A 144,179-nucleotide genomic window follows, 5' to 3' on the forward strand; every position below is an offset into this window, starting at 1 on the left:
GCCCACTGATGCTATACTATGAAGCGCACTCAGAAGGGACCAGCAAAGGTTTTTGGTAGGCCTGCGCCCTGGGAAGGAGATGGACCGAGCGAGAAAGGATGAAGGAGATGGGGAGGGAGGACTAAAGGTGGTAGCCGCCGCCGCTCTTGTGCGGGGCGAAGAGCCGCCTTTCCGTGGGCAATTAATCAAACGGCTTCAGGGTTATTATCTTCCACGCCCTGTAAAACGTTCGCCCTCTCTCGCCTCTCTCAACGGAACGCGGGGACCGCCTGACTACGTCACACAAGTTCGTACGGACGTTAGGATAGGAAAATGAAGCCCGGTTTACACGTCAGAGCAGACTGCAAGAGCAATTACTAAAAAAACGGTATTTCGCTGCGCTGCTACCTACGCATAAGTGTCCCGTGAGTGTCAATACACTCCATGAAGGCAGGAGTAGGGGGAAAAATACTTCACCGTGGCGAAAGAGATATATTTTCATCACATCTTATTTTTCAGAAAATTAAATTAAATTTTAGTTTCACATTCATCCTCCATGAGTATCAAGTTGAAAATTAAAGGATATAGCTGTGAAAGTATTTTTTGCCTGCTTAGAACAACCTGAGCCGCTGGAAACAGATCCGTAGGCATTGACTACCGCTTCGCTTCTAGTTGAACGGCTTCAACTTTGCTAATAGTAGGAATCGAGATCGACCACATTTTCAATCGACTCGCTCTCTCTCTTCGCAGTATCTGTCGCTACTAACGAGTGTGCGCGTAACGACTAACAGTGGAATGCTATGGTAGTTAAACTCATCACGTAAGCAAGGATAAATGGCAAGTTTACAAATCCTCGAAATTTGTCCCTAGGAAATTAAATAGGCACAAAATTTCGTTAATCAGCTAGCGATTACTATTTATTATTTAGTGGCTAGGTTAAGAAAAATAAAGCTCGTACTATAGGCCTAAAAATGCCATATATGTTTATGGGGATTTTTTTCTGTAAACAAATTTGGAGACGAAATTACTATTCCTACTGCCATTATTGGGAACGCTACTACTACTATAAAAGAAAACTATGGCGTGCTATTGCGTCGCGGGAGGCATTTAACCATACAACTTGCCATTTTTGCTTATCAGCTCAAAATAATACGATGAGTGTATATGTTTCCACTGTATTTACTTAAATAACTGACAAAGAATGAAATACACTTTCAAATGAATGCAAAAGTTGAAAATAGAAACCGATTGGAAACAAAATTAACATTTTGTAAATTAAAAATTATAAGCTTTGTCAAGAAAAGCTTTACTCACGTGATCGATTTTAATGCATTTCGTATTATTTATTTTCAGGTGACTTTATCTCGAAAAATGTCGTTTAAATACTTCGGAGGGGAAACTTGGAGGGGAGACAGAGGGTAAACAGGAGGGTGGAATAAGGACGGGGTAGAAAAGCGAGCCAATGTGTGCGGAAATAAGCCTCTTTCCACATTTTCCCTCATTAGTCTCACCCCTACTTACTTCCTTTCCCCCCCCCCTCGAATATTTAAACGATATGTTTCGAGAAAAATTCAGCTGACGATAATACGGAATGCATTAGAAATCGATCCACAGTGGGCGGAGTATATATGGGGGGATATTTTTTTTCTATTTTCCTGCACGAGATGCATATCGATTTATATTTCATGTTCTTGATTAAAGACATCAAGTATCTCTAATTTCAGGAGCATGCGTTCATTAAAAAATCAAAACCATTTTTTTAAGACGTTACAGAGCTGTTCAAAATTCATGAATTGGTGATGACAATTCACTCGGTTCGAAAAAGTAATTTTATTATTTTTTCCTTCCCAGACATTTTACATGTCTCCAAAATATGTATTCAAACTCTGGAGAAATTTTGTAAACGGATGAAAGGAGTTTTAAAATGTTGGTCGAGGCTATCAATACGAATTAACTTGAGCTAGCCCCAATGAAGTGGCGCCGTTCAAACTTAGTGTGTGGATTGCCTGAAGTGAATGAGAGAGAGAGAATAACTGGTGATTGAAAGTCTAATAGGAGTTTAAAGTATACCGGATTTAAATCATGCACCAGAGAAAATACTAAAAAAATTGAAAAAAGGAGCTACGGCATATATTTTTTTGCGAGCAAATCAATCTAAAAGAAAACAATCGAACAATTGTTTCTCTCTTGGCTCTTTCAGTTTTAACGGTACGACGATCAACATTTTCCCATGAAAATTATATCAATTGAATAATTATTGCGATTTTAAGATCTCTACGGAATTTCTTTCGTGTGGAGCAGGTACTTTTGATAGACTCAAAACTTCAACAGGTAATTCTTGTTTCTGTTTTTTATATTGCGTACGGCATGAAAAACCTGAACTTAATAGCAATGTGTAAATTAAATATGCATATTGAATATTTTTGCGGAGCGAAATTTCTTCCAACTAAACTCCGACCGTCATGTAGGTGAGAGCGAATTTCTTTTATTCAACGTGGTTGCTTAGAGAACCTTGTAAACCCGAATGATAGAATTCATGCGTCTTTGTTCTATTTAGTAATTTACTTCAGTTTCTCTTTTTAGCTTATTTTCCTGCGTAGATCACCGAGGGTTGGTAGGAAAAGACGTATGCTGGGAAAATGAGTAGAAAATCATAAAAAAATCACTTGAATAAATAAGGATGCTTTCTTCGGTATTTACAGGTACCTTGGTGCCTTGGAGAATAACGCATCGCTGAAGGAGAGTTCTAGCGGATTCTCGGAGGATGAGAAAGAACGCGAAAGATGACCAACACTAATGGGCAGCTGTAAGTACAGATAATTGCACGAAACTTGATATTTCAGAGCACTTATCCTGTAAAGGGTTGCTCGCCGCCAACATTTCGCTCCATAAATCTCTTTTAAATGTTAATCAACAAGTTGCGTGAATGGCCTCAAACCAGTCAGAACGCGTAATTTCATCGATTCGGATATCTTAGCTCGTTCACCTCTTTTCGTGGGTGTATCGGTGGGTAGCTATACTCTCATTAGCATTTGATTTATATATAATTCGCTGCATTGTAGTACGCTTCATCACGGTACTGGGCGAAATAGCCCCAGTTCTTTAAACAAACTGCTTTCGTCTTTCAAGTTCCCTTTAAATAGCCACTGGCACACCGAGGTAGAAATTGGAAGCGGTGATTGAACGAGCTTCGAAGAGGCCAGAATAACGACGTTGCCCGGGATGAGCTCTGCGTTCGTTCCCGCATCAGGTGCGATTAAAGGCCAATCATTTCGAAACGGGAATGGCAGAGCAAACAAAAAGGAGCGGTGAAATTTTTCGGGGGATTCCGACCAGGTTTAATCACGGGCGATACCAATTACAAGTCGAGCATCTTGCTTTCGACTATTACCGAAAATACAGCACTTTTTTATCTCGAGATTAGGGTGTCAAGCTTCCCGATTCTTTCCCACCCGAAAACACACAAAGCACGGCATTTATTTTTGCAAAGCATGCCGCCATTATACATCAGGGATCAATTACCAATTTTTCGTGGTGAGAGAAAAACTCCTTTCTGAAAGAAAAAAATTATCATGATAATCAATTTTTTTGCCACCAATCAATAACGGTATCTCATGCAAATCGGATGGGATGCTGAGGTGGGCGAAGAAATGGTCCCACGTTTGATCGAGAAGGTGATGCGACACTTAAATTTTTATGGCTGTTTTGGAGCGATCAGGTCCTTCCTACTCTATAATGCGTGCGAATAACTCTTGAAACCTTCAGCGGCTTTCACGGAAAAAAGATGGTGGGCATTTTTAATTTTTCCGGTTTTTCTGTCGCTTATGCGCGGAAACGAGGACGTTACTGGCTGAAGGAGAAAAAATGATAGTGTCTGCGTAATTTTCGGTGGTTTCAAAATGTTTTTTTTTTATATTGTATAGAAAGGAAGTTTTTACAGAAAAAGGATGGATCAAGAAAACATTATAGTCGTCCTAAAAGGCGGATTAATATTCAACATACGTACCTATATTGAGGGCGGTTTTGCCAGGCCGATGAAAGGATCGCCGAAGGCCTCTCTGTCCCGTGTTTGCTTAGTGAGGTCCCCGCTGAGTGGTCTAAAGACGACTCGCTTCCTTTCACCGAAAATAAAAACAAGGAGCCCCAAATTTAATGATAGTGGGGTGTAGGCTGACCACCCTTGCTTGTAGTAAAACGGCTATCGTATTTAAAGCCGTAAAACTGAAAAGCTTTGCTGAAAGTCAGCAATTACCAGGATCTCAGAGACAGGAATGTTGAAAATATCAGTAAAAAAATATTTTCAAAATTCTTCTCACTTCTTTTTAAGTAGAACATAATTGAATTCTATTTATTTTTTATTGTAAAAACATGGTAAAAATCTTCCATGCCCTTTTATATCATTTAAATGTAATCGTATTCATTCATAGCCCTGAAGAAAATATAAAACATATATCGAAACTTTGGCCAGATATTTTGCATATCATTCTTAGAGACATACTGACTAACAAACATTTTAAAATAATAGAGCAAAAAACAGTTGACTGTGTTCTTGTGCTTGAATTTTTTTTATCATTTTCCAAATGTTTTAATTATCGGCATCCATGGGTGCATGGAAATGCACGGTAGACTTCTTTGAAGGAAATAAACATTGCACTTAGAATGTAAAAGGAAAGGACGAAATAGGATGATCAGTATTAACCGAGATTAGGTATTTAGGAAGAAAATAATTGACGAACCTTAGTATAAAGAAATAATCGGTGCCTTTTTTGGATTATGCGTTCGATTTTTCACTACTGCAAATACGATTTCTTTAAAAACAACCGCGACGAAATTCAGAATATTTGATTTAAAAATGAGAATCGTGTAACGTTTATGAGTAATTTTTGGTGTAAATGTGTGGTTTGAGCATTTATTACACTCAAGATACTTCGCACTACATCACATCACCTACCTGTATCGTGATTACAAAATGTGTTTCAAAGAACAGAGTCTTATTAACGAGGTAGACGTTTCCAAGTGCGTGTGACCTCATCAAAATCGTCCTCGTGGTCTACCTTTAAAATTATCTGTTTTCTCTTCCTTTTAGTTTTATAACTTATCCTTAACTTGGGTAATATAAAGGTATTTCCCTTTTCAGATAAAAGTGGCACATGTTTCTGTAATTTTATCTCATATTTTCACATAGGGTAGAATCAGTGGTGTCATGGTGTCGGAATGTCGCGCCATTCTGGCACTGGTCAACAAAAGACATAATAGTCAATTAACACTTTTTTCAATTTTGTTGCCTCAAAATTTTTAATATATACATTCGTAACAAATACAAAAAAATAGTAAAATGTAAATGATAACTTGTAATCAAAGAACACACACATTTATATTTTATTTGTAAAAAAAGTTAAGGGAAGTTCATTGCAGCGCTGCTAATTTTGTCATGACGTCCCTGGGTAGAATGGAATATTGATTTTCTGTTTGGGGTTAGATGCATGGCTGTGATAGGCAGTAAAGGAGATTCCCCTATTAATTTTTCCTCGTTAGATAAGAGACCAGTTCACTACATTACACCTCCAGGAAATTATTAGATGAGGCATATTACGATTAACTTTTTTATCAGCTTCGTTGCTGGGTGTGGTGCATTTAGTTAGTTTTGTAGAATATTAGCATGATTTTTGTGATGTCTCAACAGATTTTAATTCTGAGTAGGCACTTAGAATCATTCTCACGATATAGAAACAGGTTGATGAACTAGTTTGATGCAATCAAGTAACACTTACGTTACCTTGAGCCGCAGTATGGACTAGCTCTGGAAAGTCTTGCAAATGAGGGATGATATCTTGGCATCTCTCATGGTTATTATCTTATGCCAAGAAAGAGGAAGTCTCAGAACGTAAGTTCACATGCAATTATGTATATTCGGTTGAATCAAATGACTAACCGTCGGAACATATAACCACGGGTAATTATTATAAATAAGAATATATTACCTCAACTTTATTTTTATAGCTTTTAGGAAGGCATACAACCCGTAAGATATCAATCCAAGGAATTTATCCCGGGAAATCAGGTATCGAAAATAATAATTTATTTATAGCAAACAGTCCAAGTTAATTTCGTGGTATTCAATGGACGTATAGATTTCTTTCGTATGGACGTGAATATGACCATGCCCAATTTCCTCTCGCGTTAAGAGTCGAACCTGCGGTCTTCGGTTTAGCAGGCGAGGCCTTTGAAGATCCAGCCGCCGACGATGATTTTAAATGATGACTTAAGGCATGTATTCTTACACAAATTCTTAGATTCCTACGTGAGTGAATCAATCCTTGGTCATGTTTTAAAGATAAAACTGGGAAAGATACTACTCATTTAATTTGGGTCGCTAGTTCTTCACATTAAAAGCCAACGGCTCCACAAAAGGAATGGGATGAAACCGCAAGGCTAGTTTATAGATAAAAATTAGAAATAAGTTATTCGCACGGAGCACATAGCGTAAGATACCATGCGTCAATGGCGGCGTTCACAGAAAAAGGTAGCACGAAAAGTAGCGCGAAGAGGTTTTTGAATCGATTTTGAATTAACGGGAAAATTAGTGTCAAACTTCGGAACTCACTTTTGTTAAAATTTTCAGTTTAAATTGGCGTCATGGCTGCATGTGAAAAATTATTTAAATAAACTAAAAGTCACAGAGTCGTGTTCAAGCTTTCATGCGCTTCTCAACCGCGTTTTGTTTATTGTAGCGGTGACGCCTCGGAAAGAAAATAACGTGAACATAATATGGAATGGAGAGGTAAACTCCAGAAAAGAAATAGATGCGGATTAGGAAAAGTATGCAATAAGCAAACAAAGTTCAATACTGGCAGTAGCCCATACTTGGTACGGATTTTACGTTCTTATATAAATATAAATACTCTAGGAAATAATCACGAACTGTAAACGCTTACCAAAACTCTAAAGGGCCCTTGCAGTTTGAAAACAAGGAATCGTTATCCATCCATTCTTTTTTATTTATTTTTTAAAATTTTTTTGTGTTGTCTCAAGTCAGGGATACCTCCTCCTTACTTGGGAAACCTATTTTTTGAAATAACTGTTACATGTTAGAACTAAAAGACTCTATCTTGCGACACTCTGGTAGGTTTATTTTCATATTCATATAACAGTTACAAAACTTAAGTGCAAAAAATAAATGAACTTAAGAAAAAATCTAATGAATCAACACTATTCTCTGAAGACAGTATTATTGTACAACAGATAACACTCGGAGCACTCACACTGCTTACTTCGTGGTAGCCAACCTGAAAAAGTGAAAAGTCCCCGTTTGTCCTATGGTAAATCCCTGTCTCATGTATGGGCTGCTACTGACTGTACCTAATATGTGGCTGCTTGCTTTTGTAATTTTGAAGACGGGCTACAGATGATTGATAGATGGCGTCCAGTACACGCTAATTTTTTTATCTACGTAGCTGTGAATCTAATTTCTTCATTCTTCGTTAATCCCAATTTTAGGCTGTGAATTATTCCTGTAAATCGGTCTCTAAGGATGATCCTGATTGAACCATTTTCTTTGGGTCACACATTGCACAGGTGATACTTGGGATTCTTTCGGTGTTCTGGTTCAGTTTAAGATATCGAAATTGGAATCGGGGCGAGAAAAAACTTGTAAGCAAATCGTCCATTGCAAGAATGGAACGAGATGGCTGTACGGGGTGTTTTTTTTAGGATGGCGCTGCTGTGGGATAGGGAGAGAGAAGGAGGAGGATAATAGAATTCGAGATGAGATCTGAAGTTAAGTGAAGGTGGTGGCCAAATGAAAGCGTTTATTAATACTCGGCTTCTTGCTTCCGCTCTTGGGGATGACAGCAAGGTCGTATGGCAATTTACGATATCATCCCACTCCTCCCACTTCGCCATTAGCGCACCTATCAGATGGAGACTGAAGAAGTTGGCTTGCATTCACCTCTTAACTGAGACTGGTAAAATATGATACGGCAGTGCTATATTTCTGGCGCGGTGATATTCTTAATCCGCAAAATAGAGCCACTATTCACTGCCAATGCACCAAGTATTTTGAAGGAATCGTGGTCATTCGTTAGACTTAGTTAGATTTATAATTACTTCAATTCGTGAGTGAAAAACTTAGTCTGTTATATTCCTTGTAAATCACATTTTGATGACGGACGTTAGTTATGATATATTCATGTCTATTACAATTTTTCATCATCATCACTGGTCAGAAATCCTAAGATTGGTTTCACGTACCTCATCCCTCAATACTTAATTTAGAAAATCCTTTCTCTCTTAAAGAATTTCTTCTTTTTCGCATCCTTGGTTATCGGTTCTATATCCGTACATTAATTTTACAAAGACTTCCTTTCCCGTTCTCGCCATCCATATTTTCCGTCGACTATTATCTATATCGGGCCGGCATGCCTCAACACATTTTCTAGTGCCGGTAGCTATTTATGCTTCATATTGATAACTTCTATCATCCAGCTGCTCATTTAAAGAGAATATATTATAGTAAATGGCTATTTAATTATTTTTATTTTTCGTATGTTTGCTCGTGGATCCAAATAGAATCTAAATAAGCATCCATGGGTCCATAAGGCAATATTTGGAATATATTTAATCTTGAAGGTGCAGCATGAGATCTTTATAAGTACCGGAGGATGCTGATTTTTACCTTGTACACGAAATCATAAAACAGTCTGCGTATCTTAATTAAATGTATAAATGAAACGGAGACAAATCTTACTCAGCACTGATCGTGATAAGGATCGTACAAATACTTTCAGGGTTGATTTCATTCTTCGAGTTAAAAAAAAGGAAGCCAAGAAGAGTAGTTTTCCTCTCTAATCTGAGTTAATCTCAAACTTTGATTCTATGAATTTTTTGACGCGCTCTTATATTGTGGAATTGAATAATCCGGCGTTGATGATTAATTCTATAAGATAGAAAATTTTAGGAGAAAGTGAGGTAATTAGGATAGTAAGGTAGAGAAAGGCAATTTGAGGGCTGGCTTGACAAGAGATTTCTTGTATTTCTCTATTTTTAATAAAAAGTGTTGGCACATGGATTATTTCCGCTTGAGTCGTGTACGAACTTCAGAATTCTTTGTCATTTCATTTTTTTCACTCATTCTGACAGTGCGAGCATTGAAAGATATTATTTTTAATAATCATTCTTATTTATTTATTTTGTCGCATACGGCAATTCTGCCACTTAAAGCGATGCAGTTTCGAATACAGAGTAAATAAAATATAACGTAAGCTTTACCAGAATAAACAGTAAAAAAAACATAAATAAGCTAGTGTAATGTTCAAAAAGATAAATGCGTCGAATTCCAAGGAAAAACTTTTCGCTAATGGAAGATTCTTAGTTCTTTCTCTGGTGAAAGGGTGAGAAGGCTAGTTTGAGGAAAGAGTCTGAAGACAGCAGGGACGCCGACTCACAAAAAATATTGGGGGGCCCAAACCGGGGATCTTTCCCCGGGAAATTTTATAAGTAGTGAGTTTTAAGTTTTTTAAGCATTTTAGAAGAGTCTTATGATCAACATTAGAACACTGAGAACTCTAATCTCGAGATCTGGACACTCCGGGGAAAATCGACAAGCCTGACACTTTTTTCCTCACACCCATAACGAATTATTGAGGGGGCTCGGGCCCCCTCAAGCCCCATGGAGACGGCGCCACTGGAAGACAGAGATATAGGATGGGTATTATCAGGGCAAGACCTTAATAGGGAAGACAGATTGAATCAAAGCGAGCACTTGGCAAGGGATAATCTCAGGTTAGGTGTATGGAGTAAGGAATTATACGCGTAAATCTGCAAATAACTCTGGAATTAATGAGGGGAAGAAATTCGTGGCAGCCGATTAATATTGTTCAGTCATCATAATTATGTACAATATGTATTACCTCCAAAAACTCATTCAACCTCCGAGAAAACCTTCTTCGTCAAACTAAATCAAGCCTCTTCCGAAACCTTTCCCATCGCCTCTGGTGTCCCGCAAGGCGCCACCCTTTCTCCCACCCTGGTTAACCTGTTTTTAAACGACCTTCCCTTAATTCCCGGCACTGAAGCCCTCCTTTATGCTGACGACACCACCTTCATCGCCCAGGGTTCAAACCCCAGAACAACAGCAGAATTCCTCCAGCGGCAGATTGTCGTATATGAATACTGGGCCGACACCTGGAAGCTCTCCGCAAATCCCCAAAAATGCGTCCATATGACCTTCAGCCGCTTGCATCGGAAATCCAATTTTCTACGGGTCAAGGAATTAAAACGTCATGAAACTACCAAATTTCTCGGAGTCGTTTTAGATTAAAAAAAACTTCTATGGAACGATGAAAGATTTGGTTCTTTCCCGGCGAATCTTGTTGATGAAGTCTTCTCGGGAAATCAGCCGGGTCAGGATGAACATTGCTGCCAACGTTTCAATGGCCTTCTATGGAACCACCACACAACCAGCTCCACAGCTAAGGCCAAAGCCGCAGCAGCCGCCCTAGGTCCACTGCTGCAGAGAAGATTCAAATTGTCCCTCAGAACCAAAATTATTCTATACATATTCATGATAAAATCTCTCCGCAGCTACGCATCACCTGTCTGGCTGATGGCTTCAAAGACCCACCTCATGAAGATTCAGAAAACAGAGAACATTCGGATCCGCAAAGTAGCAGCCGCATAAGAAATAAGGACGTTCGCATTGACCTACGTATCACTCCAATACTTCACGAACTTAAAGCAAACGTCAATAACTTCCGAAATTCACTCCCTCGGACAGAAAATACCAAAATCATCAATCTTTGGAAGTACCAACCAAACCCAATAGCATAGCACAGAACCCCTAATTACGCCTTCCTCCCAAACCATACCCCTTCCCCCTAAATCATAATCTACCTGGCATACCTAAACCAGAGACAAAACTAAAACTGAAATGAATACTGCAGTAACCCACTGGAGACAGTTCAAACGGCTGGGGCTAGTGAAGCAAAAACAATCCAGATATTCCGGCGAGGCGAGGAAATATGTATTATAATATAGATCAATGTTATTATTTACTTTTATCTCAAGTTTTTAAATTTTAACTTTTAATTAGTTTACCATTTTTAATTTTATTATCTTTGAGATTAATATATTGTTTTCATTTATCTTCCCCGAAAACAGCGCATTGATGGGTTTTACTTCGGAAGAATCCAGCGATTAACAACAATGATGGACGACAACAAACAGCCTTCTACCCTCGATGGAGCAACCTACTCAGGCGGGACTTGAACCTGCGACCTTTAGGTTTGCCGCCGCCTCCGAAGCGACCTGAATTCACATCAGTATTCAGACAAATGCTGAACAGGATCTGCTCTGCATGACCTTAAAGTTTCCAGATGAAGCGTAAGTTGTGCGCCAGAAATACTCTAGAGATACTATAAAGTACTATAGAAGATCGGGCTTGAAGGAGGTATGCGTCCTCTTAAAACATAACGAACTCTTTATCAGTTCTTTGTCATATTAATAAACAATATAACAGTATTTCAACATGTTTCCCATGATTAGACAAGAAGTGCGGTGAGAGCCTGTGTAAGTAGGAAAACGAACCATAAAATCCAATTGCCATGAAATATAGCGCGGTAAGCCAAGCCTCGTGAAGCCATCAATTTATGGTGTACAAATTACAGCATATTTTTAATGCGAATGACTTCTACTTCATATCTCGGACCAACCCACTTAACTTTTCCATTCAATCGCGAAAAGATTTGTCATCCCTGATTTAGGATATTAGCGCAGCGACCCCTACGAGGCAGAAGTTAGTTCTCGATAGCGAATCCTAGTAGAGTCAACTGCGAGAGTGGGGGAAGGATTAGTGGGAGAGGTAGAGGAATTGGAATGGTTTCGCGAAAACTAAATTGAGAGTGGCATAGAGGGGTAATCCAACGGAATGACCGCAAGAGGGGATCCAGTGGAGAGCAGGAGACAAAAGAGTCATAAAGGAGGAGCAGACGACGAAGATCTTCTCTTCTTGGCTCCGTTTCCGGCTGGCCTGGAAGAAACGAAACTGGGACTACTTGGTGGAGAAGTGGTGTGGGTAGGAGGTGGAGGGGTGGGCCTCCCCGCAGCTGCGATATCGCTTGATCCGACCGGGTGCGGCGATCGCCAAAATGCCGCAGACGAACGAACGTAACCAGCCACCACGTCTAAATATCTCCCCCTCGTCTGTGTGTGTGTCGCGTATCCCTGGGAAACGATAGACTGCGACTCTCTGAGCGAAGATTCACAATGGGAATGGGATTAATTCTGCTGTCTGACATTGCTCATGAAATTGGATCGTTGTTAATATTGAAATTAGAGATTGAGCTCATTAACGCCATAAATATAGTTTAACACGGGATTTCGCAGGTTAGAGGTGCGTTTTTTCCCTTTATAGCGTGGAATTATGCTAATGCACGTAATCGTGGAATATCTCGATCAGAAATGAAAGGGACACTGAAGTCTTATTGAAGCACCACTTAGGGAGTTTTCTTACTTCTGCTGACCAAAGAAAGAATAAAGAAAACCCTTAAAGTAAATATATTGAATTTGGCGTCCTAATTATAATTTATTTCCAAATCAGGGCTTAAATAGTTATTAATTATACAAAATTGCAAAATGAACTCTTCTTACATTTTATGCTTTGCTTATGATTTCAAATGCCTAGTTATTTACATCTAAAGCAATTACGAAATATCTGAAAACTTTACGTAAGAAAGTGGGTTGGGGGTGGGCTTTGGTAATTGCCCGTTTTACACGGGGTACGGAATTGCGCAGGTTAAAACTGCATTAACTTCTAAAATGGCGTGGAATTGAGCAAATGCACGTACGAAATTAGAGCAGGGGCTATTATTCCATCTCGCGTCCACGCATTCTCGCATGTGCTCTAGCAATTCACCGCTTTAAACGACATAATTTTAACTGCGCATTCGTACACACGTCAGATTGTGCAAGTTCTTGTCCCGTATGCGCCTTAATGGGTGGGAAGCTTCACTCAACCGAAGTATGTAGGGATGAGTTGGGCACCTTTGGATAGTTTTACTATTTAATTTAATTTTCAACAAAAAGGCCGTTGAATGGTATATTTTGGTAACATTATACGAAAAATATACTCTCAAACGTATATTATGTCTCACAAGTAACACAAATAATTTACAATAGTTGAAATACTTAAGTTTCTCCTTTGATGAAAAGTTCAACACCCTCCTGGCTAGAGCAGGGCGAAACAGTGCACGGGGCAGGCAACATACTCTTTCCTCATGCTCCTTAATTATAGCCCACGTTTCCTTACCGTAAAACTCTACACTCCAGATAACACATTTCACTACCATTTTAGTTTCTCTATCCTAACGATCCTCTCGTGAGTAATTTCCTAGGCTTGTTCTCCCCATTCGCTGTAGCTATTCTCTTCTTGATGTCCTTACTTTCTTGTTGAAAAAAATGTACTCCATGGAATATAGATACATGAGATCTTGATGCATGAGACTTGAGTATTTTTATTTTTTTTTATTTTTTAATTTTTTTTTTATTTATTTCACACACCACCGAAAACAGCACTATTCGGCCTTTACATCGGGGTTGATAACATTTAACAATCACAAACATCCATGCCCTGGATAAGGGTAACTTACCCAGGCGGGACTCGAACCCGCGACCTTCGGTTTGGCAGACGAGGACTTTACCCCGCCACCACCGAGGCCGGCTATACTAATTTTGAGGTCAAATCGAGTTCCGTCACTTTAACTCATTGTGAACAAGGGATCATATTTATTTCTGAAATGCTCAAAGTCAAATTTACTCAAACAATTTCATTTATTGTGAATGAGATTTATAGGCATCCAGGGACTCATCTATCATTTTTCATGTTTGGCATGCTTCGAATGTGTTACAGCCTTCTTTTCACGCCGGGTCATGTCTGATTTGAGGAAGCAGATTATAGAAGTGATCAAAGTTATAGCTGTAATTCTTGCATGTTGCAACACACTGTTCACCAAATATAGCTCTTTCATCTAATACAATGCGGATAAATCACTGGAAGGCTATTCATCCATATCATTTCGCGGAAGTCTTAGTGAACGCACCTATTCTTCTTCACCCACTATTTAGAATAACCTACATTATATTCACTTTAGAAGAATAACTACCGCTGTTTTTTACTCAAAGTTTTTATAGACTTACTATACCAGAATGCGACTTTATGAGCCCGGCGCATAAAAACTTCATTTAACGGAGAAAGACAAAAGTTTGCTTTTTTCATCATTAAAAACTCATTATTATACATAAATGAATGTGTACTTTTTATTATTCTCAAGAACAAAAGAATGACAACGATTTGTGTTAAGATTGTACCGAGCCCAAAAAATATTCTCTAATCAATATTCAGCTTGCTTGCACTCAGATTAGTCAAAACAGAGAAAATATTCTTTGAACATACTTCGAAATCCTCTTTTAATAGCTACTAATATTAAGGTCGAATTTCCAAATTGACTTTGAGCACAAATGTAACATGGCCATGCTCTCTTCATCCAATCCTTTGAGTCACTACCTCTTCTCTGTCCTCATCTATCCGTCACCCTTTCATCAGCGATTCAGCATCTGTCACCATCTCAGTATCTTCTCCATCTTGGCCATACTTTCTTCATTTTTAACCAAATTATTTGTTGTATTAACCCATTTCATCCCAATGTTACGTGAACGCAACGCAAACTTTGCAATTTTTTCTCCGTATTTGTTGTTGATAAGTAGTTAATATTTTTAACATCGGTAGTTCAATGCTTTTTAAAATGTTGTGAATTTTCCTATGGAAGAAATTTAATAACTTTTGTTTTTACAACGACGCTTTCATTTACAGGTAAGTCGTTATTTCAGGTCATCTTCTAAGTTTACATATTATGTAAAATCTGAGGCATTCGATAATTACATATCTCTGCTAATATGGATCCGATGGATCCAATAATGGATCCGATATATTTACCGAAAAATAGGTTTTTGGAGAATTAGCATGTTCATTACAATAATCGTATCACTTTCAAGAAATAGTGAATATTCACGGAAATAAATTCGTCGTCGACTCGAATGCCTCACGGCAACTTTTGAGATTTTGATTGAAGGCGGAGTGATCCTGCATAAAATGATGAGACGGGATTATAATAGAGTGACTCGCCCATCTTGGTATGAAGGTCATGTATGATGGATCGTGGTAATGTAGTTCATTCTCATAAGCTGTAATATAAAACATTTTATTCCTTCGGCAAATGTTTCCCTAACTCTATTGGATTTTGAAACGTGCCTCCGTTTTGGGGAAAATTTGAAGATTCTAATGTTTGGGAAGAAATAGTCTGATGACGGAGTAGTCGTGAACGTTTGAGCAGTCATGTCAGCATCTGAACATCTATTTCTAACTTTGTTTATTGTTTATGAAATTTTGAATTCTTTAGCTTCAGCACAACAGTTTCCACAATGCTAGAATGTGTATTTACTCCAGTGAATTACTTAGGTTCATTTTAATGATTGAAGTGAAGTTGGCTCATCTCATAAATTTTTTTGCCGTTGATTCGCGAAAAGAAAATAATATTGGATAACTGAATGGGATTCGGCTCCTGTAAAAAAATTGAACCGTTCCCACTTGCGAATCGGCTTTAATTAAATATGCAAATGTGCCCTGAGAATGTAATATTTTGTAAGGATGCATTAATGACTTGTTCGGATGGTTTCATTTAATTTCTCAATCCCGAAAAGCAATCTTACCCACCTTAAGTGTGTTCTTCCTTGGAAAATGAGTATTATTCAAAACACTTCCCACCCGCTGAGGAAAAAACATTTGCGCCACAAGATAGCTCCTTAGCTTAAATGAAGTCTACTCCACTCGCTAATACTCCATATTCTGACAAGACAATTATTTACTGACCACTTTTAAATTATGTTATCAATCAGAGAAAGTGATAAAGATTTGTAGCTTTCCTTTCTTCATCAAAGCGCGCCTTAATTTATGCCTGTAATTTCCTCAGAAATTTCGCTCAGGGAGAAGGTAACGCAGTGCCAGGTACAAATCATTTAAGCAAACAAAACGATTTTGATGCTTCATTCATTGTTGCTGTTACTTACACTAATTCATAGCAGTGGTTGTGAATAACATTCCTTATATTGAGATGTTCTGCCAAAAGGCTATTGATTCATTCATTCTGGAATTTATGAATTTCATAAAGCTAATAAACGAGAGTAATGAAGAAGCTGAACTAACTTTATTCATTACGAGGTATTCATTCGCGAAATAAGAAAGGCATGCGATATTTCTTAATGATGCAGTAATATGTTACAGAATGTTAAAATATGTTTTCTGCTTATTCCATTAATGAAATCGTCAAGTCCTAATAATTCCCATGCTATTCATGTTTATAAAGATTACCTTCGATGTCATTACAATCATAAGCTATAATAATAGCATGATATGAGTCCATCGGAAAAAAGTACTTCCTGCGAGTCAGCCGAAAAGTGTGATTCCCCGTTCACATTCGTTGCATCTGCGATAGTCACGCTTTTCGGAATGTATGACTCAATTATTTATCTCATTTTTTTCGGTATTGGCTGCTCAGTCATTGGTATCATTTTATCGAATTATATTTAATTCATAAATAAAAATAATATGTTACATCCTAAGAATTTGAATTGTCCGTAGGTGTGTATTAGGGAAGTGTTGCCTGTATTGTACCACTTTTTACATTTTATTTTATGTACTTAGCTCAAATAATAAGTTAAATAGTGATTGCTACTATTTTATCTTCTTCAGCGTGAAGCAATGTATAGAAATGAATAGAAAAATTTTCAAAATCACATTGTTAGAAGCAAAATATTTATGAATTTTTAAATATCTGCAGGTGGTACACATTAGGAAACTGGTCTCCTAATATTGGTTTCCTAAACTGGACCACACATTTACTCATATCAATCATGAGGCTGAAGCTAAATATATCCATTGCAGTTCGGATAAATATTATTATAAACATTTTACTGTACATTTTTAGTCAATTCATCTATTTCACTCCTTTTCAATACACCAAAAACTTTTCACTTCTTTACCCACCTACGCGCTTTTAGCATGAATCCATATTTGCCATTTCAAACACATCATCTATTCCATTTTATCCTTCCTTGCTCAGTTTACAATACCACTCTACCGTAGTTCCATCCCTTGGTTTCTTTGTTGGTTTCACTGCTGTGTCACAAAAGAATTTTCTTTTTGCAGTTAAATTTGCAGGTTTGGCTTTCCCCTCCTACGCTAATCTTTTATGGACTACTCGTAAACTCACAGGCTAATAATATTTTAAGAATCATATTTTCGTGAACACTGATTATTACAAAATTTTTTATAAATTATTTTCAGCCATTAATTAATACAGCTCGTTTCCACTTTGCTTATTGTTGTCATTCCCTTAGCCACGCGGAGAAAAAATTGCAGTAAAACTGCAAAATATTTTACTCTCCCACACAAAGACCCTTCTCAAATGCACTAAGCTGGCGACTGATATTTTGGCGTCTTGTATGACCTAGTTGAAGCTGCACACGACAGAAGTCTCATGAATCCGTGTCCTTTCGTTTTACCGAGGTTGTACAAATTAGAAACCGGTACAATATAGGCTACTCTCCTCTAATTTATTCGTACATTGGTGAATGAAAGTCATTGAAATTTTATCAAATCGTGAAGCATGACCGCCTTTTGATGAAAGAGGTGACCCGTTGTTAGTAATTAATTTATTCTCTCCTCGCAGAAGCGCGGAAGGAAGTCATTCCTCGAGTTAATATCCATCACAGGGGTTTTATTTTCATAGCCTTTCATTTTTATTTCTCTTCTCGTGTTGTGCATTAGCTCTAATATTACTGAAATCTCCCGGAAGATTATAGTATTTATTCCGAGATATCTGTTGCTCAACAAAGAGTGCGTGTTATGGGGATGTTTTCCTGAAATGGAATATTGAAAATAGATGTATTTGTGCGGATTATAACATTTAGATACGTCGTCGAGACGATCACAGCGTCAATACCATTGGCGTAATAGGATAATAACAGAATTCATTCGCCTCATACACCCGAAAAATACACGAAGACTGAAGGGATGAAGGGATCAATGTAATGGTGCGGTCTTTGAATCGCCCTCCCCCTCCAGGCCATAGCATGAGCATAATTTGTTGTTTGTGTCTGTTCCCAATCCCTTTTTTGCCCGTGTCTCTACATTAATTGTTTCTTCAATGAGCTCTTTCTTCTATTTCATTTTATTGTCAATTATAATGGAAATTGAAATATGCAGATACACGGAGTTTTCCATTTTTCGATCCATCACCTACTCCCCGTGGTATTAGCGACGAAACATCGACGGGATTTAAAAATTTTGTTGATATGTTGATGACGTCACGAACTCATGCCGAGTGCGACCCCGCTGTTTTTCAACCTTGTTTATCGGTCGCGTGTGTTTCGTCGTTGCTCTCACTCCTTCGCTCAAATGGAAGGCTCATCCCTAAATGAACGAATGAGGCACACCTATGGTGACGTCATCAACTCATGATAAATGGGTGGAAACTTAAGCCTTTCAGAATTTTTTACTGATGAGAAAATGCCATTATGGGCTTTTTTGGTCAAACTTATCATCCCTTTCCCTCTACCAAATTCTTACCTATTGAAAGAAATACATGCAATTTTACATGGTTATAAAATTTATAACCGCTTACGTTTCAATGTTACTAGATTAATTAAAGGAAGTTGGAAGTAAAGAAAAATAAATTGATCTACATAGCTAAAGCTAAGTTATATAGTTCGTTCGCTACGCCCTTTAAAATTCCATGAAGATTCAAGATCCATTAAAATTGTCGATATAATTTTTAATAAAAATTACCAAGGTTCCCAAATATTGCAATTTCGGAAATAAAGAGCTTGTCCAGCCGTAGAAGTGTGTTGCGAAAGACAATTTTCCGCAAGCCATAATACTGTAACTTGTAGACGTCAAAACCTGCTGCCTGTGAATGTGGAGCGTCGAATCGTTTTTTCTTAATGAGAATTTGAAAGGATCAAATATTCAATGATTAATTTATTTACACAATCGTTAATACAATTGTGTAAATGCCTATATTGAGGGCTCTTCTGCGCATTTTGAATACATGCATTAATTAAATTGACGACAAATTACAAAAGGAACATTCATTTCAATTGTGCTCAAGGAATTTTTAAGACTCATTATTTTTCATTCATCTCCTTATTCTAACGCAATTTGCATCTACGTTCCTCATCATCTTTTCCTTTTTTACATCAAGCTTAGCATTCAGAATAGAAAATTCTAAACGGGATTGAAAAAATAAGAATATGTTGGAGCATGCATAGTTGTATAGCCAGGTCTAGAAATTACCGTAATCGACTCGACTAAATACTCGACTCGAGATCAAAAAGTAAAACTCGCGCATCCCTTGTGGTTATATTATTATCCAATGGCTCCCGACGGCACGATCCGTTGCACCTAGCTAGAGTGGCTGCCATGCCAACCGTCCCCACCCCTTCTCCTGCTCCGCCCACGTGATCCCCTCCCACCCCCTTCCATCCCTCCCCTCCACAAGCCCACGTTACTCTCTCTCTCTCTCTCTCTTCCTGTGCCCTCCCCCTAAACTCCACCCACTTCCATGCGGCAACAATTGCGACACTTTTCGTCGCACCGCGTTACTTAACGACACCATTCTTGCAACGTTCAAAGGGTCCAGGAGAGGGGAAGATGTCCGTGCTGAAAAGCAGAAGACTAATATTTATAACCCATTTTCAATTACTTTCCCGAAATTCAGCGATGACAAGCGGTGAAGTTTAAAATTAAATAGTACACCGGCGAGTATACTGTAACACCTACATCTGCGAGGTACCGTGTAAGCCACCAGCTACTCCGGACGTGCAGTACACCAGAGTGTGTGGCACGGGGTGATTCCACACCAGAAATTCAGCACTCATTCTAGCCTTAATCAGAAACCCAGTTGTTCAGGCAATCAGTTTCGCCGGACCCAGTCCAAGAACTCAGGACAACGACACGCGGTCAGACCAGAAACTAGAACAGTGCTTAGGACATGCAAGGAGCTTTAATGTAAGTGAAATGAAACATTAAAAATTAGGTCGCCATCACCTGGAAAAGTTGGCATGAGATTTAAACGTTATTTCTCTTTTTAAGTTTTTGAATCCGTAAAAGGCATTAAAAGTATTCTACCAAATTCACCTTTCATCTGTCTTCGCCTTCAGTATGTAGGAAGACTGCCTATTATAAATTTCAGCAAGTTTTGTCTGCGTTATGACCGGAAAGTTGTACCAATATTCCCTTGCTGTAAATTTATGGAAAAATGAAATTGCTCGTTGCGAATGTCTTCTTCAGTATTTTTAGATCTTTAAGAATTTTAATTCCTCGAATATGAAAGTGAAATTGATAATCTATGTGATTATATAATGTGTACCGCATTGATGACTTACGCTGCTGAAGGAATCTAAAAAATCCTAAGCTTTCGTGATCGTGTGGAAAAAAATTGTGAATTGGAAACAGATAATATGCTTTATATAATTTGCTAACCAATTAACATGAGAGCAGTAACTTTTGAACCTTTGGTGTTGTTGCTACGAGTCCAAAGAACTTACCTGAACTCAATTTTCGAGTTCGTCAACAAGGCTGCAATTATTGTGAAAAGTGGACTTTTTAAGTTTCCAATTCATTTTCAGTTATTTATGTCATCTATTGATTCAATATGTATCTTTATAATGCACTTTGTCGATACCATGTGTATTATTTCGAATGTATTTTGTAGGTAGTGTGTCTTGCAGGATTATTCTGGACTCTCAAGCGTCTCCAAGAAGGACACTGTGGAAATGATTGAAAACCTCAGTAAAAGAGTTATAGGCAGCATAAAACTATTTATTTATGCGTCAAAATCCCCGAAAAGAACACGCAAGGTGTTTCAACATGCAACAAATGTTTCAGTCTACACTGTTTGGAATAATTAGCGAGGGAAAATCTGGCACATCCATGCCTAGGAAGGTCTCGCATTCGAGGTCGGCCATTTCATACACTATATAGTTTGTTATAGGCTGCAACCACCCAAGTTAAATAACTGATATAGTGCTGGTGATTATAATTTTAAGCGGCTAAATATTTGATTTAACCCTCGTGAGGGTAATCATTACATGACGGGCTCACAGAAATGAATACGCGGCCTATCCCTGCACTCAATTCAGTATGGACCGCGAAAGATTCTGTGAATAAGTTTAAATAGTACCGTTTTAGATCATTTTTTTCACGATAATAACTTGATGGCTTTAGGCAATTGAGCTGCCTGAAAGGTCGACTTAGGTTGTCAATGTTGTATGGTAACATTATATCGACAAACGTTGTTATCAACATTTAAACTCGATCGTGAAAAAGTTTAAGAGGGGCTCTCGTGGCTACACCTTCTATCCATAGAATATCGGTAAAATTGTTAACATTCTTTTTTCGACTAGTATTTAGGTTTCTCCTTCTCTGCCTGACCTTTACATGAGTATGTTCTTTGAAGTGATGACCAAACAGTAAAGTTTTGGAGGCGTTTATATTAAAATTCATGAATGGTGAGTTAACAAAACTTTATTTATGTTTTAAGTTATTTATGATATGATGATGACTAAGACCAGGTTGCTAAGTTTTCCTGCCAATACCAAGCAACATTTTTGCAAATATAATGCAAACAAACCCCATTGTAACTAAAAAATTTAACCGCAGGTAAACACTTACTAGTATTGGTGAATCAGTAGTATGAACGGTTCGTTAAATTATGGTTTTATGAAAGTTCGAGTTCCATTGATTGACTTTTTCTCACTGATTTAAGAAAAAACTATTTATAACATATAATAGGCATACAATTTTCAGTCAGTCATGCTTTGTATCCCCTAAAGTAATGGTCGAGATAATTTCCAATGAAAGTGGCATCTGCATTCTGGTTTTTTCCTCAATATTATTCGTGACATAATTTTGTCCCCAAAAACCTGCCACTGGAAATGTGTTGTGTGCGTAAATCGAATGACAAACATGATCCATGGATGGGCATTGAACGATTACAACTTTTGTAATAAAAGGGCAGGCAGCATTGAAATTCTTCAACGTTTACCATCTCTTATCCTTGTCCAGGTTACCACTAACCTTGCTCTTCGTTGACCTCGTGGTTTCATCCGACGCTGCGGCTTTCCGATGCGTTTAGGATAGGTAGTATTTGAGAAGTGAAAAGACCAAAGTTATTTTTACTTCACAAAGAATTGTTTATTTCAAAATATATTCTCAAGCGCGATGTTGAAGCTCTGCCGAGAGAATATACACACAGATCATTGATCCACATGACATGCACGCAACAAAGACACTTTGAGCAAATGTAATAAAAGAGAAACAATTACCATCTCTGTCCTGAATCCTTAAAACACTTTTCTCTTAACACAAACATCGTTAAAAAGCTTGCAATGTTCCGCAAAAGTCCTCCCAACTCCTCACATTTCAAAAGTTTGCACAACAAGAAATTCCACAAACAACTTAAAAATGCTTTTTCAAAAATTACAAATGTACACTTCACTACATTTTTTACATCATTTAAAAGCTCATTTGCATTTATTAAGGGATAACATAAATGTAATTGTTTAGTTTTTTTTTAATAATTCGTACTTTTTTAAAAGACAGAATGAATCAGGCGCCGCAGTCCACTGTAACATCACAATTTACACATTGGCTCATCGATTTTCTTTTCTTTTATCTGATTCAATACGTATAACACATCAACAATACATGAACTCAACAAATTTTCCTTTTGCTTTTGTGCATGCAATAATCACAGCGAATTTCAAATTTAAACTCTGAACTACTCATAGGAGACTTAAGTCTTCCCAAGAGAAATTAATTCCTTGCACTTAGTACGTACATACATTCATATCCATTTCTGTCAAAGATGAAAAGTGATCTCCTCAACGTTCTACTTCATGTGCCCAGCGGTTAAAATCGTATTTCCCGGCTGTTTTTATAAGTCCTCCATCTCCCAAGAGCGCTACTATCCTCATATAGTTTAAAATAGAAAAATTTATCTTTTAAATACTTTTTGTATACAAATATCGCATATGAGAGGCATTATGAAATGAGCTTAGAAGCCCTTGATACGAACAAGTAGGTATTTTTTATTATTTTTTTAAAGTCTGAATTTGCAAAAATTCCTCACGAGTAGGTAATTGATATTTGATTATTGTGACAAGTGTTCTGGAAGGCATAAGGTGAGAGAAAAAATTCATAGCTCATTCCTATAATGACCCGTCGGCGATGTCGAGGAAAGTTGTGATGTTGACGGTAAATGCTCATTGAATCATCAATGAAGTCGCTCACGACGATCTCTCCGTGAACAACCCAGCAATATATCCGATCCATAGTCAAGGGCCACCCAAACGCACTGCATTGTGGTACGTCGCGAGTGGGGGAGGTTCTATATATCATACAAAATATCACAAAGACCCCGTGTAATGTAGCATAAGGACTTATTTTCGGCTAAAAAAATCATCAGTTAACTCCCTAAGAGTGCCAAACATGTGCTTATGAAAGACGTTATTCCGTTTGAAGACGATTCGATTGTAAAAGGTTCGAATGTTACGTACTTCCCGCATGCATCTCAAGAATTTCTACCGCTACCTCTTAAAAATTCAGAACTATTCAATCTACAGCTTTTTAAATAGAAGCTAAGAAACTATGGCATGTTTAGCAAATGTGGAATTACTTCACGCTATAATAATTGACGATTAAATAATATGAAAATTTCAAAAAATACGGAATATATGTAACTTTTAAAAGTATGGAATATTAGAAAGAAGCTCGTAATCACTTCACTCTATTGACTTGTGTTGAGTCTTATCCAAGTTACCAGCTCCAATTGGAGATTAACATGCCCGGCTCAATTACGTTGAGATTAAAAATTAACCACTTCGTGGAAGCACAGCCGTGGGTCCTTCATTTCAACATTGGTACGACAGCGGATTATTAGCGGAATACGTGGGTAGACATACCTTAGAAAATGGAATATATTTAAAGACGATATTTAGTTCGGATAACCGGAGGATGGTTAAAAAATTTTTGTTTTCACCGAAACTAATGATGAAAAATATTTATGTGGAGGATAGTTGTGTACATCTGTAGGCTCTTTAAGCTAATGAATCAATTTCAACTTCCCATGTACGCTGCAGACGTCGTTCATGGAAAATTTACTGCCCATTTTTAGTCACCTAGAGAGTTCCCCGCTTTCAATTTGTTTGTCTTCATTCATTCAAATTTGTTTGTCTTCTTCATGCCTAGCGACATAGACATAATTAACCCGTCGAAATACTCCGTTTAAATACTTTGTAGTTTACAACAGAGTTTAGCCAACTTGTAAATCTTATCTTATCCTAGAACATCAAACGATATCTTTTTTACTCTTGAGATGTGAACACTTTAATACGCTTGATAGGATATTAACATGACGATGAACGAGCCAATGATGACATATGATGAAGCGTTGACAACAAAAACGAAGTTTCATTGACTTCATGGATTTATTTTTTACTGTCTCCTGAAAAGCTCTGGGACATCATTTCAATGACACGATATGCTTCATCTAAAACAGCCAGGAGCAGCAACCAGGCAAATTTGCGCGATTTTAAGGACCCAATACTTGATGAGTGAACTCTTTCATTATCATAAGCCTTACTTTATTCATTGATAATAGGTATTTCAATGGATATTACTTGAAACAGTAGCACATCTCTTTTTACCATTAATTTCAACTTTTATGGAAGGTATTTGACAAATTACATCAACTGACTGAAGCTCAATGGGTTTCACATTGCCAGTACCTGGACGAAAGAGAATTATTTGCTACTTTTACTTTGACGAATATCATCGAAAATCGGCAACCGATGCTAAACATGCAAAAGAGTTCTTGACTATAGATTTGTAAGCTTTAAAAATTCTCTCAAAATTCAAAAGAAAAAACTAATAGCCCTATTATCCGATGGTTTTCTTCATAAATATCTCGTTGGGGTAAACGGAAGTAATAAAGATGCACTTCACAGAGAGACACTTTCGACTTAACTCGTTCAAACCCTTGCTTTAGCCATCATAAAAGCACTATTTAAGTACCTTATGCGTGAGCCATCCATTTAATTCACATTTAACAAGGGAGAAACTCGCAAGATTGTTAAAGTTTGCATCCTTATCGATAGATAGTGAAAAAGTATAAAAATACTACTTCAACCCACTTCCATGCGAAGGGGTCTTATAAAGTTAATTAATATCATTTTAATTTTCCAAGTACTCTAGGAATATTTTCCGATCAATCTTTTCGTCCTAGAGACAATTTCGTCATTCAGTTGCTTGAAAATGGTTAGATATTTACGAATATCTGTGATATGTAAACAGGATTTATTTTCTGATGTTAATCTGATAGGAAAAGTACATAGGTAATTTTCCGTAAAATGTAGAAAAAAATGAATAGATTACTTTAATTATCATTTGGAGCCTAAGATCTGGATAGTGTGTTAAATTAGTATAAAGTTGCGTAGGTGATTAGATATATGTTACCATAAAAATACAAAAATTCTTCTTTTTATGCTTAAGGCTTGGTAATCATTTTGAATGAGAAAAGTCAAGTTAATCCGAAATACCCTTTGAACAAAGAAGAGAATACTTGGCCAATTTGGGCTTATGATTCATAATAAATATGTGGAGTTATTACCAACTGGAAGCCATAATCCTTAATGTGAATAAAAAAGATGGCGAAATTGAAAAATTATTACGCAGTCGGAAAGGAATACTTTATCCACAATTTTATACAATAAATATTATCTACTTTCGTAAAAACTGGATTGAGGATGTACTATCACTAGCAGTATGTGTAATTCGTGGATATTAATGGATATTAGAAAAATAACGGGTCAGAAATTGTGTATCCTGTTAATGAACTGAAAGTGATGAAACATGAAAATACGCTATGAGCTTTAATGAAGCGTTTGATTATATTAGATGGCTAGACGCATCCTGAAAATGATGTTCCGTTTCATATCAACCAGGAAAATTAAAGATAATCTCCTTTCGATAGTCAAGAAGAAATCTAATTGAAGAGGAAGATCAAATCCTTACAATAAGCACAACATTCTTTAACGAAGTCCAAACGACCGCATAACATATACTTTGACCATACACGAGGAAGGGGATTCTGTGGAAGGATAATGGGGTAGGGATGGCAAAATATTTAAACACCGACCTTGCAAGTGTTTCATATATATATTTTAAATATATATATTAGTTTCATTAAATTTTACATCAGAGGATTTCAATGAGCAGAGAAATGCGGTACGATTTACAAAGAACATCAACAATACTCACTTCTCATGAGTTTCTCTTCGATTTTAATCACAAACACTTAAAGTTATAATTATATTAATAATATATATATTTTTTGATATCATAGTAATGCCCTATACAAACATCAATCACCGTTTCCATAGGAACAGCTGTTATGTCTTTACATTAGTTTTAGCGTTTATTCTTGTCGGATCCCTTCTTCCTTCTCTTGTTAAAAAATTCTGTTCCGAATGCAATTTTTCTGCAAAAGGGACAGAAATAAACTAAGTTAGGCAAGAAGAAATCACTTTTATTTTCTAACTGGCATTTCCGAAGCCCCCTAAAAATCTGCATTCGCGCACATTCTCGACAACTCATGACGTTGAAAAAATAAATATAGCGAATATCGAATTCCTCACACACGCATACGAACACACACACACACACTCACGCTGAAACACTTTCAAACCGACCAGCTGAAACAGTCATAAGAATATCTTAGTTATCGATGGAATTTTTTTTAGCCGTTTTAGGGCATTAAACTTTCGTCCCTGTAATTGCTTCTTTCAATGCTCGGTGAAGAGTCAAAGAAGAGTGAGCAGATTGGGCGAGACTAATTAATTTAAACGGATTCCCAATTCCCATTGCCTCAGAAAATGCATAAATATTAAAATGGCACAGTGAAGGATAAGAACTCCTGCATTTTCTCGGAACTCAAAAAATGTCAAGGTTGCTCCGTCCCTAATATTGACTATTGCGTGCATGTCGACCAGAAATCTGAGAATTTTTTTGAAAAGAACAATTCGCGATGCGAAATTTTTCCATTCCAGGAATTCCGTCAGGGAAAAATTTGCGACGAATGGAAGTAATAAATTAAATCGTGAAACGCAAAACTTATGAGTAACGCCTGAAGGCCTAAAGAGAAATTTTGATCGTTCTGTGGAATGTCTGTTAGTAAGAACATCCGAGAAAAAGGGTAGATGGCACGAGTATGGAAAGTTCTTCATAAAAATGGCACTCACGAAAGAAAATAATATATCTTAGCATTAATCACTGCCTAAATTGTTTGCCATTTCTAGAATTTCTACCTCGATTTTTTTACGTAGGCTTGCAAATTAGTCACAGCGAATTAGTCACTCACAGAAAAAGTCGAGCGAATTTCCTAAAAGAAAGGATACTTTTAATTTTATAGCAAACATGACTAGCATAAATAGCCTCCTGAAATATTTCGTCAGATCTAAAGGTCTCGTCAGGCTTCGGACAGCATCACTTAATTTTTTCTGGTCGAGCAAGAAGCCTCCTAGCAAGCATATATTTAACTTTTAACAAAAGGTTAGGAAATGAACGTCAATCTCCGATGACTGTAATGCTCGTAAGGATTAACGATTAAGTTAGTTGTAAGCGTGAAATATTAACAAAATCCTGGGACTCTCTTTTAAATTAAAATTCAATAACGAAGGGATATGATTCACGACTGAAATATGCCCCTGAGAGGTTGTCAGTCGAAATCATAGCAGCAGAAATCATGGACACGACTGTTCCCGATAGTTTCCTCTGGACATCAATCATGATCTCTATAAGCGAGACGATGTCCATAAATTTAGCTGATTTTGGCAATGATTTTTCCACTTCGATCTCGGGGCATTCGCAAAAAACTCTCATACACCTTTTCCCCCTTACCGAGATAAAAAAACACACCTAAGTACACTTCCTAATGACTTATTAAGGTAATCAAAAGTTTATCCCTTTCCCTCCTTTCATCGCCGCGGCCAATAAAATGGACACATTTCGTCGGGAACTCGAGGCACGAGGGGCAAACCACGACCCGGTGCCCCAAATCGGGGGCGCATTTAAGACAGTGGGCAGCGGTGGGATGTGAAAAGAGAGATGGAGAGGGCGTGTCGGGTGGGTTGCCGGGGGAACGGGAGGAGGAGGAGTGGGGGGGGGGGAAGGGGTAGCAGGTGGGCGGGAAGAGAGGTGTGGGTAGGAAAAGTTCACGAGGTCCAGGGGAGGGGGGAGGGAATGGCGAAGGAACGCCTTCTTTGGCGAGATAATTAACACGTGCTTCCCCTCACCCCTCTCTCTCTCCCCACCCACTCGCGTTTTCACCCCCTTATGTTTAAACAAACTCAGAAAACCCCCCCCGTGTAACATACTATCTTTCCGAATATTTACGGGATCGATTTCTCCCTCTGCGCATTCCTCAATGCAGGAAACTTTCTTTTCAACATTACATGTTGCGCCAAAATCGATGATACACACACTGCATGTGCATTTATGTAATGGGATAGGATGAGCGGAAGGCGAGCGTAATGAGATAGCGAGAGTAATGAAATGATAACCGGTGAATGTTTAAGTTAAGAGAGGGAAAAATAAGCTCTTACTCGAGTTGAAAGTGGGGGTTTTGCTTAAGTTAATAATGTGAGTCAGGTGAAGAACAACCAAAATAGAGAGCAGCCTGGTTAGAGATCTATCGTTTGCCTATCGCTCTTTCCGGGTGATATCGCTTAGAACTAAAAACCACGAGGAAAAGCGCGGTTTTAGCTCAGATTTCAGAACCATTAATCGAGCTAGCACTCTCTAGGCCTACTTCTGGTGAAATATTCACCTACCGAGTACAGTACCAAATGCTTTCATATGAATTCACTACAGCCCCTCTGGCACATGCCTTTTTAATGAAATTCCAAGAATCAAAAGAACTTACACATATGCATGAATGATAGGGATGTGAATTCCATCTGAATGAGCGGAGAAATTATAATTTTAACCGAACAGTGGTGGCGTAAAAATAAACAGAATGGGATAAAAGAGAGTCCAAAGACATTAAATTGCATTGAAAAATCATTTCTTACCGCGGAACGTGATCAGCGAAATGAATCAACCAGCCATTGGCGAATCATACAGACGAAATCTTGAGATTCCTTCGAAATATGAGTTAGAGGGAAGGATTAATGAAATGAAAAGTAAATAAATAAAAATAGCACGTTCGCTGTAAAAGAAAAATTTATCAACATCTGTTAGAAATAAATACATGAAAAGTTTCAGGGACATGGCAATACGACGTAACACTTCAAGGCACACCGTGAGTAACCAATAACAATATCATTAGAATAAACTAAAATGCGCTGTGACTAACTGGCAAACGTTAAATAGTCCTTTTTGACATTCCAACGAACGTTTCACTTAGCTACATTGGTTTAATTATTAAGAAAACAATAATATTAATAATACTGTCTCTCCGTAGGAATAGCCATTTTCTTTTAACTAAAACAACAGCTTGTAATCATTATCATTCCAGTTACAACTAACAGACAACAAATAAGAATTCAAAAGAACCCTTCATTAAATAAAATCACATAAATGTTCACCTTTGAGCGTTCACGTCGAAAGTAAATTAAGCAATGAGCTTTCGACAATATCTGCTAGTTAGGAAATTACACTTTTTTGAGATAAGAAGTTTCATGACTATTCAAGGTAAATGGCGGATCACTGATAATTTAAACCAGTAAGTACAAATGACGATTTACAAACGAAGATGCCAATAGAATTAAGTATATTATGATTAAGACCCTTCAGATCGGCCCTGGGCAATCAGAGGGAATTTTATTTGTTATTTATAGGTATTATCATGCGAGAAACTGTGAGGGAAAAATTGTGGCTGAGCCGCAAATGACTTCATTTTTAAATGCAGAGGCCATGCAACAAGATAATGAATGGCACAAACGAGCCCATCAATCAAACAGTTCTGTCAGAATTATCCCGACATTTTTTCCCTTAATATTTTTCCAAAAAGTTTGTACCCTGATTAACGGCTATGACCCGAGATTTCGAGTGAAATGTTCACATTTAAAACAATGACATTCCTTCCCAACCTGAGGGAAAAGCACTCAACATGAAAATGGGAGGAAAAGAGATAAATATTAATAATCCATCTTTTAAAAAAATTACTCTTGGAGAAAAACAACATCCAGTGACACTTGATCATCTTGAAAATAATCGCTTCCTCTCACCTCGTATATCACTCGTCATGACTGGGGACAATTATGCATTATGAGGTTTCGGGATTTCACACACGAATCCTCCTGAGACAAGAGAGAGAACTGATAACACAAATACGACGTCGATTGTAAGGATTTGGTAATCGAGAAAAAAATATTTCGATCACGCACCTATAAAATTCATTGGATGAGTTCATTTTTCTTTCTTTCTTGTTTGGTTTTCAACGTCTTTGCGAATAGACACTGTGAAGCGCACTCCGTTTTTTAGGTGGCGGTTTCTTCTCTTGGTAGCAATTCGTTCATTCAAATCGTCCCCGAGGTGAAGGCTAAATATTCGCACAAAGCCATCGCGTAGAGAGTGTCCCACCGGGGTCATCGAAGGAGCCCGTGAGTCGGGTCCCACGGGTGTCAGTCATTCTCCATCGGCGTGGGCGAGTGGACCGAGAGGGCCCCCAGGGCCAGCGAGGGCGACGGGGGCAGGTCGGGGGGCAGCTCCGTCATCTCCTCCGCCCCGGGCGACCCGCCGTCCTCCACCCCGCCCTCTCCCTTGCCCCCCTCGTACCTCGCGTGCGTCCGCATGTGCCGCGTGATCATGTCCCTGCGGCACGCGGCGTACGGACACTGCGGACACTTGTACGGCTTCTCCCCGGTGTGGGTCCGCTGGTGCGTCGACAGGTGGTCGGAGCGCGAGAAGACCTGACCGCACACGCGGCAAGTGTACGGCTTGACCCCGGTGTGGAGACGCATGTGCCGCGTCAGCATGTCGCTCCGCGCGAACGACCGCTTGCAGACGTCGCACAGGTACGCTTTTGAGGCGACGTCCGCCTGGTGCTGGCGACTCTTGTGCCGGGAGGCCATGTGCTTCGCCAGTCGGTCGTGCAGACTGAACATTTGACCGCACACGGGGCAAACGTACGCGACGTCGGAGCCTGGGGGCATCTCCTCCACCACGGGCGACACTTCGAGGTTGTACCTCACGGCGACCGACTCCTTGGTGGTTGGCGAGGCGACGTCGCCCTTGACTACGGGCACGGAGACCAGGCCGCCCCTGCCGATGAATCCTGTGGTGGGCACGGTGGTTGTCGGGGCGGTGGAGGTCGTGGTAACGCTCTCGGAGGTGGTCCTGGAGGCCAGGGCTTTGATCCCAGCGGGCGAAAGTGACTCTGAGCTTGTGGTGCTGCTTCCGACCAGCTCCCGGCTTCCCTTCATGGACAAGTCGAGGGGGGAGTCCTGAGGTGATGATTGTTCGGACTCGAGGGAACCGCCTTTGGACGACAGTGTCAGGGGATGTGGGGCGGCGCCCCTGCCAGGACGAGGGGCGGCAGCGGCGCCGGCGCCAGCACCGACGCCCGCCACGGCGCCCTCGAACCACATGGGCAGGTCAGAGTCGGAGTGACTCCGGCGACGGAATATGTCGGGGAGGTATTTCGTATGCAGGTAGTGTTCGAAGCCGTACATGTGGGATGGGGACGCGGGGGTAGCGGCTGGGGTCAGGGGGGAGACGGGGGAGGCCGGGAGACCGCCACCGACGCCCCCGGGGGCAGCGGCGGCCACCCTGTCCGTCCAAGAATCGCCGCCTTCGGGCAGGCCGCCGGAGCACCGGACGCAAGCGCAGCCCGGGAAGCGGGGCTTTCGGCCGCAGTCATTTTCAGGGTGGTGATGGTGGTGGTGCCGCGAACTCCTCCGGTGTAAGGGACGGGGATGCGCCTCCGCGGCGCTGCTAGCGCCACCCTCGGCGCTGCCACTGTCCAGCGAAATGTCCTCCTCTTCCTCGATACTGCTGTCTTTGAGGCGCAGCGGGCTGAAGCTGATTTTGGGGGAATCTGTGGAGGGGATCTGGGGGGACCCGGCGGAACTGTGGGGGGACTTGTTGGAGGAGGAAGCGGGACTGAATACGTCTTCCTCCTCCTCTTCCGATATGGCACCGTACAACTGCTGGTAGCGGTCCCTGTCCACACTATCGAATCGGAACACTTCACCGCCCGTCTTTCCCGTTCCGGTGAGGGCCAGGGGACTTCTGGGGGGAGCCCCCGACCTGGCCTCTGCGCCTACCATCACTTTGGGCTCCGACGGAGCCATGTCCACACACGAGGGAGGCCTTTTCGTCGCCTGTTCCTCCTCAGAGTCCTCACCTCCGTAGTCCTCGACTTTGCACTGTCTGTCTCTCGCCTGTCGCCCTCCGCTCAACATGTGCGGAGAGGAGGCATCCTCTCGCCAAGCACTGTCGTCCAACTCTTCCTCCTCCTCTAAACCACCGACACTACTAACTACACTGCTCTCCACCGACTCCTCTTTAAATACGCGCCTCAAGTTGTTATTCTGGTGACTTTGTAGGTTATTGTTCAACAACCCGGTGTTGGTGCCGGAAGTCACCTGGGTAGCGGTGAGCTTGTCAACTACCTGACTTAGTCGCTTCCGCTTGCGTTGCTTGTTGGCACCGACGGCAGACTGAGTGTCGGGCAACACCGCTGAGCTCGGAGGCTCGTTATTGTTATTATTGTTCACCACGGCTGCCGAGGGCAGATTGTTGTTGGCGAGGGTCGTTACGACGGCGCTCTTGATATCCAACGCGGTCCTTGTCAGAGGCGGCGTCGATGGGGGCGTGTTGTGCTCGGGCAGAGCAGAAGATGAGTGGTCCACGGGATTTGTTTCGAGCTGCGTCTCGGCCATAATCACACAACGGGCGACGGGCTCTGCCCCCGCCGGGGCTGGGGCCGCTTCTGGCGGGGCGTCGGCGAGCGCTGAGACGGCGGCTGACGGGCGGCTGCCCTCGCGGTAGAGGCTGAGCAGTAGTCCCCCGGCGGCGGCGTCAGCCGGTCGCGGCCGATGAGCGCGACCCCTCCGCCACTGACCATCGCGTACGGCGGCGATCACGGTGCCAGCGCGAGCAGACTCCCTGGCCGCACAATTGCTCTTCCTCCGTCCCTTGGCGACGGACAGCGGAGACGAGGCGACGGCAGCACCGGCTTTACCCCCGGTCGGTGCCCCGTACGTCTCTTCCCGTTGGGGCGCCGTCTGAAGGTTTGGCGGGCACTGTTAGGGGGGGAAGAAGGCCGGGGAGGCGGGAGAAAGGGCCGCGAGAGAGCGGGCGCTTCGGCCGGCGGCGGAGAGAGGCGCGCTCGGCCGGGTGGTTCACAATCACAGCGCGCGCTGAGGGAGACGGGAATGCTCTCCCCTCACTGGTCTACACGTAGCGCTAGCACGCGCGAGAATGAGAGGAGATCGGCCTGGGGTTGTGGGAGAGCGGTGGGGCGGCGGAGGGGAGGGTTGGGGAGGGGGGATCAGCCGTGGGAGGAGCAGGTCTCCTTTGGGAGGGGGAGATCCCACCCCCGGGGGCGGTGTCGGAGGCGGGTGGGAGAGGGTGGGGGCAGAAGGCGTGGGCCGCGAAGGCAGGCAGCAGTCAAGCTGCCGTCGTCTTATACCAACCGGCCCGCTTCTCTTCTTCCTCTCTAGCCTCGCTTTTTGCCGCCCCTTCAAAAGTACGAGAGCGCGTTCCTCCCGTGGAGATGGTTCGGGGGCGGTTTGGGTTGGGTCGCTCGCTCCTCTGTTTTCTTTTATTTTTTCATCAGAGCTCGCGCGCGCGGGTGAGGAGCCAAGGAGTGGAGGAGGCGCCCGGTAGGAGGCGTTGGCGTGAGGTCGTCCGGTTGATCTTCCACCTGCGGACGAGAGAAAGATAAAAGGAGTGAGAAGGCTGTTTCCCATGATACGGCGAATCGCATGTTCCAGCTGCAAGTGTCAATTGGCGGGAGTTGTCATTATTTTGCCAATCGTCACTCCTTGACAGCTGTCACTTGCATGCAGATATCAAATTGACCAGAATGGCAGACCTTACTTAACATCTCTCAATTAAATAGGAGAGAGTACGAATTATATAATTGCACGAAAGTGAATTTTCACGCAACTTCAGGTATAAAAATTAGTTAATTTATACAATACTAATTTATTTTAATACTTTACATGACGATGTGCACATCTATTTTTTATTATCACAGGTAATGAGAGAGTTTATGATTTATCCCAAGCCATTAATACTTTCTACAAATTTTAGATTTTGTCAATGGCAATAACTTTTCTCTCGAACAATAATTTCTGTCTTCTTAACTCAGAAAGGGAAATTTACACTATGTAGGCATCATATAATATTTACAGAGATTCTATTGCATTCAAAAGATGTACTAAATTTGGCGAAATCCCCGCATTTACCGGAGCTCCTAACGGTATATATAAACGTAAAAAGATAGATTGAGATAGATTACATATGTTGTATATTGCATGAAGAAAAACTTCTCCGTTGCGCACTGAGCCAGGAATTCGCATATCCCTGCCATTTAAAACTTGGGTTGAATTTACTTGTTTCAATAACTTCCTGAGAGAATGTCGAGCAAGTCAGTTCCCACTGAAACCTCTCCCGTAATTACTAATACCTCGCTAATACGTAACCGCGAGAACAGAAGTGGAATCAATTGTATTTTTTGGACAGTAATCAGTAATAAATATGGTACTTAGCATACTATTATGCCTAAGAAGAGAATCACTTTACTGATGGTAAAAATCGGTGTATTTATCTCTGGATAATGTAGGTAACGTACTTGAATGAAAGTTCATAATTAACTCACACAAATCAGCAAATTTTATAAACATTAGTAGAGAGTGGAATCCTTCGTTTTCAATGATTAGTAAATGCCTAGATAAGAAAATCCAGAGGAAATTACTTAACTCTGTTATTTGTATTTTGCGATGGCACATTGCAAAACGGAAAAATCCTATAATGGATGCTGAAAAGTGATACAGCCAAATAACACCTTTTCCATACCACTCCACTACGGCCATTTTTGATAGACCAGGACTAAGATAAATAGTTCATAGACCAAGTAATGGGCGACGGCAAAAGTGAAAGGAGAAAAGTCGTCGGGTATGTTTCCGTACTCATAGTTATCACCTCTTGATACCAATTAATGACGTCAAATGCGACAAACGCCCGACACCTTGCTCTGAAGTATGAATCACAAATGAATTCCAAACAAAGTAAATAAGAAATAACAACATATCACCTATAGTAGCCACTCCATATCGAAATCAGCCAAAGACGAGGTTTACCTGAACCAGATTTTGTTCATAGATTACGAATATAAGACGGCGAAAACTTTGAGGGAATAAAAATATAAACTGGAGCGCCAAAGGTAAATGCGATCGAATGGAATGCTGAGACCAACGTTGAAAACGTTAGCCTCAGCTTTCCATCTAATCTGGAACGGAAAATGTTAGCAGTAAGAAATACTAATACATAGATTTAATTAAAATTCTGACAGTTTTGTTTATTGCTGAGTATTTAATTCATAGATAGATTCGATGTAGACGACGTGAAAAATTTTCGAAGCTTCATTTTTTATATCTTTATGTCTATGTTTAATAAATAATGGTGAGGAATGAATACGTACTTTTGTAAGTAAGCAGCCAAACGCTGTTGCCCTAGTCAATTGATCGCGGATTATGATGTTTATATCTTGGTGCATGCGCAGAAGACGAAAAAACCCTCTTGTCTATCATTACTCTTGACGGTAAACGCAATGAAGAGGCGTCTTTTTAACATAGATTTTATTTTCGATGGAATGGGAAAGAGGAGGAAGAAAAAAGCCAAGAGATTTGTTTACGTGCGAGCTTCATACATTCTTCTGGTTGCTTGGTTACTGGAGTTTGCGACTAAATGGAAGTGAGGAGACTTCTCTACTTAACGTGTGGGTGTCTCCCAACGTGCCTGCATAACTGACGCTCCTTTTCGTTTCGCGAAGAAGAGAAAAAATTTATAATTTCCGTGGGGAAGCGTTGCAGCGCAAAATGGTCGCGAGCACTTGGCCACTCTTTTGGGGCGAGAGTTGAGTGGGTGGACGAATGCGAAGCGAAGGAATGAAAGGAAGGAAGTCGGGGAGATTTGTGAGGGGTAGAGTTGAATAAGAAGGGGGTGGTGCGTGGGTGTTTAAGACATAAGTTAAAAGCGCAGTTTAAAAATGGAGGATGAAACTCACTAGTTATTAGCATTGAAAGAAGAAGATTTATCTATTTACGACTCTGAATATTCTTTTGATAAATACCAGGAATTTTATCGCGAAAATTCCTATGTCATGACTATATTTTACGCTTATCAATCGCTAATTATTAACATTAAAGAAGAAAATGTTTCCATTTACGGTTGTGAATATTATTTTAGTAACTACCCAGGCTATTCTCTTCAAAATCTCCACCATAGAACTTTCGTTTAAGGCGTTAAACGGTGGGACAATATTTATCGAGGTCAAATTGCTTGATTTATCAAATTTAGAGGGCTAAGTTGGTTCCTTATGATAGAAAATTGGTTCGCCTTTCGATTGATTTATAACTAGAGTATTCTATGGGCAAAGGAAGCGGGACTCAAGTTGAGTGAAATTAAAATACACCATGTCCATAGAAGAAAAACATAGGGTTATAAAAGTGAAATGATCTTGCATCGAGGAGATATCTTAGGTAAGACTGTGATAGAGCGTTGAGTTACTCTCTGCTGAATGCAAAAAGGAGAGGGACTCGTGCAAAACCTTGTTTATCTCAACCTACTACTCGTGTAGTTTAAAATAGACCCTTCAGGCACGCACATACAAACATCTCATACTACGGTCATTTTATACCGTGGCGATAAAATATAAATTTATTTCTCCAGGTTCCTCTTCCTCCTCCCCCAACCTTCCCGCTGCTAAAACACGCCATTTCGGCGGCCGTAAAAACGAGGTGGCACTACTGTCGAGGTGTGGCTTTAAATAACAATAAAATAACTATATAATATTGCATCGGACATCCAGGGCAAAAATCATAACACGGGAGTTTATGAGAGAGACTGCTTAAAACGCACATTCTTTCCATAAGAGGACGCAAAACCACGAGCCAGAAACAGAAAACCTTTTTGAGTTAGGATGGAAATAAGATTTTTTCTGTGCGTTAGAAGCCACTGCGCGCTTGTAACGATTCCGTTGAGGACTTTTCAAGTTTATATCTTCCCTGGATTCCCGTATGACAGCGTGTAGGGAGAAATAATAATAGTGTCAGCAGTGGGTGGAAACTAAGAATTTTTCGTTTGTGGAATGAGAGGAGGTAGGTGCAGGAAAATACCTGGAGAAGGAGACGGGGTGGAATGTTCAAGGGGGCACGTAATTTAGTCCGTTCAAAGATGTGCATGAAATACGAGAAGATCAATGTTCGATTAGACTCAGCGGCTCTTTTTTCCAGCAAGGGACATTTAACAACCAATAAGGAATGGCAAGATGACTCTTCGTTTCAGTCGGAATAGCAGAGAAAATTGACTGTAGTGGAGCGGCGTAGCATGGCTACTCGCTTAAATCCACTTCTGATCCTCAGACTCTACCATATCCGATAGTCATAAGAGACTTTGTGGTGGAAAATCGGTTGAACACTGGGCACACGACCAACACAACTTATTGGAAGAAAAACAAGCTATTCAATTCATACAATCCCAAGATTTGGAATGTTATGTTGCGTTTAGTAAAAATATTTTTCGAATATAATTCTTTTCCTATGTTAATATATTGATATCAGCAAGGAATCAACACTCTGTTACCACAAAAAAATTCTGTTTCAGAAGACTACAATGCTTAATTATCTGACTTTTTTACCCTAGAATTTCCCTTCACAATCTCAGAGGAATGAGTTCCTGAAAAAACCGCCTATTACCGAACAATAATTAGTATTGAAAGAGTGGCCAATTATAACTGTACCATAACCTCCAAAAAATGGCAAACCTTCAAGCAGTAGAATTCTTTGTATCCATTCTAAATTGTTATTGATGGCATTCATGTTTTCATCCCCTTTTTGTTTCTTCCGAAATTTAGCAGAAATAAAACTTAACAAAAAATTTTCCTTATACCTTCTGCGTAAATATAGTGGTTTCGGTAGCCGAACTTTCGGGGTTTTCCTCACTGCTAACATTTATTTTAATTTTCAGATCATTTCATACCATTTTTCGCCAAATCATGTCAATCGCTTATATTACACTCCGAGAAATTTCGCCCAACCTGTCCATTCATCACCGTAATTACGTGCTATTATTATTGCATACTCTTAACTTGTTCCGCTCAATTTAAGAAATTTAGCGAATCATGTCGAAAATCACCCATTAAAATGCCCCATTGATAAGCCCCATTAGGAAAATACCTAATTTGATCCTGAGGCTTAAGCAAATGAGTGGATTAGGTGAATACCCTTACGAGGTGAGTAGTAGCGCAGGATGGGGGACTGAGTGTTTGTACAGCGGAAGATTGGAGGAGTGGGAGGCACGAGAGAATGTATAATCAGAGCACATAATAAGGGAGGCTGGCAGTTAAGGCAGAGGAGGTGGAGGAGAGTTTAAGAGCGGGCGAGTGAGTCGGGCGGGAGGGACGAAAGAAGGGTCAATGCTATCATAAATGCTGGGCAAGGATGTCGCTTGACCACTAGCAGGTGACGAAGTGGCTCTGTTAAAAACCAAACGGGGAAAAGGACGGGTTGTGGGTTGGGGAGAAGGTATAAAAAAAGAAAACAGGGAAAGAGGTTGGTTTCTGTCTCCGGGTCCATTGCGGGGGAGGGAGAGGAACAGGAAACGAGGTGTGGAGGCAAGGGAGTTGGAGATGTGTGACTTTCCCTCGCCGTGTTGCTGTGGTGATCCGAATTCCTCACCCACACCTCCACCACAGACGCTGCCCTCTCCCTCGCCTCCTAACAACGCGCCTCCAGCCAACCGATAGCTTCTTCCTCCCCTACTGTCATCCTTACCATGATATTCCCTAAAACAATGCGTATTCGATAACTTCTTCACAAAAAAAACGTATATTATTTTTATCTTCCTCAGTGGTGAGATGAGTTTAGATGACGCAAATCGACATTGAATCCTTTATTTCGGAAGTCGATGACATCGCAACAGTTGTCGAAAGCCACTCGATGTGTGATCGAAGTAGATTTCCAACAGTAACTTCTAGCGATGTGCGAGTAGCACTTTTTGATCGCGAGTCAAGTACCGAGTCGGGTTGTAGCTTAAAAGTGCTTCCGTACTTTGCGATTAGAGTTCCATTGTTGAAGAGTTCATTCTTGCCAATAATTACTCGATTGTCGATATTTATCAGAGGTTGATTCACCATGGTGATGACGGCTCGCCTAATCATTTCTTTTAAATCGCACAGTGAGTTAATGGTAGCCGATGCTAATCACCATTAACATCTATGTCCATCTTGTAATTTTAGCCACCGAAAGAATCGCGCTTCGCGGGAGCTAACGCGACACCTACCCACCTTCCTCCTCCCCCTCTCCGCGTTCACCCACATCTCCCCCTACTCCCTGCCCCCCACCCAACGCAGACGCCCACCATGCCTGTTTTACGCGCGCGAACCACCAACGCTCCCCCCCCCCCCCCCGGCTCCCCCACCATGCCTAACTTAGGAAGGGAAAATGACGACTTTCCGGAATGGTATACGATGACATCACGCGTTCAGTGCACCTGCCAAGAATCATGAAATTCCTGCATTCCTCTATTGGCCGAATGTGAGTAGGCTCCTCTCTTCCTCGGGCGGGTTGCTTGGGATGCGGGGGGGAGGCGTCGTGTGGAGGGCGTGAGTAGGAGGAGTCGTGGGAGGGAGGCTTGCTTAGGAGGATGACAAGAAGAGAGCAGCGCCATGATCATATGAACTATACCAGGTCTCTTAGAACGCTCCGCCGTGATTGAAATACTTCTCGTAATTTTTTTTTTTTTTATAAAAATTTTCTTTCCTTTCAACTGTTTAGTTGAACATGAAAATATGGGGACCATAGAATGTCCAAATATTTAATATTTGCTATATAATAAAACTATATTTTAAAATAAATAACTTAACAAAAAAATAAAAAACACTGAAGAAAAAATCGAATACCCAATGTGTCAATATTTTTTTTCTAATCCCATGGAGTAACAAAATAAAGGTTAAGCTCAATTTCTCACACGCTTCATGCGCACACAAATTTCTTTTCGCGATTTATATTTTTCCCACACTGTATTTCAGTGTTTAACAACATGTGGTACATTGAGAAATAATCGCATCGCATCAAATTCCGATTTGTACTTAGTCTTAAGTTGTACCAAAGATATACTGATCTATTTTCACAAGGAAGTTGGATACAATATGGGGTTTGATTGAAGGATAGGGTGAGAGAACTCAACAAGTCCTGAATCTCACATAAATTTTGCCTCACTCTTGAGTTGGGCGAATGTCAGCCAGAAACAGAGGCCCAGAGGAAATACAAGACGGAATAAAAAAAGAATACTGAATCGATACGTTAGCTTCGTGCAAATATATTTGTCTCCTCGATGAACAAATTCTCAGCAGAGTGCTGGCTGCACAGAAGGTGTCCCTAACTCACCTGAATCTTAAGCGGATGCGATCTCCTACCTTCGTGGGAGAAAATTGGCAGAAGGGCTATTTTCCGCCCCAAAACCTTTACTTTTTCGACCCGTCTCTTTTACACCTGACGCCTCCAAAAACCAGTCGATTCCTTGGAATCCGAACGAGAGGAGAAGAGAAAATTCTTGAGCCAGTCGTTTGGACCACCAAGAGCTTTTCTGGATTCCTTCCCTTGATGAGGATTGGGTCACGAGCGACGGAGAACGTAAAATAAACTACGGTAGGAAGAATTTCGGTTTCACAATTTGTGACGACTCTAAAATGGCTCCTCAAAAAGCCGCCACCTATAACCACCTCTGCGTGAAATTGTTAATTTCTCAACGTGTCGCAGGTATTAACTATTTCTAACAAGTTTCTCCGGCTATACGGAGCATTTTACAATCTTTTCCAAGGTCGAATTACGGTTTGATAGGCTAACCTGAATTGATAGGCCAGTACGTGCTATGAATGCGAAAGTGATGGCCGTTATGCTGAAAGCATTGAGCGAGTCAATAATTATGGATTACTGCCTCTTTGGCCAGTTAGGTGAGCGTATATTACTTACTAGACCTGCGAAAAATACTTTGTTTCTTACACAGGCCGTGCATGTATCCTATTGAATTCCGACCACACGTGTTAATGGAGGAAAGGACTTGGAGGAAGGAAAACTGAGGGAAAAACATTTAAATTCTCTTGTAAAATTGAGGGTTCCCAGAAGCCCAGGCTGAACCTGTTTTTCCACTCCGGCGAAAAACCATACGGTGGGCCATTCAGGAGAATTATGTCCCTGTTGACGTGGGATTCAAACATATTGAGTCATGCGTTCAGAATTCTATTCAGCGTGATAAACAATCAGGGGCACGATTCTCTTTCTTCATAACGCCATACGCATTGATAAAGTAAATTATTCTTATTCTGTCCGAGTGATTACGTGTCACTACCTCAATCAACGCACGCTGCACTACGAGATTGAACAAGAAATGTCATAATTGGAGCATAGGTTGCTATTTCTAAACTTATTCGTTACAATACCGCGGCGTCATACTAACGAACATGAAAATGAATCCGCCTCCAATCATCAACGTAAATATTGCCGAAAGTATAACTATCATTCCCTGCAATCCCCTGGATCTTAAGGCAGTTAATAAAATGAGACCAACATGCAGCAAAAATTATCTCATCAGAATGAAATGATGACATAGGCACTTAGAGTCAAAGCAAACCGTTTGGGAAAACTTCATTATTGAAGTAATTTTGCAGAATCGTTATCATATTTTTCCCACGTTTTTTGTTTTTTTTGTAAATTTCTTTGGAGAGGCATCGTTTTCCAATTCATTATAGTATGTCTATTATTATTTTCAGGCACTATTTTTCGACTAGCTGATGAGATTTTCCATCGTGTTTTCATCTACAGGTTTGCTGGGATACTATGGTAAATTGGAAACTATTTTCACCTCGATTCCCTACACTGAGCGGGTATGGTAGAGCCCTCATGAAATCATGATCGGTGGAGCTGAGCCACAGTTTTATTTCGTCCTGCTCGCGCCGTGGTCTACTGATCCGGACGAGTGATTTTGAATTCAGGCAGATAGTATTGTGTCTCCTGATGAGGAGGGAACGAAGCATTTGCGTGTATTCCATTCCGACCACGTGCGAGACAAATCTCTTTCGTCCCAAGACGATCCCGAGTGGCATCTTGGAATGAAGAAAAAGGAACAGAAGCTAGCGAGATTCACTAAATTCCAACGAGAACTCGTAAAATGTTTTTTTTTATCTCAAAAGCAGCATCAAACTAGAAGCGTAATATTTCCAAAAATAGCTAAATTTTTGTGAGCAAAAAAAAAACCTGAAATTTCTATGAATGAGGACGAGAGTAAAATGGGTTACGTATTACTAATGGTGTAAGTTAACATTCACTTATTAAAAGTTATTTCATTAACACAGAAGCCCTTTCTTTCGCCGGTGGAAGGATATATTTTTTAGTTAAAAATATATGATATTCTTAGAAATTAAACAAATGTATTCCCCTGATTTATGTAAGTTAACGGAAATTACGAGGAAGTTTGAGCAACATATTTGCCAAGAAAAGAGGGAATATAAAGCAAATTCGTACACAGAATAAATTATTATTAAGCGCGTTACATTTTTGTAATTAAATAACACTGAAACATTATTTATGCTGTTGTAAAATAACAATTCATATTTTAACTAGTAGAAAACAAACTATTTTCTTTTCAAACACTGAAATTTAGATTAAGTACCTCAGTATATCTTCAAGAGGGATTAATACTTGGAAGTTATTTGATGCTATACAAATCAATAATTTCTAATTGCACCAGTTGACCAGCAGGAATGGTCTCTTTCTGAGATAATGCAAGTTAGGTTATATAATGAGGTATAAATTCTTTCGTAGCTAAGGTTTGATGGAAGTTAATTAACTTAAGAACACTGAAAATAATTCATGTCAGCGGAAATAGTATTTCATGCATAATTCAACCAATGAAAACAATTATTTTATTTTCGCTTGAAACACAGGATTTCACACGATAGTATAAAGAATCCACAGCGGCATTGTCCTCCCGCTAAAAATTATCCTTATATCTTCCTCATTTACGAAAAAAAAACCTGTTACGTAATATTTAATACGAAGAGTAACACTTTTTCCTGGAGTTTTGGATAGCGCTAGTCAATATTTTTCCGTTGGCCTGTGTCTCAAAAGAAAATATTATTAATATTTTTAATGAGTAGGTAGCGTATTAATGGCTTTTGAAAGCTGTGACTTGCACTTGGAAAACCAAGTTTGTGTAAACAGGTTTTTTCGTTTTGTACAACGGTTAATTTTTTTGCGCAGTCGATCGTAATTCGTTTAAAAAATGGGAGTTCATAAGGGAAATGAGTGGGCGACAAAGGGTGGGGAGAATAAGGATAAGGAATTAAGGGAGGCCGAAAACCTCCGCGTTACGTCACACGCACACACACACACACATTCAGAGTGGCGCTAAACGTGAGGGAATATTGATGCGGGGGATTATGTGAAGAGCGAGGCTTAACGGAGAGGGGGGGGGGGGGAGAATGGATTAACTGTGCAGACGAAGAAAGGCCACCTAAAGGACAGCAGGAAGAGATAAAAACCGTCTCCCGTTCCTTCGCGCGCGCGTCATTCTGATGGAAAGGGTTTCGAAATTGTTGATAAGGGATTCCAATTAGAGGAAAAAATATATGTGTGGTGACGCTAACGCTAGACTGCATTCCGTTCGACCTATTTCGGGACGAGATTTTCTGAAATGATATTGACCCTGCGGACGGACGTCTCTCCTGGAAAATATCAATGCTAGATAATGCTAGCGTACGCTGTTCACCAGCTAATTCTCTCCTAAGAACGTGCCTACGTTGCCGTACACTTGAGTTAGAGCTTAGCTTAAACTATTGATTATAAATTCGCTTACATTTCATTAAAATAACTAGAAGATATACATATCACAAGTTATAACGATTTAGATCACTATAACTTGTGATGTGAAATGAATAAAAATTTAAACCATAATTACCTACCTCTATTTCACTATTAATTCTTTTGATTACAGAAGATCGCACTTGCAAAAAATTTCTGACTGAAAATAATGCTGTCCTTTTGCAGGCTTTGTGCATTTAGTATTTAAGTATCATATTATATATGTTTAAGTCAGAATGCAGTCTCTTCTCCGAGAATATTTAGCGCTTACACTTTTCTCATAAGGGTGGCTACATAGTGCGTTAAATTTTCACTGCTGACGTTGCTACAATAATTTGATAGACAGCCTTAAAAAATTATCTCGCTTAAGGCATTCTCGGAAAAAAATCAGCATCAATGAGCCTAAGTTTGTTCAAGCAGATGCATTTTTGCTGATGGAAAGTAGAAAATAATGAATCGCTCGGAGTGAAAGCTTTTTCTCGCAAAAAAGTCTCCACGAAATAAGAAACTGTTCTAATGACAACAGCAGAAAAAATATACGAAAGAGATTATGGAGTGTAGAGCACTCAAAGGAAAGTAAATGTTTATGCATTTCACTTGAGAAGTTTTTATGCCGAAGAGTATTGATTTACACGGTGCGGCGTCTCGTCGAATGTGGACAAAAAAAATAACGTCGAGTAGAAGCAAAAAAAACTCATTTGAATCAGTTTCACGGTCGTAAAAAATATCAACTGCTCATGAAAAGGAAGTGACCGCGCTAATCGGTGGGATTATAGCGCTTTTGAGCCGGAGGTTTCATGTACCACGGCGTAAAAATCAACGCTTCCACTGCGAAAGTACTTTCATAACGCAGCGACGGGGAGGATTTAATGAAAATACCTCATATTGCGACGCGATTGGTTGGGCTGGCAATCTATCAAGTACCTGTAGTTTTATGACTTGGCATCGTGCCGTCTTCAACAGGCTGCTGCTGGCAAGTCTTCTATAGATATAGCCATCACGTGCGCGTGATTTGAGACGAAACTAATCCTAAAATGCTTGGAGGGGAGAACTCATGTGGCCGGTGGATTCATCCCCATCGCGACCATCGCTAAGGTATTCCACCTGCTGCAATTTCGGTTTAAAACCAAGTTGTCACCTACTTACCCATTCTGTACCAAGCAGAGATATTGACAATTCCAAAGCTAAAGATTGATGGAGTGTAAGTAATGAGAAAGCATCTCCACGTTTACTTACTAGAATGTTAGTGCAATACTTTCCGCATATTTAACACTGAATAAAGAGGTTTATCGTAAAAGGTGAATTATAGTCGTGCTAGTTCTTAAGGTTCATCAAGATATATTTCCCTTTTAAATCACGTATAATATTATACTGAATTACCTTACTACACGGGTATTGGCGGGAGTACAGAATACTCTAGATAGAACGTATATTCTATTTACACGAAGTTTCTTGGTGTAACAATGTCGTCAGTCACGTATGCGAGCTGTGATCAGAAAATAACGGGAAATTAATTTTTAAATTTGCGAATTGAGTCCGGTTGTCATTTTTTTAAATTATGTCCGAATACATGCCCCTGAAGCACAATAAAATTTACAGCTTTTATCCATAGCTTACTTTGTCTGTGGCAGCCGCTAAGTTTAGACGTGACTTTATGAGATCGGCGATTAATGGCTCATACTTCATGGTTGTTCGCGAATTTTTGACCAAAAACTATACTGTAAAGATGTCCCAGCCTCATATTCCCCAGACATAGATGGCTCCGTGTGACTTTTCCTATTTACAAAACCTTAATGAATCGTCGTTTTACAAGCATAGCTAAAATTAAAATCGAATCGCTGACAAAGCTGAAGGTTATACCAAAGATCGAGCTTGAGTAGTATTTTGATGATTGAAATAAGCGCCGCCAGAAGCACATAACATCTAAATGAGCGAAAATGTTACTGTAGACTAATGAATACATATTTTAAAAAAACCAAAAAACCCTTTATTTTCTGAATACACCGCGTAATTTCCCAAAAAATCACACGATGATCTTCCGGAATCGAGGCTTATTTATATGGAAACATATGAATTGGGAAAGCGTTACGAGGGAATTTAAAAACAAAGTAAGTACATAAAACGCATTAAGAGTTGTCGTGTGGAGGGAAAAATAATGCAAGTAAGTCACGGACAGACAGAGAGGAGGAGGGAACAGAGTGAGAATAAAAAAAGGGGAAAAGGGTGTGAAGATAAAGAGAAGTCGAGGGAGAGAGAGATGGGAATAAAAAAACGAGAGGGGGGGGGGAAGTGTCGTTGGAGGAGGGGAAGTGAGACGGGGCGAGAGGGAGGCGGGAGAGAGAAAATCGGAAAAGCACGCGTGTCTGCAGTCTACTACTGCGTCGTGCACTGCAGAGCTTCGGGACTCGCCCCCCCCCCGTCCTCCCCCCCCGCCCTCCCCCTATCTCGCTCTCTGCTGCACTGGTGAGGTGGTGGAGTGGGAACAGGGAGGAGAGAGGGTGGGGGGGGGGGGGAAGGGGGAAGAAGTCGGGGGTGGACGGGGGAGGGGGAGCGGTTATATTCATTCTAAATACAATTGTGTATCATAATAAAAAGAAGGAAAAATAGACTGCTTAAAAGGAGAATGCGGTGCTTTTCGAGAATGTGATGATGAAGCTGGTTTTCGTGCCGAAGCAGTAGCGGGAAGCGTGGTTCAATTGTTGAAATTTTTATTGCTGTTTATTTATTTATTCGTGAGATGGTCTCTTTGTGGATACATCCTTGCATTTGGATGCTGATCTCTGGGTCCCGGGTTCAAGCCGAAGAAGTTTTCGAGCGGAAACAGGAGCGGAAGGCGTGGTTCAATTTAAAAAATTAATATTGCTGTTAATTATTCGTGATATGGTGTCCCTATGGATACATCGCTTTGTTTGGCTGCTGATCTTTTGGTCCCGGGTTTGAATCCGAAAGAATTCGGGCCAGATGGGAATAGGAGGGAGTAGGAGCATGAACGCAGTTAATGTTTTAATAAAAATAAAAAAGAGAAATAGGCTGGATTGAGGATGGGGTGTTTTTCGAAATTGCTAAATGTGGATAGCGATGTTTTTCGCATTTCGGGAAGCGTTGTGCAATTTTTTTAAACTGTGAATATTATTTTTAAATTATCCTGTATTGTTAATACACTGATATTGCCAATTATATAATGAAATATTGGTAAAATAATAATACGTACAATGATACAAACAAAACACTTTGCATTGCATTCCTAAACACCTTTGAGAGATGTCGAAAGAATTGCAGGAGTAAAAAAATTGCATGATTAGTGGAGGGTATTAAAACGTTAAACTGGTTGTGTTCAATATATTTGGTGTGAATACATTTTTCTTCAAAAAAGGGGAAATGCCTTACTTTAATAGTTTAATGTTCGCTGATTGTAATATTATAATTGTTGTAACATTTTCAGCGTTTTTCTGCTGTTTGCCACATTGAATGTACATGCTTGTGAAATGAATGCATACGGAACCCTCTGAAAATCCACGTGGCTTAGAGGGAACGTGTTTGTTAAAAAATGCAATAGAATGATATATTTCGTGGCGTGGCGTTGTAGTGGTTGGCATGTTAGGCTAAAAGTCTAAGGGTCCCGGCTTCATATCCTTGGGAAGAGGCAAAGAGAGGACGTAAGGGAAGAATATAATTACGTAGAAATGGTGGGTGAATTCGCGATTTAAAAAAATAACAATAAAAATGAGAAAGAGAATCAATAAGGCTGTTAGATGGGTTCAGGGTTTTTCGGGAACGTCGAGATTGGAGGCGGTATAAATGCGGGAATAGTGAGCGGATCGAATAAATAGTTGAAACGCGGAATTCGCAGCGGCAAGGGAAGTTCTATTTTTATATGTTCTCACATTAATTCGTGGTGACGTGTCCTTCTCATTGGAACGTCCTGGGTTCACATCCGGAAGAGGAGTGAGACGATAAAAGGGAAGAGAACAATTCAGGAGTACGTGGTGGGTTCACATTAAAAAAAAAATAAAATGAAGATAAGGAAAAAGTGTGAGATGGTCTCCTTGAAGGAAGATGCGGAATGTTTTATAGATCGCTAAATGTGGATGCAGTCGGTTTTCGTGCGGTTAGACGGAAGAAATGAAAAAAAAAACAGTAGAGACGCGAAGATCACGGAGGGACTCGAGTTTCAATTTTTTAATAATTCTTGATTTATTTTTTAGCAATTTAGTTTGGCCACTGATCGTAGGCTTCAGGTCTCATCATCAATGGATCTTGTTCTGGAGATGGATTTTGGGCAATACCAAACGAAATCATCGGGGCTAGACGTTGCACAGGAAAATGGACTGCCATTAGTACGCCTTATGGGCGTAGCCTACTGAAGGTTAAACTTTACCCTTACCTACCCAAGCCTTTGGGATGAATCACTATCGAGAGTATTATTATATCAACAGATTCCCTATCATTGTGGGGATGGGATGATTTTTTTCCATGTGAACATACTTTCTCGCCAAGAATCAGAACTGTATCACTGCTGGAGAGCTGGAATTCTGTTCCTTTGACCCTGGTATATATCCAAGCAACAATGCTGTTTCATCATATAAACCCCTATGTCTATGTAGGTATCTCGAAGGTATCATAATGCGCAACTTCGTGTCCGTCGGAGGGGACGTAAGACCGCAGTCCTCTAGGTGCCTCGCTTTCAGATTAGGTCATCACAAATGCAGGGTTTCCCTCATCGCTTCCTGCTTACACTCTCCGCATGAGCATTTAAAGTTAGCTGTAGGGCGCTCTCTCCGTCTTACACCACAAAGTTGATCAGTAAGGACACGAGTTGTCTTTCATGGTAATAAGATGATAATTAAATACTATATAAGGAGAAAAATATAATGAGTCAATATCATTTTAAAATATTTAAAACAGAGCTAATAATATACAGCCAGTAAGTGAAAAACGGTGCATTGATGGTCAGAGCTGTGCTTTAATTAATTTTGCTGCAGAGAAGTATTTAAATATATTGGTGGATTTGAATTGGAGACATATTGAGGAGAGTTCATATTTTTCAATAGCAATTAGATTATAGGTAACACTCTCCGCAGCCTTAGTCGATTTCAATACTACCAAATATTATGATTATTATAAATATGCTGCAGACTAGTGAAATTAATTGCAATAAATCATTCATACTCTTAGTTCCGAGACACATGGACTTCATGGAATGCCAGGAGGAATCTTTAATTTAAATATGAGCCATGCGGAAACGATGTCTCAGTCACAATTCCTTGATACACGATGTATTTTACTCAAATTTATAAGGACAACAATATTTTCTTGAGAGGCTAAAGAGTCCCTTTTAAATTTTTAAATTATGGTTCATCAATGTTTTCACTGTCATCATTTAAATTTAAAAAATGGACATTAAATAAGGTTTCCCAAGAAAATGCCAGACCATGGTACCTATCTCTTCCAGACATTGTGATGTCGCCAAGGCTCTTTCGTTTCAGAGTGTATCCTTCCGAGAGTAATTTATAAATTTTAAAACCCGCATTTTATTATTAGTGCCATTCATTTTTTTAAAGATTTTCCATACGTTTTTTTGGCAATTGAAAACACGATATCCCAGATTAACCGCATTGATTAGCCCGATTCACTGACAAATAGGCAGAAATATAAGTACATGTGATGATTACAGAGGATTAGAGGCTGGGGATTGTAGAAAGAGTTTGGAAAGAAAATATTTCATTATTCAATGCTCTAACCAGTATTATGATTATTTTATGAAGGTGAACAGCCAAAGCCTCTGGATTCACATAAAGTTCCAATCTTTATTTGCATTCCTTTTGTTTTAAAGCATTTTACGGAGCAATATATTACTATTACTAAAGAGAAGTGTGTCGGCATATGAAACTAAAAGAATGGAAAACTTTTGGGGCGGGGAGGGGGGATGGATGGGTATCCCGCCTATACGGAACGATTGGGATGGGTAGACGGTGAAAAAAATGCAAGGCCCTGAATAAACGTGTGTTGCGGGAGGTAGAGGAGGCGGTTGGGTGGGGGGGGGGGAATTCGGTTGAGTCTGCCGAGAGGAGGGGGAGTAGTGTGAGCGGAGGAGGTGGGAGGGAGCCGCCTGCAGAGCGGGGGCGTCTACCCGCAGTCGCGCGCTTTTCCATGACCAACATTGCGCCAGGGGGCGCCTCTTCACCACGTCCACGACCAACACAACTGGATTCCGCACACGCGGTGCAGGAGAGAGGCCCGCATTCGACCGCCCACATACCCAGACACGATCCCACATGCAACCGAGCTCTAGCTTCTCCTTTGCTTCCGCCTTCTTCCTTACCCGACTCAACGAGGAAAAACAAAAAAAAAACCTACATCTTACGGCGCCGCCAACATTGCTTACTTACCCTCCCCAACCCCTCTCCTTACTGTTTTTTTTATAAAAAAGGGGAAAAAATTGGCACTTTCCCGCCTCAACCAATAAAAAAACACCTAAAAAATAACCTATCTTACGGCGCCATTTCTTACTCTCCGCCCTTCCCCTCTTTCCTTTACTGTTTACATTTTATATTCGCAAAGTAAGAAAAAAATGGAGGAGACGGTGCAAAAAAAGGAGGGAGAGATGGGTTAAAAAATTGGGGTTCTTCCTCCTGTCTTTGTTTTTTTTACTCTCTTGCTACGGCTGACCTCTGACCCTTCTCCTCGTTCCCTCCCCCGCCTCCTCCACCAGCTTATCCGGCAGTCTTCCCCACGAGACTCTGAACACTCCTCCAGCCCCCGATATCCTCCCCTTGAGGAAAGAGACTGCCGACTGACCACCCACCGCTGCACATAACACCCCTTCGTATTCGCTACTACCCACTCATTTCCCCTCACAGTTTTTTATATTTACATTCTCTTATTATAGTCGAGAATACATTTCTGGCACGGCGTAAAGGCATGCAGCAGCTAAGATATTAACAGTGGAAATCGTAACATCTTTCGCGATTCAGGTCCTTATAATTATTACCTATTTTTTCAGATTACAAGTGGCATAGCAGTAGAACACCAGTTGTCCTGATTAATCCAGGACTCGATCAAAAACTTTAACTAACTTGTACAAATAGTAATAAAATTTTAATAATAAAAAGACGTTACTTTCCGATTTCGATCCATCGCTTACTTGTCAGGCTATCCGCGACATAAATTCGACGGCCTTCAATGCTTTCGAAGATAAGTTGATGACACCACGAACTCATTCCGAGCGGGTCTCTTTAGGTTCAATATTGTTTTGCTGTTCGTAATTCGTTTGCTTGTGAGTTATTGGAAATTGAATTTTACCCTGAAGGAAACTCGCGAACCCATCCAAAACGCCGGGAAAACACCAAAAAATATTTCAGGTATCGAAGTATTTCAATGAATTGCGATTTAGTGTCTTTATGAACGACGCCGTTGGGTCACAAAAGAAAACGCTATCGGCTTTAGCTTAAAAAATCCTGTAATAAAATCAATCAGAATTCAGTCGGAGAGGAGGGATCTTTTGTGTTGAAAGTAGTTGGATCCATATTATAAACCAATCCCTAGTAGGAAGCTCAACCATTATTATGTTTTTCACTGCATTGGCGTTTCTTTGAGCATGATTTACGCATTGCACTTTTTTCTTTCTGGAGTGAAACTTGGAATCTTCTGCATCGATGAAGGGAGACTTTGAAGCGGAATTGGCTAGCAAAATAAATATTTAAAAAATAATTTGGAAAGGTAAATACAATCTCATTAAAGTGCAAAAAAGCCTAAGACATACCTGTGCTCTAGTTTCAAAATATTGCATGAACAATAAAAGTTGAGAGCAGGAACTAAAAATGTCTCTTTGAAAATACTGAGTTAAAATTCTCTCTGAGATATTCTTTCGAATTAGATCATTCAACCTTCATACCCATGCCTTAAAACAGAAATATTTTCCCTCTACACAACGGTCAAGAATGCAATCTTGGTCTAAACTCTTAATCTCAAGACGTGGTCCAAGTGTTACGAGCAAAAGGAAAACGTAAAACGTTTGATATTCCCTTTCATGGCTACGCGTCTTCCCAAGAGCTCCCCCTCAACAAACGCATGTAAATTCACGTTTTGCAGGCTTCCAGACGACAGTTCAAGTATTCCGCATTTAAGTGCTCTTCCGTTAAACTTTCGAGGTCTCTTTAACGGCTCCACAGACTTCTGCTCCACCCTCAGTGCTTAAAATTTATGTTTCCAGGCGAGGAGAAGAAGAAGCCACTTCACTTTCGGCTCTAAGAAACGTTTCGAATTAGGCCTGCCACCTACTCCACTCATGTTTCTCTCTCTCTCATTACCTTACCCAAGCCCTCTCTCTCTCTCTCTTGCACTGTGCGCTACATTGAAATAAGCTGCTTTCTTTTTCGCTTCGAAATGAAAGAGCTACTCCTCCTCTACGCCAAAAGAAAATACTGCCGCTTAAATAATACTGGAGATTTAAAAGCGGCGTTTTACCCTCCAGAGGGCCACTTTTTTATGCGACCATAAATCCTGATTACCTCGCTGAACACGATTAGCGCGGAATGTACGGCATAAAATAAGTTAACCATTATTTCTGGGAGGCGTATTTTAAGGATAATTTTCTCTCTGCGAATACATTTTGTTTTGCGCTTACTAAGTCACGCACATTATTTACACAAAGGAATCGTAGTAAAAAGTGAAACACATTTTCTCCGGAAATCTTCGCGATGCTATTTTTCACCTGACTAACCGTCAATTGATGTAACAAATAAAATATAAGTACCATTGTGACTCAAGCGATTAATTCTTCAAAACAATGATTTAAGAAAAATTATCACCTATGCAAACAAAGTCTCCTTAACACATAGTTTATCAAGCATATCGTAATTCATAAAGACAACGGGACAGAATTGATTTTGGGCCATATTGATATTTATAAAAAATACGCATTGGCCTGCGAGAGTTTTTTAAAGAGTACTCGATGAGGCACTCCCCTCTTTTATCACTTTTGTTCACAAAGCATAAATCTGTCATAATTTGATTGCATCGTAACTTACGTAACCTACTGGAGGTTATACAGTTGATTTTTAATGCAGCTTAACACCAATAATTTGTCATTATGCAGCTTAACACCAATAATTTGTCATTATGCAGCTTAACACCAATAATTTGTCATTGTGGCATTTTATTAGCCGTTTTGTTTTAATCATAGTTTTGCCCGTTCTACGTTCCAAAATAATAACAGAAAAAAATGAAAAGTGAATTTAGAAGAATTGGAGATGAAATGAAATTTTACGTCGGGAAATCTTATAAAAACATTTGGCATCCATATCGATCTCTCTCACTACCCGAAATCTAATCCGGATCTATTCCGGAGATTACTGTTGTTATTATCGAGGCCTTTCAATCCAAAGGTTTGCGCGGGCGAGAAGTAATTTCTTTCCTTTCAAACTCATTCTTCGAATCATTCTGCGGGAAATCGATCGACTGCAGTTTGAATCGACCCCACATACAACGTCTCGAAGAATAAGGCCACCTCACCGCCAAGAAGCACGGAGGCTGGGGTCCTTCTCATTCCGAGGAACGCTAGCGCACGGATTGGCACGGCCCCTCCTTCCTCCCAGTCGCATCACGCGTCGCGCTAACGCCAATCGATAATGCGGGGGAGAAAAAAGTTTAGGGACGCGGAAGAACCCACACCACCACGGGTTTGGACCTTTAGAACGTATCGGCGGATGCGGCATAAGTAGTTGCGGACTTAAATCATTCGTGCATGCGCCAGTTATCGATGCTCCAACTAATAACTTAAGTCGTTTTATATCATAAAGTTTGATAAGTGCGCATATTTCACAACCTATTTTACAAAAATACTTCTCATCTCCTTCAATGGATAAGAATAGATTATAATCTGTAAATACTGTAGCAAGTACACGTTGATGCAGGGCTAGATATAAAAATAGATTAATTAATAGTCGTATCTTAATTCGAAAGCAAGTATTATAGGGATTGCCTACATAATAACTAGCCGCGGAACAGAAGGCTACAAATGGAGCATCACAATGTAAAACTTCCATGAAAAACTCGTTGAGAGTATTATGCCGTAGTCTTACCTGATGAACAAATAAGGACGACCGAAAATACATGAAAATTGTTAAGTTATCGCCCAGAAAGAAGAGTAACAAAGCATGTTTGAGGTATCAATTATGGAATACGTATCGGTTTTGGGACTAGTGAAATATTTCTAGGTAGAAGATTTTCAATGTCTTGAAATATAATTCTCTTTCTTTCCCATGTAACTGAAATGGGATTCTATCATCAATTATCAATCGAAAGTGATTTCGATTTCTAATTTCGAAGGAGATATATGGAATATCATCGATGCACCCCATCCATATTTATAATGCTAGGTATTACAATCCAGTGATTTTGGTATTGCAAATTGGATCGCATGAAACCTTCAGCAAATCCATATAAATATTCTCTCTACGCCAGCGTAGATAACATGCGAAAGACTAGCCTAAACAAAGTTGTTCGAGTTATGTGATTGTATTTTTGAGTTTGAAGTTCGAAGAAAATTATGAAAACAATTTTCACTAACATCAGAATCCAAGTATCAATCCTAGAGTTGGTTTGACGCAGTTCTCCACTCGATCCATCAATTGGTCAATTTTTGTTCACCTACATAATTTTCCACTTTACATTCTTGAGTATTTGCTCTTTTTATGTCATCCGTGGCCTACCTCTGCCGTTCTTTCCTTTCACCAATGACAATTTGCTCGTCTAATTAGAGCTAAAAAAAATTTAAAATCGACAAATCAAGTAAAATAAAAAATATTACAATAAAATTGATTGTTAGAGGCGTGACTTGGCGAAAGCGATTCATTATTAAAATTAAAAATAAAAACTTTGTGCTTTCACATTAATATTTATTCACAAATTTACGACCATGGTTTCAGCGTTAGACGTTAGACATGATGATGACATCTAACGTCGAAACCATGGTCGTAATTTGTGAATAAATATTAATGTGAAAGCATAAAGTTCTTCTTTTTAATTTTAATAAATATTAAAATAGATGGGGATGTCAACTTCGAGATGCAAGACATCCCTCGAGATAACACTCAACAAAAGCGCATCAGTTCTCTTATGCCTGCGATTCCTACTCAATCTACGAAAGACAGACGCTATTGGCTCTCTCGTCGAAGGACGATGACGGGCGTTTTGCGCCAAAAACGTCGACGTGTATAATATTACGATTGCCTTTCCTCCCGCTGCAGCCACCCACGGGCGCGAGGGAGGCGATAGCACCATTTCCCCACCCCCTCCCCCTTGCGCTGTCCAACCCCCACCCGACCACCCTCTCCCTCTCACTCCCTCGCCCCATCCCATGCCTCCGTGACGACGATTTTGCCGCACTTCCCGCGACGAGAGAGGCGCAAAACCAACACGGATTGATTTCGCAGCGTCAGGAAGGAGGGCGCTGATTATACTCCTTTCAGTTTTATTTCGTCAAGCCACGAGTAGGACGTTCGTTTATGGGGTGAAAAAATATTTTCATCTCAATTTCCTGAATCGAGTGTGAAAATTTTAAGCTAAGGCATTGGTGTCGGATTCTTAACTTCGTTGAAATATTTGATATTATAAAAACAGAAAAAAAATCATTTAATATACCACCATTCTTATGAACAAAACCCTTTGAATTTACATCGCATGATCGTCCCCTTCAAAATATATGGATTATAAGTGAAGGTTGAAGCCATCGCCCATCCGAAATTATAGAAGGTTGCAATGATAAAGTAAAGTTTATAAGAAGAGAAATATATGTTCTTCAGCTGTCAATATGGACTGCTTTGTTCTGGTGATTCCTTCAAATAATAAATGAGCCTATGAAAACCAAAATGTTCAATCCAATACGGTGGAATTCTAATTCAGCTAGGCTGAATCTACAAAATTCCGCTTTAGAACAATTAACTGCCAGTTTATTTTTTCTATATTAATTCCTTTGTTAATTATATAGTATAAAGAAGCATTTAAATATAGTATAAAGAAACATTTAAACCGATTTTTTAATATTGCTGACGGCTACGTTGTACCACCTACAGCATTGTTTACGATTAGCGATGATGATGGACGTAAGTTACTTTCTGAAAATAATAATTTTTATATATGCAAAAATAGTCGAAAGATAGAATAAAAATAAGTTATAGTAAATGATTGGACACTAAAAGCTGATCATACCCGAGGAAGTATGAATAAAATCAAGCTTACGGGTTTTCAAACGACATAACCCAAGAAGGAACTGTTCGTAAGAGCATATGGCGGTTGATAAATCTCAAATGTAAGAGTCATATCGGGTAAATGGAGTTATTTTCTTCTGCGTTAGTGTCCGCAGTTCAAAATTAAAATATTTACCCTTTGATAGGATAATCCAAAGGCGTAAACTATTGCTTCACATAAAAGTCGACATGGACACGCTTTTCTACGACTACGTATTTATTCTCCGCATTTCTACCAACTATATTCCTTCTTCATTCCAGCCATAAACCGTGTTCTCTTCCCTCTTCTCTACCAGGATCAGCAACAAATAAACGTTGAAACAGTTTACCCTCTGCAGAAGCTGAGACCCGAAACTCGATCACCACTAAATTTGTAGCCCACATAATTTCCTCGCCGTGCACCGGAGAGTAGGACATTAATATTGGGGGTAGTGGAAGCAGGCGTGACAGTAATTCTCCAACGGAAGACTGAACATCCTCCCTCTTCTCTCCTCCTACTACTCTTCCTTCCTTCTCTCTTTCTCTGAAAGGGAGTCACGGAAAATAGAGAGAATTGTGCTTCTGCTACGGTCCATGGCGAAGGATAAGAGAAAGAATAATAAAAGGAGGATAAGGAGGAGAGGTGTTCAAGTCTCCGTCTCGGTAGGATAACGCGAAATAAAATGGGTGAGTCTACTACTCGGCCCGCGGCGGTACCCAACGTAAGGAATACATACATACCTACAGAGACACACGCCCACACGGAAAATACGCATTGCACATCCGCTGTCCCCGAGGCAGACTCGTTTCCCCCCCCCCCCTTCCCCCTCCACCCTCTCCCACAACTATTTCCCCTTCCCTCAACCCCTACCACTCACTCTCCCCCTGCACTTACCACATCACGGCTCCACCTACACTCACATGAACCCGAGCTTCCTCAATCGACAAGAAAAAGGCTTCAAAGAAAAACTCTGGCACTCCTTTGGAAGTATGCGCCTCTTCAACGCAAGAATATGGGAGACACAGATCATTTGGGTATGGTTGAACCATTACTACCTTAGCATTGGATTTTAACGGTGGGTTTGCCTATTATTTTTTCGAGTGACGGTGAAGAAATAAAATCCATTCATGTGGTGCACATTTGCTGGGGATAAAATATTTTTTGTGGCACGTTTTCAGTTCTTTTTAAGAGTGTCTTAAGTAGTTTCTCGGGTAGTAGTGCGATATTTATTTTACGAATGACACGCAGCTAGAAATCATGCCATAGTTGCCTAATGAAAAAGATACAATGTTCCCCGATTTATGGAGGCTGTAATTCAGCAAGTAGCTGCGTTTTACGCCCTGCATTTTAGACCCAATTTCCGTATGCTATAAATACTCGCTCATACGTTTAAAAGGTTTGTTATGCCAGGTTTCATAAATGGATCATTGACTACATGACCTAAAATTCTTTTGACGGAAAAACAATATGGTAACTGCTCGAAATTACCCGAGGTACGCTTAAGCACTGCTTTCTTAAATTAAGCAGAAATTATTATCGATTGGGAAATATGAGATGCACTCATCTTTAGTTCCATGAAATTTAATTGGCATGAAAAAGATATCAATTGAAATCTGAAAAATATTTGAATTATCAATAAATCTTGTGATTTTTCAATAATTTTGACGAAATAAATAGAAAAATAGGCATCCTTAATTCACTCTTCATTTTAATTGATAGTTTTTTTTCTAGAAATATTGTGAAACATATAACTGGCACAATTACGATTTAAATTTTATCCAGAATCGCAAATTAAGATAAAACGACTACAAAAATGCCAACAATGCCAAAATATTGGGGTTAAATTGCTTTGGAAATCAATTCTATAACCTCCAGGACATTAAGTGAGTCACAATATTGCTTACAAGGTAATCAAATTAAGACAGATTTTTGCCTTGAACAGGAAGTATAAAAAATCCTAACAGTTAAATTTACAAGGCGCTAATTCGATGTAATATCTATTTGTTTTCGATGCAACATCTCGATATTAACGACGTTCAAAATTCAACTCCCCCGCAGTGCACGGGCGTCGCCCTCCCTCCACTCTTCTTTTTTTTTCGTCCCCTTCGCTTCGACCCGTGCGCTACGCCCGCCGACGCCGCGTCAGAGAGCCCACACACTCACTGCATCGCCCGTGCTGCTCCCCAGGCACGCCCTTCCCCTCTGGCCCACATTTCCCCTCCCAAACACACGCCTCTCCCACCCCACTGACGTAGACGCCAGAGACTCCATTGCCCACACCCGCGCGAATTCCCCACTCACAAGCAAGACTGCACAGCTTGTCCTCACTCCGAATTGGCCAATGTATTATAAGCTCGTTGACCCAGAAGATATCCTTATTTAAAAATAATTTTTTTCCGTCTTAAGATGGTCGTTGAAAATTGTTCATATATTCCATAGATATTTAACCACGTAACGCATTTATCACTCATGCTGTAAACAAAATTGGCGATGACATTCGTCTTTTGAAACCGAAGGAATGCTCTTTCTGAAATTTGTGCACTTGCAAACGGAATTGGCTTATGTATTTTAAGTTCGTTGACCCAGAGGACATCTTTACCTTTACTTATCAATAAATGTTTTCCCTGTACGATGAACGGCGGCAAAATTCGTTGAAAAATTATCAAATATATTCCATAGATATTTAACCACGGAACGAAATTAGTTAACATTGCGGCACTGCTGTAAACGAAATCGTCGCTGTTATTATTCTTTTGAAACCGAAGGAATTATCTTTCTGAAATTTGTGTATTTGCTCATGATACACAAAGCTAATACCAAAATACCAAGAAATTACTATCCTTAACTCAATACCTGTTTCTTAATATGTGTTAGACCTATGCATTTCAGCAACAAAGAAATTCCATAACAAATTCTTCTGAAATATTATTTCCCTTATTTCCTCTTGAGATTTACACTCCCAAAAGAAATTCCCACATTAGCATTGCCTGCTCGAATAAAATTAAGGACTATTGGCTACCATAACTATAGGATGTAATCTAATGGAAGAATGACTGATTACAACCATCTCCTCGAATCTAAAAAATCATTATTGACCTCAGTAGCAGTGAACAATTTGTAAGGAAGGTGCTGTGAAGGTTACACGATGATGAGTGCTAATGTGTAAGGGTGATCCACAATTCCCAGGAAACACTACTTCTTCAGAACTTTATTGGAAGATAATCAGCCCCCGAAGCTGAATCTGCTGCCTATATGGACGTCCTTTATTAAATTTGGGAAAGAAATGATCTTCTATCACGACAAACTTTGTCCATTAAACATGAAAAGAAGGCCAAATATTTTCCGGTGATTTTTGGACCTCTGTAAATGAAATATAACATTGCGATAGTTACACCGCCCCAACATCTCACGGCAAAGACTTCATTTGACTTTAAAAGTATGCTCCATCGCAGAAATTATCAGATGTGTACAGGTTAAAAATATGTACCTGGTGTTTCCCCAAAAAATGAATAATTGCAAATAGTAGGCAATTAGATAGCGGTCTCTGAAAGAAAAATCCGGGCTTACGAAGAGGAAAAGAGAAAAATAAAAACGAGGCACTCGCCTCGACTATTTGTGCAGGCAAATCAAGAGGAGATAAGCAAATGAGGATACGTTGTGGATGGCGGGCGGCGGCGAAAGATGAAACGCCATGAGAATAGGAGTGCAGCCGAGGGAGGCTCGATGGCCGAGGTGAGGTCGTCGTAAATGGTGGTTGGGATGGACGGGGCTGCTTGGATCGGCCCGATAAAGGACACCTTAGCAACGGAAAGCCACGGTAGATAGACGAAGATGAGAAAATAGATGGAGTAAATGATGGAAAGGATCGAAGCGATGCGGAAGACGACTAACAATGACCACAAACAAGGCGCCATCCAGCGGCGGGTAAGATAGGTATACGTTTACCATGGGTAGAAGCCGGTACAAGCACCGCCAAAAGAGCAGAAGGCAAACTTTGAAATGTAATTATATCCCATTTAATCCACTTTATCAGCTATTTTCCCATGTTCTACTATCTGAAAATAATAATTTATCATTAATAATAATCAATATTCGCTCGGGATGAGCGTATCAATGCACCGTCAAACCTGTCGCGGTTTTCCAGAAGAGAAGAGTAGGAACAATTATTTAAAAAAATCGATACCATCACTTTTCTACTCTTTCACGCGTAAAAATTTTATCCCTTACGCTATTTATTCTTTCTAAAAGTATTAAAACTTTCTACATGCGAAGTGGTAATTTACTTGGCACAGTGACGAGGCAATGCGATGAGAACTTTCGTATTAAATGCATTACTGTGCACCCACGGCCTCATGTTATCTAATTCCAGGGGAGTAATTTTTACTTATCAACAAAAATCTTTAAACCACCTCCACAGCATATAAAAATGGGAAAAAGGTTTCGTGGTACATACATTATGTTATTTATTTATTTATCATTTTCCATAGTTTTTATCTTTGGGTTAATGTGAAGCTTTAATGTTTATAATGTGGTGAAAAATATAGTACAAAAGGGAAAGAATACATATTATTACCACTATTATCGTTACTCCAGTCACGCTAACTACTGGCTAATTGGCTGCTGACTCTCATTTGTTCTCTTTTTCCTGTAGTGATTTTTGTCTCATTTTTATTATCGAAATTCTTCTAGAAGCATTATGCTCATCGTCTGTACCAATAATGAATGGCATGGCAGCTGTACACAGATGTTTTCATTTCCACTATGACATCACGGACCTCAGAAATACGTAGAAGACGGGATAAGCTATTTTTTCCACGGAAACTAGATTGTGATAGTTCCAATTTTAAAACACTTGATGAGAAAATACGTAAATTTACGTCGAAATCGTCCAAAGATAAATCATACTTATTTCAGAGAACATAAGGAGATGCAGAAAATGAGTGCAGAGAAAACTCAAGATTCGCGACATGATGCTCAGAAAAGAATCAGCCAGCCAAATGAACATCTATTCATAAACTTCGAGTTCAAGAAAATGTGCGGTCAGATGTTTCGGATGCATTTTATTTTCTCTATCTGTTTTCCTCTCTCCCCCCTAGCTTATAGACTGTATCAGATTTCCGCTAATTTTTTCCAGGAAAAGATACTTTTCTTCTAGTGGCAATAAAAAACGATGCAAAACAAATAAAAGCGACAAAAAACGAATACGGGTCGTTATTAGTGGTAAGGCAATTAACGGATTCACTCCATCGCGCAGGCGGGGGTCTCAGCCCCGCCCACCCTCCACTGCGGGCACCCAATTCATCCCTCACCCCCTTCCTAAGGGCACTAGAAGGAGCAAGGAAAACAATTCTTAAAAAAAGGTGAGACGATAAAAAAACTGGAGGGTAAAAAATACGAGAGAAGAGCAGGCGGAATTAAAAAAACGCCGCGGGGATTCGTGGGTGGCGGAGGAGTGTAATAGTAAGTTTTTTTGGGTCGTGCGTGCCTTGCTTGAAGTGATGTGTTTGTTTGTTTGTTTTGTGCGAGGATGGGGTGGTAGAAGGCGGGAGGAGGGGTCGAGAGAGGGTGGTGGTGAACGTGTAAATATATACACAAACTGGATAATTAAAAATAAAAAGTGTGAGGAAGATGCATAACGGGGTTTTCCCTCTGACTGCGTCTCTCCCCTCTCTCTCTCTGCGCTATCTTTCTCACGCGGAAAAAATAGTCTTTCGGAGAGTTCGGAAGCTCAGGAACCGTGGAAGACAGTCGAAGGGAGGGATATCGCTCAGTAAGAAGGGTAGGTAGTGCCCAATGTGGTGTGTAGAGAGAGAGAGATGTTTTCCTGGAAAAGAATTCGCAGAAGCTCGCATAAATTTCTTCTCAACCATTTTTATGGCCTTTCGTTTTCGTTTGAAGAGTTACAAGTCCTCTAAGCAGGTGGCAGAAAGTATTTCTCCTTTTCCATTGAAACGGGGAGGGTGACTTGGTTTTTGACTTGATGATGAACATTTCAAAAACATAATTGGTTTTTGTTAAACGCTCGTTCAAAATAATTTTCAGATGATGATAAGAATTATTTTTTTCTCTCGCCAGTAAAAACTTTTCGACATGTTGATGTGAGAACTTAATAAACTCAGTCTATCCATCGGTGAATCTTGCATAAAATACATACGTTTCCTATCTGTTAGGCGAAAAGTTCCTTGGGGTGTAATGCTTTCGAATGGCTTTTGAAATGCAAGATAGGTGAACATAATTAAACTACCTTTTACAATCGTAATGACCTTGAAAAACTGGGTAGTTTTTTGTGATAAAAAATATTTGATGATGTTTAACATAATTAATGAATACATCCCTGTTGTTATAGCAAGCGTCAATTAATTTTACATATTTTACCATTGGCGGAATTTTCAACATTTTCCCGGAGGCAGAAATAAACGGTATACTTAATTTTAACCAAAAAAATAGTTATCCCTAAATACTTAGAAATTGAGAAAAATATCCTCAAATATTTTTTGTGCATAAGGATTGATTTTTTTTAAATAGTAATATTTTACACATTAGTGTGAAAACCTACATGATACAAATTGTACAGGTAAAGATAATATCTGTCGAGTTACTGGAAACACAAGCGTTGGTTTTGAATTCTCACTAAGGTTGTATTAAATTTTTAATAAATAAGAGCACCAACTTTCACGTTGAAAAATAATAGTGACTACGACGACATAAGATATTCTTTAATACACCTATTCATTGATGTGCATGATTATGAAAGAAAGTAATGCGAATAAATAAATTGTGAACGAACTACACTTTCGATAAAAAAAGTTATATAGTCGTAAAAATAACGGTCCAACTCAAAATCTAGCATTGATGTTTTAACACCCACTCTCCCTTCGTGCATCAATGAAACCTATGCACATCAAATCTCAATTGAGTCCATCGCACTGACCGTCGGCAAGCTTTTATGCTCAAATCAAGTGCTCCTCATCGTCAAGTGATCTTCGTTCTTTTTTCTCTCCTGCCCTCTTATTTCGCATTCAGTGGCTTTGATACAGGAGGGGAGGAATCGTGAAGCGCGTCACGTGACTATCCCGCGAGGGAGGTGGTGGGAGGCAGTGAATAAGGCAGGTGACTCACGGACGACTTAAGGAGTCACGGAGGAGGTCGTTGATGCTTAAAGGGAGTCCCCATCACAACGCAACCCCTCACACCCCACCCTTCTCAACGCTCTGTCACGATTCTCACAATAAAAGCACAGAGATAGAACTATAATGAGCAGAGCGATTTTGGTCTCCATGCAAGTCATATGCTGTGACGAAAATTTGTTTCTCCTTTAGGAGAATGTAATATCAGTTTTTCTTTTAAAAATAATGATTGGTTTGAACATCAAAGAAAAATTATGATTCGTTCTCAAAAACTTTCTTGCATTTCATTTTATGGTTTGTAAGCATTTTGAGGAGGTGATCGGCAGCTAACGTTAGTTTCGCTATGAGGAAGAATAAGGTGGAAAAGGTGGAGAGAAAGCCGGCGTAGGCATCGCCCTGCTTTTAACAAAGGGTGCCAAGGAGTCCATGGCTTAACGTCCCACCCGACGGACGGAGTGGTGTATTTTAATTTTTAAGTGCCCTCCATAAAATACTCAAGTAGGGATCGGGCAGTTTCTGAAAAGTCTCTGCCACGGGGTATGAACCCGGGCAATCTGCGTGGGAAGCCTATAATCTTTCCACCACCTCAACCTGATCCCCCTATTGAACTTTTCTCCGAAATTTACACTAATAAATCTACGTATATTATAATTTGTAAAAGGGATGCTATAGTGAAAGAATCGCTTTAAGTAGAGGCTTTTCCAAGACTGTCTTACAAATGGTGATCCACTATCTCCTCTGATTACTATTCGATGACTCCGTAAAGTTATCTCCGAGGCTAATATCCTTAAATTCTTCTGATTATGTCAAATATTTGTTTACGTGCAGTAATTCACCTTAAAATCAAAATCCACAAAACATTTTTGCGAAAACCATTTCGACACTATAACTTTCATGAGAGAAGCCTTTATTGCTTCTACTGAGTAAAATTGCAATGCTAAAAAAATTATGTTTGATATGGGACTCTAATGGATTGTTTGATTTAGTGAAGGTATTTTTCATATTTTTTGAGTATTCAGCTATCTTTTACAAAATCTTGATCCCATGACAACTCGTAAAATTGTGTAAAATCATTGATTCGTTTTAAAATAGCCGAATGGTATCTGGAATTTGGCAGGTTGTCAAGGAAGTTCCATTGGACTTCCATGACATCCTACCAGATTTCTGCATTATTGAAATTTGGTGGTGTTTAATATGAGTAAATCTTTCCTTGATTTTTTTCGGCAGAAAAAAAACATCACGTGTTGCAATGCGGATGGAGATTTAATGTCACTTCCCAAACAAACCCAATGCGCATTTTAGCTCTGTGTCCTGTGCATACATATTCCAAGCGATCAGACCCTTTCCCTCTCTCCATCCCTCATTCAACAATCTCCCATTATCCTCGGCCACTCGGGCCAAGGAAGGAAGATGGTTTATCTGGACCGCTTCATCTAAGGGGGTAAAAAAAGTGATTCCAATCGGGGAGAGGGTACGACCGCGATTAGATCCTGCAGGATAAGGCACTGGGAATTGAAATCGAAGGAGGGGGGGATGAGGAGAAGACGAAGTAACGGAAAGACGGATCATGGGGGGGGGGGGGGGGGCAGAGGCAGGTGGCGGTGTTCTTTTTATAGGCTCACTTAAAAAACGTGCACGTGCGGACAATTGAAGGCCGATGATGACCAGTCTCCACATTTTTCCTCCGACTGTATGGCCATCAAACGGAGCTAGAGTATCGCCGTTTCTCTCGAGAAAAAAAATAATAACGGAATGAAAGGGTCGCTCCGGACCAATAACAATTGTCTTCCAAAGCTGCGCATGACCCGCACCGCTGACAGTGGACTCCGATCTTCTCGTTAGAGGCGTCCGCTTCGCTCTCGTACCGCTGGGTGTCTATAGTTCCTTCCCCTCTGATATATCCATCAAAGGAGTCCGAAAATAAACTCTGACAGGACAATCTCCCTCGCCTCACGATTGGAACACTTTAGCGCGACAGTCAAGGTCGAATCCACGGACCAATTTCAGGACATCGTGAAAAAATACCTATGTCTTCTCATTACTTTTTAATATAAAAAAAATATATTCATGTGATTCTCATGAGAAGCCGTTAGAAAAATTGATAAGAAACCAAATTCAGCTTTTTAAACGAATACATTGCTTATAATATATAATTTTCGGTAAAAAGAACTTTTATTCATCTATTTCACTATTGAAACAGCTGCAAATAAATGCAGCCTTGTGCAGTTGCGAAAGACGATGTTAAGACAATTAGCTGAAAAACTTAGTGGAAAGTCAAAAAGCAAAGGGAGGATTCAAATTTAATACCCTCAAAAATTGAAATGTGGAGTGCCTATTTTCGACTGAAAATATTTGATTTCTAGTCACTCACTTCTAGGAAATACTGTCGGGTTGTCTTACTGGGAATGAGAAGTGGAAGAAAGAGTATATAAAAACCAAATAACTATATTTTTTACGGAGATGTGAGTTCAATTCTAAAAGAGAAATAAAACTGTAGAAATAAATATGCAGAACTTCTCAATTTATTTGTAATTTATGATTCCGTTTCAGTCCACATAGTTTCATCGTTGTTATAAAAAAATTCTAATGCTACAAAAGAAAACTTACGAACTTGCAGTACCCTCTTAAGCAGATCACGCATCATTAATCGCCTTCATCATGCATCGGCATCAAACATCAAATGCGGTTCCTTTGAGCAGTTGTGTCATCTTGCAAGGCCAAGTAGGTACTCCATGATGTTTGAGGACACGTGCCCATAATCAATGTGATCGACCGAAAGGCGATGGAAGACGACACAAAGAGGAAGAATCGACCAATATTCCGATAATTGAAATAAATTGACCTAAACGAGGATCTGCCTTGCTTTAAATCCGATTAGCTTCTTTTATTTACTGCCGACAAACGTTCGACGACATCACCGCATCCGTGCGTACATGCTGCCAGGTGAATGTATCATGCCTCGGTTTTCCCTCAATTCCATATGCAACCCACGGTACAAGTACGGCAGTCGGGTTGCCGAGAAGAACTTTGATGTTGCCCATGTGAGACCAACCCACTCATTTGAATGCCTATCTATCACTGAGGAATCAGCCTTACAACGCGGCTACATCGCTACCTGCACTCTTCATCTGAAGTTTCCCCTTTCAAGAAACCTAAAAACAGGAAAGTATCGAGTAAAGCGTGTCGAAAAGTGTTCCACAAGTAGGTAATCATAATTTTGGATCTCTTATTTCAAAGTTTTTTCCGTGTGTACCAATGCCATATTATTCGACCGTCTCAAATACCATCAACAAGAACACCCATATTTATTTATCCAAAAGTGTTAATAAAAGAGTACTCCACAGGTGCCGAAATATGCGAATTAATCCGTAACTTTGCGGCATTGTGGCCGAATTTTGAGCCCATTTTTCATAATCCTGCAACATATTCCATCTATCCGTTCGATAAGGTGCTTCCACAGGATGATGGAAATCAGAAAATAGCGTTATTTATACCAGATCATGAGTCATGTTGTTTGAAAACGCGCTCTGAAATGGAAAAAGAAATGAACGAAAGTTTCAGTGAGACCACTAAATTTTATTTACTCAGATTACGCTACAAGCCTCGACTCTGTCCTGCTTTTGACTATATCAGTGTAGTTCTGAGTTGGTAAAATAGGATTTAACATTTAAAAAAGTGACGTTAATTAATCTCACGTGTGAGAATGCATTGACTGCACCCGGATTTGCTAAGCATTGCAATTCAGGTGTCTTCCGAACTCTTATCTGATTGTAAGCTAAGTTGGTACCTTCTATTACAACTACTCCGACGTTTTTTTAAGGAAAAGGAGAGTGCCGCATTCATCCTTAATTTCAGTGGAGCCTCTCAAAAATGCTATTTGGTCCGCAGTGTTTCGCTTATTTCCCGCACCTCCTTTTAATCGTTCCGGACCCATTAGGCTCGCTTCCACGATCGAGCCTCTTCGCAGACTTTTATAAATACGCGTCATACTCGACTATTAATAGACCGTTCGAGAGAGAGAGAGAGAGAGAGAGCACTCGCATAATGACACGAAACCTCGCAAGAGCCGTGATCACCCTCCGTGAAACCAGAACAAAGAATCTCACCACTATCCATACTACCACATATGTACCTACTAAACATGTTTCTTCTAATGAATTTGACAGATTCGGCTTTAACCTGGTTAAAATTCATGCTGAATGAAGATAAACAACCTTTTTGAAAAAAATTCAGAGAACTATTTATTCCATACGCCGCGTTTCGACGACTTAGCGTCCTCATATTGGACTTCTAGACCTCTCCATTTACATCTCACGATATATCATTCCTTGTTTGGGTAGCAAAATGCTTCTTTTGAGTTTCGCTACCAAACCAGATATATATATTAGAACATTGATTGCATTGCGAAAGGATATTTGCTCTTGATCTAAATTAAAATTCAATTTCTTTTAGGGATTCATGATTACTCTTAAGTATGATACAAAATCTGTTTTCCCATCAAGAAGTTCATCTGCAAAATTAAAGTACACACCTTATAGAAAACGTAAGAAAAACAAGCTTTAAGTAAATGAAATTCGGTGGGCAGAGAAATAGAAATTTTTTTCTCCTTAATACAAAAAAAATCAGAAACAAAAAAGCAAAAGCGGAATGGGAATGACGCCACCTAACTATGTCAATTGGAGCCGTCACATGATAAGAAAATTAAGGACGGTTCTAAAGTATGAATTTACTACTTTCGGAAACATTCGTTTATTTAATACGCGCTTGTAATACGGTATTTTTAGCCCCTCCGCAAAATAACCGTTTTGATTCCTTACCCGGAAAAAAATGTTCGATTATTTCATCATCCGACCTGCTAAATTTCCCTGGAAATGTACTTTTCCCTGCACTTCGACTAAGCAATCTCAGGGAACTTTATCAAATTCTTTTTAGACTCTTCTGCTGAAATAGCTTATAAAGTTTTTTTATTGAAATAAAAAATTTTCTCTCGATTGAAAACCCATTTCAGCTCTGGTAAGGATGAAGTTTAACTCCCAGATTTCCGGTCCAGAGTTGTATCATGGGAAAGTACCAAATAATAAAATAAAAATAGAATGAACAGTTTTTACTACACGATCCAAATCAAGGGGAGAGAGAAAAAATGTTGCGGGTTGTAAAGTAAGTGGAGGACCGAGGATCGATTTGACAAAAGGAGGGAGAAGGAAGAGGAGCCGCGGTTCGCAAACGGAAGAAGAAGAAAGGGAGCCGTGACTGCGCCCCTGGCGGAGGAAACATCAAATGAGAGCAAACAAAAGAGTGGGGGAGGGCGAATGAGAGAGAGAGAGACGCTGGAAGGCCTTGAAGTTGTGGGCGTAGAGGCAGGGTGGGAAGTGGCAGAGGAGCAGCAGAGATTCTGTTTTCCAAGGAGGGGGAGTCACATCAGCAGCTTCTCTGAGATTACGATGCCCTGGGGCTGTCTTAAGAGGACCACGAAGAGTTGGAGAAGCGGGGGAGAGAGTTGAAGACAGACGCGGGGAGAAAAAGGCGAAGACGGAAGGAATTCGTGGAGAAAAGTCGGGAAGTGCAAAAGGCGAAGCGCTGTGGGAATATCTAAGGGAGGAAAATTAGCCGCAGAAGTGCGACTATGCCATTTGCGTCTTTTTTAGGCTGTTATTCACCACGCGTACCATTAGAACCGGTGACTCTGGGAATAACTCCAGGGAACTTAAAACTTCCCTAGCGTGCTGACTTATGGTGGAGGAACTAAAGATCTCTGTTAAAATGTTTACAGACAGATGATTTTGCTTCATACATAAAAAATAAAACAATTCTTAAGTCATTATATGTGCTACCCGCGTACAGTTAGTCTGAGCAGTTACTCTTATTACTGCATTCAAGATGGTTTGGCAGGTGACTCAATCGATATACAAAGATGTGCGAATCAATTTTGATAAAAATCAATATGTTTCTAGAGCTTCGTAAAATTTAAAGGCTGAGCTTATTTTTAGAGTGAAACCGTTGAATATTAATATTAGAAATAAATGAATAGATATCTTTTATTCATTCATTTAAGAAAATAGGAGTTTATTAAATGGTATGAAATCAAAAACAAAGCCCACCGGGTCTAAAGACTGATGCATAGCGTCGAAAATACATAATGAAGTAACAAATTATAGAGGGAGGCAAAAACATACATGAAAGCCCTGTGCATTATCCTAAAGCTGTGGCCAATATTCAATTCCAAATTCAGTAGGTATTACTATGGGGAACGACAAAAGTTAGCTAACGGTACAGTCCGTTTGAAACTTGGTCCACTCTGGGCGGACACCGGTTTTGAGCATGGGCGAGTCTACTTTGGAGAAGTACCACTAAATGGGAGTGTAGCTTATAATTGCCATTTTTGATTGGGACTTGACTCCATTCCAGGTCTGTGCATGACTCTGTTCGAAGCGCTCCGAAGATCCCCCAACCACAGCCACTTTCCCCACATTCAGGGGCCTCCAATTTTGAACTGTACTGTACTTGTAGACTTGATGGACACTTTTCCTTTTTCAAGTTGTGTATTAAATTTATTTGAAGCGAAATTCCAGACCGAAATGAGCAAGAGGAAAATCAAATGCTGTCGTCGTAGTCAGCCAATCTTAACCATCGCGTGATGCAGGAGTTGCCATTTCAACTTCTGTCCCATCCGCTGAAGTCGAGTATCGCTCTCGCTCGCGTTCATTCCTCCCGACTCGCCGAAATTCTCCTTTCAATCTCCCAGGACGGTTCGCCTCCCTCCCTCCTGACTCTCCCTCACAGCCTGCATCGCAGCCTCAGTCTCCTTCCCCATCCTCCCGCTGACATAAGCGGGCCAACACAACACCGACCGACCAGCTGAGGGCAGGTCGCAGGCAATCGGCAGGGAAACTCAATTCAAAAGGGCGACGTATCCCCGACACGGCCGCAAAATGCCTTCTCCCCGCTCATTAGCAACCACCGCGACGCGCCAAATCAGGAACAACCTTTCGCGGTCGCTTAATGAACGGGGGGAGAGAAGTGAAAAGAGAAAAAAGAGGCGAGAGAAGTGTCGGAGGAGGGGGGAGTTAATTCAAAGGGGATATGGGGAGGCGGGGAATGGCGTGGTCTCGATGCGGTAGGAAATTACACTTTCACTGTCCGCCCCGACACAGCCTCGCTCTTTCTCCGCGGCGACAGGATGGACGGAGGTCGGTGAAAATTCGGTAAGGCGTTCATCGCATTTTCGAGAAAAAAAAAACAAATAAGCTCCACACAAAATGGGCCATAAAAAAAAAGAAAATAAAGCAGACAACGATACCTACCGGACTGAGGGGGATTTCATTTTTTTCACGATAATGGTGGTGGTCGGGCGATATGGTCTAGTAGAATTATTTGTAATAGAAACAAGCAACGGTAGAAAGAAAACCTATTACTATAGATTAAATAGCTTTCTCCGATGAAGTACAACTGTGACAACAGTCTACCTTTTACAAGCCTTAAATATTTCTGCCGTCCGTCCATTAGGAAAATCGAACTTCGAATTTTGAAATCTAAATTAAAAGACAGAGGACAAGAAAAATAAAGTAATCGTAGATGGTTGAATTTTATTTTATTAAATGTATTTCCGTCTCAATTCCGTCATTGAGTACAGTATAATCCTTCCATATGTATGCAGTAATAGCCACGTTCATAGAATGTAAAATCACTCTTTTTCGTGAATAATTACGTAATGATGAGAAACAGTGGTGGATCTATGGGGGCGCTTAAACTATTAAGAATTAATTTCACGGTTAGGCATCTGAAATTTCACCAAAGGGGGCTATAGCCCCCCTCCGGCACCAATGTACATTAGATAGAATGCTAATTTTTTTCCGACCCCCACTACTGCTGGGATTTTTAACGCCACTTAGGCCCCCCCCTGTCCTTATCCTGGACCCGCCACTGATCAGAAACTTCAATTGACGCTTAAACTCTGAAGAATTTATTTTCACGGTTAGCCATCTGAAATTTCACCTGAATACAACAGGATATTATCAGTTGCAAAGATTAGTGCATACCATAACATTTTTGGTATTTTTCAAGTGGCGTGCATGCTCAGTAGTAATTATAAAGCCTAGTTGAAAGCATATGATGAGAGTAACGCAAAGGATTTCTCCTTCAACTTTTAACAGTATCGCTGAAAAAAATCTCCGGCAGCACATTTAAAAGAAGAAAGCCTTACACTTACTTAGGACCATATTTGGGCGACAGCGAACTTATTCAAATCAGGCTCTAAACATAATAGGCGGGCGTGGTCAGCCCACAAGAGGAGGGTGAGGAAGGATCCATAAAATAAAACCTCAACTCTCTTTTGCCTCGAAGGGGTTAATGTGCAGGCAGGGAGAAACCGGTGACCCGGGGAAGGCTGGAATTTGCGACTGAGGAAGGAGAAAGTCCCACAGCAGAGACCGACGAGCGATGAATGGAAAAAAAAACTGATGGAGGAAAATGATGGATTGGTGATTAAGGTGTTGCGACCATATATAAGGCTTCACAGGTCAGTCCTGCGCTAAGTTTAACACAAACGGATAGGAGGTGAAGGCAAATCAAATATGCATGGATCAAAAATTGCATGCTCTAAATTTGGAATTGTGCATGATAAAAAAGAGCACGTGGTGATGGACATTTTAAATCATTATAAGGTTTAGTTACCAAGACAAACTATGTATAAGGTTTGTTAGGGAAAGAAGTCGTAGTAAAACACCAATCAGTAAATCTCTGATATGTGGGTGCACTATAAACTTAAGATGTTCTTTTTTTTATTATAAATAATCAGATTAGACCGAACTGATAAAGATGTGCGTATTACATGGCCTATAAAAACTCCCCCCCCTTATTTTACCCAAATTATAATCGCTAACGCCAGAGTAGCTCCAATTGGCAAATGATCATATATATTGGGACTTAACTGCGAGTAAAAAGCAAATATCTTCACCGTACTATGAACCAGCCAGACTTGCCGAGAATCGGAGAACAAGAGAGGACATGGATATAAAGTCTCAATCTTTCCCGGAATGCAATCTTTCCTCCGCGTTCCCAATGTGTCAATTACGGTTATGTGAGTCCATCTTCCAGCTCCCGGCCGAAACGAGCCTTCGCTTGTTTTTCTCTCGCTCGAGGAAAACACAAAATAATCTTCATATCGCGTGACGATCGCAGGAAGTGTTCTGGCGGAGAAACTATAGCAAGAAATACGAAGGGGAGAGAGGAATGCGCTGGAAGAGTCCTTTCCATCGGTGGCATGAAAATGGAGGAGGTTGAGGGAGGAGAGATTGGGGGAATTGCGAGTAAAGATTGGAGATACTTGAAGGGGAGGGTCTCTTACATCGCGTGGCGGAATTTGTGCGATGAATTTTAGCGGATAATTACCATTAGCAAGTTTGATGGGCAATTTTTACGTTGAATTTTAGTTGCGACTGTTGGTCTAAGGACACCAATTTCGATGATAGCAGTGGCGGACACATATGGGGGACGCGCCCCCCCCCCTTGCGGGGCGGCCCGCATTACTGAACCACAATTTTAAATTTTTTACATCATAATATGACATTGTCTTTAACATGCGTATTATCAGTTTCAGTAAGACTTTCTTAAACTTTGCATGTGACTTAATTACTTAATTATTTGTCATTTCGACAAAAGTAAAGTTAGCTCAAGATAGTTTTTTCTGTATACGCTACAGATGAAGGGATTCTGAAGGGATAGCCATCGATAGCTGAAGTCGACGCTCGTCTTTGGATCGCTGTCGATTGCTCAAAGACAATTGCTAGCGTGGGTTATCACACCAGATCAAAGTATTTGGTCACAAAATCAGAATCAGAAGTATAGATTACACGTTTATGTGATTAGTTCACACCTTAAGCTATCACCTTTCCGAGGTTCAACAATAAAACTACACAGCTGCCGCGGACGGCCGGTAGAAGCCAACAGTTATTATAAGGTTTTCTTGGAAATTGATGAAACCTTTAAGGAATTGCTATAGGCCAATTTATTTCTTGCAGCCTTTATTACATCGACCATTGGCTACTTTAAATGAATACATAGCGCAATGGCTGGCAAATGTTCATGGGAATGTGTTACTCTACAATCTCAATTACCTACACACTACCCTATTAAAAGAATGGAAGTAGTCGTGAAAATGCAAAAATGAGGATTTTTGAAGGTGTTAGGTTAAATCTACTATGTTCTTTATTTAAGTTCACAATTTACCACGGACATTCAATGCAAGAGAAAAAATCAATTTTCCAATATCAGTTAGATAATGTGTTTTGCTCATTTTAACACCATGAAATTTAGAACAGTGAATAAACAATAGGTTGGTATTAAATGTTGTTACGGAAGGCTTTCGATATAAGCCTTAGAGAACTTGATGTAAAACCGAAGCAATGCAAAGCAGCTTCTTTCTTCCTCCAAATTTTCAATGCATGTCTGACGTACTGAAAGCTCATTAATTTTTTAAATATAATGTAAGATTGCACCATTGAATTCCGTATGTTTCTCTCTACAGGTGTAAGCTTTAAATTCGTCGTCCTCCAATATTTACTTCATCTGACGCCTCAAATTTAATCACAGTTCTCGGACAGCGCAGGCTTGCAGTGCAGAGGAGTAACGTCGAAGGTCGGAGATATCGATTATGGTTCCGATTGAAGTAACCACGGAACAGGACCCACCAATGCTCCTTGCATTTGCTCATCCGAAAACCACCGGCCTCCCCATCCATCCCACTTCAGTCTCCCCCTAGCTTCTCTCCCGACCCACCCTCTCTCTTCCCAGCATACACCCCGAGGCGGATAAACCCGCTCCCTCAATCATTACACTGCAATGCGGCTCGATAAATCCCCGAGTCCCACGAAAAGTGGTAGTCATGATGACGCGACTGATCGGGACCTTCCGAGCGTAAGTATCCTCCTCGCAATTTCTCATACATCCTTCCGTCTTGCCTTTTTTCCTCCACCCTCCGGGAATCCACCCTCACACCCCCACCCTCAGTGCCCCATCCACTCGTCGAAGGGGAGAAAAAAACAGGGGGAGAGGAAGACCTTCCCATCCTCTGCTTACTTAAAAACTCAGCTAGGCCATTCCCAGTTTTCAAAAGGCGTTTCTAAGTATCTGGTTGCCCCACTTTTTCCTTGACATTTAACACCTTTGAATCAAAATAACACCAGACATCAAATGATCTCGTAACAAATACTTTTATCGTAGCCAAAATGCATCCAAAACCCTTTCCCACGATAACCTTCCCCCATGAAGCAACAAGCTTTTACCCTCTATGTCAGCATTGCTGAATTCATAAGTACTCTGAGGAAGCTGTTTCAAATCTACATTCACCAATTTAAATTAACCTGATGCGTTAATTTTCTATGAGGAGAAATATTATTTTGGCACAGGGTTCGAACCGGCACCCATACCTTTCAGATAACCAAAATTCGTTCCGCTTCGGAAAATAGAGTATAATCTAAATCAATCATAACTATCATTAAATGAAATTTGGCCTTACAGTTAGAGGCGATATTTAGAATTATATGAATCAAATAATTTGCGGGAATAGTTCTCAACCACTCCTATCTTTTTCCGCCGAATTCACATCAAACAAACCACTGCGTATCTGAGTACGCATTTTTTTCATGTGCTCCACCAATAAACTGCTGAGTTTCCCGGAAATACGGTGGGACCCCCTCTTCCCGATTCCCTTGCCCAAATTCCCCTAACCTAGAAGCGATATTTAACCCATCCCCTCCTGTTTATCTCGGCCCCCCAAATGCACCCACACGCACCCTCTTACGCTTAACAAGCCTTGCGAGTTGCCGCGGCAGCGACCGGTTCCTCGAAGAGGTGGAAGTAATATCCTCTCGGGACCTTTGCACGGGAAGTGGAGACGACGGGAAACCGGAGAATTTTCAATTGACATCCGGACAAGATTTTCTCCCGAATCTCGCGAGTTAATGGGCAGCAAATTTTTATGAAAAAACAAAACCACCATTACAATCATCCAGTTGTAAAGGATAATAATATCCGAGTACTTCACCTTCAGCTATGAAGAAATATGCAACGAAATCTAAAAGCGAAGATTTGATTTAATATAGCGATATTAACTATACTATAAGTAAGTATTGTATTAATCTAATTTATTCGTTATGTATCAATTAACATAACTAGGAAATCGATTGAGCTACGAGGCTTTTATTCATAACCAGAAGTTTGAAAATCCTCAACGATTGTCAACAATCAATAAATTCGTAATTGCCAAATTATGAATTCTATTCTGACGTGAAGAAACGAAATAGAGATTATCGTTTAGCTGTAAAGTCTTTTTTGCATGCACATGAATGAAATGATACTTTCAGATTCAAAGTATTAGCACTATTCAGAGGAATTTCGGAGTGCTGTTGATGGTTAGAACGATGCAAATTCAGCAGTCCGATTCAAAAAGTACATTTGTTCAGTCTTACTATAGGTTTTTCGATTTTTTTCGGGTTTCAAGCCACCAAGATCGTAATTGGTGGACTATAGCGGAGTGGTGAGAGCCAGTTTTTCAACCGTCACTTATGTTTGCACGTGTTTACGCATTATTCTGTACGTTTGACATTTCATTTCTGATGAACTGCGCGTCACACATTTTATATTATCGTTCGAGGTAATTGGACTCTTAATTGTTGATGGATGAAACATGAATCTGAATTTTCCTACACGATTCATTACTTTTAATATTTGTTTTGTAGGTCATAAAATTTTTAATGATAGTAGATTAGTGAAGGCATTTCCACATCTACATCCTTATGGACCTCAAGGAGACGGTACCAAATCCAAATAACGAGGGTGAATCATATGGGACTCAAGAGGCTATTTATCCCTTTTTGCGTTTTGCGTGCTAAGGCTTGGAGTTTAGGGTGCCTCCACACAGCGCTTTTTTCTAGCGAGAGCGTCCTCATTTCGTAAGAATAAAAGGCCTAACGATTACGCCCGGGGAACCAGCGTTCCCTTCCTTCGGGCAGTTTTCTTTTTTTTTTACGCCACCACCATTTAGACAGCCACAAAACGTCTCGTAATATTTCCGCACACCAACGCCTGGACGTCTTTTACATGAGGAGGGGGAGTGGTTTACTACCGCGGATGCCTTTGAGACGATCTTCAAAGAGGTTGGAAAGGGAGGGGAGGGGGTGGAGGCGGGGGTTGGGGTGTAGTGGGTGGCGATAGCTGATGAGTGGAGCTGGCGGAGGGCGTGGGATGCTAAAAAGAAGCGACTTTTTTATTCTCAGGGATTGAGGAAGGGGATAGGAGAAGGAATTGAGAAAGTAAGAGTCGCCGCAAAAATACTACCAGATGGTTTACTAGGAGCGGAAGGGCTTCCTTTTGCATTCGAAAGCGTATGAGCACTCACTTTGATATCCACGCTGGAGAGGAAACATTGGCACTTTCCGAGCTTATTTACTTTCCCAGTAGCTAAGGTTTTTTTTAAGACTTTTGTACCTTGAATACCGCGGTGGATATCATCTCTTTGAGGATAAGATATAATATCAGTTGAGGATTCATTAATCACCCATAGTATCACAGATATCAGAGGCAACCTGAGTTTTAAACAGGTACTTCTGTTTCTAGTTCTTAAATGGTTTCTAATACCATTTTTCTGTCATAGGTACACATAAATAGGCAGCAGGGAAGTTGTTCCATTGTAGTAATTCTAGAGTAGGCGAGCCATTGTACGGTAAGATATTTAATGTATCCCAACGTTTAGGAGACTAAATACCCTAATTTACTGTCAACGACGGAATGATTTACATAAGTCAACGGGGAATAGTTTTGAAACATTCGGAATTCCGAAAATTGAGTTTTCCTCCTTAAAGTATAATAAAACGGAAACTATTCATTTAGGTAAATAATTATTTATCCGTAGAAGAGGTACGGATAGGAATGAACGGGACTTATGCCTTTTTTCGCTGGCTGTAAAATTGGAACTGAGACTAAACACATGTGGGAACCGAGGCTGAGAGGAAAGAATTGCTCAAAGAGAACTGGGCAGAGGTTGAAATAAATATTGAAGTAATGGTGGGAGAAAAGGGAGGAAATGAAGGAAAGATAAAAGAAACTCCGCATAAAATTGCTTTGGAAAAAGACGGTGGAAGAATATAACAAGCCAAGAGACCCTCGCTCCCGCGTGAGGATTTGGATAAAGTTGGAATAGAGACGTGAAAAGCAAAAGTACACACGCACGCATAATTTACGAGGGAATAACGGGAGTAAGGGAACAATCGATTAACTTAAATCAACACACCTAAAAAAAAGAAGTACGGAGAATTTAAATTGTAAAGAGAGTTCGTGGATGCCTTGGAGCGCTGAATCGTGCTATCGCCCTTGTCATTTCATTTGTCTTCCATAAAATGTTCCCCTCCATCAGTTCCCAATGCTATCGCTCTCATCCCTTTCAGCTTCTGCTTCACGGTTCTCAATGGCGGAAACTCTGCATTCATCACTACGCTAAGGTATTTGTGAAACTCAAAAGGGATAGCTCCCACCAACACTTCAACATATTTCCTAGTGGACAAATGTTCTTGCGTCAGGTTGAAGTCTGACAGAAGTAATGCATTATCGAATAAAAAACAAAGGTGATATGGAGCCAAAAATTAAGTAATATTTAATGATAAAAATTAGCTCTTCCCCACAATCAATGAGCGGCCCTTGTCAAAATCGACCACATCTGTTAAGCGTCGTAATATTCAGGTAAAATGTTCCATACATTTCAAATGAAAGCGATTGGTGCCTTAAAAAGTATTGCGCAAACGTACCTGAAATTACTCGGTAGAATGGAAAAAATATTAAAGACCAAGTGGGTCTGACCAGTATTCCACGAGTTTGAGATAATTTCCACGGTGTCGAAAACAGGGAGTAAGAAAACTGCAGGGCAGGAAGAAAGCAGCAAAAAACGATCCATTGGGACATATTATATCAAAGAAACTAGGGCAGGCGCAGAAGTTGGGCGGAGATAAAAGCCTAAGTATGGAATAATTCGAAATAATTCGATTCGTTGACCTCGGTGGCAGCGGGGATATGTCCCCGCCTTTCATACCGAAGATTGCGGGTTCGCTTCCCGCCTTAGTAAGTTCCTCTTATCTAAGGCATGGATGTGAGTGATCGTGCATTGTTCATGATTGTTGAAACCCTCAGTGTAAAGGCCTGATTGTGCTGTTTTCATGGGCAACTTATATAAATAAATAAAGCATGGGTGTGCAAATTAGGCAAATGAAAGACTGGCTGCATTTTCCAGGTTTCACCGCGTCGTGGTTGCGTTGGGGACAACAGTTTCTCCTGCATTCCAGCAGGCGTCTTCAGGTCGAAGTGCTTATGCCGTGTTTTGGCCGCCGTTATATAGGCAGCCCAGTGGTGTATGTTCTCCTATAAAACCCGGCATAATCACTTCGTCCTGAAGACGCCTGTTGGAATGCAGGAGAAACTGTTATCCCCAACGCAACCACGACGCGGTGAAACCCGGAAAATGCAGCCTGCATTACCAGCGCACCACGGAAGCCTTCGCACCAAATGAAAGACCGTTTTAAGATCGCACAGGTCGTGCAATGCTCCCCGAATTTCGTATGAGGCTCTCCAATATTTCGAAAACATTTCAAAAGAGTTGTTAAAACATACAGCGGGAATGAAGTTAACAGGCGGATTCGCAACAGTTGTAATTGGAGCTAATTATTCCGAAAGAACGGTGGCGTACAAGTAGACCGCAGATGCGGACACGGAGTGGATAGAGCGATGGTGGGGGTGGAGAGGAAGGAAGGAGCAATGAAGAAAGGGAGGATGGGGTAAACATGACAACGCGGAAAGACGTGTGGACGGAAGAGATTGAATCGGGAGAGGGAGGAAGAGTAAGGAAGCAGTGGGTGAGGGAGAGGGTTGAGAGACAGCGAGGTAGGCAATAAAGAAGAAGGAGGAGGAGAGGGAGGAGAAGGCACTCAAAAGAAAGGCATGGGAAGGGAAGGAAGAGGGTTAAAAATAGAGTGATGTTGGGAAAAATGACAAGAGACCGCCCGGGAGAGGATGCTTTTTTTTCTTTACTCGACCCTGGCCACCAGAAATTGTGACAAGGCAGTTTCGGCCGCAACGCTGAATGGAAACTAAGTATAGTGTTACTCAGAACCTTATTTACGAAACAAAGCTGTCGTAAAATAAAAGAAAAGAGGTTGGTTGCGCGGCGGGAAATCACAATGGTGAGCTTATTCTTCACTTCGACTAATGCACGAATGAAGATGACAAACTAGATCAGAGATTAGGGCTTCAAAATACGACGATCGTAAACTGTTCACATCAGCAGGAGTAGGGTTGGCCAATCTAGAGCTTTGGGCAATTTGCGCAACGGCTTCGATTTCATCTGATGAATCAAATATTCCATTTTCAGAACAGTAATAAATATGTAAAACTTCTCTTTTCTCTGGTAATCCTTACCTATATTCAGAGGAGAATTTCACAGTAAGTGCCAGCTAGCATATCTTGCAGCGAAGGGAATATCTGGAACAAAGGAAAAGGGAAACAATATTAGTTCATGCAGAATGAAACAACATTAGAGCAAGGAATTAAGGTCTGCCACTGGGTTTTTTCCAGTAACATTAGGATCAAGTGGAACTAATGGAAGGGCACGCGTTTCACCAAATAGATTAGGTGTGTTCTGAAAGGAAGCGATTAAAATGGCATTAATTATCAGTATGCTCTTGTATGCACTATTTATGAACCAATCGCTAAAATGCTAATCATGGAATCACATTAAATTATACCAAGTAATTCTGTAAACAAAAATTAAGTGCACATACGCATTTAATACACACATCACGTGTAATACTCGAGCTACACCTTTTAGTCTGCTGTGAATACACGAGAGTCTCAAAATTGAAGTGCCCTTTGATAATTTTCAGACGCAGTACCTTTTACTTGGGAATCCATGAGATACCCATTAAATTTTACCTCACGCAAATGAAATCCGTACAAAACCGTTATTCGGGATCCTGTGTTGCTAACGATATACAGAGTATGAGCATTTGAAGTAATTGCTCGGGATCAATTAGAAACGCGATCAAACCATACGAATGATTTGCATTATTATTCGAAATTGCGACTCAGATAAGACTCCAATTTCAATAACCTAATACAGCGCTATTCGGGCTATGGACTTCTAGTTGTATCCTTCCGAGGACTCCGTCCTAGGCGTAGGGGGGGAGAGCCTAAATTCTTCACGCGGCTCAGAACACTTCCGTCAACAGGTTGCCCAAGAAGGTAAAACTCGTTTCCTTACCCCCTACGCAAACTTCACAAGTTCCATTCCTCTACACCATTAGCTCTAGAAACATATCGTAATCCGAGGCACTCATAGGAAAAACAAACCCTTATTTTTCTCCTTGGGCTGTTACACCTCCATGCACCATGTCGGGCCAAATCTTTCCTCTTCCATCGCTCTCTCTCCACGTGCGAGGAGGTCGATATATCTAGGACTCCTCGTTGCCATGACTGCGAGAGAACTGTTTGGTGCTTTCCATAAGCGGAATACAGTCGTCTGTAATAGCTACGACGCAACAAAGATGCAGTTATATGTATTATTTCAATCCTGCCGCGTGAACGGCGGTGAACTGCCTACAGAAAAAACTGCCCCGGACCGGGAATCGAACCACGGACCAAAGCAACAATGTCGCATCACCGAAATCACAGTAGGAAAATGAGACACCGAATTACGAACACAAATTAGGGAACACCATTCCCACCAACCGATAAGGTCGGATGAATCCATCCGAAAAATACCATGCTGGTATATAGGTAGGCGTGCGTGTTTATTAATTATGGGAGACATCTCTTTTTCACGGGAGACTCGCTTCTGGGCAATACGAATCGGCGTGAGTGCGTGGAATCGAAGAGTGGTGGAGCCGCAAAAAAAAGAAAGGAAATATTAAAAAAAAAAACGAAGAGAAATGAATAAATTTCACGTGCGCAAAGGTACCAACGCGGGATGCAAAGCGCATTCAATCCCGAAAACACCATTGTGGGAGGAAGATTAAAAATGACGGAGATCCGCGGGAGAGAGAGAAAAAAAAGAAAGGAGAGGAAGACGGACAGGTTATTCCTTTTTTTTTATCATTTATTCTTCACTTTTTAGAGAGAGAGAGAGCGTGCACAGCGCCGCCGGTGGCGCGGGCGGCGGCTTCAGAGATGATATTATTGTGCGGGAGGCAGACAGCAGAGGAGACAAGAGGATTGTACGACAAAACCAACGGCGGTCCCCCTGGTGCTGGACGGATCCGTGGGTGGTGTTTTTGCTTGTGTGTTTTGTTTTTTTTAAATTCTTCTTCCGTTCTGTATGTGTGCAGCAGCGAGGGAGTCAGGTGGGAGAGTAAGCGGAAGGAGGATGCATTGTCATTTTTTTTATTCCCATCCGTAGTGATGGTGATGATACTGAATGAAGGCCGCCGATATATGTATGAATGTGGATTGGGGTGGTGGTGAGAGGAAGGAGGTAAAAAAAAGAAAATTTTGAAAAAATAAATTATTAAAAACGGTACGTGTGTGATGGCTGGATGGATATTGGGAGGAGAGATAGCGCATCGAAGGCTCATGAAAAAAATGTGAAAAAAAATAATAATATTCGCGTGTGGGTGGGTAGGAGGGGGGTGGGTTGATGATGGCGGTGTTGATGATGATGATGATGATGACGATAATAAAAAAAATCGCGTAAAAAGATCGCGGCGCACTGATTTTTCTTCCCCTTGGGTAGAAGCGGAATTAAAGTTGAGGAAGAATCACCTTCGCCAGGGCGGATCGATCAATCGCACGTACCGATGATCGATTCATATAGGTACCTATACCCTCCCACCTTACCAAGTATAGGTGGATACGTGCTACTCCCGGAGCCATCCCTTCCTCCTCCCCCGCAATCCCAGCGAGCGAACAGAGAGCATTGCATAGCTTTTACACTAATTAATCCGGGAGCTGTGACTCTAAAGGCTACGCGCTAGGCTTAGATCGCTTGACCAATTAAGAGCAGGAACAGAGGAGCGTCTTCTTAGAACCTCACTACGTCTCTGGGTTCGACAGAAACGGTAAAATAGAGAGAGAAACATTTTGCCGACAGATAGGTACACGGATTCATTTTTCCCCCGATAACGATAAAGAACTTCATTAAATGCTAGGTGCGACTCATTCTGTGATTCAACCCGAAGGTTAGTTTGGATAAGCGAGGGCTCGACCCGAACTAAGCCACAGACGTGTGGATTTCGCCCTTTCAGGGGCAGTTCCTCTCCCTGGAAAACCTCGAGGAACTTTGGGAGGGTAGTCTCCGGCGGCTTCTTCCGGGATATGAACCCGGGACCGTTCGGTCAGCAGCCAACGTATGGTGGAACTTAGAAGCCAAATATATCGAAGCGACTCTTCTTTTCTACCACTATGAACGGCTGGTGTCCTATGTTACACCCCCTGTCACACGTCCATTGAAGCGGCTGGTAAATAGATGTAGGAGAATTCGAATATTTCCCTTCCGTCTGCTCGTCCGTCCCCTTTTCCTCAGTCGTTTCGCTATCTGGATCATCCGATCCGTTTCGGTCCGGGGAATTAGTTGTTGGAATGCAAAACACTCACATACTGATTCGACGGCTGCAGGAAGGGAGCGCTCCGTATCGCCGATATACCTACACGTCTCGCCAACGCTGATGGATGAATGACAAGGGTTGTTTTTCACACATTCCGCGAATCTCGCGAACGAAATATTTCGAAATATCAAGGCAATGGCTTTGGCCAGGTATGTTCGTCGAGATTGTGTAGCATCGCTCGCTTTCGGTTTGTTAACATGAATGCTATCACAAGGAAAACAAACCGACTTATCGTCAAAAAGATCATGGCATGTCCTCCGTAATGCTGCGGTGCTAATTCATCAGAAATCTAGGTCGTATTTTGGTATATTTTACCCAGAAAACAATTATTTCATTTTTGAAATTCGTTTTACAGTTTTTACGTGACTTCAAAAATTGATAGAGTATCTACATTCATAGACGAAATTTTAATCCGAAGGTATTCATTAGGAGTAATATTAAGGATATACAATGACAAAATATTTGTGGCATGTAGAAATGGAAAATTAGAGGGAAATTAGATTTACGTAATAGATAATAAATTATACTTTTAGTACAGTTTTACTCCTGATATTCTCTTTTATATTAAGCAAGGACATTAATGGGTAACATAAGTAGAAGCCAATATTATTACTGATGTCACTACATTCATAATAAGAAAACGAAACAATTAATCGGCGTGAAAAATAATCCAGCACCACGTACTCAGAGGTATCCTTTGCCAAAGTTTCCAAGTAGGCTTCCGCGGAGATTATGATGAATTCTGCTGGTTTTTCCGGGTATTCTTCCGCGTTTATCCATTTGTAGGACGATATTTCGCCAACGTTCCAGTTGGCTTCCTCAGGTCCACTGAAGTGACCTGAGGAACCATCTTCAGTGGACCTGAGGAAGCCAACTGGAACGTTGGCGAAATATCGTCCTACAAATGGATAAACGCGGAAGAATACCCGGAAAAACCAGCAGAATGTATCCTTTGCCACTTGATAACTTAGTTAGTAATTATATAAATTCGTTCAAATTCAGACGAGCTTGCGTAGTCATCGTAAATCGGAAAAAACCGTCCAACGGCTTAAGTTGTGGTTAAGGTGATGAAATGGAAACTCGAATTCGAGGGTGCGAAGGAAGGCTTGTTATCTCACCATTCTTCCTTCGATTTCTGAATCTCCGCAGCAAAATATTCGCCACCTTTCGTACCCCCCTCAACCCACCCCCTCCCGCCATTTGTCCCACCCGACCGGAATGTTTTCCCAACGCCCATCATTACGTGTGGAAAGGCCCCCTTCCTTTTTTTCCTCGTCCATTCTAATTGGGGGGTCAGCGCGCACACAGCTTTCCCAGCTTACGCGCACGAAGGACAGGCTTTCCTCACAACATGTCCTTCCTTCGTCTCGCTCTCGCCGGCCGGCGACCATTCCAGAGCCATTTAATTTCTCTCTTTCATCACTGAACACGGAGAGAGGTGGTGGAATAGGCAACCTCTTCTCTCGCCCCCTCCCCGCTGCTGCCCACCCTTACTGCAACCCTTTTCACGCCCTACACTGCCATTATCCATTCCACTCGACTGTATTCACGAATGTAATCGTGAAAGGCGCGCCGCTTCGTACGATGCGAACCGGGGGAAAAAAATTAATAGGGGGTGCAGGGGACGAGAAACACGTCGTTGACAAGTATCAAAACGTCTAATAAAAAAGCAAGCCCCGCTCGTGGCCAAATGTTATTATCACTGTCCGAGGTCTTGCTGCACGATGACATATTGATGAATGAAAAGCGAACACGTGAGATTTTAAACCCATCAAAGCGACAGCTTTTTTTCCAAATTTCCTTGTCCCCGATCGCTCTAAAAAGGAAAACGGCCGTAATTATTGGGCAACAAAACATCATCGAATCGTTAACAACCGTGTTAAATTGGTAGTAGGCAGGCGTTAGATTCTAGAGAAATCGAAAGAAAAGGGTAGCCCGTACGCAGTAATTGCTAATTTATACACGTTATTAACGCCGGTTTTTGATGTGACCTTCTTCAGAAAGATTTAAAAATTTTAATCGGGTCGTATGTCATAGAAAGCAACAATTATAGTTATATATCACTTTATTAGACCCAAATATGTCAAATAAAACCTCTAAAGCGTTTTTTAATACGTATATGATAGTACAGCAAGTATTTAAATATCAATTCAAAGACTCCTTCGCCCTAAGGTCATAACTCGGGATTCGTTCTTATTTCGTAGTTTAGAAGGCATCGCGATGATGCATGATTACTTCAATGACCATTAATTTCCACGGCTGTAAATTTTCAATTACAGGACTAGTTTAAACCTATTTTAATACATAAATGCAGCACCTTGACAAAAATGTATGCTACCTAGTAAGGGAGTAGAGGATAAAAATTTTTCCGTCGGCCATAATCATAACAAGTTATGCAAAGCATGTTTTCAGGCCCCTAAGGCAGTGAAAAATGTTCCAAGGTAGGGATATTCATTTGTAGGGGGGTCAACTGAAGATCATATGCTCCTTATATTCCTCGTGAGTGTGCGAACCCCTTGACCTTCCCCCCTCGCTACGGCTTTGCATGTCATCCGAATTATTGTGAATCACACGTTGAAGCCATCCAATCATTAACCTGAAAGAAATAATGAAATCGATACCGAATAACTCAAAACGTTACACTCACGCTACATTTTACTTTACCGTTGCATATCTTTTTAAACTACCAATATAATCCTTTAAAAGGGATTTTGGGGTTTTTGTTTTGCTATTCATAGAATATAAATTTTATTTTCTCCTTTTCGTGGAATTTGTAATAAAATTAACATGAATACTAAGCTTCATATTGTTTAAAAATGTTCGTATCTTATGTAAAAATCCGTCAAAATTGAATCTCATTTATTACAACTATCCTCAGCCATTTTCCTCCCCTGTTTTACAACTCCACTTAACGCTCGTTATAGTACGGATTCTAAGGCATGTCAAAACATTCTCGCGAGGTGAAAAAAACAAGTCCTCGAGCAAATGCAAGTGTGTAGGCATCCCGAGGAGTAGGTATCCCAGATTGCGGTGGAGATAATGCGAGTCGAAGATAAGGCACTCCCGTTTCAGCTCGCCGATCGTTTACCGCGGCATGCATGCTTACGTGTTCTGCCTGACAATGGTCGTTCGTGGCGCCCACGCGTCCCTTAAAAAAATGCCTAGGGATGCGACCCCTAATGGAGGCCCTCGTGACACTATCAGCTGAGAGATGCGCGCGCTACGGATCGCCGATTAAACTCGTCCGAGGACACCTTTGCAATAGTCGATAATAGGAAGCAAGATCAACTCGAAAGTTGAAGACTGGAGAGGAAGTCATCCACGAAAGAGTACTCGTCATGATCATAACAAGGAGGCCGTTTATTGCAACAACACGAACCGCTTGAAAAGTCCTCGACCGAACAGCGGTCACTTGGGATAAATTATACTGAGGCGTTGCTTCACAATAGTATTATTTGATAGGAATATCTTCAGGGCAAGCTTGTACTGGAATTCCAAATGCATAATCATATTTGTGTCAACGACTCTTCTTTCACACCATGGAATTCGAAAAATAGCGTCGAAAGATAAGGTTTTATAAGGATTTTGTCTCCCCAACTTTTTCAAAATACCAAAATCATTCAGGCATCTCCGAGCAAAAATTAAAAACAGCGAAGTATCCGCGATGTTCCATGACGTCGCGCAAAGTAAACCCTCGTTGAGTCAGACTCGTAAGGTAAGGTAACGATCACAACCCTGTCACTTGTTCACTCCCACATGAACTCCCACACATTCTATGCGGGGTGCTCTAAGTCTAAGCGGGTTTCAATGGAGGGTGTGTAGCAGAGGGAGGGGGATGATAGGGGTGTGGGGACCCGTGGAACACCTGTTTGATTTATAGATGCAAATCGCCCTCCGCGTCGCACCTTCCCCCCTAGACAAACTAGGAAATCTCCACCTCCCCGGCAACCGTTTTCTCAAGAAAGAAGTTTCTCTAGTCTTTTTCCTTGCGGGACATGACAGCGAACACCTAGCGCTGTGATTGCCTCACACTCTCGTTCACGCTATATTTATAGTTGTTAACTTTGAATTATTATACCTGGATTAGGATAGTGCCACCGATTAGTTCAGTCAGTCGAGTTCTTGCTTTAAAAAAATGCATAAAACGAGATATAAGTCAAATAAGTCCTCTCTATACATAAAATACCCTAAGGATGATTATCGTTAGGTTTTTATCGCAAGTTTCCGAAAAGGAAACGCCTGTAACAGAGCCGAAGTTATCTCGAAGCATATTATTTGGTTGGATTTTCTATTCTGTGGTATTTTTTTGAACACTGATGAACAACATGTTTTGATTGTAATATTCATATCCTTACAATGCGAAAAATTGATTTTTTTTCTTTCTAGAAAACGATAAATATATTTGGAGTCATACTTGAAGAATCATTTAATTTAAAACTCTTTCTCGCGCGTCTTATTTCTCACAGTTGGTTCTGTTGACGCAGAAAGATTTAGCTCTGGTACAACAGGTGCATCATGGTCTGGATAGTGAATTGCAGCAGCCCTGATTGAATAAAGCTTCGAGAAGGTACGTGATAAGCTTCAAATGACTCAAAGTAGAATTGTTACTGAGGGAACAGCCACATTATTATCTGTCTCTCCCCATGAACAGTTATGAGTGGTAGAAGTAATTGACGACCACTAGTGGTTTTCCTATTGAGTCATGGTGTTTCTAATGCCGCTGAAAAATGATAAAATGACTTAATGCTTGTGAAAAATAGCGTTTAAACTGTAAACCACCTGCCTTTAGGAGGTATCGTAGTATTTCCGATCCATCTACTAAAATATATCGCAGTTTTATATTTTTTTAATTTCACATTTATCTACTTCAAAAACAAAATATCATAGGGTCTACCAATTTATAATTTCTCAACTTAAGCTTAAATTTGATCTCGCAACCCCTTGAAAATGTATCGTGCGCACGCAAACAAACGCCTCAGCATCATCCTGTCCCCTCAACCCACATGTCGTCCGTCATCTGCCATTTTTCTTCCCTCATATTTTTTCACTTTTCGTCTCCTTCTCTTCTCTCTTACGAAATCTTGGCGCGATGCCTAGTTTATGACGCGGTTTTCAATGGTATTCGAGCGCAGGTAATGAATGAGTTCCGTCATTTATGCCCACTTGAAGAGGCGATAGAGAGAAGGGTTGATGGACCAAACTCTCTCTAGTAGCACTTGAAAGCGGCTTGATGAAGCTATAACAGTCGAGAGGTGATCCACGCGAGGCAATCCATTTACCTGAGGGTGCGGTGGCACGATCAAGCATTTAAATTACCTTTGCTCGCTCGCTTGGACCATCCGTGATTTTATTAACTCGACCTAAGGATAATTGAGATCGAGAGGAGCTCATTACCGAGGTGGAAAAGAGATAGCGTTGTCCGCCAAATATTTCTAAAGTTGATGAGAGGTCGGGGGGCGTGATTCCTAATCGGTAGAGCACTGGGCTGTTCACCGAAGGGTCCCGGGTTCAAATCTCGCGGGTGAAGCCTTTGGACAACACCATATTCCGCGCGATGACTTTAATAATGCTACATAAATCCTCGAAGTTGTGAGGTGGCCGAGGGAAATGAATTGCCCCCCCCCCCCCCCCAACCTGAATGTGTGATATTCACACGCCTGTGGCCTAGTCTAGTGGGAGCTTTACCCTCACTAATCTAAAGAAACCTTCGAGTTGAATCACCAAGGGACTGAGGTACGAAGTCCTTCAATATACTCTTCCAAAAAATGTTTAGAAACGTAGAAATGCATTGATTTCGACGAGCCTCTTCCACTCTAATATTGAAGCGAAATTAATACTGCTCAAACAGCAATACCCATCTTGAAAGAAACTTGAATTTTTTTACTGGCTCTACCGAGCACGAGCTTAAGATCTGTAATATCGAAATCTGTTGGTGCCAGTATTACAAACAGATTATTACTAATATCGGCTATTCTTGGTGGTACATCTTAACAGATTGTATTTTCGCACCATAGGTTTCGTTGATATCTATGGAAATTTAAAAAAGCCTTAATTAGGATGATTCAAGAAAGAAATTTACTAGCACCAACATTTGAAGATTGATTGCAATTTTCTAGACGCAGATCTGGAAAAATACGTCCTCCTCATTTCTTTTTAGAGGTACCTACCTATGTATTTCAATATGCGCCGAGGTTTGTCATGAATTGATTGTATGTTAATCATAACTAGGCAAAAAATTGCTCCCATAATTATAGGTATATATATTTTAACTGCAGGAATAATATGTAATATTATTATTTTAGCTAGAGTTATTGTAGGGGCAATTGGAGGGTTTAATCAGACTTCAATTCTAAAAATTATAGCTTATTCTTCAATTAGACGTATTGGATGAATGATTATAGCAATACTTATGGTTGCGAATATGCCACACGAGGACCAAGAAATGTAATTATTTGATTCAAAACAAGCAAAATTTTATTGAGAGTGAATATAGGTAGAAGTGTGGGTTAAATACAAAGGGAAAAATAAAGAAAAGCAATTGACTCTGAAGGTTTAACAATCGGTTTAAAACTCAATTCTTGAGGAACACCTGCGCATAGGTAAGTTAAATGGAACTACGAACAAAGCCTCTAGAAATAAGTTCCTTAAAAAAAACATCCGAAACTGCGACGGAATTGCGCTCGAAACAAGCGGGATCACAACAGAGGGGAGAATAAAAATCTGGAGCGGAGGGGCTTGCGTGGGTGAGGGGCGCGTCTGTGTGCGTGCGTACCCCTTCCATTCCTTCTCGCCCCACCCTCCCTCCTGCGCGTAATATACCCACCCTTCCTCTTCTTAAAGCGACCGGGCGATCCTAAGGGAGAAACACAGGAAGGGGAGCGGTTGTCATTCCAGCGTCTACACGGGCAAACGATTCGGGTGACGAATCGCAGGGAGTTAAAATCCACAATACGTACACAAGTGGCTCAAGATATACATATTATAAATATGTTATGAGGGAGGGGAGACCAAGATACAGGTTGTGGCATTGATCTGCTTGGCTGTCGTATGTATTGCAGGATTCGTTGGGCTAACGACGAAAATAGCAACCCCTGACACATGAAGTTCCGACGCATGGTCCGAGATGTATCGCCATATCCATGATGAATGTGAGTTGATATTTGTTGCTAGTTCCTTTTTTATATTAGTTAGGAGACGGTGATATTGCGGATGAGGAACACAAAACACTAAAAACAAAGTATAGCAATAAAATTCGCAAGCCTTTGACCACGACGATGATTAACCAAACTACATTGACTTGTCATAGATGTGAATACACCACTGGAAACTGAAATATTAACACAAATAGAAAACTGAATAACTTTCTTATAGGCTGTGGCGGTCTTTACCATATTCGGTTTGAAGTCATACCGTATGAATGATAACGATAAATCAGGGTTAGGAATGGAATCTACGGTTACATTAATTATTAAATGTTATTGGAGGTATCAAAGGTTTACTCGCCAGAAAAAAGCATTGCTTGATCTACTTAAATTCTCCTCCAAACTGTTTGTTTACTTGGGATCGGTGCGATGTCAAGCTAGCCGGAGTCGTGGTCGTTCGTCTTTAGGTTATCCACAGTGAGTCCCTCTGGTTTGACGAGAAACAGAATTTAGGCTCAACCCCAAACGAAGGCCCTTTCCCAACGCTACCCCCAACGTTGCTGAGCAGTTATTCGTCCTACCCGTCTCCATCAATCAATCACCGGACGCATAGATTTCGCACGCACTCCAATTTTCCAATCTACCTATACACGAAGTAAATGTACTCTTAATGGATCTTTCAATGCATGCTGTTTCAAAATACATAATGGAATTTCAGAGAGAAATAATGTAGTATCCCAAGCTATATGTATTTTAAATGTTGCATTAATAATCCCATTATTTTTGTTGGCTCCTGAGGTTAATGTGAGGTTAAGGTGAGTGCTATAACTTTATAGAAAGATTACATTTAGATAACGTTTAGTACAAAATATGATTTAACTGGCATCGAGAAACGAGAATACCGTATAGTAAGACTTAACACACCGTAACATGCACTGAAAAACTAGAAATTCAGTGCTTTGAGTTTGAATTTATTCATTCGTTCTCAATTAATTTTAATGGCACTTAAACTGACTCTAATCATTGGAGAGTGTATATTTAGTAAAAGAACACATTCAATGACATACGTAAATAAATTTATATCGTATGTGCTTCTGCTTGTTCTACATGAAAGGATATCAAATATGACAGAGCTATTTTAGAACGATACATTACACGAAAGGTTAGCAGGTAGAATAATAACTATTTTGAATCTTGCTATCGCATTAGGTCCTTTATTTATTTACGCTTTCCATTCGAACTTAAATTGTGTTATTTTTTCCAAAAATTGCCATTGTTATGGAGTCGGGAATGGGAAGGAAGTCATTTCGTGTTGAGTTGGGAGCGAGTGAGAGAGAGCCCACGAGTTGCAGAGGGTCGACATCTCTTTAGCTGCGGATGAGCGGGCAAGTGAGATTGAGGTAGCGAGGAGCGGTAGGTGTGGTGGCATGCTTTGTTTTTCAATGCTACCGCGGAAGCGCGTGGGTGAATATCCGGGTGGGGTGACACACACACACACGCACACACACCCTTTTCAAGGGCCGGCAAAAGGGGTGTGTTGAGAAAGGGTGGGAGACACCACCCCATCACTACGACACCACCACCTCTACGACACCACCACCTCCGCCGCCCGCCTGCCCGCCCATGCCCGGCCATCCCGCTTCCCTCCCCCGCCTGCCCTCCCCGCTCTCCCGCAGCTATTGATTAGCCGCACGGCGCGCGAGGTCACTGCTCGCGTCATCGCCCTGTGGCCTTGAGCTGTGGGAAGGTCGTGGGTGTGTTTGTCGGCCGGGGGTGCTGCAGGGAGCAGAGGGCGCGGCGCGGCGCCGGGAGGTGTGGGAGAGCGGTCGTCGTCTCGGAAGGGGCTTCCCCCGAGCGAGCGGTGACCAAGTAGCGGTGGGTGCGGTGCCGTTCCCGATTCGCCCGCGGACGCTCGCGTGGTTCGGCGTAATGAGCAAATGGGAGAGGAGGTGAATTATATGGCGGTACCCATAGGGGCACTTCGTCACCTCATTAAGAGAGGGCATCACTCTGCACAACAGGTCTTTTTTATTGAAATGTTACCTTTTTTTCTAAATTTACGGTATCTTCAAGGCATTGATTTCCACGGTCTATACACCATGCTATAAAATCGCTTCAGACTTGATTAGGTGGAAATGCGATACATGCATGATAAAAACTACTATTGGTAATTTCCACACTTTAATATAGAACTATTCTACGAACTATAGTTTCAAAATTCTGTTATTTTACTTGAAAATCACATAGAATGTCGAAACCATGGTCGGTAGTGGAGTTGTATGTTAAGTTTGTGAAAATTACCATTTGTAGTTTTCGCCAAGGATGCCGTGCTATGTCAACCCAGGGTGTCCAAAGCAATCAAATTTATCCCTGGGATTTAAAACTTTATCAGGGGAATTGATTTGTTTTCCAGGGTGCTATCCAATCCCCTAGCATAACTATTTTTGGCTATGCCTTATGACATGACCTAGGTGGACAGTGGGTTCTTCTCTACTTCGTGATGCTCCTCAAATCCCTCTCTTCTCTCATTCTCCAGTACACCACGTTTCTAAACCGTATCGGTCTCTTTGATCTTCTGTATTCAAGTCCAGCCCCAAGTCTTGAATGTCTCTTGGAGGAAAGAAAACGAAAGTGAGCGACACCCATGATTTCTCGCGACGGACGAAACAAGGGAGGAGACAAATGAAGACGCAGAGAGCGCAGGAGAGAGAGAGAAGAACGAGAAGAAATTACAAAGCTCTCGTCCGACAGGGAGCGACGCGTCGGCCGGCTGAAAAGGGGGTAATCGTTTTGACTCCAATTAAACATCATCCTCATATTCTTTTTTTTTCTTTTCACTCCCACACGCGGCTCCCTTCTCGGTCAGGCCACCTCCACCGCCCGCCTCCACTACTCACTCAGCGCCGCTTAGTGCAGAGAACAGGAATCGCAAGGCCGGGAGTGAATTACGGGCAGAGTTCCATAATTGGAGCGGAAGGGAGGGGGTGGTCTGCCACCCACGCCTCTTACGCTAACCCTTCGCTTCGGAATGATGTCCTTACCAAGTGATAGAGCATAGGTTTCTGCCGCCCGGGGCAGATGGCAAATAGGCCGCCCCATTCGCCTATGAAGCGCGTTATAAATTCTAACAATTGTTGAAATTTGCCTTAGGCAGAAAAATATTTGGCTGCGAAAAGATTACTTCCTCTCCTGAATTCGAAAATAATTCGGCATAATACAATTGCAAAAACACCTGACACTAACATGATTACCTACATAAATAGCTTATTAATTTGTCCACCACGCGATGTGATAGAATTTTTAAGCACTATTCAAACAAGACGATGCTACATTTAATTCGCATAAAGATGGGATATGAAAAGATATCCTTTCTTCGAATTTTCAAAATTAGGATGCAAAATTCAATTTCAAACATTCCTTATCATGAAATGTAATTTTGGAGTCATTGACATCTCAAAATTTATCAAGTATCGTTTCCGACTATATTTGGAGGAGTTTATTAACACTAAGTAAATAAGACGTTTCAAACTTTTCAACGGAATAATAGGCTGTGAAAAGATTGTTTTCTTCAAAATTTAAAAATGAGGTAGAAAATATCAATGGCGATAACGTTCAAGCTCCATCTTAACTCGAAATTTATTATCAAATTAAAGTTTCAGATAAAGTTTCCTTCTCAAAGTGGTGGAATTTCTTGACAGTGTTTAATTTAGACATTGCTAATATTCCGCAGAAATGTATTTTACGCACGACGCGTTTGAGTTCATAACATGCAATATATAAGTCAAGTAGTTACGTAAGTGTCACTGAATTCAATTTGATCAATATATCTCTTCTCGAATACAGCTTGTTTACCTGCAAACTGGTTGCGGGATACTTCCGTCATCCAATCGGGTTAAAGAATGTTAATCTCTTCATCATCAATGTCATCTGCACCCACAATGCTGTGTCACAAATACTCATAACACCCGGCAATTGTAAGATAATGATTTTTTTCTCTAAAGAACATAATTATCATCAGCTTTAAAAATGTAAAAGTCCGAAATTTAATTTAAAGGACGGCTAAAATCTTATCAAAATTTATATTGAGCATAAAGATTAGAGTATTTAGAAATTTGATCATATAGTTTTACAAATGAAGGCTGCGAGTTTCGTCAAAAACTACTACGGGCGTACAGACAGTATTACCCAGATGTTAAGTGAATTAGGCTGGGAGCTGCTGGCGACTAGGAGGCTGCGCGCTAGGCTTAGATTGCTTGAACAATTGAGAATGGATATCTTTCAGAGCGACACAGAGATCATAATGTTGTAGCCACACTAATTTCCAGGTCTGATAGAAGCGATAAATTACGAGAGATGTTTTGCCGAACGGATAGATCTGGGAATTCGTTTTTCCCCCGAACCATAAAGGACTTTAATCAACGCTAGTCCCAACTTCGTTAGAGCACTTCATTTTTTTTGCTGTAAACAGCTGGTGTCCTAACACCCTCTGCCACAGGCCTTTGAGGCGGCTTGCAGGGTATTGTGTAGATGTAAACCCCCTAGATTCCGTTATATTAGTGGCAGGAGAGGAATTTTCCGCCCCTAGCAAATTGCGACCCGGGGCGTCGTTTGCCCCTTGCCTCCTCCTACTCCCTCCAGAGCAACAACACGGTTCCACTAGCAACCCACACGCGCTCGCATCGCCAGCCAAACAGCATCCATCTCCGTCTCAGCACCCACGCCTCCCCCTCACTTCACCACCTTCGCGTACGTCCGACACCGAAATACGAAACTTTCTGGATGGTTGGCAATTTCTAACCACCGGCTTCCGACGGAATCGCATGTGGGTATATTACAATTGCAGTAAATATTTGAGTCGATGGTTTTCGTCTATGATTTCAAATTATCTCGTTGCGTATCAATTAAATAAAAAAATTTAATGCCTCCCCAAGTGAAGCCAAACAAATTGATTATTTAGCCATCATCAGAAATACCCCGAGTTTGCGCACCATTTAACTGCATGGGAAAATACGACATTTTTTTTCTTGTTATGTACATTCCAAATGGGATTGCGACTTTGGCGGTACAATACTTGTATCTCACATGAAAGTTAATACACCTCAAAATATACTATTTGCGCATTTTCTATTTAGAATTTTTGGGAGTCAGCCATGCTAGAAGGGCGTTGAAGTGCTTTACTTCCTCCCCTATGCCGTGACGAGAATTCTCTTGTTTCCAATCCAGTGATCGGACATGGTCGTTCACTATCGACTGTTTCAAAATTTTCGGGGGGTTTCGATTGCCCTTGTTTGCTATTTTGGTGTTTCTTGAAGTTAATCCCCTTCCAATGGTAACTAGACCACCAAGAGCACTCTCACATACTACTGCAATTGACTATGGAGCAAAGATTTTACAATGAACGGTTGTTTGGGTATTGAAAACGATAATTAATATGTCATTGGCATTCGTTTTGTTGATTAAAGAATATTAGTTAAGTGCCTATTTTCGTTTCTCTTCATTTAATATCATGAGGAAGTTATCATTGCTAATGAATCTTTGGATACAAGGGTAGGCTTTACACACAATTCCAATTTTCTACGCCAATCAGCAATTAGTTTACCCGGAAAAAATTAAAACGTAACGGCATTAGACTACCATCGAAAATAGGTATACATAATAATGTCCATTAACCTAAAATAAAACTCCAGGACCTCCCATACTCACCAATTGTGGACAACTTCTCGTAGGTTCATCAACATACTCAGGTTAAGTACGCGAGTTTTTGGGCATATCAGACGATGAATGATTTTACACATGATGGCAATGCATCCAATAACTAAAAAAATACTGTGAACTGAAAAACTGTAAATAAACGCTTTAGAAATTTTTAACGGCCCCATAGTTAATCACATCATCTATAATTTAAATTACGTGAAAGAGATGCGATAAAAATACACAATTATAACATTTACCGCACGTTAACAATGAATTTCGACACGATTCACATACCTCTCCTATGCTTACCGTTATAAATCTCAACAAGGTGTAATAATGATTTTTACTTCACGCACACGACTTTGCGAATCGAAAACACTGTTTTTCGAAACCTAATTATGTATGAGCCAACGTTAACGAGCCCATCATAACTTCTTCCAAATATGATGAAATAATTTCACCATGGAATACCGTAACTGTTTTTCATTTGGAAGTTATTTCATTACAGTGAGTATTGCGCGCGTAACTCCTCTACTTATTATGATCAGTATCATTTTACAAATAAAACAGACTCACGCAACCTTAAGTTAATTCTAATTACTGGCGAATCTAGGGCGAAAGTAAATCTCGAGGAAGGTTAGGGGGGTTCACGAAACAGAAATGATCTTGTAAGCATCGCAGCTCGTTTGCAACTTCGCATATGGGTCTTGCCAAAGTCGGAATAGGTTGTGTTCCAGAGAGGAGATTTGAATCTCACGACATTGGTTGGACAAATAACGAGCTAGAAAATAGAGGAGATGAACAGTAATATCTTTGTGTACCTACGTGAAAGCAATATTGCATGAGGAGATTTAGGACAGGATGTATGTTTCTCTGTACACTCCTGCACTTTTCATTTCAGCATTGCCTGTAATTGCGTCCTTTCGGTAAAAATAACAACCATAATCGCTAAGAAATTGGATATGTGTGAATAATCAATTGTATCCCAATGAATTAGAAGAATCATTTAAGCTCGATATTTTAAAAGAATGAATACTTTGGTAACTCGGTTCAGATTGGACTGAAATTCGATCCATATTCGTCTCCGTCGTCTAACCATCTAAAACATAAATTGGAAACTCGTGTGGCTACGCAGAGATTGTAAGTCCTAGGCAAGGGCCGAGATTTGTATTGCAGAGAAGGCACATGATTTTTTTCTCCATTGAGGATTGAACACTTTTTCGTCAGGAAATAACTCTCCATAGGTCTCACTTTAGCTCTTAATCCTCCATTCATGCATGACTCGATTCCCAAGATGATCACTAAGATGTCGTGGAGGCTAAGGTACTGAGACTCGAGCAATTTTTTCCTTCTGTCTTATCATTTACACAGATGATAGTTGAGATACCATGTCCCGTTGGAGCTTCTTTGCAATATTTCATAATATCGAGCGATTGGTATATTATCGTACGAATTATGACTCAAAATGCTCTCCATCTCGCCAGATCTTAATCGCTTTAGGGATAAGGAAGGGTCCATCTACGGACTCCAAAAATATTCGACATGGATAAGACCAGGGGTCTCCAAAATACGGCCCGCGAGCCGGATCCGGCCTGCGCACTCGTTTCAAGTGTCGAATATTGTATACTACAGTAATCGGAAAATTTGCTATCCAGCCCGCGGGGCGATTCGGAACTTGGAATGTGGCCCTCGTGGCCTAGTGAATAGGAGACCCCTGGATAAGACCATCAATGAAACCATGGAGGCGAAACTGTTATCACGAAAAGTCAACCGACGCGACGCATACCCGGAAGATGGACCCTGAATTTTTTCAGTTCATCTCGCACGATTACGTTAGCGGAGTACACACCTCCTTTTTCGCGCTTTTACACCCCAGCAACCACCCCCTCTTCGACACGATTGCCTTCCAACCACCCTAAGCTAGCTGGAGGCACATGCACTCCACACGCCCACTCCTTCCTCCTCCTTCCACATGAAGTGCCATGGCAGATATCCGACTACCACTCCGGCATCCCACCCACTTCGACCCACAAGCGGCGGCGCTGAGAAGGGCTCTCTCCCACCCACACCGCACCGACATGCCCCACACCCTCGTCCCCTCAGGGCCGAGCGAGTACACCCACGCGAAAAGAACGCAACCGCCTTTCAAGCCTTTACCCCCCCACCCGATACGCCCACGCTGCCCGACCCCTCTCCAAAGTAGGGAGAGGGAAGGGGGGGGGGAGAGGAAAAACCATCAGTGCTGCCAATCTGCCGACTTTGTCGCAGAGGGTGGGGGTGGGGAGGGGGTCAAAGGGGGTCAAACGAAGAAGAAATCTTGTGGCAGAGACCGCGCAACATGTGTGCCTCGTGCATTGTGCAAATCATGCAGTCATAATTCTTGCGTAGGTAATCGCGCGGTTGGTTGGCTGCCGATACGAGTGTTTGTTCTTGAAGACGCATGAAGTTGAATGACAGTTAAAAATCTTAACCCTTTAGAGATAATACATATATTTCATCGCGTTAGCAATAGATGTTCTCACCAAAACAGATATTATGACCACGCTAGGCAGTGGCGCATGCATTTGAATATGAGTAATTTAAAAATTAATGCATCACAGAATATAGCATTCTTGGATTTCATCGTCTCAAATACCATGTCCCAAGTATCACCATTCGTTTATGATGTGCATACTCATATGTATATCCTTTGCGCAGTATGTATCATCCTCTACATTTATTGGAAACTGGAATATCTAAAACATTCCACCAACAGCCACTGATACCAAAAGTATGCATTAGAGTAAGGAAGCATTTATTGTTTAATCCTTCCCATGTATTTTATTTAGATCTCATATTCTGATCAAGGCCATAACTGGATTGGTCTACCCAAAAAAACCCAATTGATATAATTTTAATTTTTTCAACAAAACCATCGCCGCCCAAAATTTTCTATTTTACTATTGCTGCCTATATAATTCTCAATGTATGTTAGGATCTATTTTCTAAACAACCTGGATGTCTCTGACGGCATAAAATTGTAAACTCCGCGCCTGAAAGAGTCCGCGATGTATTCCTGAGAGAGTTTACCGCATATTGGCAGAGCCCGGCTGTGTTCGTATTATTAACCCAAGGGTATAAGTAGTGAGTGAGAGGATAAGCAAAGACATATTTCCCATTCGGACGCGGTTGGTAAAATCGGTGGGTGGATGTTTTCATATCTGATGGCGTAGGAGTGGAGTGAAAGAAAAGTCCAGAGAGTGCTTTTTGCACCTCAACGCGCTCACCGCCTTGTATCGAAGGAAAAAAAAAGAAAGTAAAAACCGCCTCCTAGAGGCGAAAAGGGACAGGAAGATAAATGACCAGCCCGCAGGCCGCTAGAACTGAATGAATGGTTACGAAAAAAAACAATGGATTCCTATTTATAAAAATGAATAAACTAACAGAAAAAGTGGACACGTGTAATGGCCTAACCGATTTAGTATGCAAAAAATCTGAAGGCGGAATTATTTGACCTGAAAATAGAATAATGAATGGCTACCAAAGAAGTCAATTTTTTTATCAGTGGAAATTATAAAGCCTCTGCCAAGGGAAACTGTGGCGAATGGTCCACGCTACTCCAAGTCAGGAATATGAGTGGTTTTGTTTCACTTTTTCGGTGAAAATGAACGGATGGACAAAATTTTCGATTCTTTAGGGAGGTTCTGATCAAAAATCGAGGAGTGGATTTTATTCTAAAATTGGAATTTTCTGTGAAAGTCTTTCGAAAGAGGAGTGCAGTTGTCCCTAACAATGGAGGACTCGCGAACGCGTCGATTACCATTCAATGGTGGCTGTTTCATTAATGACAGGTCCACAGTGTTAGAGAAATATTATTCGCATTGCAGAAGAGGGTATATTAAAGAAATTCCTGGTGGTCGCGTTCGTAACTTATTCTATTCGTTTTTAAAGTAAATTAACAGAATTACTTGGCTCAATCACGTCCCTCGCAACGACTTATGCTATTTTAATTCGTGCTCTTACGATGTTGACTGCTTTACTAAGATAGGTTCACATGATCTATACGTATATCATATGCATTTTGGTTGCGTTTAAGTTTTATTGGAAAATTATTGGCAAAATCATAGGCTAGGATGTTTCAGCGAAGCCTCATAAAATTTCATATTCAGTCTGTTTCAAGCTCAGCGGTAGCTATCATTTGTAATGTATTCCCTCCCTTAGGCAAGGATGAGTATAATCCCTAACTGCGCATAACATTTCATACGATAAAGTGCAATTTTTCCTAAATTCCACTATCATTTCAGCCAGTTTCTTAACTAGGAATATACTTTGGGGGGGGGGGGGGAGGAGGGAAGATAGGATGAACTGGGGTGGCGAACCCCCACCCCGAGGCAACGGAAGGTCCGGGGAAATATTTGAAAAATGACATCCCTAGATTATTTCTACATCATTTTGGCACTAAAAATTTAACTTTATACAGATGCAGTTATTAAATTTCAAAACTATGCTTTTTATTTCTCTGGGGATTTTTGGGGGATTCCCTCATCCCCCTCCCATAGTTACGCCACTAATTACAGTCATTCATTTATAAATTTTTCATTTGCATTCGAGCTGAGAATGTTAAATCAACAATAAGCCCGAGTGTGATTGGATTGGTATTCGTGGATCAGCCCAATGAATGAAGATAAATGATGGTATAACGTAAAAGTGTATGCAATCTTAGTGAGTTCCCAGAGTAACTGAATTTTTGCTTCTGCCAGAATCGAGCTAGTTAGAGTTAAATTAAATCTTTGTTTTTTAATAATTTCTTTTTGGTCGAGAAATGTACGTGCTGTCGAAAAACATATTACGCATGTCAGACTGAAAATCTAATGACGTATATAGTTAATATGTGTCAGTATTCACGGGCAAGTAACAGCATCGTCATGAGCAAAGTGTGACGATCCGTTAACTGATCAGCTGACTGCATGGCCATGCATGACGCGGGTTGGTTACGTACCTCTTGAAATGCATGACGCAATAGTCGAGAGAGTAAGCATAGCAACCACGTCAAAGATCCCACGCAAACATTCGTGCGAGTGATTAAGTCCCAAGTTAAGATTACATCACGCAAAGGACATTTAGAAAAATTTTCCACACATCGATTTTCGACAACACTGAATTAACCTTTAAGTAGCCGTATCGGGTTTATTTGACCCGAGAGATGTTTTTTTACAAATAAAACTTGCATTCAGTTAAATATTTTAGCAATATGCGTCCCATGCAATCTCATAACGTAATTTTCTCTTTCTCTGCACGCCATTTGTGTCCGAACACATGCATCATAAGTCAGCGTTTGCTGTTTGCACGTTGCATGAAACAGCTCTTCGACTCGTCGCGAAGGTTTGTGATGAAATGCAATGGAGGAGTTTCCTTCATCAAAGAAAACGAAAGGCATTGATTGCGATTCGTTACCTACCATTAGTGTATTCATAATATACAAATTATTTGGTTTTAGAAATACCGGTTTAGACGAATAGAAATGGTCAATTTTATCCTCATTTGAAAAAGGCCAGATTGGCGCCCATGCGATGCTTCTGCACGTGACGTCACAGGGACCTAGTTTCAATACGAGTAGATAGGAGTTTTACATCGTCTGATATTACCAATCCATGCATGAGAGCTCAGGGAAACATGTCTCAATAATCACCTATTAAAACTGGCTAAGGTCGGAAAGTTTTCTTCGTTTGATAAGGTATTAATAATCCTTATTTAAGCCAAGCGCTACCAGCTAGCAGGGTACTCTGCTACCTGCTATCATCCTGCGTCGTATCAGCACTCAGAGCCTAGTCTCAAGGTCACCTCACGTGCGGCAGCGAGAACCAGAACCACGTCACACGGAGTTTTCCCAGCATTCATACTTAGTCGTTGCGTTTTCGCGCGCTTGAAAGTTTTCATCATTCATTTGATCGCGAAAAATAGATATCGTCATTTAAAAATCTAAAAGCGTGAAATACGTACTCCAGGAGTAACAATCTTTGGATTTAGGCAGTAAAAAAATAATAGGAAACCACCCTATTGCTGCAAAGATTTATTCTGCGCCTCGATTCTTTGTCTACTTTTTGTCTAATAAGACCACTGAACCTTACGGAAAAACCATCAAAAATGCCATGAATAGTTTCAGTTTCTAATGACAAAAAAACCCAGATTTATTTCAAATCAAGTGACCATTATTACTAAGGTTTAAAATTTGGGTAAATATGACCCAACACGAGTAGTTACGTAACTTCACTCACGCGGCTACTTAAGGGTTAAGGAAAAAAACACTGTCGAAGACGCGATAACAAACATCGTCACACGAGAGGCATCACTGACGCGCGCCGTCCCCCCACCTCCACTTTCCCCCCGCGCGCCTCTCTGCATATCAGCAATGCAGCTAGCTGGCTGGCTGGCCACGGACGCGGGAGCGAATCTTGCGGAGAAATCACCCAACACACCCGACGCGCCACCGCACCACCCGCCCGCACCGTAGACGTAGAGAGAGAGAGAGAGAACGCGCGCTTCGGAAAAGCGCACAAACGCATCAAGAGAGAGAGGGAGGGAGGTGATCGCAGATACTACGCTAATGGTTTTAACGTCACGAGACTCCCCCGTTCGTAATCGATCCAGGAGGGTGGGAAGAGGGATGAGGAGAAGTGGGGGGAGGGGTGGGGAGGGAGGAGAAGCTGCTTGAGCGTTGAGGGGGAGGCAATCCCAAGAGATTATTCATTTGTTTTTATTTTTTTTCCTTTTCTCGCGACCGCGTGAGTCAATGGACAGACGGACAAGTGAAACCCATCTTTGTATATATGTGTCAATTGGAGGACGCTGCTTTCTCCGATAGGCTTAAAAAAAATAAGAGCAGGCTAACAGAATGATACAGATTGCCTACAGACGCATTAAGACGCTGCCCGCGTTCATTACGGGAATGCAGGAGAAACCAATGCGAGGGACTTTTTTCTGGCACAAACAGAAAGAGATTAGCCAACGTCCGGTACTTGCTTTTTATTTTCATCCCCACCGCAATTCAAGGCCTTTGCGTCATAAAACTTAAGTCATTTACCTAATCGTGTGAACTAGGTCGATGTAAAATGCAGTTTTTTTACTGCGTATGATGATAGAAGAAAAGGAATTTTAGATACATGTCAATTTTTTTAAGAGTTCTTTAACTTGAGATCCTTAGAGAGTTAGCAGACTGATTATAATACACACTTATCCATAATTTTTCAGTTGAAAAATATTAATATTACTTACTGCATCGGTAGTAAAATCCAAATAGGAATATGTTTTTAATATGACGCCTCAATAACCTTCCAATGTAACCTTTGTACAAGATTTCACGGAGAATGACTCAGTTATTTTACTATTTAAAAATTCAATTATTAGATTGTGCTCTTTATTTAATCATTGAGGGTAAGATAAATGATTACCTAACGAACGCGAGACTGAAACTTCTAAGAATATTTTGAAAAAAACAAAGAAGCACAACCTTAAATTCTAAAAAAATGGCAAAAGAAGAGCATGAATTAAAGATTTTTGTCTCTCAAAATAGATTTTTAATTATTTTATTGGATGTAAAATACCCATATTTAAGTTGCGTATTTATCTCTCATATAACTCTTCTTCAGTTTCTTACGGAAATATAAATTTTCATTTTCTTTCTCCCATCGCCCCCCTGGAGATACGCGACCCAAGCCAAGGGGAATATGGCAGCTTATGTGACGATAACTGAGGCAGGAATAAATTTTCTCAATTCTTAATCATGTGGTCTTTAGAAATAGAAAATTGGATGGCGTAATCACAAAAATAAGAAACGATGGAATGGAAGAGGATGTAAATTGTTTTTCAATAGGGAAAAGACTAGTGAAATTACGCATCATTATCTCTTTACGTGAAATCTTCACAAAGACATTATTTACAGCAACGGCCAAAAATGATAATCAACCCATCACTATGATGATCTACTACGCAAGTAAAAACAAAAAAAAACTCACACAGTTAACTTCCGACAAATTGTAGGATGAATATACATTGTATGGACTAGGAGACGTTTAATGGATGATTAAACGTGATTGATATGCAGTTTTTGACTCCAGTCTTACTTTTTTGATGGCGCCAGAAAGAAGTTGAGTTGGTGCCTGGCGCCTGTCGTCGCGTCTACATGGCGTTTGTTGTCTGTTGTCTCGCCCGCGCGCGCCTTTTTGATTCATTCGCTCGAGAGTTTTTTTTTAAACTCTCCCCGATACGTGGGGATTTACAAACGTTCCCTTCGAAAACTTGGAACAGCTATTGCATGGGTAATATGTACAGGAAAGAGTGGAAAGATGGTGGCAACATGGAGGCAAGAGAACATATGTCAAGTATAACATACAAGTAGATACGTACACAGAAACATGAAAATGTACCCCATAAAATATCAAGGTAGGAAGTACAGTCATTGGAGAGAGGTCCATTGGCGCCGTTATCGACAATATTGCTTACTCAAATGACTAAACGAAGGTTACAAGAATGTGCACTCCATAACGTAGACCTGAACATACACGCACCTACAGTGGAAAATGTAGGCGTAAGTGCGAAGATCATCGACTTCATTGGCTTTCATATTGATTTCTTTTGCAGCAGCATTTCCGTATTTTACTGTAGTTAAGAAGTTTAAAAAAATATTTATCTTGGAAACTGGGACGAAACATGAATTTACTATTCCTCACATAAAACACGGAATCAATGAGTGTAGTTATGTTCATTTAATCTAACCAATTCTTTGCTCGTCACATTTTAATTCACAAATATGTTTAACCTGTAGAATCTTTTGGTAATTAATTATTAATTTTTGTATATTTTGATGTGATTATTCTTAAACAAAACTTTTGATCTTTTCTTACACTAATAATGTTTAGTGTATTGTAAACTTTGAAATTGGTTGACAATACTCGTGAATAAAATATTATTATTATTGTCATCATCTTAAGGTTATGTTATATCAGTATATAAGGTATATCGGGTAGGCGTAGGCAATTCGGGCAGTGTTTACACTTCCATGGGGTGATATCTCTTCTCTCTTTCAGTGTGCGAGAATGAGATAGACGTATAGAGAGAGAGAGAGAATGGACATGTGAGTTGCGTAGGGCGTGACGGGATTATTCAACCTCCTCGCTCGTGTCTCGACCCTTGACCCCTTTGCCCTGACTGCGTGTTGTCATTTCCACAGTCTCTTGCCGTCGACACAGCCGCCTGAGACGCGATCGAGGCGACACTACGTTGTGCTCCCCCCCTCCCCCCCGATTGTGTGAGCTGCGTGGGCGTAGCCTAAGGACACTTAGAGGTTCGAGGGGGAGGGGGGTGCGAGGGAGATACACGGGGAGAGGGGAGGTGGGGTGATATTGCGTCATGGATATCCCGGCTGGGACGAATACGCTCTCTCTCTCTCATTCGAAGGCATCGAGAGAGTGGGAAAAAAACAGCAGAAACGCACGCTGCGTGGGAGGAGATTAACATGCGAAATTAACGACGCGTACTTAATACTCCCAGCTAGCTTGGAACGATACGACGGATAATGGAGTGTCGATAGTCATTAGCAGGATCGTTTCTGAAAGTTTGAACGGCCACGACTAAAATTACAATGGTTCATCCGAGGATAAATGCGTGTTTGAAATCTTAAGGCCGTTTTACACGGGGCACGTCATTGAGCAATCTGACGCATGTATGTACGAAAGGCGTAGACAAAATTACGTCGTGTAAAGCGGTGAATTGCTGGAATGCATGCGAGAATGCATGGACTTGAGATGGCAAAATGACCCCTGCTCTACTTCCGAGTTCGCATCCTCGCAATTTCAAAAAATATATTTTAGTGCTAACCTGCGCAATGACGTTGCCCCGTGTAAAACAGCATTTAGAGTTGTTTCACTTGCGTATTATACTATGACATCAAATTTTGTCACCGACACTTGATTCAAATTTCCTTCGATTTCCAAGTCAAATCGGGTTAAAACGGTTAGACGAATAGATCATACCTAACTAATTTGTTGCTCAATAATCTCGCTTTAACCAAAGTCCTGGAATGAATTATACGAATGACATTAGAGAAAACTGAATGTCCTTCAAGCCCATGGAGTGAAACGCTAATTAGGAACCCTGGAATTAAAAAGCACTTACATTAGACAAAAGTTTTAGGCCTGGTAAGAATATGCCCGGGCAGCTCATTAATGTTTTAATACTAACAATGTTAGAATTCATGCATAAAAACTACTGCACTCTCGACATTTAATAAAATGATTGGAAAGACAATGCAATAAAAGACTGTACGATAATACTATACATAGGAATATAATATGCATCCACTTATCTTCTGAGGGAGGTGATTGAACTCCAAAAGCGTACATATAAATCAAAAGCAAAGCATAGAAAATAAACTAAGTGCATTATAACGACAAGTGCGAGGTTGTTCTTATTATTCTGCCGATAAACAATGGTGCATTTTTCATGGATGAATAAATGCAATGAATAAAATGAAAGTTTATGATCTTAATGAATAGAAGAATAAACATTCAGAGCCAAGACATCTGAAACGTGAAGTCGGAGCTTAATCATCCCGAGTCTTGGATTGATAGTTGCATTAAAGCATAGTATGCAAAACAGATTAAAGCGGCGTTAGTGTTCCAACTGCGGTCAAATCATCTCTTAAAATCTTACACCGTAATTTATGCAAACTCACCTCAATAGGTTCATCACGATGACCCTTTTAAGTATTACTAGTCCCTGGAGTTATACAGAGAACTTCTTTTTGCGGAAAAGCGGATTTTTAACCCGTAAAACTTGTTACGGGAACAAGGTGTTTTCACCAGAGTAATGCTAAATCGACGAACAATCCGTCAGAAGCGATAGCCCATCCAATACAAAAACGATAGAGGCGATACCGACAAAACCGTTAATATCGATGCCTTCCTAAGGCACCTACGACATCCCCATCGCCGTGACTGACCTGTTGAGATAGGTCAGTCATACTCCGCGGCTTTGTTTGAGGGAAAGGTCACAGGGATTTCTTGATTCTCGATAATACAATCTCTCGGTGAGCTCATAGCATCTCGAGGCTCATACCTTATAAGTGTAAACAAGGCCATCACGAAAAGAACTTATGTAAATTCCGTAACAGTTATTATCGCATGCCTATGCGCTCCGAAGATCACGATGAAATTGAAGTGCGCCTCTAGGATCTCCTTTCTCACATGTTATTCTGAGGAAATCATCATACTTATACTTATAAGCCTAACAAGTATTCAAAATTGATTATCGTCCTAAAGTTAATGTTAATCACTTATTTACTAGCGCTTTGTAAATCACCACGTTCATTAAAACTCTGAGGCTGTGCGTATTATCCGAGAGGAAGAGTTTCGTGCGAGTCTGATTAATCGTGTTTGCCTCTTATGTGCAATGTACATGAGTAACACCTTTAAGAAGTAGACGTCAATGAGAAAGGGCTGGGAACCAAAACAAAAAAATAAGGAATGACGGGAGCCGAAAAAATTCGTGACCCAAACCCGATCTGAGAAATCTGATCTACCCTCCCGATGACCTCTTAAAACGTTATATGACCCCGTAGGTTAATCACGTCCGCCGCGCCATTCCAGTAATGAGCTACATAAATTGTATTGAAGACAGCTCAATTACAAAGGTCGCCTTGCAAACATAAAGACATAAGAGGCCAACAGCACGCTTTTGCACTTTCTCCGTTTAATGCTGGTCGATGCTGACTGAAGCATACAACGGGTGAGGTCATGAACTAAGATTAAAACTTCGTTATCGGCGGTTAAAGCCAAATCCATTACAGCCCTACCTTTTTCATTTACGTGGACATGGCGGGTGGTTATCCCTTCCTTGATAATGAAAACTGATGAGGAAAACCTTCACCGAGTTTATCGGAGTGTACGTTTTCACCAAACCCCCCTCTCGCTGGACCAGACAGAACCCCCTGGTGGGAAGCCAACCAAACAGGTTGAGGCGGCTCCACACAAAGTGCGTGCCGCGAATGATGAACCTATGGCCCGATGAACAGTTATTCCGCGAACCATGCTGGCTAACACTATTATAAAACACACTCCCAAGGGTGGAATGCCTCGATAAGGAAATGCGCTGCAGTGGGAATCAATCTTAATTGATTCACGACTCCCGGAGTGGAGTACCTGGCGACGGACAACAGTGAACTAGTGACCTCATCATTGCGTGAAATAAGTACTGAATTAAATTGGTTGTTCCCGGCGATAATTTGTGGAATTTGATGAACGTTTAGAACGGATAACATAAACTTAGTTTTTCCTCAAAACTTTTACCAGAAGATGGATTTAACCGTAAAAACCACGGTCATGATTAAATAAGAAAGTCTGAGGAAAAAATTTTTAAGTCAAATCCAAAAAAAGAAGTGTACTGAATTTCTCAACCTAATATGAATCCATGCGATTTTGCGACGGCTGAGAATTTTTAGTACAAAACACGAAAAAAAGCTCATATGTATGTAAGCACTGGCGTATTTCATTATTGAACAATTAACTCTCCTTATGTACATGTGTAAAAGCTCCCAGGGTCGCTCAAATACCGTGAAGACAGAGTAATTCCACACTCCAGCAGAAAAAAAAATATTCATTCCTAAATTTTTTCTAATTTATTGAATACCATAGCGAAAAATATTCCTCAGTCAAAATATCACTAGATTATGCGCCCGAAAATGTTTTTTCAAATATAAAGACTATGATTCATGCTTTTTTAAGCCAAACTATTGATTCAAAGGCACTACTTGAAGGGTATTTGATTTTTAGTTTTATTTTAGTTTGAGATTGGTTTCTATAGAAACTTATTCGGTCCGAATTCAGTGCGTTTTTGGCATGCGATAAATATTCGACCATAAAAATTTCATTCAGCCAGAAAAAAAACTGAATTTAGTGTAAAGAATTTCCCTTGATTCATACTTGAAAGAAACTTTACACGGATGACCAGTCAATCTCCGAAGACGGCTGCGGTGGTGTTGCGTTCCGCAACGCATCAGCGAAAGTGAGAATTATGGAGTAGAGGATAGACCTGATGTAGTAAAAAAAAAACCTTCACTGCTCAACCTCAACGACTATTTGATAGGATTCTAAAAACTTTATGATGCTCGCTCGCTTTATCACGACGAAGAATTTCGATCCTTGAAACTCGGAAAACATGTTTTTTCCTTGTCTACCCAATGTATATACACGAAAGTTGTACGTGGAAAAAAATATTTGCCCCCAACAAACTAGGCGGAAGAAAAAGGCAGAACTGTAACAATCCGTAGGAGAAAAAAATTGTCGTTAGAGAGAGGGTAGCTGAGTAGTTAGTAACGGAATATAACAACCTGAGAATGTTCCAAAAGGCTATCACCAACCTCGTAAAAAAAACAGGATAGCCTCCCACGTCTTGGGACCGAAACCATCAGGAAGTCGGTAAACCAACTTAGGCAGAAAGCAAAGGTAATTTAAACAGGCGCTTGGAAGCATACAGTAAGATTGCTCGCTTCCCGTGGTACTTCAAGAGAAAATATTAAAAGGAATGGACGCAGGCACTCTGTCAGATTCATTCAAACTTATTCTCATGCAGCAGGTAGATTTAATGCTAGATTCAGTTAATAAATAAGTTACTTGTAAACTAAAATTATAACAAATGGTAGAGAATATACCCATTTTATTTGTTCAGATGGGTTGCTATGTTTCAGAAGCATTTTCAAATACGCACTCAAAGTTCTCTTAATCAAGCACCGTCAGTTAGTACCTGAAGATTCGGTTGAGACGCTGAAAATTGAGTAGATTAATCTGGAAAGCGAATTAATACTTTCTGTTTTCATTCTTACGATCATATTCCATGAGTTTATGCCTGACTCCGTCATGAGTTGAATAGAAAACCAGAAAACTGAAGAGCAGAGCATCTGGGTTGATATGTAGTAGACGGTAGTGAGAACAGTAAATAACTCAGAGAGCTTGTTGAACTTTGCTAGCAATTAATCCACCTTAATAGGTTCCTTTTAGCCTTCCTAGCTCTTCACTCATCTTGTCTTTAAATAATAAATCCCATAGCCTCTTCTCTCTTTCACCAAAAGGCTGACCTCACACGTTGGCTGTCATTCAAAGTTATTGATCGTCCTGAAGTTCTTAGGCATTTGCCGCCTGACCCTGGGGGCCGTTTAGTTGAGGCATGCAGCTAATCCCGATACTCAAAGAGTTGAAGCGAAATTTCTATGAATTTCCCAGCAGTAACAAGAAAAATTATCTCGGCTCATGCTGATTAATTTACGCTCCCGTTTCTTTTTTGCTACTATCTAAAATAATAATTCCGAATGAGGTCCCGTTGACCCAGCACGTGACGGCGGAGAAAATAAAAGACTGGATGCGTGGCGTGGTAGGGTCCGAGATGAGCTATTCCAAACCGTTTAGCGCCCGGATCCGTATGCAGACAAAGAGCGCGGTAATTACTGACAACGCACACTACAGAGTTTGACGCGCGTTGAGACGGTTAATCACGTCGCGCGGTGGGAAAAGGAGAGGATCGTTTCGACGAGGAAATCCAACCAAAGCACCAACCACCCACCACTCATCAGGGAGCCCCTCGCACTCTCTCCCTCCTTCCCTAGTCTTTCACCGCTACACCACCCATTACTAAGTGATCGACTTCGCTTACTTGGAAGGAACGCTCGCCACCGCCTCCTCTTCGATGCACCGAGGGGAGGAGCCGCTCCACCCGCCAGAGCCACCACCCTTCGGGCCACGCGGGGCTATTACGCGCCACAAAGAGGCCTCCTGCACCGTTTCCCTCATCGCATCACTCCCGCTCGACCGATCGCCTTCTCTCCTTTTTCGCGGCTTATTACTCGTTCGAAACTTACGCTATAATCTTAAAATTGTCACAGTATGGAGAGCAAACACTTCCTATCGCGAAGCAAGCAAATTATTTATTTATTTAATCCAGCCCAAAAGCAGCACGAGGCCAATTACACAGGACAAGCAATAGCAGGAGAAGCAATTTAATAATATTGAGCAACGTAACCAATAATGAAAAAAAAATTTCAACAGTATTTAGAAATAAGGAAGAAAGAATAGTAAAATTCATCGGGTGGTGCGAGTAGTAGGAGGAAAATTACGATAGTGATGGTGCAAGATGGATGAGGGTTGAAAAAAACGAATCAAAATTTGGAACACATTTGGCGTGGTTAATATATACCTGTTGGTCATACGTAAAAATTTCACTTTCAAAAAATCTATCACTCACACATTCAACCCGAAGATTAACGATGGAAAAATTCCTCGAGAGACTTACACATTTGAGGGCATTGAGATGGGTTGTCTTCGATCGTCCAAAGGCTTTGATTGGAATAGGTGAACGTAGAGCTCACCACCGACTGAATCGTACGCGTATAAGAATTTCTCATATGGGTGAAGGGGTGATTTTTACCCTGGGCCACCTCGTCCTTTGCAATTGCAAAAATGCTTCATCCGAGATTGGACCCTAAGGCTGACCTATCACCAAACAAACGCTCTACTCACTTGAATAACACGCTCCCCTTTCAAGGAAATACTTAGGTAATTTTTTTTAGATTTATAAGGTAGTCAAGAGTCTTATCTACTTTGAATATCCTGACAATTTTAAAATGATAACGTGCATGTTTAAAGAAAGTAATGCGTCATGAAAAAATATCAGAGGAGCGGGAGTTTTCTCAGTGAAAAGGCGGAGAAAGATGAAAGAAGAGGTGGATTAAGGAAATAAAAATTCCTCGAGAGACTTACACACAGGAGGGCACTGAGATAGGGGGTCGTCGATCGGCCAGGGGCTTCGGTCATCCCCCGAGAGCACACCGCTCCGCCGAGAACGCCACACTGCTTGGGGAGAGATGAAGACGAGGGGAAGGAGCGGCGGTTACTCTGGCGGCTTCTCAGGAAGAGCGTGGCCCCTCAAGGGGTGCTGAGGCTTCCCGCCGCGGGAGGGCGAAGATTGTCCGCTCCGGACGAGGGATAACTCGCGGGCCACACTCCAGCGGAAAACACCAACGGCCTTTGCAAAGACTTAGCGTTGCTGTAATTATCTCGTAACAGCACCGTGGCACCACTTGGAATAAAATATCACTTTGTTCACAATAAACTCATGGCACTTTCACAACACTGAGGAAAAAACTTGAGAGGAAAATAACGTCCCAACTAGTGTTGGAGCAATAGTTTGATTTTTAAAAATAAATGCCAACTCCCGAGGAGTAGCTCAAGGAAAACAAAAATGATGAATGTAGTTGGTAATGAGGGCGTCTCAGCCACTCTTCCAGAGTTGTTCCGCGTGCGAACGTCGAGGACCGAATGCCGAAGGCGTGCTCTTGCGAGGGAGGAGGGGGAGAGGGAGAAGGCAGGGGTGGCGGATGGGAGGCTGGTTCCAGGGGTAGGTTTCGAGATTAGGGTGGAGGTGGGGGGTTGTGCAGAGGTTTGGGAGGTGGGGGAGGTAACAATGCTTGCGGGGGGTTGGGAGGGGAGGGAGGGAGGTTCTGGCTTTGGGGTGGTTTTTGCGATGGGTGACCAGGATAGGAGAGAGGAGGAGAAGGATAGGAGGAGAGAGTGAAACAAGTAGGTGAGCGCATAGGAATGGGATCTTTTCGCAGGAGTGGGAGAGGAACGGGACCAGTTAGGTGGCAGCGTAGGGAGCCAGGGGTGGCGGGAACTATTGGGGAGCGAAGGAGGGGGGAAGAGATCCAATGGAGAAGGGGATAGACTCACGAAAGGGAGGATGTTCGGGGGGTGTGGGGACTGGGGCCTCCGCCGTAGCAGAATGGGTGGTGGAGGGTTTTGGTTTTGAAGGGGGACGAGGTGGGAGGAGGAGGAAGTTTAGGCGGTGGCGAAACGCGGGCGGAAAAGGTGGTCCTCAGGGTGTCCATGACGACACATCCTCTGCCCACTCCACTCCTCATCCATCCTCCTCCGAAAGACACATATTCCCTGGCGTGCACCAAGAACTTCTTTTTCCTTCCGAGGAAGAACCGTCTAGATATCTTCACACCCTGCTGAAACGCATTGGGGATTCTTGGAAATTTTTTGGGGAGGGCTTTATCCCGAGCTGTCTATTTATCGAAACAATTTTGTGTGACCTGATATGAATGTAGCCTATTTTCCTCGTCGTAAGTGACTGCGTAGGTATTCCACGATAACGCTTGATTCGTAAGCGTTGAAGGCGAAGAGAGGAGGAATGGATGTGTTGGTGGCATGAGGGGAGTTGAAGCAGTGAAACTGGCAAAGCACTAAGAATCAATGGCTAAGGATGGATCTTGAACAGCAAATTTTGATTGTCAATTATTACGCAGGCAAAGAATATGATGACTTATTGATTTTTTAATTTTATTGCTCACGAGGGATCAGTGGCAAGGAAGAATTTTACTTTATTTTTCACAAATATGAAGAGATGGAAATATTTCTCTTCCACTTCCGTCACTTCTTTTCATTTTTTCCACAGAATTTTTCAAAAAAAAAATTAAAACACTTCTCAGAATTTTTTAAACTAAAGATTATTTTATTAAAATTATTTAATAATGAAAATAATTCATGAAATGTTTTCTTATCGTTTACCTACTTATGCCATCATGAAGAGTATTGACACTCATAAGACACTTCTGCTGATAAAGACAGCAGAATATCGCTTTTGGCTAGTTCTATATCTTACCAAAATAAAATTCCGGAATAGAAATGCCAGTATCTATTCATTCAGCATCTCACAAACGTACAATCCATCACTGAAGAATTGCTTATAGTTTTTACCCCACACTAAATATTTCGGTGGTCACTTACCATATTGATGGCACGAATTGACTGTTGCATTTCGATGCAGAGTGATGAATGAATTATTGATGGCGAATTGTTTGTATACACTATTAGACCTCCGACGTTCATGGAACTGATATATAACGCTGAGTTGCAGTTGAAGGTAATTCTACTCACGTTCGAATCTTAAGATTAAGCTATGAAGACCCAATATATTCACCAATCGAGAAGTTTCGACAATCGACTTCTAGTGATAATCAAAGATTATCTACAACTGACGAATATGAAAAATCAAGGATCTTCTACGATAACTAACCTTCTTGGAAAATATAATTAATAGCTGTATTTGCTATGTTCAATACACCACCATCTACGAAAGCATTACATATAACTTCGGCCGCCGAAAGTCGATGACAAAATCGATCTTAGAACAAGCCGAGGCTTGGAGAAAAAGGGCGAGTTCAGAGCGAGGAGAGAAAGGTTTGGACTGAGGTGTTTGAGGAGTAGAGTGCGTAAAGCAACGGCGGCAGCAACCATGATTCATCAACTCCTCACGGTAATTAGCTCAAAAGCAGTTAAAGGTGATTAATTATGGAGGCAACGGTGGCGGGGCAAAAAATCGCTTCTGAAATGTTCCATCGGGATGAGGGATGGGAAGCGGAATCAATGGACCAGCAAGGGAATTTAAGATGGGTTGCGGGCAGCAGCGAGCAGGTTGTGTTACAGAGCGCGAGCGGCAAATAGGTTTTCTCGTCGGCCGAACGCTCGCTGCCCGATGAAATGTTAAACGGCGCCGCACAAAAAAGTGGCAAATTTATTTCCACCTCCGGCCACATCGAGACTTGATGATTTTCAGGCCTTCCGTTTCGAGTACCCATCTGCCCTCTTTCTCGTTGTCTTGAGATTAGGAGGAAAACCACACGAAGAAAAGTTTATATTTTATAATTGGTAATCAGATTTTAAGTGCCACGGATCTGTGCTAAAAGTGCCGGAATAAAACATTTCTAATCTATAAAAATCTTTATGGCATAATAAAATATCCTATTGAGATGAGTGAGACAAACATTAAACATTTGTAACAATCATTTAGCTTGGTGCTCTTCCTTCCCTTGATAAAGTTATGGCCACGACTCTGAACAAAAGAAAGTTCATTCCAGTCGGGAGAGAGCAGCCGATTCATACATTCATTTTCACTACAAAAATTCAGATTTTTGACAGCCGATTCATATATTCATTTTCACTACAAAAATTCAAACATAATATTAACCAAATTTGCACATTCACTCTGCACTGTGCAACAGAAATGCGTCCCATATCATTGGAGAGAGAAACATCCCTCGGACTAAGGTGCGGAGAAAAACATGGAGACTAAAACATAGTCCGCGGAATTACAATCGAATTTTCTATACGAATCGGTTTATCCCCCTTCCTATAATCTATATAAAATAATGGTGAGACTTCCAGTCAAGGTACTACAGTAACAGCACCATATCCTTGACGCCGGCCTCGGTGGCGGCGGGGTATCGTCCTCGCCTGCCGAAAAAGAGGTCGCGGGTTCGAGTCCCGCCTGGGTAGGTTTACCCGGTCCAGGGCATGGTTGTTCGTTTCCATTTACTTGCAACATTTGTTGAATACCCCGGTATAAAATGGCGAATAAGAACTGTATCCTGTGGTTTGAGAATAAAATAAGTGAAATAATAAATAAATAAAACTCTTCCCAGTCGCAATTCCAACGGTTGTTTCCGAGGCAACGGATGAAATTCGGCTGCAACGATTCCGCACTCGGCTCTCTTTCAAATTGCTTCCCAACATCTTAGCCGCACGGTTTCGTCTCGCGCCGACCAGGGCGCAGCAAAAACAAAAAAATACCAAAAAGGGTGAGAATAAGTAATTCGCGTAAGGCGCGCGCGTTGACCACCCACCCACACGACTGCGGATGGCAGGAGGGGAGTGGGGGTGGGGGGGAGGCGTTGTAGGCGCTTGTAGGGGAGCTGAGTGTGGTGTGGTCTCCGCAGTGCCCCAGTGGCCCCGTTTTGCTGCTGCCACCGACCATAGGGAGCGGCACCGCTGAAATGGCGAGGGTAACGAGAAGGCGGAGAGGGAAGCAGTGAATTTCGTCTTCGCGCGAACAAGCCGTGTGCCTCTCTGTTGGCCGTGGGTGTGTGTGGCAGTGACGTAGCCAGGGGGGGGGTCCGAAACCCCTCCCTCCCCCCCCGAAATATAAAAGCACAATTATTTTCCTTCATAAAAGAAAAAAAATCATAGAAAGATCATGAATTTACAAAGTATTTTTTAACAAATGAAGTTTTTTTCAGATTACGAAAAGTGTTAAAATTTTAGTTTAAAACCCATTACTTAGTACCCTATTTTTAAAAAATTTCCCCCCCTGGTTTTGGACCCCCCCGAACGAAATTCCTGGCTACGCCAACGGTATTTGGGGGAGGGGAGGGGGCAATAATCGCAAGAGACACCCCCCTACCCCTGGAGCAGATTCCACAAGTGTATTCCCTCTGTCTTGCTTCCTTCCCAGCCAACACCCACATCTTCTATGCGACAGGATAGAAGTTAGGTACCTAGGCGGCGTTGGAGGGATACAGAGGACTAGGGAATTTAGAAAGAAAATGTTTGCCCCGGATAAGTTTTTTGATTCACCGAGTCCCGAAAGGTCTCTCTGTTGAGCATGGGTAACCATTTTTTTCGGACAATAATTGATTTATAATATTTCTTTAAAAATAACTGTGATCTAAAACCTTCAGGGTAGGTGCCTGGACGGGTGAAAGAAGAAAATATAATTTTTCATAGGTGCACTCTCAGAAATCTTGCAGAAGCAATGTAAAATATCATGGTTAACGCAAAATGACAGTTCCGGCGATGATTGTGTACCACACGGCGTATTTTAGGAAGCCACAACAGCTGGCGAATTATCTTCACTCCTTCTCAACCAAAGACTTTGGAGATTTTGAGTTTTTTCTTCGAAGCCAGGTGAGGCGAATGGGTTTTCTCCATGGAAGTAACGAACTTTATAGCATTGGTTTCAAACTATAGAAGTGACGCGTAATATGCAACGGAATGAAACCCCACGAAATAAACTATAAATACGTTTTTATGATTCACGAATAAGTAAAAATGTACGCCATCACCAACCAATAGATGACAATTAAAATTATAATGCGTTGGTGGAATTCGATTTTTGAAATATATGCGGAAATAAGAGTTTTATTTCACTTCTAAATCGTGATATGTTAAGTTCAATCCAGCAGCAATTAATTTATGTACAATGCGAAACTGTGAAATTATGTCACAAAAAATGGACGATGAAGTAAATACGAAGTAGAATTCCACAGCACATTTTGGACCTGTATTTTAATGGTTCGTTTTGTGGTTAATCATAAAAAGTACCCTTTACTGATTTTGTCATGATTGATGTAGGTGTAAGTAAAGAAAGCACAAATGATTTATACTGAAGGAATGCTGACTGATGAGCGATCCATCCCAAAACAAAAGGCTTCATTCCATTGGAAGAAATTCTGTTTTTAATCACGTATATATGGTCATGCTAAATTCGTATTCTGATGGTACGCATTGGTAAAAATACCATGTCGCAACAGATAAAATCAGATCATCATTTCACTGTTAAAACCTATACGGATGCGTAGATGAAAAGCAACAGATTTCAAAATCTCTAACTAGATGCATTAAATAACGGAACTAAGGTAGCAATAAAAAAAGAAGAATAACAGACTAGTTATGTATACAACACAAAAATTAATCGCGATATTAATAAGGCGTCACTTAAGTCAAGCCTATGAATTGTTTGCCCATCAGATAACGGCATTTTTTATGTTACCCTTACATTGAGTGCGTACCATGGAAAATATCTGGTGTCACTCATTTGGATAACTTATATTTTGGACATATGCAACATCAGCCAAAAAATAATAAGCGTGACTTCAGAAATATTGAGTGATATAAAAGGGACAATAATAGCAACTTCAGAAGTTTCTAAGTGAATTATTTAACTTGGATATTACACAAAAAATGAAAAAAACACGCATGTGTCTAAGAATAAGTGTTTGGAATGAAATAAATATAGAAAATAGTATGAAGATTACTTATATGTGACTAATAAAATCCTCAGCACTTTTTACAACCTGCCATCCATAGTAAACAACAGATGCATTAAATCTTATACATTTCTGATCATTAAGTCTGTCTCGGTAGCTTTTCTGCTCCCTTGCGCCCAAGTAAGGCCATTGAGCATTTTAGCACTGTTCACAAGCTGCAATTAATACATGCACACCGTTTTACATATCTTTAGATACATGTAATTTTGTTAATAATTTGGAAAGTCGCTGAAATTGACAACGCTAACTTGAATACGTAAAGGTAAGACCGTGTCATATTTCAGTTTTCGGGTGAGGATGTAGGTCGCTGGCTTTATTTCGTTGATTAATACAGTTTATTGTGAGAAATAACACATGTCAAAAATCAATCACTGTCCGGAAAAAAATCGGCTACCTATGCTCAACTGAATCATACTCCAGGAGCCCTTACTGGGCACGGTGAATCAAAAAACTTATGCTGGGCACATCATGTCACTCTAAAAATCCCTTAACCCTTTTGATTTTGTGGGACGAAAATGGGACCGCATACATCCCCATCCATTTGGCCTTTTCCCCGCGCGACGGGAGGCTAGGAGTTTCGCCGCCCAGAATGGCGGGCTCCGCGGCCGCACGGTAGGAAGCAAGGCTCCCCGTGAAAAGCGCGCTCCGCACACAGCACTTGTACCGCGGAAACACGTGGTCTCCTTAGCGGTCCGCTGAGAGGGCGACTCCCGCCAGACGGTGCGTCTCCCAGCCGGCAAGGGAACCGAGGGAGGACAGGAGAAACAGAACACAACCGCGTAAGGGAAGAGCACAAAAAAAGACATAGCCTTACTACGTAAGTATTTTTTATTTCTCTACTTAATCCTCCCCTATTTACTTTCGAGCCACCAACTACCCACATACAGTGCCAGCCTCACTGTCTCCTTGCGAGAAAAAACAAAATCGGTGTGATCTCTTCCGCAATCCCTTCGCGCACAGAAAGTAAACAATGTAGGATCACTACGGTGCAAGAATTTCTCTGCGTTAGCTATCGGAAGTACGGAAGGGGTGGGGAAAACGGTGTGTAGGGGGCGGTAGGTGGCGAAGAGGAAATTCGAGTTCTCCAGGGTTGGAGGGTGGGAGGGGAGGAGAGGGCAGAGGGTTGGAGAGGGGATAAAATCAGGAGACGGAAAATGAACTCGCACTTGGGCGGAGGAGAAAACTATGTTCGGAGGGGGGCATGCCCATATCTGCGATTCGGAATTCTTACGTATTCGGTAAATCGAAAGAGTAGACAAAAACAAATGAAACGCAAGAACCTTATCTTCACGTCTTCGAATCGCACGTTCACTTAAAAGATGACTCAGAGAAATGCATGTACCATTTAAAAAACTCACCTCTCGGTTCAGCGAGATGTCAGTCGCGAGGTTGAACTGGGAGTCGCCCGAGGAGCATTTTGCCGCCTCGGATGTGACAGGAACGAACGCCGCGGAACTTCGGAGACTCCGGACCGGCGATTGGCGACGTTGCCTCCCGTACTAGTCCAATGAAACTCTCTCGACTCAAGCACGAGTATTTTTTGGTGATTGATGAGGATCGACAGGTCACTCTTGATAACAATACATTCAACTCTCGTAGGTCGACACGAACAGTTGATGATATACGTATATAAACATCCAAAATCAGCACCGCCACATTAGGAAGCGTCACAAATTACTTAGATGACACTAAGTAACAAATGAATACGTGACATGTCTTCAGAAGTTCCCTCAATTATATTGTCAACCGAGTTTTTTCGACGTTGTAAACTTCTGAAAAACCCTTGTCCTCGCCGTGAACACAACTCTCCATGCAGCTGAATTGAAAAACGAAGAAACCGTCCAAACACTGTCGGCCAGCCGACAATATCGTGTCTTGAGTCAGGTTCACGCAGTTTCAATTTAACTTGCTCGGTAACCTGTGCGCGCAGTTGACCGGTGTATGAAAAGAGCCGCGGGTCATCAGACTAGCAATGCCCGAACGATCAGTAGATGAAATAAAACGGTGATTTTTTTCACACGGACCGGAAATATTTTGGAAAACAAAAACACATGTAGAGTCCACGCCCCCGCTGTCCTTGTGCGGCACTGCCGGTGGGCTACACACACGCGAAATATTCTCTCCTCTTCCGAGTCAAGTCGGGAGCGCTTTCCTTCCGGGGAAGTGGTGTGGGATAAGTGGTCTCTTCCCTCCCCCCGTCCACCTCAGCATGTCTCCTCTTTTAACACAACTCCCGGGATGGGTGTGGTGGTGGTCGGTCGCATACGAAATTGCGGGCGGGCGGGTTCGGAAAACTTTTCGAGTAATGGGCGTTTTTATAATCTCCCTCTCCTCACTGTTTTTTTAAAAATATTCATTCCTCGGGGCTTTTTTTAACTTTTTATAATTTTTTTCGATAAAAAAATGAGCCGGCACACGCAGGAGGGTGAACTGTCTCACACACACGCACACTTAAGCACGAAACCGGGCACCACCTTGTAACTCTGAGTGATCGTCTCTCGTCCGTCTCGCGCCGCTCCAATACTACGACATCTACGCAGGCGACGCACGCGGCCAATTCCCTACTACCTCCCTCCGACACTAACCGGAGAGTTCTGGGATACCGGGAAGAGAGAAGGCTTTCCTCCCCTCCTTTCCGCCCCCCCCCCCCCCCCCGCGATTCTCCCTCCCCTACTTTTCCCGCTACTCCCCCTCCCCCTCATCTCCCTCCCCTCCAAACACACCCACCTCCTCCTCCTCCTCTCCTTCCGAATACATCCCTCCCCTCCTCCCCCCACTCCTTTTCTTTCACCTTCCCACTCTCTCCTTCCCTTCTCCATCTTCGCGCAAGCTGCAAAACTCTTCCTTCATTCTTTCTCCTTCCACTTCTTTATCACCATCTCTTTTTCCCCACTCAATCCTCTCTTTCTGCTCCATCTCCGTCTTTGCCTGTTTTTCTCCCCACACGCATTTACCTTGGCGATTTCTCCCTAGAGAATGATGATAATTCCTCTCTTATTCCAGGGTAATACTTATAATTATACGCATTTTTCATTTATGGCAGTGAAATCCTATCACCGGTGAGATGCACCACTCCATTTCTCTATTTCCCAGGAGTCCACCTCCGATTCTCCGATGGTCGTGCCCTTCGTCATCCGCCCCTGTTTTCGTCATCTATTGGGGGGACTTATCCTTCTGTACACTTTCTGCGTTGGTAACATTTTCTTACTCCATAACACTCTTTCAAACTATTTTTGGGTAAGAAAATGTTACCTACGTAGCAATTCCCGAAAACAACCACCAACATTGATAAAAGAAGCTGTGAAAATCCTCATACGAAAAAGTTCCCTATCTTGTCCTATTATTTGGTGTATTTCCTCGAGTCTCACCCCATCCTAAGGCCCTAAGGTGAGCACACGCCGCCAGAACTAAGTCTCCAAGTCTTTACATATTTGCTTTTCCTATAGTCCACGTTTCTGATTCGTCGAGTGCTACCGCCAATGTGATTAAATGGATATTTTCACATACTCTGTCCTAGAAAATCAAATATCCTAAAATTATTATGTTAAACTAAATATTGATCATAAGCACGTAGGCTCCTTTGAGGGGGAAACATGACTTTTTACTTCACTACTTCGCGTTTTCTTCTTCCTCTGCATCGCATGATATTTCTTCGAGAGATAATCCTTCTTAAAATGGCTAGGAATTTTCGATAGCCCATGCTGGGTATCTTATCCCTGACTTTAGGACAATATCAATCACAGTCATGTAGGCTTTTGGGAAGGAGAAGCACAGCTTATCTTCATTTCTTCTCCTTCTTCACCCCTTCATAGTCTTTCTAAACATCACTCTTTGTTGGTTGACGGTTGATGTTTGAAGACCTATGCTATTTAAATTGTCATACAATGGATGCTCTTGAGCAATGATTACCCTGAATGATTTTAATCATGAGTTTCCCATTCTATTTTTCGAGTTCGCTCGAATGTACTAGGTATCCAAAAACAATATTTAAATTGTTATTTTTTCATTTTTTCACTTCTTTGCGTTGACATCGGTTGTTCATGTTCGATGATTCATATATGATTTTTTCCTTCAAGTTGATCGAGTAAATTTCGCATTTTATTTATTTTCAAGTCTTAAGATTTGATTTTTGATACTTTGATTTTTGTTTTTTTTTCTTTTTTTTCGTAAAGGTTTATGTAAGAATCTCTGCCGAAGCCACCATTCTTCTGAATGCACACTGAAGGCTTTCTTGCATCACTGTTGAACACTTAATTATGTTTCTGAGAGTTGAAAGCGTCGGTTGTTACCATTACCCTCAACATTCCTAATATTTTAAACTTCAGCTTCATGCTATTGCATTAAATCTGATTTTAGGTGGTAATAGATTTAGTATCTGTATTATATAGCTATCATAATGACGTAATGTTTGAAAAAGTTGCTCTGTACACCCATTTCCGTTCATTTTAATTCAAAAAATGAATGCACCTGTTAAGAACCGCAAAGGGTGAGGTCTTGTCAGCTGTTATTGAGGTATCGGTTTGGTATCGGAGAGAGGAATATCTGTCCTAATCCAGATGGAAGAGAAAGAAGAGAATTCTACCCTCATCCTCGCTCGAGGAGAAAACTGTCCCCACCCACCCTCCCCTCTCTTTACAGTTCCTCAAACTCTCCCCCTCCCTCTCCCCGGGCCCATTCCCCCTCCTTCTCCCTCCATTACTACTACTACGACAACTCCGTGTATACTCACTCCCTCACTTCCACGCCGTCCGAGTGGCGGCCGAGCGAAGACGGAAACGCACGAATCAAACATAACTCTCTTTCCGCGCGCCTTCCATCCGTCCATCCAGTGCGTACGGGCTACAACGTGCGTGTATGTACCACATACTCATGCGTTCATGTGTAGTGGCGTAGCCAAGAGGGGGCACGAACCCCCCCGAAACCAATTGATTTTAGCAGATAAAATTTAACCTATAAATCAAATTATTCTACTCCACCAATACCAGGAAGCTAAATTAATATTGTCTATCATTTTTTTTCTATTATTTAGTTCTTTTAGCAAAATCTAATAATTGTAGTGATTTAAAAAAGCTCTTTTTTGGAAAATTTGGTATTTTTTATCCTAGTATGTTTCAGCGAAACATCTTCCTGACTACCTATCAATTCATGGGAATACCCAGCAAGGGGCAGGTTGGGGAAGCTGCCCCCCCTAGAAGCAAAAATTGCAAAAGTCTTGAATAATCAATACTGAATTGAATCAAAAATATTCAAAAAATTTTCTTTAAACCCACGAAAAATGATATATATAAGTATAAGATATGTAACTAAAATAAAACTATTTTTTCAAGGAAATAATCTCACAAATCCCATGGCTTGCCCCCCCCCCCCTAGTTATGATCTTGGTAACGCCCTTTCATCAATTGTGTAATTTTAATGGACAACATAGCATAAAATGTGATTCATTGAGACAATAATGTTCACATTTTGCTTTAAAATTGAGGCTTGGGTTCTATCCCTCTGTTCCTCGGGTCGTTTCCTCCACCCCCCCAAATCATCGTCCTGCCTACGTCCCTGCTTTTGGGTGACAGACTTTGTGTCTCTCTATGATTGTTTCCTCGCATCATTAAGAACACGTGATCTCTATTTCGGAATGCTTCGGTATTGAAATGAACAGCTTAAACACTCTTGATTTAGTGAATGGGTATTTTGTGATTGTGGCCGTGACTACTCAGAATTAGGAGGCAAGTGGCTGTGCTCCTTTATGATAAAATTTTCTTTCTAGCTTATGGTATCTTATACTTGGCTTTTATGCATGTTGTAGCTAAGCAATGGTAAATGTCGGTATCTAAGGTAGGAATCTAAGTAAAAAGTGCTGAGAAGAGTGGGAGAAAAGAGGAGCCTTCTGAAAACCTCATTTAGAATTCGGGACAACTTAGTTGGCCACATAATGAGACATGATGACCTGATGAAAACAATCGTAGAAGGACAAGTGGAAGGGAAGAAGGGCAAGGGACGGCCCCGAATGAGTTACATAGGACAGGTTATAAAGGCTGGAAAGGAGAATAAATACTCAGCGATGAAAAGGTTACCGGATAGAAGAGAGAAATGGAGAGCTGCGTCAAACCAATCTTAGTTTTGTTGACTAATAATGATGTAGAGTAATCATGTTTTTCAATGTTCCGCTAGGTAGGTAGTAGGCAGATACTTTTTTTAAATATTGCGGCTAATAAGGTTTTCTTTAGCTTAAGATTTTGGGAGTGATGCATTGAACCAATATGGGATTTACCCTCACCTAAACTAAAGAACCTTGGTGCCAAATGCAAAATGTCATGTTCATCATGATATATATGGAGCATTAAACATAAAACATAAAATTTGATGAAAATTTTCACGCTTATAACAGAACCAGTCAATAATTCTTAAAATTGACAAAATAAATTAAAATTATTTTCAAAAGAGAAACAATTGCATCTGGGACTGGAAAACCAGCATTACCATGATAGGGATAGTGGAGATCACAAGTGATGCATGAGACTGTAAAAGCGGGTCTGATGAAATCCGATTTACTTAATCAATTATTTAGGCGATTGGTACTATTATTGAGTTCGAAGTTGGGGGATGAGAAATTTTATCGTGTGTTCCTTTCATCTTGTTAAACAGTAGCTGCCTCGCTTGGGCAAAATATTGGTTTCGTCACAATTTTGTCAGGAAACGTCAGTGGCGTAGCTAGGAATATGCATTGGGGGGGATGGCCTGGGGTGGTGACCCCCCCCCCATGCAAAATCTGTTAAAGTTTTTGAAAATTGACATGCCATGTAATACATTTTACACCATTTCGGCCATAAAAATTGAGCTTTAAGTAGATGCAGTAATTATGTGTCAAAACTAGTCAATAGTTTTGAATTTTTAAAAACATTTTCTGAGGCTTTGGGGGGGGGGGTGGTCCTATCTAATCATGCCCCCCATAGTTACGCCACTGTGAAAATTCATTCGGGATCACTAATTGCACACGCCTCATGTGTAGCCCTTCGTATAAGCAACGCGAGTAACTAGCCGACAACTATGATGCGAAAGGGTTCCTCAGGTGAAAATGTCAACAGTGGACGTCATTGGTCCAATGTTAACATCAACTGCCACAACGGTGTTATGTATAAGGAGGCGCAGTCTTTTTATTTGCACCATCGAAGGTGCATAGGTAGCTACCCTTATGTTTATTTCCGGTTCCACGACATAACAACAACTGTGGCAGTAAATCCTTTTCTCTGAGATGCACGGACGGCATTTTCTTTGATGGACTCCGAGACAGCCTCCGCCAAGAATGAAAATCATCTTCGTTGAACTTAGGAGCTGTGTGCTTCTTTCTTGCTCTTGTGTTGTTTCCGGTCTAGCGACCATTATGAAATGAAAAATGGCCGGGGGAATAAAAAACAGATGAAGGGGAGAGAGAGAGAGCTAGGCCCTCGAGAGGAGCACTTCGCGTTACAACGCGCTCAATTAATATGACGAGAGAACTCTTGAGTATCCGCGAGCAACAGGTTGCGAGCCGTGGAAAAAATCTTTATATATTCCGCACGTTACTTCAGGACGTCGATGGTCCTAAATCCCTTAAGGGCCTACAGATGGGACGTAAAGCATTAATGGAAAATGTTTATTGGAGTGATTCTCGACCAAAAAAGGGGACGAGGTCAAATTCTCTTCTCGGAAGATAAACATTACAGGGCTACGTAGGTTTCTATGTGTTACGCGCAGTGCCTGCGTCGAATCTGTTTGAATGAGGGCTATAAGTTTTTAAAAATATACTTTGTGATTACTCATTAAATATATTTAATATAATTCATAATTTTCTTTGAGTTTTTGATTGCGATTAAAATTGCATGGGTTTACACGATTTCAGTCTCTTAGCGAAGCGATTGTAAGCTCGATTATGTATATGTTTAGTCAATGATTCACCATGCCATAAAGCATAAATTCATGATTCATTCGTAATGGGATGTTTTAGTGGAAAATTCTTATGAATATTATAGCTAAACCTAAGAGGATATTGACCTTATTATTGTGAAATGTGTTATTTATAAAATTAAAGAAAAACAAATTAAGGAAATTGATGTGACATACCTACTTTGCAACTGTTCAGCTGCTTTGTAAATTGCTATGTTACAATATTTATGTTTGTGTAAATTTTAATTAATTAGATTACAATATATTTTGCTGAACCCATCTATATTTGTTCTTTTTTACAAAAATTTTTGTGGACATTTATTAACCATTTTTTAATAATATGTTTCCTTTCGATTTGCTCTGATTCCTCATTAAAATTCCGGTGTTATCAAAATCGAAAGTGTGGTTTATCAATTGCATGGTAAAAAGTGTACGGTACTATATGCTTTTTAATATGATTCTATGATGTTAAATCCTATTTTTTCGGTTACGGGATGTTTGCCTTTAAATATATATTTGTTAAAATGTTTTATTAGATATTTTTGCATAGTAAAGTTAATTTTTAATGCTTGACCATTTTTTTTATTTATAGCACCTCTCATTTTTTCACGTCATTAGACTTCAAAATGGAGAATTAATTTCCTAAACGTCGGCACCTATGTTTTAATTAATAACCAAAAACCTTAAGAGTTCATATTTAAATATAAACGGGAAGTTAAGAAAAAAAGAAATATATCGCTTATTCCTGTGATAATTAAATTATTCTTGGTCTAAGGTTTTATCTCATCCTGTCAAGAAAATTCTTATCAAGAAATACAAAAATTAGAATATACACCGTTTATAATACTGCCAGTTTTCTTTTTTAGGGCGGAGTAATGGAACCTAAAAAAAAGACCCAGTAGAAGTTAATAACATTTGAAAATAAAATATTGAGAACAATATGTGTACCAACATTTGAAGGAGGAGTATGGAGAATACCGAAAAACAAAATTCTCAGGAACCTGTACAGAAGACCAGTTATTGTGGTTGTTATAGGAAGTAGGATCCATGATAAAAAATGACCTTGAAAATGACACAAAGTGTTGAAACCATGGTCGGTCGTTGAGTGGTGAATTAAATAGTGTGGAAATTACCATTTGTGTTTTTATCGCGGATATAGCAATTTATTCTTCAAAATCAAGCCTGAAACGATTTTATAGGAAGAAGGATAATAGGGTGTTTTCCTATTATTTTTTCATTGCCTAAATTGAAATATTATTACTCCTGGAGTACGTATTTCACGCTTTTAGATTTTTAAATGACGATATCTATTTTTCGCGATTAAATGAAAAGTGAAAATTTTCAAGCACGCGAAAACGCGACGGCTAAGTATGAATGCTGGGAAAACCCCGTGTGACGTCATTCTGATTCCCACTGCCGCAGTGTGAAATGACCTTGTGGCGAGGATATGTGCGCCGCTGCGATGCAGGCTGCTAGCAGGTAGCAGAGTACCCTGCTAGCAGGTAGCTCTTGGCTTAAATAAGTATTATTAAACCTTATCAAACGAAGGAAGCTTTCCGACCTTAGCCAGTTTTAATAAGTGATTATTAAGACATGTTTCCCTGAGCTCTGTGCCTCATGCATGCAATGGTGACCTCAGGCGATGTAAAACTCCTATCTACATGTATAGAAACTAAGTCCCTGTGACGTCACGTGGAGTGGCATCGCATGGGCGCTAATCTAGCCTTTTTCAAGTGCAGTTAAAATTGACCATTGCCATTCGTCTAAAATGGGATTTCTAAAACCAAATAATTTGTATATTATGGATACACTAATGGTGGGAAACGAATCGCAATCAATGCTTTTCGTTTTCTTTGATGAAGGAAACTGCCCTATTAGGTGACTTGGCCATCTATGAAGAAGGATGGATGCAATGATAAGAAGAGGTCAACCAGGAGGAAGGCGCCCGCGGGGAAGACCAAGACTAAGATGGAATGACCAAATGGGTGAAAACATGAGAACACTTGTGGAAGGTTACTCGAGATTTCCACCGGGTCAGGTTCTCCAACTCCAATGAGAAGACTTGGGGAAGAGACGGACAGAGGTGTCTGGATAAAACTTGTTGGCCAGACCAAAGATCGGCTTGGATTTGAGTGGCTGCAGGAGTGAGTGAGTCTATGGCCTTATGGCCAAAGTATTGAGGACGGAAAGGAAGGGTGGAAGGAAAAATCGGCGTCGTAATTAGCCGGCTCTTGACTAAAGGCGGCAAGGCGATGATTTCACACGCTTCTACGTTCGATGCGACAGTGGCAGTGCTACAGCGGAATCCTTTCTCTGGTCTCGCGGTATACGTCTCCTGAGGCCGGGTCAGGTCACCGACTTTTCACTCTGTGAAGGGGATGGATTTTTGGGAAGAGTTGGTGGTGATTGAGAAAGTCTCCCTGTGATGGATATTAAGGATACCGTGGGTGAGGATAGATTTGAATGATATGGGAATTGTCGCGCAATAATTGTTGTGGTGTTGTTCAGAGACCTGGAGTTTAGTGTAAGGATCGAGGCAAACATAACCTAATTCATAAGAATAAGTAAATGTTTCTCTTGATGTACGAAGTGCTGCACTGAAACTGTCCTTCTCAGAGCACACTTGCATGCATTGGACTTCCTCAGTCATGCAGCTGTGCATGCTTCGTGGAATCGCTGAACAGGAAAATATACTACACTTAGTGCTCTCCTTTTTATTTTTTCCGACCATGGTATAAACTGTGTCATTATCAGCGCAACATGATCTGTGTGCCATTATCCCTTGATGATATATTTATGTTGAAATCTTGGTCCGAAAAAATAAAGTTTGGAATGTACGAGATGAAGTTTTCAATCTTATTGGACTTCTTCTGAAAAATCTCCGATAACTCCGCGAATTGAACCCAAGCCATCACTCTACCCAGTGAGTAATTTTGATCCCCATGCTGAAGGATGCCTTGTGATAGTAGATCCGTATGCCCAGTGGCCCGTAGTGAGCAACATAAGGGGTTATACGGGTTGCTTGTGATGCAAACCGATAGAAATAAGAGATAGCTGTAGGGATGATCGGAGCTGATAAGTATGAGTGGAAAGCATGGATGTCGAAAGAGACAAGATGCGTGTAAGATATTCGCTATGAAGGTATTGAAAGGATAGGTGGCTATTGTGGACTTTGAATGGAGTTGAGTATTGCGATTACTTTGAGCGGTCATGTGGAATAGTCACTGGAATGAAAAAATCGAAGGGGATTATAAAGGCTGGAGGGTCCAAGGATGAATTTTGGACTTAAACAAGAAGTCAAGAGGGCAAAGAAGAAATGTAAATTTGATTCATTGGATGTAACTGATCTAAGAGCTACAGATTATGCTATACATCGATCAATCGAAAGCTTATCACTGGAATAACGTTCTTTATGTTCTTCTGTTCTATTTTAAATCTTATTCATTCTGCTAGTAAGATAGTAAAATAATTAATTATATCTATTCTTTTGGTCGGAAACATTTCTACTAAACATTAAACTCACCCTTTGAATCCTCCCATTAACGTGCGCTATTATGTATTTTCTTTTTAAAGTCTATGATCGATTGATTTAGATCGAATCGATTGGTGAAGATTGATCTTTTTATTTTAGTATTGAGCGTATACGAATCACCTGCGATGAAAAATTCATACGATACACCGTTATAATTGATTTCCCTTCACCTAAGACCGATAATAAGGGAGACAAACTTCAAACTATTGAATGAGCAGGGCTATTACTTTACCTTCATACTATGGTAATTCTCGTCACAGAATTCGAGCAACTTCGTGCTAACTCTATATTTATTTTATCGTGGAAATTCATTAGAATTCCATCCCACGGACGTAACCCGTTGGAACCGAGTGAGTTTATCTTGCCTTATCTAAACGCACGAGAGGAAGAAAATGAATTGTAATATTTTTCGCATGAAATCCCTCCTCGATGATCCTCATCTGAGTGCATCTCTCGATATTTGAGTTTACGATTTCACTTTTAAAGCGCTGAGAACATTTTAGAACTTTAAGAACAGCCTCGCTCCGATGATTCTGGAGTAGACTTCACTCACTGCTTTTTTAACTGACGCTCATCTTTTTTCTTCAGTCCCTCCTGATATCACTTCCACTGAAGTGGTGCGACCGAACGTTTTAGTGGGAGAGAGCCCTTGGAAGTCCAGGTGAGGGTCGGGAAGCAGAAGGCCCAAATGGGTGCAAGGGGAGTGTAAGGAAGGGCGGTGAATGGAAGCGGTGAGGCGGCATTGACAGCGAGGCACCCGAAGACCAGTGAGGAGGATCTGGGCGACGAATCGCAAGCTTTGACCGTGAACCACGGATGTATTTATCAAGGGCCAAACTCAGTAAGGACTGCCTCGACGGATACCGAATTTTTAGTCATTTTGAGGCCTAGCTAAACGCGACCCCTGTAATTTTTTCCCTGTGCCACTGCTTTCACTTATGGTAAATGTCAACGCATGTTAAAATATCAATTTCGACCACGTTGCATTCACACGTCACTTAGCCACGGATGAGGCAAAGTGACGCCTGCATTGCATTCATATTATGTGACTACGATGTCCATTATTAGGACACAAAGAAATGAAATAAAATCCAAAAATACTTCGCTTGCATTAACCTAATGTACTATCACGCTCAGTAAGGGCTGCCTCGACGGAAACCGAATTTTTAAATGGCATTCTTTAACAATTTCGAGGCCTGGCTAAACGCGACCCCTGTAATTTTTTCCCTATGTCACGGCTTTCACTTATGTTAAACGCCAACGCATGTTAAAATACCAATTTCCACTATGTAGGATTCACACGTCACTTAGCCAAGGATGAGGTAAAGTGACGTCTGCATTGCATTCATATTATGTGACTACAGTCTCCATTATTAGGACACAAAAAATGAAATAAAATCCTAAAATCTTTCGCTTGCATTAACGTTCCTTACTATATACACCAAAGTACTATGTATAATTCCCTGACTATTTTCAAATTTTATTCATTCTGCCAGTAAAATAATGCAATAATTAAATAAAACCATTAATTTTCTCGCAAAAATTTTGTACTGAGCATGGAACTCACTCTTTGATTTCTTTCCTTAACGTGCGCTTTTACTTACTTAATGTTCTTAACGTTACTTTTACTTACATATGTTTTTTGATTTCAAGAGTTTATCTAGAATGATAATGGCGTTACTTTTTGGAAAAAACTAATGCAAAGGTATTACTTCTTTTCTTCTATTCTTTCAGTTTTTCAAGGGAAGCTCAAATTCTTGTCGAAAGATTGAGCAGTACATGATAGAAAGTTAGATCTAACCATTATTTCATGAGGTCATTGTTGACACATTCCTACCGGGAAAATTTCGCAGGAAGTGACATTATTTCACGACAATTGCTTCCTCTACAAACTTAATCGGCCATAAATTGATGGCTATACATTTTCAAATGCGGTTAATGAATGTGATGCAATTAAATAAATCCAGAGAAATATTTGTGTCCAAATATTTCTCTGGATTTATATCTTCTTAATAAAATAAGGCTTCCATCACGCAAATGCAAAAATCATCTCAGGAACCCCCCACAAAAAAATGAACTCTAACAGCATCGCGCGCAGATTTATCTACAGAATTTTTTCAAATCTCCTTTTCTTTAATCTCCATGGAAGCGGTTCTGACAATGACAGAGGGGTCGTTCCCCGTTGAGTGTAAAAACATACCTACCAAATCCGCTACCAAAACAAATCTAGTGCTCTGGGCGCGGGAGGCAAGAGGGAGAAAATTTCATCAGCATTCAAAATTCGATTTATTACGGCAAAAAAAAGTGCGCGCGCTTCTTGTTCCCGAGCGGCACTGTGTCAGCCGCGAGGCAGCGGATCATCATCATCGCCATCTTCGACCAACGGAATGCAGGAACGAACCGTTCCGTTCGCCGTGTTTTTGTCCGTGCAAAGGTCACGGAAAAAGAAATCACTTTAAATACACCACAAGGCGTTCGATTCACCTCGCTTGTTTCGCTCTGCCTCGAGAGTGAAGGGGGGGAAAAAATTCCTGCCTGGGTACATCTGGGAAAAGGAACGGATCAGCGAGCCGAGACAAAGAGAGAAGTGGCATCTTCAGAATTTTTATGAGTGTATGTACTTCATCGTGTTCGGGGCGAGAGGGTAAAATTGCAACCTGGAAATAAGTGCGCTCAGTCTTTTTCTTAGCTACACCTACTTGGCTAAGGTATTTGAAGGAGGCGACCGACAGCCAAGGTCATTGGCGCTATAGAGAAGGGAAGGGAGGGTGGAGAGAAACCCGGCGAGGGCCCCCCACAAAGCGCTCAAGTAGGGATCGGGAAGTCTCTTTAACTTCTACCACTTTTCCTCTGTGGAAAATCTTTACCACAGCTGGGATTTGAACCCGGATGGAAGGGGTGGGATGACAACACCAGCCACTACACCAACTCGATCCCCTTACTTGCCCTATAGCTATCTTTACAGGGAGCGGCACAAGGTCTTACAAATATTTGATTGCAAATTGCTTGTTAAGGATTCAAAGGGAACTAGTAGTATATGGGTTTGATTTTTCTGTAATCCTAGTAGATATCATTCGCTCCTTTATGTGACTTAGGTGATCCCACTGTCAAACACACTTTAATAATATATTTATTTGTGACTTAAGGTTTGCTTTTTACATTTTATCACCTATTTGCATGCTCAAACGAACATTACTTATGCAACAAGCTAATTACAGTAGAGTATGACCATAAAATTCGACCAATAAGTGTCATTTTCTAGGTGCAAATTCGTGCGATGGGAGGGTGTATACAATGAGAGCATTACCATAAGTTTCCTCGTGAATTTCTAAAGCTTTCACTAAGAAGTATAGGAAGCGATTTTATATATACTTTACAAATTTTAATGGTTGTTGTGAGGTAATGGGCGATGATATACGATTAAAAGTAACAGTCACAGGACATGTACGATCGTATTTGTTTTGCATCGTATTTCAGTCATACGTCTTTATGACAGATCCGCCTAATCCCACTGATTCAGTCAGAAAGGCATTTAAAGAGCGAAAATTTCATTGAGGAAAAATCAGGGTGACTCCGCAAAGGCATGATTTTGGCTAGTCTGTGGTTATTTCCTTGAAAATAGAAATTAAAAAAAGGTCACTTCTCTTATAATACTGCATGAATACTAATCCTCTTTCTAGGGAGAAAATCGACCGATAGCTTCCACTGGATTATGAAAATATCCTGGAATGTCAGGGATATTGGTGATTACATAGGGTAGGACATGCTATAATTCGAATTGTTTTTTTCGAGTGATATCGGACATCATTGTTATCGTTTCCATCCTCTCTTATTGAGTCCTTGGCACTTGAAAAAATACCGTAGTTGCAGAAGGGACATGCCTTAAGACGGAAATGACGACATGCCTTTTTTTTAAGTTCAATAAGTCTTCTCTCGGTGGTACAGTTTCTTGCTACTCTTTCTTTCCAAATGTTTTATGCTTAAGGTTACCAGTGTTAGCATTGACCAAAAAAATCCTTGAATGAACGAGGCATAAAGTGTATGCACTCAACCGTAACGCGAGCTATCTTCATTCCTGTGGCAAAAGGCATGGCATTTTTTGTGGCGGTGGATTTACCCCCCTCCTTTTTGCTCAATTGAACGATTTTATCGGATTTATAGAAACTCGTAAAGTGAGATCCTTTGCGAGCCAAGGAGACAGGGAATCTGTGGAATGGAATTGTAGACCAAAAAGAATCGTTTCAATAGAAGAAATTTCCGCTTGAAATGGATGTCATGGGAACACTATCCAGCTCACAGCTAACATTGATTTATCTCTATGCCATACGTACAAAGGGGATACCTTCTTTGTCCTCATTAGATGATGAGTCCTTTTCCTCTCGAATATTAACATACATTAACTGCGTGAATCAATGGCTTTCAGCTAATTTTTATTTCCAAGATTTGACTAATGGGCTTCTTTTTTATTTTTCACTGGCTACAAAGATGAAATCAATTGGAGTATAGAGATATGAGTGCTGAGAAAATATTTTAGCCGTCGAATTGTCAAATTACAATATCAGAGCGCTGTAATAATAGTTGTTTTCTATGGCTAAATATGCCTAAGTAGAATGAACAATTTGTAGGAAGGTGTTGAAATCTTCTAGTGCGACAATTTTATTTATAAATGCTAGAAGGAAGCTAGGCTTGCGGTAGACCTGATTTTAAACCTGAAAGCTAAGGTCCACCTCTGAAATTTCTGGCACGACAATAGAGTGGTTTCCTATTATTTTTTAATTGCCTAAATCGAAAGATTATTACTCCTGGAGTACGTATTTTACGCTTTTAGATTTTTATATGACAATATCTATTTTTCGCGATTAAATGAAAAGTGAAAATTTTCAATCGCGCGAAACGCGACGGGTAAGTATGAATGCCCGGAAAAACTCCGCGTGACGTCGTTCGGCTTCCCGCTGCCGCAAGTGAGGTGACCTTGGGGCGAGGCTTTGAGCGCTGATGCTAGCAGGTAGCTGAGTACCATGCCAGCTGGTAGCTGAGTACCATGCTAGCTGGTAGCGCTTGGCTTAAATAAGGATTATTAATACCTTATCAAACGAAGAAAACTTTCCGACCTTAGCCAGTTTTAATAGGTGATTATTAAGTCATGTTTCCCTGAGCTCTGTGCCTCATGCATGCATTGGTAACCTCAGACAATGTAAAATTCCTATCCTCTCGTGTAGAAACTAGGTCCCTGTGACGTCACGTGGAGTGGCATCGCATGGGCGCCCATCTGGCCTTTTTCAAATGAGGATATAATTGACCCTTGCCATTCGTCTACACCGGTATTTCAAAAACCAAATAATTTGTGTATTATGAATACACTAATGGTAGGTAAGGAATCGCAATCAATGCATTTCGTTTTCTTTGATGAAGGAAACTACCCTATTGTGTTTCTTAATACTGAGAGGAAGCTTAACTTGCGGTTGATCTAATATTACGTTTGAGAACTTACTATCAAAATAATCCGAATATTTTAGCGTCAAGGAGTGGAATTTTTCCACATTTAAAAAATACTGGCAGTTTTCCACCATCATAAAGTTTATAATCTTGGATAATTGATTTGGAAATCTTGGAAAGTATTTATTTAAACATGGACTTATTGTTGAGTTTAAAGTCTACCTCTTGGTATTCTAAGCAGTTTCGTTCAAAACAGTGAATGGCCTAGGGTGATGCGTTACATCATCTCATAGAACAACCCTCAACTCTACTTTGCCGGAAGAGAATCCTTTCATAGCCTAGGGCATTGCGATCACCATTCACGCCTCCACTAAATACCCCCGGGTTGAAAGCATTCCTCCGCAGTTTCTTCGCATTTTACAGCGGGTTGGTCGTTCGTGATAATTGTAACGGCACGTGTAATCTTCCGAACGCCCAAGGCGGTGCATGCCATTGGAACATGCTCTTAGCGATGCAATGTCCGCGGAATATTTTCCCAAACCAGTGTCTTACATCCACAGAAAAAACTCTCCAAGGATGAATTTTTAAATGTGCTTGCAGCAAGCGTTGTGGTATCATGTACTCCGATAGGTCACTACAAATTCTTTGAATTTTGTTTGCAGCTAGAAAGTTAATTTTTCAACGTACTATCTCTGTATTAATCACCAGTGACTTCAGAGATATCTAGTAAAACAAATTAGTCAAATAAGACATTGTCTTTATCGATGCTGTTTTCCATTTGTCAGCAGTAGTAATTATTCTCAATAATGTAATAAATGGAGGGGATAAAATTTTATAACAGCAATGCAAAGGAAAACTAATAGAAGATGAAGCAACGGCTTCAATAGAAGAAATACCAATGTTATCGAGCAAAATAAAAGTGTTTTCGCAACTACTGAAATTATGCTGCCATACTTGTGTTGAGTGTACCTGATTTATATTTATAATATTTTTAAATCTATGATCAAACTTCTAGATTAATAAATATAATAGAATAGAATTTAAAAAATTAAAATCTAGACAAGAATAAAAATAATTGAATTATAATTTCGCAGTAAAATTATTTAAATAATTTCATAACTTCCAACGCATCGTGCCACATATCATACAAGATATTAGGCATTACAAAGACTACAATAGGCAATATATGTAAAAATTAACTCCGTTTTCATGTCATATTTGCGAAATCAACCACGAAAATAGCTGCTGATGTTTTTATTACAGTTCAAATTTCTCACATGATTTTTAGTTGTTTTTGTAAAGTCAGCATGAGATAATACGACTCTATATTCAACCAATATATATCGTGATTTCAGGTGAAACTACTATTCCGTAACAATTGATGTGGAAGTATTGGTCGTTTTTCCGATAGCACGCAACCCATTGTGACGTAATATTGAAATAATGAACGTGCCATCCGTATTTTTATTCCTATGACAAGTGAATCTTTCTATCACGAAAGCAACAGGTGAGCAAATTTCGGCTGATCCGTTTTGAAGGGGGATTATTGGATGATTGGAGATTTAGGAGGAGTGAAAGGTCTGCCGGGTTATCATCATTATCGAAACTTAGTTCGGGTGGGGGAAGGGTCAAGGCCAGGGGGAGGGGGAGGGAGAAAGGGTGAACCCTAGCGTTAAACCCTGCTCGGTCTAAGACCAATAAGTTCCAAGAAAGCGAAGATCATGATATGGACTCAATTGTTGGCGAATTTTTCCGCGGGTTTTACAACAATTCAGGGCATCCATAGTGGCTGATATTTTGTTTTACCATTTAACCATCATTCTCATTTATGACATTTTCGGCATTTTATCTGCGCTCCCTAATTTCAGCCTTTTCTATTCTTTCCCCTTCAGTTTTCGTGTGAGCCTTGAGGATATTGATGCAATTGAAGTTCTTGGGATGAGATTTTAATGTATAAAATTGACGAAGCTGTTCTAGCCTGAATCTCGTTTAGATGAACGATTAAAATGACCCTAGTATTCAATCTTGTGCAGATGTTTGACGAAGAGGGAAGCTAGATCGAATGTTTCACTTTTGTTCCTCATTCTAGCTATTTTGGATGCACGTTTTGAATGACGTTAACCTTTTTCATGATATCACCCTTATCTGTCTATCATTTAAGGGCAATCACCGAGCTAATGTTAAAATACACACTTGAATAGTGTTAGCCGCTATGGACTACAAGCCAAATTGGTTCTCTGAAACATCATTCTTTAAAATCTTATTTTAAATTGGAATTCCCTTTGTCGATTTTTGCGTGAAGAATTACTTTTTCAAATTTTTTAAAATAAGAAAAAGTAATACTTCTTGTTCTAATAAAATAATTCTTCTTCTTCTTGAAGTTCATCCACTTTGATTTTTAAGTTGAATTAATGATTTCGTCCATTCTAAATTTCTCCTAGTATTACTGTTGTATGCTTGACAAGTGGCACTTTAATCGTTTCGTCTTGCCGCTGAAATATTAATTCATGAATGAGAATATTTCTTATACCAAATAATTTTAACCCAGCCATTTCCCTGACAGCAGTAGCTATCTTCTCATGTGGATTACTATTTTAGAATTTTCATTTTATTGTTTTAATGTTGTTATTGGTTTAATGTTGCACTAAAATGGAAATTTTGTGGTGTAGGTAACTCGTGTTCGTGTGGGATAAAAATTAATTTCTTCATTTATTTCTGTTCGAGTGTGTGGCAATAAAAAAACTGAGTATTTAAGATGGAAAAAAAACTTTCAAATTTTTAAAATGTTTTAATTTATAACTGATATACATTTCCTTCTTAACGTTTTATTATCTGCTTTAAAAACCTCAATGACTCGAGGTTGAATCAACCCGAATTGCACTGAATCTCATAGCGTTTATCGTGGCTTCATCTGGAGGGATCCTATCTTGAAAAAATAAGCTGCTTCTTAACGCTGACAATAATAAGCTACTTTGTTCAGATCGTGGGAGTATTCATCTCTGCTCTCTAAATTTTCCCACGGAACCGCAAGAAGCTTCCTCGCCGATTGAGACGTCCTTTCCGACGAATGCTCAAGTGTCCTCGCTGTTTGCAGTCCGTGAGCAAAGGGGGATTTCTTGAACGTAACAGAGCCACCCTGTTCTCTCTGTTCACTATAAATGAGAGTCGGATTGAAATTTGAGACTCGACGTCGACAGTCAACGATTTAGTGGTGCGTGAGTCCGAGAAAAATCTACAATCTCCATGTGAGATATCTTTTCTTTAGTTTCTTCCCTGAGAGTGTTGAGTTTCCGCCTGAGTGCTGTGAAGGATTTCCACAGCTGTGTGTGCGATTTCACCAAAATTCTCGGGCTATCTACGTGCAATATACACCACATCGAAAAATTGCTCATGTAAGTAAGAAATCATCATTAGTAAATCATTAGTAAATAATCCAGAGAATGTTTTGGGGTGGTAATCCCCTCAATTCCAACATTAACTGCTTTTTATAGCAAGTATTGAATGGGAAATAATGTAAAAAATGTGTACTCTAGGTGGCATACAAGTATTTATTACTATATTTCAAAGAGTATAAATTAATCTATATCGTGTAAGTAAAATGCTTCGCCGATTATCCATTTCAAGAGTTGAATACAGTTCTTTTTATACTGCTTTGGATTGAGACTTATTGCAGAACCAGGCTGACCAAATCCTGCCTGTTGTTCCTAATTTACCTCTGCACAAATACCTACATTGAACAACTATCAAAAGTGGTATAGCTGTACAAAAGATTCCCCAAACTCTAAATGCAATCTAACTGAAATTGGTTTTATATTCCTAACTCACATTCAATTTAACAGCTATAACCTCTTCAGTTCGAGTGTATCATATATGATACATCTGGTTTTTTTTATCATTTCCTGAGATAAGAGTACCTATCTGCAAGTTCTGAGCGCCACTTGTATCGTTTTTATACATTATGTGCTTGAACATACTAAGATGTTTTCCATCCTCCTCTTAATTCTCAGGCGTGGTTGGTGACGAAAGATTCCAGTTTTGGTGTTATTCTACAATGAGTGTCATTGAGAATGAGGAGTACCATTTCTTTATACTGTTTTTCGACTAGTTTTTTATATAATTTCAATAACAGGACTTTATATAACATCAATACGCTGCATGGATTATATATGCATTTTTTATTTTGGCACAAAACCCTTTTCTTGTGATTGCAGCGTTTTTTTTTACGCCTAATGGATGAAACAAGGGTTACCATCGCTACAATTATAATTTTTTAAGAGATTTTATATTTTTCAATTTCTATTTCTGTAGAAAAATGAGGCAAACGAAAACTTTTCGCGGGAAATACATTTTCAGGTCTGCTGAGGTTAATAGAAATCGACATGTGGTATAATGTCTACTGGTTTTCTAAGAAATGCTTTATTGATGATTTCAAATAAATATGTGATATTAAGCTAGATTTCCGCTAAAACGTGTTTTCTAGGAAAATAAAAATCGTAGTAAATTGATTAAAAGAGTTATAAACTTCATTTATTAAGTCATCTTCTATAAAAATCGCAGCCCTCTATCGTAATTGGAAGTACCTTTAAATAGAAAAGAAATGAAACATTTGCTCTGAAACCAATTCTTGGCTCTTAAAAAAACCAAAGGATGCCAGTTACAACAAATTAGATTTTGAATTAACCTGCTCATTGAAATATTATTAACGTTTGCCAAATTTACTGGCAAACGGACGAATGTTGTCGCAATGCCTGAAGAAAAACTGATATAAATACGTGGGTTTTCGTTAATATGTATATTTCATTGAAAAGGGGCATGATTAAATATGATATTCAGGCTTAAATAATTAAAAAAAGATTTTTATCCAGAAATGGTGTTCCGTCTTTCCTCTCGAGGGGTAGTTTTCGAAGGATTTCTCATCCGATATTCCGCCAATCTCTGCCTTGGATTTTTTACGATCATCGCACCCTGATCCCTCCATCTGCCTGCAACTCACTCATCCCCTGGCCCTCGCCAATCTCCGGACCCCTACATTCGCCCGCCTCGTTACCACGGAGACAGGCTGCCTCCTTCACTCCGCAACCCACCCTCCTCCCCCCGTGCCTCAACAAGCTTCCTCATTTGCCCCCGACCTTCGCCGCGCGTCGTAGCTGGACCTACACAAAACTCTTCTCCTCCTCTCTTTCCTTCTTTCTTCTTCTCAGCCTCCTTACCCTCCGCTCATCTGCCGAACCCCCTGTGGCTGTTCAATTCCCACGACCCTCCCGAACTTAGCCAATCTTCGCTCATCCCCGCTCCTTTCAAAACACACTAAACTTCCGATTTTCAGAGGTATACGACTAGATATTGAAGCATTCGCGTTCCCTACGGAACCCTACGGCTCAGACGTATGACTGGTTACCTTCAGAGTGGTTGGGGTATCTTTGAATATATATATAGGCTGTTATATATTGTTTCTTTGTGAAATTGAAAACCATTAAATTCTAAAAATGTACTTGAAAAAGGATGTAACACCTGACCCGGACATTTACCCCAGAAACCACTACAAATCAATCATCCACCGCAAAAAACATGTAATAATTCATCTCATTTCCATGTTACTTGGGCATAGATTTTCCTGATGAAGGTATTTAGACTACATAATTTTCACATCGCCAAAGTCAAATTATATATTTACTTATTTAAATTAGTAGAATTTATCAGTGCCAAGAATACCAGTTTTTTATGGTTGCGTAGATACTTCAGTGTTGCATAATCCGATGTCTGATTCAGACAATTGTGAGTAGAGCTCACTCAGGACTAGGCTCCATCTATGCCAATTTCTAAAATCAAAGTATAGCAGCAGTTCATTTCTTTGAGCCCCCGGATATTCGATGGCTACAATCGGATAAGAATATGGGAACATCAGTCAGGAGCCAAAAGCGCCTAAAATGTCCTTAGATCCCATTGCTCCCCTCCGAAGTATGAAGCATTAGAATAGCTCATATGACAAAAATCCATCGTATCTTGGTTCTGGATAAGGTCACTGAAAGTATAATCAAGGATCTAGGTGATAAATAGGTGGCAGAGAAGAGTAGGGAAAACGAGGGAGGCTAGAAACGCGTATCATTCGCCAAAGGAGAACGCATTGTTTTGGGAAAATTATGGGGGATAAAAATTTGACATTCCTGGGAGAATAATAACTATGAAAGAATAGTATGTACATAGGGGAATGTTGAGAGAAACTTATGTTCCTAGGTAGCAATGAAAGTGATCATTCCTAGTATAAATGAAGATATCCTCGTCGCGAAAATGTCCATTAAAATACCCTTTACGCACGAGTGCTCTGGTATTCGGGTTAACAGATCATCCTGTAATGCTCCCATAACCCCCAATTGCGCACGCGTGGATAATCAAGGGGTTTCTCGCACCTCATCTCTTTCTCCTCATCCTATCTCAGTGGAAATTTCGGGTGGTAAAGCAAAGTGTTCAATTCTTCCTTCACCTCTATGCTCTTGGGAGACTTCGTGCCATTGCGTTACCAAGACGACCTCGCCTCTCGCGAAATTGGATTCGTTTTGTACTGGATGTGAAATTCCTCGCTACTTCCCGGTTGCAGTGTGGCTGAGGACGGAGGGAGGCAGGGGGAGGGGGAGCAGGAAGAACCCCCGCTGTGGGGCGCCGTTGAGGGGTCGGGGGCGGGGGTTTCCACGGGGAACGGATGGAGAATATGGTTAACCGCTTGGCGACGGAAGCGCTCCCGTAACATGCGTCGCTTACTGCGACGATAAGAATGCCGTTATCGATATGACTTCCGCTTGATCGTACTGGAAGGCTACGTGAGCAGAACTTCGGGGTTATCAGTAATAAAAATGTTTTTCACTACTTATCTTCTACTGGTCCTGTTCTTCGGATTAAGTTCCTCAGGTGGCTTCCGTAGTTCTTGACCTCGTCTCTCTGTTCGGTAATAAGAAGAATCTATAAGTAATACCGAGGTAATACCTATCGACCGGTCGGAGCAATTGACTAATGGGGAAAGGATGGATATCGGGTCGTTCACTCGAATTTGAAATCACGTGTCATTTAAAGTAATCCGGAGTATGGAAGGGACAAATATTGGAAATAAAGAAATAAAAACTTTGTAAGGTTCACTGTTATTTATTATGGGCACAACCCGGGTTTTGTAACTTGGTTACATCGTCAGGTGACTGATCTTGCACGCATCTTATATTTATACACAAAGTACACAAATGACAGAGAGGGCATCTATCGGAAAGGAAAGGGACTGGTTTGAGAGGTCTATCCTTTCCGATAGATGTCCTCACAGTCACTTGTGTACTTTGTGTATAAATGTATGATGCATGCAAGATCAGTCACCTGACGATGTAACCAAGTTACGAAACCCGGGTCGTTCCCATAATTAAATAACAGTGAACCTTACAAAGTTTTTATTCTTTATTTCCAATATGGAGAGGTTTCACAAAGTAAAGCCTGAAGTTATTAGGGACAAATAAGTTTCAAGGAATAAAAGTCTTCCACATCGTGGCACTCTCTCAGTAATTTAAAGTGAAAACGGTTGAAGTTGCCGCTCATTTTTCATGAGCTGGTGGCGTTGTATAAATTTTGGCTCATTAATTAGATCGGTGAAAACCAATCGCGGAAGGAGGGGATGAACGAGACTGAAAATAACCCATAACCATGCGAGGTCGATGCCCGTGGCTCAGGAGTGGCTGTCGGAGACCCGCTTGGGTGGAGTGGGTGACGTCCGCCGATTTTTTCGTTGCGAATTGCTCGAGAAGTTGGCTAAGGATTTAAATTGCCAATTATTTCAATTATGTTATCCATTACTAATTGTAAAATTCGTACAGGATATTTCATTCTGAAACCTAGCGAGGCTGCCATATATTATATGTAGAAATCCAAGTTGGCTTCATAAGGGTAGTTAGTTTGAGAAAAAAGGCGCAGCATGCTGAAACTCCAATTTTAAAAATATGAAATTGAAATGAGTCAAAAGATACTAAAAGAGCGTTCAGAATTACTCATTTAGATTTATCTTGGCTAACTTTCAAATGAGTTTTGATTTACCTTTAATATACACACTACTATCATTTGTACTTTTCCAATATATTACTCATCATTTATATTATTCGTTTTTTTTAACCAAAAAGCTGAGAACCGATGCATATCAAATTCATTTTTCTATTCATACAATAAATAAGGTAGTGAAGCCGTATGCAAGATGTAAAGCCTCCTGTGACTTAATGAATAGATTAGGAAGGGATAATTGAATACAAATATAAAAGAATATTCCAAGCTTTGATCTTTTTGTTCGATAGCATTTATAAAAACGAAGAAATCTTGTCTGGAGGGGATTTTGGGGGAGACGATAAGGTAATGGTCGATTCTTCCAATCAAATATTCATTAGGAGAGCACGAAAAAGCAAAGGGATTTATTTTCCACGTGTTGAGGGATATCCTGCCAATGGTCCCTCAAGACGCTCTCCTCTTAAAAGGAGAAAAAAAAAGAATGAAAACTTGATTGGTGGCCCATGATTTAAGCCTGAGAAGGATAAGGGATTCCCATTTTGTGAGATTCTTATCGTCACTAATCAACAGGATGTTTTTCCGGATCGGAGTGAGACTTCGTCGTCTTCCTTTGGTTTGGATTCGTCTTTCCTCGCATCATCATCCGACCTCCCCTCAACCCTGCTAGCACCCTCGCCACCGACCTAAAGCACTTAAAACTTTTCGTCTTTCACTTGCCAGCCTCCCTTCTCAGTGTTCGTTTCTCGCGATCCTCTTTTCACCCTGTCTCTCGTCTTCCAATATCATTTATTCATCACATCCCTTTTCATTTTCTTTTTTTTATGCCGTAGCTTTCCTTTGTATTTTTTCAAACTAATTAACGAATTTCATCTATACATCTTTGCTAGAATACTCAGGCTTTTACATTAGTGACGATTTTTAATGAAACCTTTCTCACAAATGAAAACTTAAACTCTGTTTTTGCACCTATTTTGAAACCTTATTGAGAGTTTTTCAGCTTTAATTTATGGTAAGTGTTGATTGAGGGTAGGAGCGAAGAGGTACCAGACAGACAGAATCGGATGCATACAAAAACTAACCTTTTCATATCATTTTATTTGGTATCCTGTAATTTTTTGAATCATGCTGAAATTATTTCTTTCTCGACCACTTCTATTGCTTCCAGCTCCTTATAGACGCTTTCTCTCCTTGTCAATGTGTTCACCTGTTTGATTGAAGGAGTCATGGATATCGGAGGACTATCCTGGTCACACAGTAAAATACCTTGCCGTGATATATTAATTCTATCGAAGTCTTATTAGA

General features: G+C 40.6%; 1 protein-coding gene and 1 long non-coding RNA gene across 2 annotated transcripts; both read right to left on the reverse strand.

The window, feature by feature from the left end:
* Nucleotides 1-22,257: 22,257 nt before the first annotated feature.
* On the reverse strand, nucleotides 22,258-33,625 carry LOC124159532 (early growth response protein 1-like). Its single transcript, XM_046535412.1, has one exon. It carries the CDS (start codon nucleotides 33,031-33,033, stop codon nucleotides 30,772-30,774), a length of 2,262 nt encoding a protein of 753 aa, XP_046391368.1. The 5' UTR covers nucleotides 33,034-33,625; the 3' UTR covers nucleotides 22,258-30,771.
* A 53-nt stretch (nucleotides 33,626-33,678) lies between these two features.
* Nucleotides 33,679-120,543, reverse strand: LOC124159882. The gene is made up of 3 exons (XR_006865045.1): nucleotides 119,329-120,543; nucleotides 80,049-80,111; nucleotides 33,679-34,019 (listed from the first exon to the last, which is right to left on the reverse strand). It is a non-coding gene; the product is annotated as an uncharacterized LOC124159882 (long non-coding RNA).
* Nucleotides 120,544-144,179: the final 23,636 nt, after the last annotated feature.

Source organism: Ischnura elegans, chromosome 5 (genome assembly GCF_921293095.1).
Source record: "Ischnura elegans chromosome 5, ioIscEleg1.1, whole genome shotgun sequence".
Classification (NCBI taxonomy): domain Eukaryota; kingdom Metazoa; phylum Arthropoda; class Insecta; order Odonata; family Coenagrionidae; genus Ischnura; species Ischnura elegans.

Excerpts from the sequence above, each read along its gene's own strand:
- LOC124159532 (XM_046535412.1), bottom strand. The coding sequence starts at position 33,033 with ATGGCCGAGACGCAGCTCGAAACAAATCCCGTGGACCACTCATCTTCT.